The sequence below is a fragment of the Semicossyphus pulcher genome, unplaced genomic scaffold (assembly GCF_022749685.1).
Source record: "Semicossyphus pulcher isolate SPU_LCO1_2020_fin unplaced genomic scaffold, fSemPul1.0.p SCAF_24, whole genome shotgun sequence".
Taxonomy (NCBI): domain Eukaryota; kingdom Metazoa; phylum Chordata; class Actinopteri; order Labriformes; family Labridae; genus Semicossyphus; species Semicossyphus pulcher.
The window spans coordinates 4,511,247-4,654,344 of NW_027211698.1; the positions used below are offsets into that span (position 1 = coordinate 4,511,247).

At 41.5% G+C, this 143,098-nt stretch overlaps 6 protein-coding genes across 18 annotated transcripts; 5 read left to right on the top strand and 1 right to left on the bottom strand.

Moving 5' to 3' along the window:
- Positions 1-2,183: 2,183 nt before the first annotated feature.
- On the top strand, positions 2,184-15,199 carry zc3h13 (zinc finger CCCH-type containing 13). 3 transcript variants are annotated; one of them, XM_069675211.1, is made up of 20 exons: positions 2,184-2,334; positions 3,869-4,039; positions 5,322-5,425; positions 5,516-5,630; positions 5,827-5,938; positions 6,059-6,219; positions 6,343-6,491; positions 6,734-6,934; positions 7,016-7,177; positions 7,261-7,601; positions 7,701-8,189; positions 8,273-8,521; positions 8,607-9,129; positions 9,222-9,418; positions 9,592-10,836; positions 10,981-11,640; positions 11,723-11,866; positions 11,954-12,154; positions 12,260-12,423; positions 13,689-15,199. In XM_069675211.1, the coding sequence occupies exons 2-20, from the start codon at positions 3,878-3,880 to the stop codon at positions 13,890-13,892; spliced, it is 5,583 nt and encodes a 1,860-aa protein (XP_069531312.1). In that variant the 5' UTR covers positions 2,184-2,334; positions 3,869-3,877; the 3' UTR covers positions 13,893-15,199. The 3 variants fall into 3 exon arrangements, with proteins under 3 accessions (XP_069531312.1, XP_069531314.1, XP_069531313.1); XM_069675213.1 differs by having other exon boundaries at positions 7,022-7,177; XM_069675212.1 differs by having other exon boundaries at positions 5,830-5,938.
- A 712-nt stretch (positions 15,200-15,911) lies between these two features.
- Positions 15,912-18,306, top strand: rpl31 (ribosomal protein L31). The gene is made up of 5 exons (XM_069675233.1): positions 15,912-15,943; positions 16,454-16,557; positions 16,943-17,068; positions 18,032-18,144; positions 18,235-18,306. Exons 2-5 carry the CDS (start codon positions 16,454-16,456, stop codon positions 18,264-18,266), a joined length of 375 nt encoding a protein of 124 aa, XP_069531334.1. The 5' UTR covers positions 15,912-15,943; the 3' UTR covers positions 18,267-18,306.
- A 1,068-nt stretch (positions 18,307-19,374) lies between these two features.
- Positions 19,375-24,445, top strand: chst10 (carbohydrate sulfotransferase 10). The gene is made up of 6 exons (XM_069675386.1): positions 19,375-19,433; positions 19,856-19,999; positions 20,079-20,188; positions 20,304-20,529; positions 20,656-20,761; positions 20,947-24,445. The coding sequence occupies exons 2-6, from the start codon at positions 19,894-19,896 to the stop codon at positions 21,497-21,499; spliced, it is 1,101 nt and encodes a 366-aa protein (XP_069531487.1). The 5' UTR covers positions 19,375-19,433; positions 19,856-19,893; the 3' UTR covers positions 21,500-24,445.
- Positions 24,446-28,125: 3,680 nt separating this feature from the next.
- Positions 28,126-76,874, top strand: LOC138603576 (mitogen-activated protein kinase kinase kinase kinase 4-like). Of its 10 annotated transcripts, XM_069675432.1 has the most exons (32): positions 28,126-28,342; positions 28,676-28,741; positions 44,395-44,451; positions 50,447-50,572; positions 51,297-51,407; positions 51,492-51,582; positions 53,055-53,185; positions 53,313-53,367; positions 53,455-53,533; positions 55,344-55,519; positions 55,630-55,702; positions 56,835-57,045; positions 57,256-57,417; positions 57,583-57,669; positions 57,945-58,418; positions 59,619-59,771; positions 61,278-61,559; positions 62,845-62,945; positions 63,373-63,512; positions 64,420-64,514; positions 67,019-67,197; positions 67,393-67,501; positions 68,196-68,504; positions 71,248-71,359; positions 71,551-71,721; positions 71,806-71,949; positions 73,086-73,220; positions 73,307-73,407; positions 73,494-73,643; positions 73,721-73,880; positions 74,030-74,169; positions 75,761-76,874. In XM_069675432.1, the coding sequence occupies exons 1-32, from the start codon at positions 28,286-28,288 to the stop codon at positions 75,842-75,844; spliced, it is 4,521 nt and encodes a 1,506-aa protein (XP_069531533.1). In that variant the 5' UTR covers positions 28,126-28,285; the 3' UTR covers positions 75,845-76,874. The 10 variants fall into 10 exon arrangements, with proteins under 10 accessions (XP_069531533.1, XP_069531528.1, XP_069531529.1 ...); XM_069675427.1 differs by lacking the exon at positions 57,945-58,418 and having other exon boundaries at positions 67,372-67,501; XM_069675428.1 differs by lacking the exon at positions 57,945-58,418 and having other exon boundaries at positions 67,372-67,501; positions 71,554-71,721.
- Positions 76,875-94,348: 17,474 nt separating this feature from the next.
- Positions 94,349-98,678, top strand: LOC138603604 (probable ribonuclease ZC3H12C). The gene is made up of 5 exons (XM_069675472.1): positions 94,349-95,181; positions 96,026-96,165; positions 96,257-96,491; positions 96,693-96,799; positions 97,058-98,678. Exons 1-5 carry the CDS (start codon positions 94,349-94,351, stop codon positions 98,635-98,637), a joined length of 2,895 nt encoding a protein of 964 aa, XP_069531573.1. The 3' UTR covers positions 98,638-98,678.
- Positions 98,679-111,655: 12,977 nt separating this feature from the next.
- LOC138603357 (radixin-like) lies at positions 111,656-138,188 on the bottom strand. 2 transcript variants are annotated; one of them, XM_069675089.1, is made up of 15 exons: positions 138,110-138,188; positions 131,266-131,359; positions 124,344-124,427; positions 123,753-123,848; positions 121,367-121,489; positions 121,087-121,238; positions 120,819-120,902; positions 120,465-120,611; positions 118,627-118,723; positions 118,346-118,509; positions 117,457-117,587; positions 117,150-117,310; positions 116,914-117,006; positions 116,537-116,773; positions 111,656-114,876 (listed from the first exon to the last, which is right to left on the bottom strand). In XM_069675089.1, exons 2-15 carry the CDS (start codon positions 131,275-131,277, stop codon positions 114,712-114,714), a joined length of 1,746 nt encoding a protein of 581 aa, XP_069531190.1. In that variant the 5' UTR covers positions 131,278-131,359; positions 138,110-138,188; the 3' UTR covers positions 111,656-114,711. The 2 variants fall into 2 exon arrangements, with proteins under 2 accessions (XP_069531190.1, XP_069531189.1); XM_069675088.1 differs by lacking the exon at positions 138,110-138,188 and adding an exon at positions 133,578-133,760.
- Between the last annotated feature and the right edge of the window lie 4,910 nt (positions 138,189-143,098).

Consider the following 143,098-nt stretch of genomic DNA (forward strand, 5'->3'; position numbering starts at 1 on the left):
ACATAACTACGAGTTGTGACGTGGTTGTGACGTATCATAAAGTCTATAACAAAGCTTGTTTGTCATTATATCATACAAGTGACAGTTACAGTTAAAAGTGAGGCAGACATTTATACAGCCAGTAGAACCAGTCAGGAAATAATCAATTCCTTTATCTCTTCTAACAAACTCGATTTGTACTAAAAATGCCGATCCTCCTTCTAGGTTTTGCTGTTGGTACATTGGTAACAAAAGCTGTCCGTAGCCTCTTCAAGTCTGCCAATACTGGATCGAATCAGGATTCCCCCCCAAAACCTGATTCCCATGGATCGGTTCTGGGAGAGGAACCTGGTTTATCACCACCTGAGCAGACCACAGAAAGTCAGTCCAGAAACCATTGTGATAAAGTCCAACAAGAACATGATCTCACTGCTGCGTGCAGCCCATCTGTGATTCACAAGACTCATCGTGGACAAGGCAGGATTGTGTCCAAACCTATCGCTGTCTTAATGAGTGTGTGCATCCCGATGATTCCCTCTGTAAACGACACACACGAGGACGACAACAAACAGTCCCAAACTGAACCAGAACCAAAGACCTTGCAGTCAGATGCTACAACACCACTCCCCCCTCAGGCCTCTCCATCCAACGGAGTGTTTTCCAGAATGCTATCAAGCCCCATTGTTGTTGCAGCCAGTGCTGCAGTAGTTGTAATGGTGGTTTCTCCCCAGGCCCGATCGGCTGTTTTTTCAATGGGACGCGTTGGACTTTCAGCTGTTTGTTCTATAGTGCGTGTAGGATGTTCTGCTGTTTCGCTCCTGGCCAGAGCAGCCCTCTCATTGTGTAGGTCAACCATCCAAGTCGCATTTAAAATACTTAAAGCAGGAGTTTTAGCTTTCTTTAGCATAGTCCAAGCAGTACTTTCAGCTCTTATATTCCTTACATACATGGTCAAAAAGGTTTTGTCCATTTTCCGAGCAGTAATTTCAGCTCTTAAAAACCATAGACACGTGGTCAAAAAGGTTTTGTCCATTTTCCGAGCAGTACTTTCAGCTCTTACACACATGGTCCAAAGTGTTTTTTCCATTTTCCGAGCAGTTCTTTCAGCTCTTACACACATGGTCCAAAGTGTTTTTTCCATTGTCCGCACAGTAGTTTCACAAGTTTTTTCCTGGTTACGAGCAGCTATTACCACTTTTTTACCCAAAACACAATGACAAATTCTTGCTTCTTCTCCAAGAATCTTAGTATCTCTGAAGAATCCAGTTTTTTATTTCAGCCTCCCATAACTCTGGCAGATATTCGAGCGGCTATCTCAAAGCTACAATCACAAATTGCAGTTTTTCTTTCTGCGATACTAGCAAACAATCCTTTAGCTTTAGTGGTTAGCATATTAGTTTCTTATCTATGTTCTCCCTGTGCTAGTGTGGGTTTCCTCCAGGTGCTCTGGTTTCTTCCCACAGTCAGATCATCTTATTTGGAAATCCTTGGAAAGTAATGCTGATTAAAAAAAAAAACATTCAAAGAAAATAAAACTTAAGTAAAGTAATAATGTCATTTATGGTTTAAGGTCTTTGGAATCTCAAGAATAAAGCTAATAATTCATTTTACAACAATGGCAATTGTCAAATAATTGTTTGAATTATTTTTGATAAGACATTCCCCCTTTTGGAAATATTGATACCTTGTATTGGGTTGCTGTTAAGCAATTGTTTTTTCCTGCTTTAAACTATTAAAGAAATAAAACACTTTTCTAAAGAAAATCGAAATAATGCTGAAATATGGACTACTATTTAAGCATAAAACAGATAAATATATTATAAAGAATATATAAATACACAGTCAATAAATAAATGAATGTGAAAATACATTTTAATGCGTTTAATATTATTTGTCTTTATATTTCCACAATTATTTGCTAGTTGTGCCTTTATATTTCTATGTTATTAATTCGATTATTTTATATTATTACATTGAAAAATTACCTGTATATATTAATTATAATATATATTATAATAATAATATATTAATAATATTATTGTTCTTCTCTTTTTATATATTGTCATGTTTATTTTCGAACAAATGTAGTGAAAATAAACAACGGGATTTACTGCCAGTCTCCGATCCCTGCGAAGCAGAAGGTGGCGGTAAAGCACCAATAAGGTGGACCCCAACTACCTTAAAAAGTAGAAGAAGAAGACGAACAGGAGGACATATGATGCGCAGCCTGCGCCAATATGAAGGCTCATAGGGCAGTTTCTGCCTTTCATTTTAAAGAATAAGCCTTGTTATTTCTACAAGTGCTGAATCCTTTGACTGGACTTAAGTAGATGCGACACCGAATCAATATCTTGGGTGAGACGACTGGTTTTCAACGCAACGGCTTCATGAACGCTACAGAATGCGGCACGCAGGCCCCGTGCTAAGCTAACAGTTATTAGCTCTTTGGTTAACTAGCTTTAGCATTAGCCTCTGTGCGGTTGTTCTCTACATTGTGTAACGTGTGTAATGATAATACAAGTTACTCCTTAACTGGCTGGACATCTAAATACGCCTGTGTAAATGCAACACCCAAACAAAAGCATTAAAACTTGTATAGTTAGCCAACGACTTTAGTTAGCATTAAGCTAGCATGCAAGACTGCTTGTATGCAACAAAACAGACGAAACAATTTGCATTTGTTTATGTTTTGGATGTGACGCGTTGCAATTGAAGGATTAAAACGGCATTAAGTACTTAAGTTTTTTGTTTTATTAAGTAAAATCTCGAGAAGAAAATACTTTTTCTTATTTGCAAGTTAAAGTATGTAAAGTTAGCTCTGCAGCCGGAATGAATGAATGAATTGATTCAGGGCTGGCAGTGTGGTCACATAGCAGAGAAAGTTCAGATAACCACTGTTAAAGTGCAAGTTTGGTTTTAAATGTCATATGATCTAAAACGTATCACGTTATTGAAAAAGCTCTTGACATATGTGTAAATAACCTTCTTCAATGTTAATATCAGCAGCAAAGATAGGATTAATTACAAGACTTCAATGCAAAATCTAACTTCGATGGTTCTATTAGAAACTATATTAAGGTAACACGAAACATCCCAAGGGCACAAATGACCAAATCACTATATGGATGATCTGGATTTTCTGCACAGAAGATGCAATTATACATTTCTGAGACAATCTTTGGATAAAACAATGTATACATATAAACAAGGAGCACGATTGATCTCGGAAACTACACAAAAACAAAATGCCTCAACTTTCCAATTCTTCCAATTCATAAAGAAATACAATGGAACACCTGATCCTGCTTGTTACACAACTCTGGGACATTTGTGCATTATTGGCTGAAATCCAAATCCATAAATATAGATTTCTTCTCTTACAGCACGATCCAGTTGGAGTTATCTTAAGAGACAAGAACATTGAATTCCTTGTTTATAATATTATCATAACAAAATATTAAGGTTAGGGTTTAACTTCTACTACAAACCAATGAATGAAAAAAGGTCGAAACCGCCCGTGCAAGGGAACTCTGTACACTTATATCTAAACAGAACTTAGTTTTAATTATGCTTAGTTAAGTCTGCTTCTTATTTAATTTAGCTATGATATTAATGGGTCAATTTCTTCTCCTGTATACTCCTATTATGGTACTATAGTATCTTAATATCAAAATATCTGCATATCAAAAAGATCCAGCACCCACCACTGTAATAACAAATTAAGTAATTTAGTCGACAAAAAATTGAGTAATTGATAATGAACAAAATAATTATTTGACGATCTAATTTTTAATGTACATTTTTATTTTACGTTAGAACGTCTGTTACCTTGTACCAATGATGATTGCTCTCATATGTTTCATTAAGCATTGTCTTGTCGTATGTCCAGCCCTGCAGAATGTCCAAGATCAGGCGGAAGGTAACAGTGGAGAATTCAAAAACCATATCTGACAGCAGCAGCAGCGCCCCGACCAGCAGCACCACCAACCCCGCCGCCCCCTCCCGCCGGCCCAGTGTGTTTGAAAGACTCGGCCCCAGCACTGGGAGTAATGCTGCTGATGTATGTATAAGCTGTAGTGTAATGCTTGCATGGTCCAAATGGTGCCAACATACCCTGAGAATATCCGTTTTTCACTCCTATATTTCTCTTTTAGAGAGTGCATTTTTCCAATCCTTATGGTGTTGCTTATTATAACGCTTCATTCCACTCCAATTGAGTGAGTTCAAAGATCAGGGTTTGCCACGAATCTGTCGCAGAGTGGTTAATGGTTCAGTGCCTTGCTCAGGGACACTTTAAGGGGCATTTAGGTATTTTTTTTAAACCTGGGCTTCCTAAGTTTTTCAATTGCTCCAGTAGATTTCTTCAGCCTGCAGCTGTGAGAAACACAAACCCCGTAGTTAAAGGCAGGATTATTATACTTCTGTTAGGTTTCGTCTTCTATGTAAAATGCACAGAGGCGGAAGAGTCGTCGTCAGAGGTAATAACAGTGGAGAAACTACGTCAGTGTAAACAGGGGAGCCGGCAGTTTGTTACCTCGCACACATTTTGCTTCCATAATGCCGGAACACACTGGGGCGGCTTTACACCGGCGTGGCTTGGCCCAATGTGAAATGACAAAGGCGGAGCTTCGTGTGGTGGAAACGCAATGTAAAAAGGACTATAGTATTTTAGGGATCATAGTATGTCCACTACAAGTGCTTGTTTTTACCAAAGACAGGCCCAGATTGTTATTAACACTGATCGACGACAATAAAGAAAGGATCCATACAGATTTCTGTCTTTTTGTTTAGAGTAAAATGTTTTTTTTTAAAACAGAAACATTTATAAGCTACATAATTTCTTCACTTTCTTCCACAGCTGCCACAATAGGATAGTTAATTTGTGTTAATGTGTTGTGTTGATCAGAGCTTACCTTTTTAAAACACCACAGTCACAGTCAAAGCAGCTGTCGACCATCAGCACCCGGTTCTCTGAAGTCAAATGACTTTGACGCAAGCAATGTAACGGCTACTTCTGGTTTTAAAAAAAGCATCTTTACTGAGCAAAAAGGTCGATCTCTTTAGGGATCACTTCTGTAACGTTGTCAGACACATAGAATAACAATGTGAGCCTGTCAGTGGCAAAAAGGAGCACGTTAGGTCGACGTACTTTGATCAGGAAAATGCAAAGATCTCCAAAAGAGATCCGCTCCTCCAAAACCTTTTCTACCTTGCTAGTCATTTAGACCCTGATCATGTGAAAAAAATAGGGCTGATAGGGCAAAATACTGAACCCGACCTCCCACTGTGATGACTTAATTTAGTGATTTATGTCACCAGGTTTATTTGTTTGTGTCTTTCAGAGTCACTGTAGAAATTGGCTGAAGACCGGTAATTGCAGTTACGGCAACACTTGTCGCTACACACATGGAACTCAGCCACGAGGCAAAGGATTTAGCTTTAGCCGGTAAGATGGCTCGTTTTTAGTTTCTTACTTGCTTTTTAAGCTTTAATTCAGACATAACTATTAAATTATGCGCATTTCTTAATTGAGCAGGTCAGCCGAGAGACCCACAGGTGATCTGCGGGAGAGGATGAAGAATAAAAGACAGGATGTTGACCCAGAAAACCTGAAGCGAGACCTAGACGAGCCCACATCCCCCACAGCGAGAGTGTGTTCTGCTTACGGCTTTTCTTTTCAAAATAATAACGGCTGTTTAAACAAAGAAGCTCCGGGGCCGCCGCTGACCCTGAATCTGGAGCGGATGTTGACTTATAATAGAGATTATATAGAATGAGAGTGCACAGGATGTGTTTCAACACGTTGACGTCATTCTAACAGTGGTTTGCGTGTGTGTCCATGTTCAGCAGAGAGACTCCTCCAGAGGCCGACACAGGGAAAAGGAGGATATAAAGATAACCAAGGAGCGCACCCCAGCCAGTGAAGAAGAGCCCACAGAGTGGGAGACAACCCGTGAAGGTTCAGTCATTTGTTTTGTTCAACTTTAAAGCACATAGAGAATACGTCTGGGCTTTTACTTGTCAGAGTCTTAGATGTGGACTTTTGTATTAAAGCTTCTGGGTGTTTTTTCCACTCCAGACTCAGATATTGGTGACTACGACTACGAGTTATCTCTAGAGATGAAGCGCCAGAAGATTCAACGTGAGCTGATGAAATTGGAGAACTTGGAAAAGAGGGAGGAGATCGTCATCAAGAAAGATGAGACCCCCACCAAAACAAGAGCCACTGCTATGCCAAAGGTCACATTCTAGTTCCTACCTTTGCAGGGATTTTAAGTAACAGAATGATTAATTTCTAAATCTACCTCCAGGACGTCTCTCTGCGCTTCAATTTTAACTCGTATTACCATCTCTGTCCTGCAGGCCTCCCCAGAGCAGCTAAGCAACAGAGATTCACCCTCATCCAGGAAGTCCAGTGGATCCCCAAAACACAAAAGTGGAGCCAAAGGCCCGGGATCTGGAAAAAAGGAGAAGAAGGCGTCTATGTCCTCGCCTGTTTCAGAATCTGCAAGGTAGGCTCCTGAGGAGTGCCTGAATTTGAAGTTTTAAGAACTATGAAACAAAATGAAACTTCAAATGAAACAAAAACTGATTTTTAAATGGTTTTCTGGTTTAATGTTTATTCAACTTCCTTTTAAACTGTTGCCAAAAGGAAGAGACTGTTCCTAAAACACAACTTGTTGACCAACTAATATAATAAGACCCAATCAACTGCACATGTAATGATGGATGTTTTCTATCCTCTTACAATCAGGGCTTCAAAAGGAGGCCACAGTAAGAAGAAAGGCCCCCGCACCCCGAGTCCTCCTCCGCCGGTACCATTGGACCTTCCAGTGGTGGGGAAGAAACACAAAGGCAAACACAAAAACAAGGAGAAGTCTGAGGAGAAGCTGAAGGAGGGGAAAGATCGGGGACGGGATATGGAAAAGCACAAAGAGAAGAAGGAAAAACGCAGGTACAGAGTGGACTTACTGTCAACATAAGCTGTCAGAATGTAGTCAAGAAATCATCTTTTTTAACACAACCTTGTTGATAGGGACAGATCCGACAGTTCCCACAAGGCCAAGCGGTCAGTGACATCAGAGGAGCGTTCTGGTAGTGTGTCATCACATCCAACTTCACCGCCAGCGAGGAAGAAATCTGTCTCTCCTAAAGCTTCGTCCCATAAGACCTCTGCACTGGCCTCCCCTCCTCAAAGGTTAGAACATGCTATGAACAACACTGTAGTAGTATGTTTTGATCATATTGCCTGCAAGGTATTTACCATCCTTTGATCTGCAGGTCTCCGTCTCCTCCACGCCGCCAACGCACCCCCACTCCTCCCCGCCACCACTCCCCGTCCTCCCACTCCGGTTCCTCTGCCCAGCGGCACTCTTCCTCTCCTCGCCGGCGCCGCTCCTCCTCCCCTGCCTACCACCGGAGCGCAGCAGCGGCCTCTACCTCCTCCCCTCAGAGCTCCCGTCGCTCCCCATCCCCCCATCCCTCCCACGACAACTCCTCCCCACACAGGCGATCCGAAAGGTCGACTCCCAGCCGGCGCCACTCCAGGGGCCGAGAGAGGAGCCGTGGGGAAAGAGAGAGGAGTCCGCCTGCTCAGGAGCGTAGGAATGAACGCAGAGATGGTAACTTTATGTTCTGTATTGTTTGATTGATTGTTTCTTTATTTCCTAGAGACTGAAATATGTCCTTAGTTTTTAAGCTTCCGGTTCTCTTGTCAACAGAAAGCCGCAGCAAGAGAGAGAAGGACAGCATCCGAGATGACCGGGACTACGACTCTGAACAGGTCTCATCGCGGGACGCTCGCGACGACCGGGAGACCAGAGAGGCTCGAGAGCGACGGGAGGCTCGCGATCGAGGACGGGAAGCAACCCGAGACTCCCGCGACCACAGAGACACCAGAGACGTAAAAGAGTCAAGAGAGAGTCGGACTGACACCCGCTCCAGTCGAGAGTCTCTGGAGTTCCGAGATCGAGAGCGGGAGCGAGAGAGGGAGCGGGAGAAGGAGAGGGAGAAGGACAGAGAGCGGGAGAAGGAGAGGGAGAGGGAGAGGGAGAGGACTGAAGCTCATAGGAAGGAGGAAGCCGCTCAGGAGGACAGGAGTTATGGGAGAGGACATGGGCGGGATGACGGAGGGAGGACGGAGACGAGGGCTGACAGAGCTGAGAGGAACGGGCGAGGGAGAGGGCGAGCGAATGAAACGTCTGAAAAAGGCAAGACACATTTGATTTATTGTTTTGTTTGTGGCCACAAGAAAAAAGGAAAAACATTCTAAGTGATCTTTTTCTTCTATTAGCCTCAAACAGGAACTCCCGGGGCTCCCAACTGGAGAGCAGCCACGACAACTGGGATTCCCGCAGCAGTGCGGTGCGTGAACGCAGCGCGGAGAGAAGCACAGACCGCAGCGCTACAGAGAGAAGCTCTGACAGGGGATCAGACCGAGATCGCTATGAGGGTGACAGGCGAGGCGAGCCAGCCCGAGATTCCTCCTACGACAGGAGAGGAGGGCATGGAGAGCGGGATCGCAGAGACAACCGGGAAAGAGGTGGGGGGTTGCTTATTTTATTTTGAGCTTTGGAATTTGTTTCAAATCTTAACCGGCTAAACTTTTTACCTCTCTGTTTTCTCAGATCAAAGAGCAGCTTCTCCAAACAGACACCAGGGGAGATCAGAGGAGTCCGAGAGGGAGGAGAGGAGAGAGGATCGCAGGACAGACCGGGTTGAAGACAAACGAGACGACAGGGCTCGTGAGCGGGAGCGAGAGAGGGAAAGGGAGAGGGAAAGGGAGAGAGAAAAGGAGAAGGACCGGGAGCGAGAGAGGGAGAGGGAAAAGGAGCGAGAGAAGGAGAGGGAGGCCGAGAGGGAGCGGGCCAGGGAGCGCGAGCGGGAACGCGAGAGGGAGAGGGAGCGCGAGAGGGAGAGAGAGCGAGAGAGGGAAAGGGAGCGAGAGGAGCGGGAGAGGGAGAGGGAGGAGCGGGAGAGAGAACGGGAGAGGGAGAGGAAGGAGAGAGAGAGGGAGAGGGAACAGCGGGAGCGAGAGAGGCAGCGGGAGTGGGAGGAGCGGGAGAGAGGGAGAGAGGAAAGGAGGGAGAGGAGGGAGGACACAAGGGATGAGCGGCCTGTTCGAGACACCAGGGACGACCGCAAGTTGAGGCACGTACCGGCATCTTTGAAAGTTACAAAGCCGAAGGTGAAAGGAGAGCTGCTTATAAATGTCATGTGTTAATATGCTCCTCTTCCTGTAGTCGTAAGAGGCCCAGGGTGGAGAGCAGCCCAAGCCCCCGACCCTCCCCAAAGCGAGGAGCGCGGGACCTCAGCCCGGCAGACAGCGACGGCTACAACAGCGCAGAGGAGAAGAGTGAGCGCCTGATTAGCCGAGGGCAGGCCAAGCTCCACCCACAGCCCCTCCTCCCCAGCCCAGTGTGTCCGCCTTCATCTGACAGTAGGGACACAATCCTGTTTAAAGGGGAATGCACTGTTATTCTTTTTCTGACATATTGAGAACAATATGGTGTTTTGGTAGAAGAAAGCAGGATAGTAAAGTTGGTTAAGGCCAGCAGAGATTACCAGTAAACTTATGATTAACTAAATTTGTTTCCAATCCTCCGTGTGCAGGCGACAAGCATCGCTTGCTGAGCCAGGTGGTTCGGCCCCAGGAGCCCTTGCTTCGTTCTCCCCCAAGATCTGCTCCACCCGATGACAAGCCGGGTCACTGGAAGGACGAGGAGCGCAGAGCAGCCGGGGACAAGAGGGAAACTCGCGGCCGCCTGGAGGACCTGGAGCCTCGTGGGGAACGAAACAGACGAGGAGAGCACCTCGCAGACCCCCAATCTGACTCCCGCAGCAGAGGCAGAGAACAGCGGGAATCCACCCCGCCTCCTCCACCACCTTCAGCCCTTGCCACCGTCAGTGAGGACAGAGACACAGCTGGCTCGCAGTCTCACGATGATGGCAAAAAGAAGACAAAGTCGCAGAGGAAGGGCTTGAAGAAGGGTCGTAAAGACGAGGATAGTGGCGTAGGTAGCGGCCTGGTTGGTGCAGGAGATCGATTCAACCCTGAGCCCCCTGCAGGCGCGTCTTCAGATGGAGCTCCACCTTTACACTCACCCAGGAAAGGAGCAAAGAAGAAGGTGCTCGAGCGCAAGAAGCGATCCAGAGGAGGAGAATCAGATGTGTCCGACGAGGATTCAGCCGCCCCTCAGCCACATAGTAAGAGGAAGAGAGGTCCAAGGACACCCCCACCTTCAATGAGGCCCGATCACCGCGGTCCTGGAGTCAACGCAGAGCCGTCTCCTCTGTCCAAAGTGGACAACTTCAGCGACTGGTCGGATGAGGAGGTCACAGACCGAGGAGGAGGATCACTGGAAACACAAGCTCCCCCTGCTCCTGCTGAGAGAGCTCCTGCTGAGCCTCTTAGGAGAGGTGGTCCTCGGGCAGGCAGGGACAGGGAGAGGTGCAACCCACCTCCTATTGCACCTCTCCTCCCCCAGGATCCCCCGATGCTGCTGCAGACTCTGACCCCGCAGCCCCTCATGTCCCAGCCTCTGCTACGCAAGCCTCCGCCCGAGCAGACCCGCAGCAGCAGCATGGGAAGCAACCAGAGCCGCACGTCGTCCAGACGTCTGCGGTCGCCTTCCAACGAGTCGGCCCACAGAGACGACCCGCAAGGTCCACGATCCCGGCGGGGTAGGCTGCAGGGCACCAACTCTCGGGACCGGGAGAGAGAGAGAGAACGGGAGAGGGAAAGGGAGAGAGAGCGGGAGAGAGAGAGGCAGGTGGTGAATGACCCTCCAGGGGCCGAGAGGAAGTCTCGAATCGACCAGCTGAGGAGAGGAGAGCCAAGCCGCAGCACCTCCTCAGGTACATAAACAAATACTTTAACACATCATACATATTAAAACATGGCCATGGTTTAAAAAATTAAACCATAAACTCTTTGTAAACTCTGTCAGGATTGAGTTTAATAAAAATACTCAAGTTATATTCGTCTTTCTTGTCTCACAGACCGGCAGGACTCCCGCAGCCACAGCTCCAGACGCAGCTCTCCTGACTCCGAGAGGCAGGCGAGGTCCCGTGCCGGCTCCTACGACAGTCGAGAACGCGAGAGAGACAGGGAGCCTTTTGAGCGGGAGCGAGACCGAAAGGACCTGCGGCCTCAGCAGCAGCAACAGCCGCAGCAGCCGCTCCTCCTCCAGCAGCCCTTACAACAACAGAGAGACTGGGAGCCTGAACCCAGAGACTGGCCCAGCAGGGGACGGGAGCCTCTACTGATGCGCCCTGGACGCGAACCTCTCCTCAGGGAGCGGGACATGAGGGACCGGGAACGCTTACTCCCTGAGGGACTCATCCAGCAGCACGAGCGGGAGCGGGAACGTGAGCGAGAGAGGGAGCGGGATAGAGACGGCAGAGGCGGCGATCGAGAGAGGGAGAGGATGATGATGATGGACCTGCCGCCTCATGGTGACCCCCGGGCTCCAGGTCGAGGGGACCTGAGGGGAGACATGAGAGGAGACATGCGAGGGGACATGATGAGACAGGAGAGGGGCGACTATGAGCCTCTGCTCCCGAGAGAAGCCTTCAGCCCTCCAGAGCCGGAGAAACCGAGCAACAGTCACCATCTGATGGGAGAGCAACGGGAGCTGGAGAAGACGGACAGCTTAGACGGTAAGAAGATGAAATGTACGTTTGTGTCTCTTACTTCGTGAAAGTGCCCAGCTGGATTTAAAGGACTGTTTGGTGTTCTCAGGAGACGATGATGGCAAAGACGACGATGGGCAGTCGGTCGCATCTGTTGGAGAGGAGTATGAACCAATCAGCGACGACGAGCTGGATGTAATTCTGGCCGACAGCCAGAAAAAAGAGGATCAGCAAGAGGATGAGAAAATTACAGGTAAGAGGAAAAACATGTCTTAAAGTTACTTTAAAATCATCGTCTCTATAATCAATTAAAATGAACCTCAATGCCCTGTGCTGACAGGTCCTCTGGATGTCATTGATGTGGACTGGTCCAGCCTGATGCCCAAACAGAAGCAGGAGCCCCGGGCAGCAAAGGCAACATTGCTCCGCTTCACCCCAGGGGCCGTGCTTCTCAGGGCGGGCATCTCCAAGCGGCTTGCTGGGCCTGCACTCCTTGAGCAGGTCAGGGAGGTGTGCAAGTCGGAGCTGGACGACCCCAAAGGTGAGGGTTTTGTCGCGTTTTAGCTTAAGCCTTTTTTTACTTTGATTAAGTGTAGTTTGATATGTGTGATGAATCATTCTTAATCTGTCCACTCTGTTCCTCCAGATGCTGACAAGTTGTTTGAGCATGACCTGGGGGCCCTGAACATGGCGGCCCTGAACAGGCGGGTGGAGAGGGCAGGTTTGCTCACAAACCTCGGGCCCTGCTGCAAGGCCCTGTGTGCTCGCAGGGACTTCGCCATCCGCCGGCAGCTGTTAAAAAATGAAAAGGTAGATCTCACCCCATTAATAATACTAGGAGACAGGTTTAAAAATACCCCTTATAATTAGTTTTCCTGTCGGTAAAAGCTGCAAGGTTAAAGTTCCTGACATCATAAGAGAAAGGATTGCTAGAGAGATAGCTCCTCTGCTGGAACTGATGCTACTGTGCTCTCTTCAAAGCCATCCGACTCCGTTGACAAAAACAGTGATTTTACCTCACAGAAAAAAGTGAAGTTAACGGTCTACCGCTGCCCTGACTGGTTAGTTTGATGTTCAAAGGGTCAAAGTGTTAGCTCCGATCCAGCACAAGACAAAAAGACAGACGTACCGATTTAGGCAGCGTTTGACCAGCATCACTTGTGTTCTGTGAGATTAAATTACTTCTTTTGTCAGTTGAATTAGAAAAGGGTGAAGCAGGAAATGGCAATTTAGAGTTAAAAGTAGATATTGCTCTTTAAAGGGCCAGTTCACCAATTTTCAGGCTTAGTCCTATCATGCTATCATGGGGAGCTAATGCCATTATGGTAGGAAAAAAAGCTATTTGGCTCTGTGCCTTTGGAGGACGCTATCCGCTTCTCCAGTGGTCCCTGGAAAACCTCCACCAGACTATGTAAAACGTGTCATCTGGTGGAGGCCAGAGAGCTCGCTACACTACACTTCCTTAATCTAGGACGCCCGCCTCCGATGTCATGTCTCGTTCAGAATAGTCACATTAGAAATGTAGATTTTCAAAACGATCCACCGGTTACTCTCTTCGTATTTCAGATTCTGTACCACTCTGAGCCGTTCCTTTCAGAGGGAGAGGCGCAATGCACGCTGGGTGTTGTAGGAATGTAGAATGGGCGAAACCACAAGCTGTTTGTACAACTTTCTCCACAGCTATGGCGCCAATTTCAAATATTATTGCTTCGATCGATTACAGGGAACACCAGCTTTGACTTTCAATAATGATTTGAGCCTGTCTGTAGCAAAAACAAGCACTTATCTTGACAATTATCCTGCAACGTTAGGCCATTACAGCCCGTTTGCAGCTGCTGGCTGAAGCATTCTATGGAGCAATTCCCAAACTTTGATATTTACCTCATTTAGATCCCACAGTTTGGCAAAATAGAGCCCAGTTTTAAAATGCTTAACTCCCCTTTAATACTGCAATTACTTCGTGTTAATCTTACCCATTGTTCTCATCAGTTTTGCTGGACGTCTGTTAAATATTCTGACCTTGCAGATGGATTGCTAAAACAAATAAGTGTTTAAATCTACTTCTCCTTCTTCAGGGTCTAACCAAACAGTACCCCGCTACGCCTGTGGTCGACAGCGAGCTGCTGCAGATGAGCATGCGTCTCTTCAGACGGACCATGGCAGGCCAGACCTCGGGACCAGAGAGGTCTGATTCGGGGCCGGCACCTGCAGCCGAGTCCGCTGCAGGTGATAGTGGTAGTAAGCTCAGCACAGCGCAGCCTGAGGTGTGTGTCTCATAAAAGGAACATGCTTAGTGAGTCTATCCTCTAACTCTACCCAGACTCTGTCCCATTTCTTTACATGCATAGCCTTTTATAGTCATGACAGGAAATAAAGAAAAAAGGAAAATTGTGAGTCAGTTATGCGTTCCATGTTTTTGGATGATCTGCAAGTGCTGTGCCATAGACTACCGGACATTTTAGCCTATGGAGGTGTGTCATGAACCATGTATGAGAAGCATAAAACACACCTGAAGTGATGTCGTGTTTTTCTTTTTGTGCATTACGATGTTTTAGATCAGCTTTTTAATTGTCAGTTTCACCCCGCCTAACCAAGTTCAAATGTTTTCATAAAGTGTGCATTGGTTTACTACAGCTGTGCATTAAAATGGTTAGATGTTGATTTCTGTAACGGGTCTTTTGCTTCGTATCAAGTGACTGTTCAGCCTTTAAATCATGTGATGTTTCTCCTCTGTTTGTTTACACCATATTACAAAATATCTGCAGAGCACATCTTTAGCATTTGCTGCAGATTGTTACTGATTTACAACACTGAAACATCCTGCAGGGACTTGAATGAACATTTCTGATGGTTAAGCACTGCCAAACTATTCCCTCATTGAATGTACCTTGTTTTAATTGTCAGGAAACGGTAATGCTTTTTGATTGATGTGTTTGTTTTGAATGGTTTGGCAATGTCTCCCTAAAATGAAAATGAACTGACGCAAGAACAAAGTACCAGATCTACAACACTGCCATGTGGAGTCCTTAACCATCACCTGCCCACAGCATCCAAAAAAAGAGGAAAAATCTTCCCCATAGGAAAAGACACTAGCCTGCTTACGTAAAGAAATGACTGAATAGGTAATTAATTTCAACTTTACATCAAGTTTCTGTTCCAGTCCATCCAGAGTCCCAATAAAAAGACTTGTACAGGTGGATAAACTGAACCTCTGGGATGTGTTAAATCAACAAGTGACACTTGAGAAGAGCAGGTTGTGCAGGCTGTTGGAATTCGATGGACAAACCAGCTTCAGAATTGAACTGAACAGTTTAAAGAACATAATAAGAATGGAAAAAGGCCTGTAAACTTAGTGCCCTGGATTCAACATGACTCCTCTTCCCGTCCATGCAACTGTGACTTGAAATCTAAATGACATTGGGTTCTGATATAGTTCACTTTCACTAAGTCTGACTTAGCTCTATGTTGTTGGAAAACACTTTTCCTACTACATATTTATTTTTTCTTAAAGGTTTAAGGTCAGATTTCAGATGTCTAAGTTTGTCAAACTGTATTTTTTTTACTGTAAAATAAATGTAGAATGACATTTTAAATTGTAATGACATTTTGCTAATTAAGGACCACTGGGGACCAAAGGAATTTAAATGTGCTAGTTTCTAAAAATCATCAACCATGAGATGAAAGCTTTTGCATTTTAAGGTAAGTGCTTATTTTGAAAGGTAACACATGGTTCTATTTCAAATAAAGTTTTTTCTTTAAGTCCTACATATGTAGTGTAACATCTAGGATCTTGGAAATAGTTCATCTTAATTTGTCATTAAGTAAATAATCAATTCTATAATATATGCAATAGTGTTAAAATAAGAGCTTTTGGACATTCTATGTTGATAGCAATGTTTGTATCCCTATCATTAGGGCACAAGTATCTTGTGTTTTATTCAAATGCTAAGGTTAGCCTAAAACACAGAATAAACGAGATTATATTAACGAGTTTTTCGTTATAAAATTACAGTCTCACGTATTATAAATGTTTTACACAAAAGGAACTGACATACTCAGAACAGACCGTCAACGTCACATTTTATGTTATCACAAAGTCTTTGTTTTTCAATTCTACGAGTTTCTCGAAAATATATTTTTTTGTCCTGGTCATAATTCAAAAATTAACCGTGCCGTTGTGTTGAAATAAGCGAGGTAACATCAAACGGAACATTTACTTATCCCTTTTTCTTGTTGACGAACACCTTTTAAAAAACGGACCGATTTCCTTTACCCACAATCCTCTGCTTTGATTCCGTCCTTCCGACTTCCGCCTCAACTAAGAGCCGAGGTGAGCTTTTTCTTCGGAAATTATATTTCCACAATCTAACACCATCCTGCGATATTAAAGTCACATTTGACAACATTCCTTTTTTAATTATACATATAAATGTTACATTGTGTTTTATTCGAGGTTTTTGATGTGATTGAACGTCATTTAATACGGATAAAAGCGGCGAACAGTAGCATTGACTCGACCGGAGTGGCTTCGTATTGCCCGGCTGTTCAGTGCTCATTTTCTTGTAGCTTGTGAGATGGTTATAGTCTTAGCAACTCGAAACGTAAAGCACCAGCAAAAGTTTATGTTGCTGTGATAACGTAAGTGCTACTTATCTTGCCTTTTTGGGCTGCAGGGTAGCTTGCGTGTATTACTAACATTAGAGTAAGCCAGCTTCATGCTAATGTTTCACTCTTCTTCGTTGAATTAAAAAGGTCTTAAGCGTCAGTGTAGCCGATATTCAACATTAGCATTTTAAGATGTTTCATATGCTTAAGCTGTTGTGCCTTTTTTGTTTTTTAGATGGCCCCGACTAAGAAAGGAGAGAAAAAGAAGGGGCGTTCAGCCATCAACGAGGTTGTGACCAGAGAGTACACCATCAATGTACACAAGCGCATCCATGGAGTGTGAGTACTGCAAGGACAAAATAAGGCTTTGGAATTGCTTTATTTAGGGACATGGATGGAGTTGGTGCCAGTTGCCTTCTACCATTTGCATTTTAACCCAAGCATCTTTAATCAGGTTGTAAATGTAAGCATTTGTTGTCAATTAAAATCCCTGATAAGCAGACCATACAATCAACTTGTTTTCTATGCTAAAATATTGGTAATGTGTATGGCTAATGTGTACATCGGTCCTTTCTTTCAATTGTTCTTTTATTTGTATCTAGAGTAATGACAAACCTAAAAGTGCACTTATGATTCCAGAAACTGTTGAGTGCTTTTTGATCATGGACCAAATAATGTGATACAACTTGATTAATTTTGTGTTGATTGCGGTGTCTCCTTGCAGGGGCTTCAAGAAAAGGGCTCCCCGCGCCATCAAGGAGATCCGCAAGTTCGCCGTGAAGGAGATGGGAACTCCTGATGTCCGCATTGACACTCGCCTCAACAAGGCCGTGTGGAGCAAGGGTGTCAGGTGAGGAACACTTTGAGTACTCTCATGAGCTAAGACACTTCAGACTTGGCGTTTGTGAAGTTTTGATTGGATAAACCTGCTCTGTCTGCAAACGGTCCAGCTTGTGCTGCTTTGTGGATCCATTTTTTTTTTGTCTGACAGTCATTGTATTAATTCTATTGTTATTTATGATTGGCTGTCACACAGTGCCACCATCAGAAATTGTGATGTCCTGTCCTCAAATTTTATTACACACAACAATAACTAAACATTACAAAATGTTGAGAAAAAAAACAATTACATCCGTCACTGTGATACTAATTTATAGGCAGTTATATTGTAGAAACATTTTTGACAGATTGTCATATAAAGATGTTGAAATAGCTCTGCACACCCATGACTTGTATGCCAGGAACGCTTTGTTTTATGAATATAAGATGGTTGACTGATCTGGTGACAAATTCTTTACTGTACAAGCTGTGTGCAAGGAAAAAGAGAGCAAGAAAATAATGCATTTCCACATCACTGAAAACATATCTTGGCTACCCCATATTAACAGGATATCCAAAGTGTTATGCCAGGAAACATATGCAATGAAAGTCCTACCATGAGGTTCTCTGCATCTAAATAATGAGCACCTTTTCAAAATTGTCACTTAAGTACCTTTTGCTCAGCAAATTTGTACATTTTGACAACCATTGCACTTCATGTTTTGATTATATTTAGTCTTATGACAATAAGATTAGGCATAGCATGATGTTTATTCTACTCTAGGCGAGATGTGATGCTGTCTGCAATTAGATGAAGAAAAAAGAGCATATATCGTAGGCAAAAATGAGGTGGACGAATTCTAATAATGTGCATCCCTAATTTTTTAGATGAAATTGCAGCCATGTCACATCTGTTGGTCGGTGTGGTGTTGTCAACATATCAAATGGGTTGCATTTAGTTAAGATTCTAACCATCGCGGTGTTTGTTGTGCAGGAACGTGCCGTACAGGATACGCGTACGGCTGTCCAGGAAGCGTAACGAGGACGAGGACTCCCCCAACAAACTGTACACCCTGGTCACGTACGTTCCTGTCACCACATGCAAAGGTAAATATGCTGCTAACGAGCTTTGACATACAATCACTGAAGCACTAAAGACAGTTCACTAAATTTTCTCCCTTTTTTTTCTCCCAACAGGTCTGCAGACAGTCAATGTTGATGAAAACTAAATTTGTCCCCTCTGCGAGTGGAATAAATGAATAAAAGGACCTCCTGTCTTTTGTCTTTATTATGTTTTTGTGCACTTAAATGTCTTGTATTGGCTGTTCCTTGAATTTCAATCAATGCAGAGAATGGGGTTTTAGCAATCGTAAATAACAAGTAGGTAAAACACGTGTCCTCGAAATGAAAATAGTTTTTAAGATATGCTTTTTAAGAAGACTAATTTTATTGTGCTTGCATTTTGCAGTAAATAGCATTGTTTCAGATGAAGACAGAGTTTGTCCCTTTCTACAGCTTATGTTTTAGTATGTGCTTTGGAACAGGAAGGTTTTGTCTTGGCATTAAGGGCTGGTGTTGCACATGTAAGGATTACGCTTTTCTGATACAAATAAGTGTTTTATTAAAGTAACTCATTCAGAAGCCTCACGATGAGCAGGAGATGCATCTTGGACATACTTAACTGGATATGCTGACTGTTAAAAGTGGTTATATATTTAAAACCTTTGTTAAGCACTTTAGTCTAGGACAGCTGTCCCAGAAACTAAAATTAATACATTTTTATGACATTAACAAAGAAGTTCTGCGTGCAAAAACAACCCCTCAGTCCTTGCCATTTTTGGCCTTTACTGTGGGGATGACAAGCACTTACGGGCTGTGAGTCAGTGTCAAACTCACAGCATATGTGTCAAAGACTTTGCCACTGCCACTGGGGCACCTGCTCTACTCACTGAGCTAAACCTGATGCCCCCACGTAGCAATTTTTAAGCATCAAAATAAAGACGTATAGTAAACTTTAAAACTGAAAAATTAAAACCTTGTATTTATTTATTGTAAATGACCTAGCACGGCTCACCTGAATGTTTTTATTTGCAATTTATTCAACAATGTGCAGCAGCTGGTTACTTTTGAATACATGATCAATATACCAGACTGCATTAAAAGTTAAGAACAGCTGGGAAATACAGTATGATCAACTGTGATGGTTATTGGCAAAAAAAAAAAGCCGTGCATTACTTCTCTCCGGCCGCTAGAGGGAGCTACTTAGCATATTTGTTACCAGTTGGATGTTGTGAACAGGGAAGCAAGCAGCAGTAGGATAGACGTGCGGGATGGAACCGTCCAACATTTTTTCCAGAGTTTGTGCTGCTGTGAAGTATCTCTAACTCAACGAGGAGGTAAGACACAATACTCTCCTGGGACGTACTGACTTATTTTACCTCACCGAGAAAGACTAGCATGTCTGCTTCATGTCTGAGCACTGTCCGAAGGGACAGGTGTGGCTAGCTGTTTGGCTAACTAATGGTCCAGCGAGCTAGTTAGCTAGCTTGAGTACAGTTTACGGTAGCTCTGGATACGCTAACGTCCAGTGTTTGTTAGCTTGCTATCGACAACAAACAAACGTTAGCCCTGTGCAATACAATGTTACAGTGTTGAGTGGTTATTAAAGGATACTTCCCCAGCTTAAACTCGTATGTCTTGCCGTCATAGTTTATGATGTCATTTGTTTATAATGGCCACGTTAGCACCATAATTAGTTCTGTCAACAAGCTAACAGCTAGCCATTAGAGTCTTCAGTGTTAGCTGTCTGTGTGTCCAGGTGGGAGCGCCGCTCAGTGTTTCCATGGCCGTCGGCTGATGGGCGAAGCGATGCGGCACCACTGGCTGCTCCTCGGGGCTTGCGGCTGGGTGCTGCTCATCCTCATGTTTGTCAGCAAATTCATCAGCTTCAGGGCTATAGATGGTAAGCTGTTACTTATAATGTTGATATAACAGTCAGTAATAGGTTTCATATGATCAGCTCACTCTAAGCATGTTTTCAGACTATGGTGAGAGGGCTGGTGGTCAAAGTTGGACTGTACCAGGCACCAAGCAGGTTAAACCCTATCCTGTGTCCTACCAAGAAAAGCCTGCTCTAAAGCCATCTGATCAGGTGACTAATGCAGCTGTTTACTTAAATTATTCCAACATTAAGTTAATTTGAATCAAAGTCATTCATATTGCTCACAATGCTATCTGTCACACTGAAGTTGTGTGTGTTTTTCCAGCCCTCAGGGGTACCCACAGTGACAGAGTGGCAGTCAGTCGCTGAGCAGCGGATCGAGTTGCTCTCAGCTGTGTGTAAGAACAGCAGCCTCAGGAATTTGACTCACGTCTCAATCAGCAAGTTTGTCTTGGATCGAATCTTTGTCTGCGACAAACACAAGATCTTGTTCTGCCAGACGCCTAAAGTGGGAAACACACAGTGGAAGAAGGTCCTCATTGTGCTCAATGGTGAGTATGGGCTGGATGACCGTAATAGAGGAACCACGTGTTCTCCCATATAGTTTGCTGCAACACATGAGTGGAGTATGATAGTAATTTAAGTTAATTTACAGCTTGTGTTTTTCACATTTGCAGGCGCATTCTCCACCGTGGAGGAGATCCCAGAAAACCTTGTCCACGACCACGAGAAGAACGGCCTGCCTCGTCTCTCGTCTCTCAAGCCGCAGGAAATCACTCACAGGTTAGTTAACGGTTATTATGATAGTTTTAACCCCTATTTTTGACCTGTTTTGGGGTTTAATTGACTAATAGGTACAAATAAGCCACTGACACTGGCACTGTTATTTGTAAGGCGGCCTTCGGGTGAACTCGTAACAGAGGCATCCCTGACAACCTTTTTCACAAACCCCTTGTGTTCCTCCACAGATTAAGCACCTACTTTAAGTTCTTCATCGTGAGAGATCCCTTTGAGCGCCTGATTTCTGCCTTCAAGGACAAGTTTGTGAAGAACCCACGCTTTGAGCCTTGGTACAAGCACGACATCGCTCCAGCCATCATCCGTAAGTACCGCAAGAGCCACCGCGACAGCGACCTCTCCGCCTCCGGTCTGCACTTTGAGGACTTTGTGCGTTACTTGGGCGACGTCGAAGGCCGTCACCGCATGGACCGACAGTTCGGTGAGCACATTATTCACTGGGTGACTTATGCAGACTTGTGCGCGCCGTGTGAAATACACTACAGTGCGGTGGGGCACCATGAGACACTGGAGCAGGACGCGCCGTACATCCTCAGAGCGGCAGGCATCGACCAGCTTGTGTCCTACCCGGCCATTCCTCCAGGCATCACCCGCTACAACAGGACCAAGGTGGAGCGCTACTTCTCAGGCATCAGCAAGCGTGACATTAGACGTCTTTACGCATGTTACCAGGGTGACTTCCACCTCTTTGGTTACCTGAGTCCAGACTTTCTACTGACCTAAAATGATTAACACTGACTAAAAGACATGTTTCATATAAAAACTTCTCCACATCTTTGGGTGACTTACAGAGGTGTATCGTAGCTGACTGTGTGCCTCAGAAAAGGCAGACCTATACGACAGATATGCCCCAATTGCACACTATAATATCTTTCTTCTTATGTTAGCCTCATGTGTTGAAATAACTGACAGTATTGTCATATAATTAACTGAGTACTCACATAAGGAGTTCAGTGATGATTAAAGCTGCAGAATGTATAATTTTATGTAGAAAAGTCAACACACAGGTACGGATCAAATGTACAAAACATTTGCTTCTTCTATTTAATGTTTCTGACTTAATAATCCTCAAATCTTAAAGAGTTATACTCTGCAATGCCAGGGATACAGGCCCGTCACCCTGTAATGTAGCTATCACACTGCACTGTTTGAATCCTTCATCCCCTCCATGGACGATGCTTTGGGTTTTTACATGTTGTCTTAATTTCTCTTGCTATTACAGACGTAGATGAAGATGGTCTGTATCAGGGATGCTAAAATATTTGGACAAGGAGAGAAAATGATAAGTTAGGAACCGATTGGAAGGTGATATTTTCCTTTTTTATAAGCTTGAATCTGTGTTATCTTTTAATTTTTACTTTGATTTTTATTCTATGAAAGACATTAATATTTCTTTTGCATATTTAAGGGTCTAAATACGAATTAGTGTTCAAAATGCCATACTATCTACTATATACTGCACACTGCATTCGGCGGTAGTATGTAGTACGTAGCTGATCAAATTTATGTTGCCGTGAGCAACGCCAGGCGCTAGTTTCCGGTTTTGGAAAGCGGAAGTAAACACAAGCCCGCCAAAAGCAAAACGCTGCTTCTTTAGCTGCTGCTGTCTGCCATTTCAACTGCCGTTCTGACGTTCCAGCGCTTTGCATTGTGGGATACAGTAGGCGAGGTCGACTGGTCCGATGCATACTGGAGACTTTTTCCCGAATCAGTACGACATCCAGGTATTTTTGGCATACTGCTTATTTTGCTTTTGTTTGCATACTGCATACTACATTTTGGCCCAATCAGTACGAACTGCTGGTATAGTGTGGCGTTTTGAACACAGCCAAAGTTTGGAATTGCTCCAGTAAATATCTGCAGCCTGCAGTTGTGAGACAGGCTGTGAGGCTGCGACCTAATCCCTTGGGGCAAATGCATTCAAACAAAGTACGTACACTTAATGTGGTTGTTTCTGCAACCAACAGGCTCAGATTGTTATTCTAAGTGTCTGACAACATTACGGAAAGGATCCCTACAGACAGAGACCGTTGTTTAAAGAGTAAGATGCTTTTATCTAACAGCCAGATCAGCCTATACATTACTGTTGTCAAATCCACCAGACTCCATTGACAAAGACAGGAGTTTTATATCGCAAAACACAGAAGTTGCTGGTCTACCCCTGTCTGGATCTTTTAGTTAGTTTTTTTTATTGTGAGTTACAAAAATATTGTGTTGGTTCTGAAATAAACATTAAAAACACTAAAGTCACACAATAACACAAACAGCTGTAAACATCGCCTTCTTCAAAGCCACCAGAGTCCATGACAAAGATAATCATTTTACCCGACTATCTGCCTCGAGTGGTTGGTTTGTATTATTGTGTGACTATTCAATGTATTAACTCCAATCCAACAAAACATCCTAACCAGTCAAAGCTGTGGTAGACCAAAACTCATTTGTCCTGCAGGGTATTAGAATTACAGTTTTTTTCAATGGAGTCTGGTAGTTTTTAAAGGGCCAGTTTGGCGATTTTCAACCTCAGTGCTGTCATGCTATTATGAGGAGCTAATGACATTATGGTAGATCCGCTTCTCCAATGGGCCATGGAAAACCTCCGCCAGCACAGTAAAACGCGGCATCTGGCGGAGGCCAGGGAGCTCGCTAAACTACACTTCCTCAATCTAGGACGCCCGCCTCCGATGTCATGTCTCGTTCAAAATCGTCAGGTTTGAAATGTAGACTGCAGACCTGAAGATTTTTTAGACGCTCCACCGGTATATTCTCGTCGTGTTTCAGATTCTGTCCTGCTCTGAGCCGTTGCCTGCAGAGAAACGGTAGTGTTTCACTTCAGCGTCTCTTGCTGGGCCGTTCCTTTAAGAGGGAGGGGCACAATGCATGCTGGATGTTGTAGGAATGTAGAATGGGCGAAACCACGAGAACTTTCTCCACAGCTATGGCGCCAATTTCAAATATTATCCATCGATTACAGAGAACACCAGCTTTGACTGACTGTGGCTTTTTCCAGGGGCGAACTGCTCCTTTAAGAGAGCAATGTAACGACTGTTTGTGGTTCAGAAAAAGCATCTTACTGTAAAAAGGAATATCTTATCTTAGAGGTAGTCCCTTTTGTAATGTTGTCAGACACTTTGAATAACAATATGTGTCTGTGAGTGGCAAAAACGCGCTCTTTTAGTGGATGTTTTTCTTCCCTGATGACACATTTAGACCCTAAATATGTAAAATAATATAAAGTAAAATGAATTGTATTCTCCAAACATCATGAATTAGCATCAAAATGGTCTAAAAAATGTCCTTTCTCACTGAAATGAACACATTGGTCCTGCCCTGATCCAAACTGTAGCCAATGTTCTGCCTTTACTAAAACTGACAGTAAATATAGTGCTCGACTCTATTTACTCAGCTGTTATCTGCACTGGCCGGTACATCGAAGGAAGCTGGCAATGGATTTTAAAGGATCATTTTTCTATCTGTGTAAATGTTCTTAACATGACTTGCAACTCAACATTTGTATTACATGTTGCTATTTATAATATTATTAACCTGCTGCTGACTGGTGGCACTTGTAAGACGGTTCTGCCTCCCTGATGCCAACAGGTGACCTTTTGGACAGGTGGTTATAGTACAAGGACACAAGTTGGTAATAAAGTTCCATGGGAAACAAAAGGTTATGTGCTCTTACTTTGATGATATCTGGAGTCTGACATCAACTTGAAGGAGGGAAAACATTTCTTTCTTGGGGGATTTTGCACTCACAAAATGTACTCAATTACGTTATTAAGAATATTTAACAGTATAATTCACTGTCATCCCATAGTGCAGATCAGTAATGCTGAGGCTATTGTATAGTGTGCAGACAGAGCACTCTCTGCTGGACAAACTACATGACGACACAATTTCTAAATCACCTAAATAGATATTTTTGCATTATATGGTTTATAAACAAGTTTCTCATGTTGGTGCACGTTGGAAAATATGCATGCCGACATTGATATATCTGCGATAAGCCCATAAAGACTGACTGATCTATGTGCTAGGCTCCACTGTTACATACATACATACATTTTGTTGCAAGCTATTGTCAATTATATGTCTGCATAAGTAAAATTTAAGAAGATACATTTCTTAAAATGTACTGTGACTATATGTAGCTTTCACAAATTCTTCTGTACATCCCTGGTAGTTAGTTTGTTGTATTTATCTCAGTCAAAACACTCGTCCTACTACCTTCATGCAATGTGTATGTCCCTGTAATACCACCAAATGTCCACATGGTGGCAGCAAACACCTCATAATTTAAACATCAAACCCTGCTGAACCCTTGTATGAATGTCCCCACACAGACTGTAGCATGGACATTTGGACCATAAAAATAAGACACTTTATAGCCATATTTAAGCAACAAACATCATGAGACATCGCTGTGTGGAGCTGGATTTACACTATCAGTGTTACCTCTACAAGCTTACCTTATAGCAGGTTGATTTAGTTTGATTTAAAGAGCTTAAGCCCTTTTTAAGTGTCTTTAAGTATTACACTGAGTGCTTTAAGTTGAAGCTTTGTGCTAACATGCTTGTGTGTGTGTGTGTTTCCCCACTGGCAGATCTCTCATCCTGTCTGACTGGTTCGCCCAGCCCTGCTGTTTGAATGTTGAGTTTGTTTAACCAAAAGATTAGCTTTGTCTGTTTTGAACGTTTCATTGTGGAGTTGGATAAATAACTGAACCACTGCAGCTGAACATTTGTCCTCCCTGCAGTTTAAACTCATAACCTCCTATTTCGGTATTGAGATCCAGGGTGTTAAATACAGGGGAGTGCCAGTTTATTTAAAAACTCCTTTATTTCTGTAAGAACTCCACAATAAACTGTTTTCTATAGTAATTATGTACACAATATTCAACCAGTATTTTTAAACCTGGGCCCTATTTTAACATATTTGTGCGTCTAAATAACCAAAAGGTACAAAATGTTTCTGAATTGTTCGGCTGATCAAACTATGTCCAGTAAAAGTGCTTATTTTCCCCCACTAACAGGCTCAGATTATTATACTAAGTGTTTGACAAAATTTTGGAAAGGATCCATAAAGAGATTAACCTTCTTTTAAGGTGACATCCTTTTTTATTAATCCAGAAACAGCTTTTGCATCGCTCTCTTCAGAGCCACCAGACTCCATTGACAAAAACAGTAATTTTAGCTCTCAGAACACAGGAGTTGTTGTTCTACTGCTAGCTCAATCGATTTGCTTGTTTGTGTTATTTTGTGACTTTGCTGTTTTGAATGGCTATTTCAAAACCAACAAAATATTTTTGTTACTCACAGTAAGACCAACAAACTAAAAGATCCCGGCCGGAGTAGACTAGAAATGTCTGTGATTTGCGATTATAAAAATAACAGTTTTTTTTCAACGGAGTCTGGTAGATTAGAAAAACAGGGATATATCGGCTGTTTCTTGATACAAAAAAGCCTCTTACTCTTTGAAAAAGGTCTATCTCTGTAGGGATCAGGTACACTTTGCACCAAAAGGATTGCCTTGCAGCCATTACTGCCTGTCTCACAGCTGCTGGCTGAAGCTATCTACTGCAGCAATTCCAAAACCATTTAGACTTAGAAATATGTTAAAATAGGGCACAGGTTTAAAAATAACGGAGTCACCCTTTAATCTTCCTCAATGGGAAGGCTTTGGTTTAAAGAAGTTGCATTCAGCCTTCTAAGCATTGATTTTCTGTAATGGCAGGCGGCCAGCTTTGACTCAGCTCTAGCCTCAGACTGTAAAATATTTATATACAGTCAATGACTCTCATTTATTTTATGTCGTTAAGGAAATAAGGAAATCATAATTTTTTACAGAGTGACCCTAGAAAATAATGCTGGGAAAACATTGTGAGAAAATCAGTCAAATAAGAACTGGATACAATTGTTTTATTTACCTATAATGTATTTAAAGATGGTAAATTGTTAAATCTGTAATCTCTCTTTTATTTTATTTATTTAAGATTAAGTAATTTTTATTTTTGTCCGCCTAGAATCCACTTTTGGAAGTACTGCACAAACACAGACAGCATCACTCCTGAGATTGCTCACCTGCCACACCCATGATTACCAATATTGACTCTGAAGTCGACCGTGCGCATGTCCAAAAGGATGCTGTGTGGTGGGGGTCCCCTCCCGTCTGCCTCTAAATCTCCCACCTGCCCCTCTGCTTTTATTTAAATACTAACATGCACGTGTGTATAAAAGTGGTAAGGTGAGTCTGTGTCGGGAGTGTATTAAAGATAATTTTGGTATCCACGCTTGATGTACTGAGGCCCAGCCCTTTTCTCTCTTGAGTGAAGCCGACCGGCTTCCTGTGTTTGTGCGGCTCTCAATCAAAGCTGCGTCAAGTCAGACGGAAGCAGGCAGGATGGAAGCGGAAGTGAGACGGTCTCCCTTTCGATATAAAAGGTCTTGATGGAGAATTTACCTTGTCACTCACTAATGCATTTTATCTTAGCGAATTATTCTAAACACGATGTTTTTTACATTTTGAAACTTTAAAGTAAAGCAATTTTGCTTTTGTAATATAAATGTACTTTTATTGAGCTGCACCTTAGCCATAAAATGTATCAATAGTGGAAAGTATTTACAGTCACTTTGCAAATAATGTATTCATACATCTAAGTTTTGTGCTTAAGTACAATTTTATACAACCTTTTACTACTACTACTTGCTTCACTTTAGAGGGAAATATTAACATATTGACATATTATTCTTTGAAGAATTTGTTTATAAAAGTTTTGTGCTATTGAATTTTATTAAATATTGCCACTCTTTAATCCACAACATTTATGTAAAAGGTTTTTTTTTTTTTTTTAAACGAATGAATTTACAAATTGAGATTGTCATCCCAAATTGAGATTATCATCCATTGAACCAACATATGAATTATTGTCCTTTGGGATGGTTTAAAACTATATATGACTATATTAATTCATGGTTAATTTTAAAACAATGTACAACAATCAAATGGGCCATTATGCATATTACTCGCTTCAACTGTTTTGCTAAATACCTTTGAACTTGTGCAACTGTACTTACATGTCCTTACTACTACTTAGATGTTTATGTGATTACTTCTGACTCTGAATATAAGATATTTGAAAAGGGGAACATCTATATCATAATTCTAATTCACATTTGGTTCCTTTTTTGCCGCATCTTAGTGTTTTTTGAGTTAAAAACGTTAAAATAGGCGATATCAGTGAGGCTTTTATGTTGAAACACTCCGGCGGAAGTCTCCGTTTTGAGCCTAGCTTGTCACCAGTGGCACGAGCTGGGAGAGAGCGGACAGGGAGCCCGCTGCTGCCACCTCAACATGGAGTAGCGAGAGCCCAGCATTTACTGCTACAAGCGGATCCCACAGAGAGGAATACGCGACGGCCTCTGGTTGATTTAACCGCCGAAGTCCCCGCAAATGCTACAGCGGCGGTTATTTTTTGTTCACGCGAAGGAAAGCTCGGCTTTTATTTGAAAGATGGCGAACGACTCTCCAGCTAAAAGTCTGGTAGACATTGACTTGGCTTCATTGCGGGTGAGTGCAGCCGAACCGAGCCTATGTATTTTTTTGCTTGTTTTGCTGCCTTTTAATTCACATTACTCGATAAAACGCACATTCTTCAGTGTAGCTATCATTAGCAAGTTGAACCCGTTCTTCAGTGGATCTTCTTGTTTCAGCTGAAGTATTGAAAATGACCGCTGAGCCGTAGCGAGGTGTTGCCAGTGTCTGGTTTTCCTTTGTTCGAGATGCATTTGGCATGTAGGGGAGACCAGGGCGCAACAGCTGGCTCACACTGGACAATGTTGTTCATAAAAGAAAAATATAAAAAAGGCTTTTGAATAACACTGATTTGTCTTTTCTTTTCAGGATCCAGCTGGGATATTTGAATTGGTGGAGGTAGTTGGAAATGGCACCTATGGACAAGTATACAAGGTTGGTTGGAGGCGCAGTGCATGGCCTGTCCTGTTTTTACAGTCAATGCTCGGGATAGCAAATGTTTTTTTCTCCTTATCAAGCCCAGGAACAAAGGAAGTCATATAAAAATGACATGTCTTTGCTATCAGACAACATCTTTAAGGATCAAGCTGAAAAAATGAGCTATAATGGTGTACTTTCTAGTATTGGTAGCTTGTTTTGGCATGAGTCTGCTGTTATTGTTAATTATTCAGCTGGAAGGTGTGTATAGAGTGAATCAGACAGTCTACAGTCTGATGCATCACCTATCTTACATCACCTGCCTTTCTGAAAAGAGGATGAGGAGGCCAGGATGGAGAAATCTGTCATGAGACTAATCCTGATGGCCTCATGCTGCTGTCTGCAGCCCATTCTCTCTATCTGTTTTTATAAAACCAGATTTCCAAATCTGTTTAAATCAGGACTTTTACACTTGAGCGGATGGGAATCCCACTCTCCGGGCCATCTGCTCTCGGTGTCACATTTCTCTGTTGAAAATTAACATTGCGGCTGTTGAAAGACATCGCCAAGGAGGGAGAGAGAAACAGCAGTGAGCACTAGTAGAAGTCAAAGATGTGGTTGATGGAGGGATGGCCTTGGATTGTAGAGCCTAATGTTGTAATGGGCCTCCTTGTGTTGTTATTGCTGCAGCTATCTAGTCAGTAGAGGCCCAGTTTTGTGTCCTTTTTGAATGACATTTAACCACATACTTATATGCTTAGCAGACAGTTTGCTACATACCGACTCCGATAGCAGAATTTATGAATCACTGGTACCAAATACTGATCAAAAACCAGTTTATGCTGTATTTCTGTCACCCTGTATGGATGTGATATGAATGCTATGATTGCTGTATGGCTGGTTGCAAATCCTAAACAAATACATACAGAAAATAATTGCCATAGAACTGTTTTTTATTCAGTTATAACCGAATAACAACATTAATATATTAATCCGTGAATAAATAACAATCCTGTACAAAAGTGCATTAGGAAAACACCTTTTTTTATCATAAAACTGCTATATTTAGCATTGTACCAGTATTAATTTTTCAGGTCTGTTTAATTTTAAGAGGAGAAGACTTTTGGGGATAATTCGGCTCATGTTATAAACCCTGTAAATTATGAACACTAGCGGAATCGTGAGCTAAAATCGAGCGGGGCACCTAGACACGAGCTGCTAACGTGAAACCACTTTAGTAAGCTTAGCTCTAAATAAAATGCGTTCTACGCTAAGCACCGCGTTGTTTCTTTTCTACTGTCACTTTGTTAATTAATATGAAATTATGGTATTGGATCAGTGCGTGGAGTAGCAAATTATTCCCAATCCTGTGTGTTTGGCTGTATCAGAGGCATTTCAGATACTGGTATCGGTATCAGAACAGTTTTACAGTTTTTTTAAATGGAGTCTGGTGGCTTTGAACAGAGCAAGGTAATGTCTGTTTCTGGTTAAAAAAAGATCTTACCTTAGCTGCAGATGCTGCTCTCCTCATGCATAGACTGGTTTATTTGCAGATACCTGATCAAACATTTTAGGCTTTACTGGAGCCACATCTGATACTGGTATAGGAATGGGCCTGCTTGTGCTACTATTGCTGCAGCTAGCTAGTTAATGGAGACTCCATTTTGCTGCCTGCCTAAAAACATTTAACCACATATCTATATGCCACGAAGACATTTAGTTTGCTTAGCATATCACAGCCTGCTAATAGGCTAGCAGAAATAGGGCTAGCCAAAAAAAAAGACCTCAATTTGCTTGTGGGCTAAGCAGCAAGCTAAGCAGAGTACTTAATTCCCAGCCCACAGTGCTCCAGTGACCTGCATTCAATCCCCTGGTGTGATGAACTTCAGGATCCCCCTTGCATCGCCTTAATTCACAGAGCGACAACCCATCTGTGTGCATGTGCCACCTGAAATCAGCCTCTGTGCAGTGCAGACAGAAGCATTGGATGCTTGTGATTAAGAAGTGTGATGCTCGCAATGCTATCTTCCAACCAGATGGTTTTTAGCCGGTCGTATGGGACAGAGAATTACTGCTTCTCCCTCTTTTTTTGTCCCTTTTAATCTCTCGCTCCATTCACTGTCCAGTGCTAATTCTATTTGCGAGTGCTGCTATGTGGGAATGGAGCTGGTAGAAGAGAGAGGGGCTGTCAGATTAGCCTGCAGCTGACACAAAGACACGGTTGTAACAGCCTGCGTGAGATGAGCCGAACTGTCTAAGCAAAGTGGTAGCTTTTACCGCAAACCAATGCTACAGCTCGCTGCAGTAGCCTCCTTTCAATCAGCCGTCGATCAGTGCATTGACTGTCATGTTAACCAGTTGAATGAGCATGTGGCCTGTGAGCATGTGCAGTGGGAGGGGAGTGGTGGGGTGGGGGTGGGGGGGGGGGGTCGGCTGTAGAAGAGCAGCTGTCCAGTTCCAGACAGAACCTGCCCACCGCTCTCACAAAGCTCAGTTTGTCCCCTCACTCTTTGGGTCTCTCCAGTCCGTCAGTCAGTTGGATCCACAGAAAGGAGGAGTTTGTCTGCAGGGTTTCAAACACCAACCGACTGAATAATCACAACAGGCCCCCAACTGAAAACGGGGTGGAGTTTCTTCTCCCTCTGAGGCCTTTTTTTCTGCTTTGTCAAGCACTTGGTCACAGATTGCAAAGCTCTTTTTAGATGACACAATGTGGCCAAGCTTCTTTAGTCTTTGATTTGTGGTGACTTTTTGATTCCTTTGAGGCATTTCCCATTGGCTTGTTTTGTTATTTATGGGAGTAAAATGTCTGCTTTTAAGTAAAAAACAACTCTAAGTTAGTGTTCGCAACAAATATCAAATGTGTGAGTGCAGTTTTTGCATTTATTCTTTCTTTTTGTACAGGTAAGATCCCTTTTTGTCGCCACAAACAGCCGTTGAATCACTCTCTGCAAAGCCACCAGACTCAATACAAAAAAATCAGTATTTTTAACCCGTAGAAGATGGGAGTTGCTGGTCTGCCGCCGCCTCAATCGGCTAGTTTGCATGTGTTATTGTGTGACTTTGGAGTATAGGATGGTTAGTCCTGATCCAAAAAACTATTTATATAACACACATTAAAGATTAAAAAGGTAACCAATTGAAAAAGCTCTGTTCTGCAAGTTAACAAAATTGCTGCTTTTATCAATGGAGTCTGGTGGCTTTAAGGAGAGCGCTGTAACGGCTGTTTGTGGTTGTAAAAAAAGCATGCTACTCTTTAACAAAAATGTCTGATTAATACAAGATTCAATTTGTATAAACACGAGCATTTAATCCCAAATTTTGGCCCGGTATTGAAACATTTCAAACAACGCTCAGCTATAGACCAGATTAGGAGCTATCACTGCTGGCCTAGGATCAGATCCCACTAAAACCTATTCATGTATCTCCTCTGCGCTGCATGACTTTATCTTGAAAATAAAGCCGTTCTCAAAGACCCAAAATGCCATGTCAAGTTGTTGTGTCCGCGCTGCGCTAGCTGCACCCTCTGCCAAAAGGGCAGTCGGTGCCCCTGGAGAGGTGCCAGATTACAGCCAAACTTCTGCAAACGCAGCACGGCAGATTATTGACTGACGGCCATAATGAAATTTACATTATAGCCAAAAAGCTCTTTTTAAATAAGTGAATTTTGCATTGGCCTGCTGGATTATTACAATGTAAGCCTGACTCTATGAACAGATTGAACTCTCTTGTGAGCGGTGATATCTCCGTAATTCATTCATAATTTAGCATTTAGCATTGTCGTTGTGAGCTTGTGCTGAAAACTAGGCCACGGAGAGGATGTATTGCTACTTATACAAGTGCTTATGACCAATTTCAATACAGTGGCATCCAATTTTGTTGTTAATAGCTATGTATTTGACGCTTCCAATAAGTAAGTGAAGCAAATGCATAGTTGTTAAAAAGCTGCAGTCCCTCGAATGGCCACTTGAGGCTGCCTCCAAAAGTGAGTCAATCCCCATTAAGCTGCATGTTTACTGCAGAATTAAACCTGTTTACAGGCTGGTACAAAAGCAGTTCTTGTCTTTACAGCTCATTTTCATATTTGTGACAACTTTACAGAGAGGGTAGTTATGCATTATTAAGGGCGGGGCTGCTTTGAGTGACAGGTGGGTGCTGCTAGCTGTCTGCTAGGCGTCACCTCAACTAATTCAAGCCGCTGAATGTCAACTCTCAGCTATGTTTGTGGTGTTTGTTCTTGCAAATATCAGAGAAATTATTGTAAAAATCCTACTTATTTGGGAAGCATTGTCCGTAACTAGCTAATTAGCCAGCTAACGAATTAGCCTTGTATATTTTGATACCTTACCATTTGCCTTCTCCACCCTGAAGTCAAAATATGGCCACCTGTCACTCCATAGAACAAGATTAGAAAAGCCAAATGCAAAACTCAAGGTTTCAAAATGATAGTCCACAAACCAACGGGCAATATCACAGCAGTTACATCCACTTCCTATGCAGTACAAGAGCAATGCTTTCAAAGAGATCCTCTCTCCCTGTGTGAGTTTGTCTCCCTCCTTCTCTTATCAGTTGGCACTGAACCAGCCGGCTCATTGGACTATCTCAGGTGCCTCCCTCTGGATATAGGAGCCTAATGAGTAATGATAACACAGAAGAAGACATAATTCCTTAAATTGAGCGTGGTATGCTGGGAAGATTCTCTGCTGCTCTACAGAAAGGCCATATATAGTCAGCCCTGAGGCACAAGAGCCCCTGATGACCTGCCTCCCTCACTCCCTCCCTGCCATGCATCCACGGGGTGTGGCTGTGCCCACCAGTATTTTCATACCATCATGTGCGTGCAGTCTATGGTGAATTGACTGGGGGTTAAATTGGTGCAATGCCAGAACTCATGGGTCATGTGGCAGAAAGCTCACGCTAGCACGAGCACCAAATGGAAAGATAAATTATTTCTTAACGTGGACATCTTTTCCCACCGCTGTCCTCCATCTCCTTGCTTTGTTTTCTCCGCTAACAACAGGGGCAGCCTCGTCTCTGCCCTCAGGACAAGAAGCGTCAAACTCAGGGGGGGCTAGCAATGCCTGCTGGGGTGGGAGATGTTGCAAGGTGCATTGAATATTTGTGCAAAAAAGAAATGTTTGCACACTTGATGCAACCTCAATTGATCATAAATGACTGTAACAATACTTTTAAAGACTTCCTTGCAGATCAGTGGATTACATTCCAGTGCTGGCCCTTGTGGTAGCAGAGGGCTCGCCTTCCTCCCTTATGAATGACTCTTGTATGGGCCTCGTTGGTAAAGGTCCTGGGAGCCAGGGTGCTGATTGGCCGTGTGACTTTTAGGTCAGAGTCTGCGGGTGCTGAATGTGTCACCCATGCAGCAACACCCTCGCTCTCTCTATTTCTATTATCCACACACACAGACGAGCAAGTACGTTCAACAGTGCTCTTTTAAACGCGTGTGTGAAACTAGCTCAAGTTACAGCAGTGAAAATCACACACACTCCTCCACTCTGCATCCTCCCATCGCTGACACAGTGAGCATCTCTTTTGTCCACATCTCCCCCCTCCACAGTGACCCTCTCCCTAATGGGTGTCACAAGACCTGCAACGTCCCCTGACTGGCCACGCCGCCTGAACAAAACTCTCTGTGTCTGTCCGCCCGTCCCTGTGTGTGTGTGTGTAGCTCATTGAGCCACCTCATTAACTGAGTGGTGTTGAGATGAGACACAAAGGCACTGCCAAACGAGACAGCCTCTTGCTTGTCTTTCTTCACAGCCTCCACTTGACAGCTCTTTTCTCTTTAAGATCCCGCTTTCCTAAGAAATGTCGTGTTTTTTTGTTGAATTTGTTGGAGGAAAAAATACTCTTTATGCATGTATTTAACTGCATCGTTACTGTACACAGAACATGCAGGAGCGATGACATGACAGGCTGTAAACCGTGTCCATCCTTCACGAGGTTTTGCCAGCAGCCGAATTATCCTTTAAGGTGTCATCATCTCCAAAACAAACATGCAACGTGATTAAAACAAGTAAAACACTGAATAATGCAGTTTCATGTTAAATTCTGTGTTTCTACTATGCTGTTTGGTGGACACAGGACGTCCGTTATCAGAGAAACATGCAGAGCTTTAACTAAAATACTGCATCCAGTTAAAATATATATTTTAAAGATGGATAGATATAGTTTCATTTTTAGGTTTTCTACCTTGACTTAATTGCGGCTTTGTCCCTTTTAAGATGTCCAAACTATTTCCATTTAATTGACCCTTTTTTTTGTCAAAAATTTTTTGGAGGACTTCAACTTTCTTCGCTGCTAGTTAGGACAATGCCTTTGCATTTGTAACACCTAACCCGCAACTAACGCATTTTCACATTAGGTACGATTGCTTGGTACCGTACCCAAGTACGATTGTCCTCCCCCCTCTCCCCAGCTGGTCAGCTTTCACATTAGTAATTTTGCTTCGTACCCGAGTACACCTGCGGTAGGACTCTGAAGCAGAATGTGACGGTAATGCACCTTAAAAAAACGACGGAACATTGTTTATGTTGTCGCTCCAGTGTAGAAAAGCGTGCGAATCGCATGATCCCAAGCACCTGCAATGGAGCTGACCTTCGCACTATGCCTACTATTATTCATATTTTGGAGGAAATCTCAGGAACGACCCTCTCACCTACATTCCTGCGGTATCAGCCCTGCCCGTGCAGTTCAGAGGTTGAGATCGGTGGTGCTGCACCATACGCGGATTTCAGAGGAGACCTTGTAAAAAGCAGTCTACTTGCTGGGTTTGGTACAGCATCTTTTCACACCTGATGCGCACCGTGCCCGAGACCACCTTTTCAATTGGACCCGGGCACGGATCAACGAAACGCTGCCCGAGTACGGCACAGTGTTCACAGTAGTCAAATGAACTGGACTGGATCTCTAATGTTAAAGCCCCCTACAACTACAGATTGACCGCCATGTATTGCATTGATTTCTGCAAGTTACGAAATGAACATAGATTTTTTAACTTTCTGTAACAAGAGTCCGAGTCATAAGATTGGCTAAAGATATTTCCCCTGCTTAAAAACCCTGCAAATTAGCGATGTAGAGATGTCCTTCAAGCCTTTTTGCAAGATTTAAATTCCTGTTCAGTCCTGAGGAAAAACTCCACCATGCATCTTTGATCCCTTACAGCAGGCCGCTACTGCACTGGGATCAATACATGCACAGTCACATCAGCTGGCCTCCTCTTTGAGACTCTTACTCAGCTTTCTGTGCGCGCTCTCTCTTCCCATTCACACATTCACTTGCTCTCGTTGCATTGTCATCCCTCCTTTCTCCTCTCCTCATCTTTCCCCTCCGTCCAGTCGCATTACAGTTCCTCTCCCTCTCCCTCGGCCTCCACCTCGCTCCTCCTTGCTTTTTTATCTTTGTCACTTCCAGCCTGACTTCTCTGGGGAGTGGAAGAAGCAGGGCAGAGGCTGCGTGTGTGAGAATTGGGTCAGTGTGCTTGTATGCAGCAGCAGCAGCAGTGTAAGTCGGGGCGAGGCACAGCCCTGGATGTCATGTGCCTCTTACTGCTGATTGATCGTTTCTTCCTCCAGCATCCATCAGAAACGTGTGAGGACGGTGTAGGCGTAGTTTATACCTCGTGTATCTGCTTCCAAAGGTGAATGGAGGTTTTGACCTGCCTGTTCATCACCTTCTCTCACCCAACCAGTTCAAATGTCACCTTAGATCTTTGCACGACCCTGCACAGGGTGGGGGTCATCCATCCCTCATTACCACAGCTCCACCAGCTAACACCTCACTACACACACTCTCACAAGTGACCTTTTGAAGAAGCAGACCGTGGCACCCTGCAGCTTCCTCCGTCCCTCGCTGTGTGAACTAATAATATGAAACCGAGTTTGTTTTGCACCTACATGGCTGGTTAGTTTCAGCACTCTGTTGTGCGACGGCAGCGCGAGCCTTGTTGGTGGAAAACAGTAGGTTGGAGTCCTGCCAGCGTTTTTTGAAATAGTTGCCAAGTGTGATGGATCTTACATTAATGTGAGGAAGGTAGGGAGGTGGAGGTTCTGGTCAATTAGGCTGCAGTGGATGTGAGCCTGGTGGAGAAGTGTATGGGAAACAGTACTCCCCCCTGCTTCCACACAGACCGCTAACGATGCTGCTGAGCATTACTGCTCGCTCCCGCTAAGTGAAATTCCACCCTAAAACACAAATCATTTGTTTCCTGACAGTACACTTAACACACACATTCCTAAATTTTAAACCTGGGTCCTATTTTTACATATATTGGCGTCTAAATAGGCACAAAACAATTGGCTTTAATCCAGCTAGCCACTGTGAGACAGCCTATAATGCCTATACAATCATTTTCGCCACAGAAATTTTATTATTGTTTTATGTTTTAATTAATTTATTATTTTAAGTGTCAGACAACATTACAGAAAGGATGAGTAAAGAAATAGACCTTCTTGTTATGGTAAGATGCTTTTTTGAAACCAGAAGCAGCCGTTTCATCTCTCTCCTTAAAGACACCAGACTCCATTGACAAAAACAGCAATTTTACCTCACAGAAACACAGGAGTTGCTGGTCTACCGCTGCCTTGACCAGTTAGTTTGTTTGTGTTTTGTGGCGATTTCTGTGTTTTTAAAGGAGTAGCTAGGATCTGAAAATAAAACATCACATTAACTAACAACCTATTTGAGGCTGCGGTAGATCAGCAACTCCATGGACCTGCAAGATTAAATTAGTGTTTTTTGTTAATGAGGTCTGGTAGGGTTGAAAAGAGAGATGTAACAGCTATTTCTGGTTTAAAAAAAGGGAGTCTTACTATAACAAAAAGGTTATAGTAGTTGTAGAGATCCTTTCCTTGATGTTGTCAGACACTCACCAATAAAATCTGAGCCTGTCCGTGGCAAAAACAAGAACCTAGTGTACTTTGATCTGGTGCATTTGCCCGCGAGGATTATATTGCAGCCATTACAGCCTGTTCACATCTACAAGCTGAAGCAATACAAAAGCTTTTTCATTCAAGTCATTTAGACCTTGGGATGGGCGATATGACCTATAATTTATATCCCGGTATTTATTTTCCTGTTGGCGGTATCTGTATTATATTGTGGTATTACAAAATGAAAATGCACTCCACTCAAAACATGATTCCAGCTCTTTTTGCTCTGCTGTCAATGTAAGGAAACACATCGATGTGTTTTCATGTAATTATAAACAATTAACAATTTTACTTAATGTTATATGGGACTTTAAAGTCTATTTTACAAAACAAAAATCCCCTCAGAAAACAGCATTTTCATCTCTCTCCCCAAAGCCACCAGACTCTATTGACAAAAACGGTAATTTTACCTCATATTATGGCAGTTACTGGTCTACCGCTGCCTTGATAAATGAGTTTGTTTGTTTGTATTTATGTTCAACTTTTTAATTTTAACGGTTTGTGTGAATTTAGGAAGAACACAATAACAGAGACACACAAACCATTTGAGGCAGCGGTAGACCAGCGACTTCATGGATCTGCAAGATTAAATTTGTGTTTTTGTCAATGGAGTTTGGTGGCTTTGAAGAGAGAGATAAAACAGATGTTTCTGATTTAAGATACAGGATCTTCCCATAACAATCCTTCGGGATCCTTTTTGTCATGTTATTAGTGCATGTTTTTCGCCACTGACACGCTCATTGTAAGTTTTTATTAGTGGGTATACTTTGATTGGGCACATTTGCCTGCAAAGACAACATTGCAATCATTACCGCCTCGTAGCTGCTGGCTGAAACAATACCAAAACTTTTCTACCTATTAGTCATTCAGACCCCAAACTATGTTAAAATAGGACCCAGGTTTAAAAATACCACAACTACCCTTTAATACACGCCTGTGATCTTACACTCATTTCATGACCTCATCAGCCAGCATTCCTTTTAATAGAGCAGCCTTTTTGGGCCTTGCTTATCATGTTTCTAGCGTTGAGTGAGATTCCTCCTCCACAACGTTGTTAATCGAGCCCTCGTAGAACAGCGCGTTTTGTTTTTAGGGTAGATTTTAACTTAATGTCTCTGCTTTCAAGGCTATAAGTCAGTCAGTGGTTTAGTGCCGAGCTGGAGAGAGGCCAGCAGCACATCTGGCCACGCTTAAGAGGAGCTGCGACGGGAGGAGAGGAGATGGAGGCCGGGGAGGGCTGAGTGATAGCTCGGTGCCTCAGATAACCCCTCCGCAGACACGCCCCGCTGGCTGCTGCAAGGGGGCATTGTAGCTCTCCTGTGACCAACCAGTGCCTGTTTGAAGACACCCAACCAGGGGGCAAGAACTGTTATCATCAGTTGATTATTGATTGGCTGATTTAATCTTTTGGGAATGGGAACATTCAGCTTATTTTAGCTCATCACAAATGGTGTCAGCAAGTCAAAGGCCTGAAAAATCCTTTATATGAAGGTTTTTAGACAAAGCAGACAGAACTACATTTCCAGCTACAGCTGTTTTACACATCACTTATCATTCATTTAATTTTTTGTAATGCTAAAATGCCTAAACATCCCCTAGTTTCAGCCACATGAAGAGAGCCTGCTTGTTTGTGTTTTATGTGTTTTTCCGTATTTCAAAGACAATGCAGGGATGAAGTAAAAAGCAAGTCAGGAAAGTTGTGCTTCATCCAGGCATCTCATTACTCATATGCTAATGTTGCATAACCCAGTTGTTTTGTGGTTTAGAATGCAGTAATGATGTGGTCGAGATAACCCGCTCTCCACCCAGAGACTGAGAAACATTTGGGTTTATCCGATCGTATATTCATCAGAGTCAGTGTGAAGGAATCCTTTAAGCCCTTTAAATCTTGAATCTAATCAATGTAAACAGACGTTTTTGTTCCGCTGTTTGCACACATATCTGTAGTTAATTTAAGAATTAGCAGCTGTGGTTTGTTAGCGCCAAGACGCAGGATTTGTGGCATTGTTATTGAACAAGACCAAGGAAGAGAAACCAGTCACTCATGATACGGACATCAAAATGTTACAGCATGTAACCTGCAGTGTTTACACCTGGTGTTGGCTTCAACAAACACTATTTTCCGTCATAAGACAAAAGTTGTAGCAATGAGTCAGAGTCGACTTTCTGTTTGGGATTTGTAGCTACAAACAAAACGGTGATTCATGCAGCAGCGTTATGTTTACAATACGCAATCCATTCATGAAAACGAGACTCCTTGTTGCATAGAGAACCAGTTTCGATGGTTGAATACGGCAGCTCTTTAGTGGACTAGTAGGTTCCCTTGCTAGACTAAAATGTCCACTTGATTAGTTGTATAGTAATAAACTATATCTAATATGCTTTTATCATAACCAATGTACTTGTTTAATCTCAATTAACTTAAAATAGCAAATATTAATATGTGAGAGTTTATAAACAGTAAATTTAATGTTTGGAAGAGAGGCGATGTAGTTTTTGCTCAACAGCAACCACAGCAGCCACAAGCAGCCATGTCACAATGATAGCACATTTGATTTCCCCGGACTCATCCACAGGAGGGGAGCAAACGAGTACTCGGTTAAACGAGTTTTTTCTGACCGATAACCGACCCTCATTAATGGTCATTAATCGTTAACCTATAAGAATTAAAGATCACGGGCGCTGGTTTAGCTCAGCGTTTACATCGGCGACCATATTCAGAAGCTACAGTCCTCGATGTGGCGGCCCCCGGGTTCAACTCCCGCCTCTCCTCGGCCCTTTTCCGCGTGTCGCCCCCCACTCTCTCTTCCTCTGTTTCTGACACTATCCACTGCTCTCTGTCAATAAAGGCATAAAATGCAAAAAATAAAAAGAATTAAAGATAATTTTTGAAAAACAGCTGGAGACCGACAAGAAGCTCTCCATTATGCACGCTCGTTCTAATGCACGCTCTCTCGCAGAAACACACACGCAACTTAAAAAGTTTTTAATGAAGTGGATTCCCTGATAATGCAGACCTGAGGGTAAGAAATGTTCAGATGTCGTGAGCACAGAGGACTTATTTAATATTCCATAGCTCTCCAGTCCCTTGTGAAACATTGCCTCCATATAGGCGACGACATGCTGTCACAGTATTTTAAACAATAATGCAGAGGGCGCTCTGCAGGACAAATGATCCCTGGGCTTTTTAAAATATACTCAAGCATCTTTTTCTGCACTATTGTGTTAAAAAAATGGAAGTTATCATATAGAGGCACATTGGCCAGCATGTAGGCCAATTTGTAACATATACTGTATATACAGATAACACTGTGTCAGCCCTCTTGTATCTCTAAAGCACTCCTGAGAATTTCCAGGAAGTTTTAAGACAGTCTGCTCCTGAACTTTGCCAGACTCTTGCACACACGTCCCTCACAGCGGGAGATTTTCCCTGTCGGACAGGTGGACAGTCGGTGCGCTGCGGTTCCAGCAACTGGCAAACCATTTAATCGTTGTCTCTCACAGCCAGAAGCTCCTGAATCTCTTCATCTCTCCAGTTTGCAGACATCTTTGCTGTCCTCTTGTAAATGATCCTTCTTCTTCAACCTCAGATGTTTTTAATGGTTTAGCACCATCGCCAACCCGCCGGGCAATGTCTGGACATTTTCAGGAGTGCAGAGCATGTGTGAAAGGGGCTTAAAAAAGCAGGAAATAATGTCGGCACTATCTTGGTAATGTCTGTTTTACATCAATATCTATTCAAAGTTCCCTAGCTTGAACCAGACCAAGTAAGTCTGCAGAAGCTTGTGGAAATTAGCAAGATCTTAGCTTCCTGTTGTTGGAGGAAGATTGTGTAAAGCCAGACGATGTAACCTATGACAGAAGGAATATCACAATCAATTTCCTGTTCAGATAATTAAGTTAGTAATTAATTGGTTCAGCTCAATAATTCATAGTTAATAGAAAACAAAGACAAAAACAAGAGATTTCATTGAATGGCTGCAAATGATTATTGAGGCGAAGAATTTTCTTTCTTTAATTAATTAGTTAATTTTCTAATTGCACTTAAGTTATAGGGTGAGGCGTAAGGGTTAGTCGACAACTGACTTCCTCTTTGTAACATCTGTGACCAGTGAACCCAGAGCAGCCGGCCACATCAGCCATCAGCGGTAGCAGCTAGCACACTGGGAGCTGACAGCCGTAATGTCAGCTCCAGTGTTGTTTTTGTGTTGGCGACCCCTGGGATCAAAGTGGAGAGGATTAAAGGCATTGTAAAGTGTCTCTCTCATCCCCCCCTCTCCTGCCCGGTGAAAAGAGAGAGGGCCCCTAAGCCTGCATGGCTTTTATTGTCATAATCCATACAGTTTCAATTGACTATGGAATGCACTGGCTGAGATGATGGTGCTGCTGTTGGGGGGCGTGTTTAAATGTGTGTGTGAGTGTGCATTTTATGTGTGTCCTCCCCTTTGCAGCCATGCAGTGTATTGATGTCCCTGACACAGTTGCTGCAGTGACCAGTGCAGACACAGCAGCAGCGGCAGCGGCAGCGCTATCACTGCAGTGTTGTCCTAAAGAGTCAGAGGGGGAATACCCACTCCCAAAAATGTCCCATGTTTTATCTCCTCCAGGGGGTGAGGAGCGAGGGAGGGAGGGGATGTAGAGGCCTCTATTTCGGTCCTTTGTTTATGTAAGGAGTGGCAGGAGGGTGTTAGGAGAGCAAAGGAGTCTGGGAATGTTGGGGCGGTATAGCTTGGGAATAATATGCTCATCTGTGGTATGTACTGTATATAGTAGGTTTACTTATAGCGTGGGATACTTCTGGTTTCAGAGTGTAATATAAGGATGGGAACCTTTAAACGATTGACTTCAGCTGATTGATTGCTATGTCACGTATACGTTGACAACAGTAGATATGTAAAATAAGTGTTATTTACATTCTGCAATTAATACAATTAACTACCAATAATTCATATTTCAATTAATCTATCTATTGTTTTGTATCGTCCAACAAATGCATCCCGTCCATAAACATATCATAGAACACAATGGCCACAATGCTCACAGGCGCAAGGTTGATGCAAAATTAAAGGCGCTAAATATATATTTGTTCCTTTTCTCTTAAGCTGCTTTCCGCTAACACTCAGCTTTTTTTCTTAGTGGGAAAGATTAAAATCTGCATTCAGACCCGGGTCAAATGACTCTGCAGTAGACCCGGGTAATTATCGTCTCAGCTCCGATCGGCACTGAAGGCAACACAAAACCCGTGTCAACACGCTAAGCTCCGCCCCTTCCCAGCGCTATGCTATGCTCCGTCTGTAACTTCTGCATCTTATAACTGCAATTCTGCAGCTACAAATTCCGCCCGTCTCCGTCCGAGCAGTGCTCGAACATCATTCCACACTTGACAGCGCTGAGTTTGATAAACAGACTGAATGAGCAATAGATCTAAGACCTTACCACCGTAACATCTTCACTGTTTACTAACCCTGTCTCCGGTGCGTTTGTGACGTCAGACGGTGACGCAGCAGAAAAGAGACTGACAGGAGGATACTGTCAGGAGGAGACAATTGGCATCTATAAGTGTGTCTTCCTGGGTCTGAACGCTTCCCTGTCAACACGCTACATTTAGGAGGGGTATTACACCTTCTGTGTTTCCGCTACATACATTTTGCAGCTGCAGTCCGCTTCTTATTTCTGTGATGTGTCCTGAAGTTGCAATTAAACGACTCAGCGGAGATGTCCGCTCCAAATTAACAGTCTTTCATCCTCTCTTCGTTGAGGACGAGCACGTAAACAGTGACAGGAGTCACATGGTGTCAATCACACGTGAAATCGTGGCAACCAATTAAACAACAGCGGGACCAGTTTACTTCTAACGGCAAAACGGGTCCGCTCCGCATCGCTGACATTGTGCGCTCTCTCTCCAAACAGAATGATACACTGTTCTATTACTCAATGTAAACAATCCACGTGCAGCTGTGCGCTCAGTATCAAACTTTCAGCTCCCTTAAAGTAGATTGTGAATTAAAACTTAATAAGGTGAAGAAGAGAGTACTATTAAAGTTCTAGAAATACATGTGATGTGGTGCTTCTGACAGAAATCATTGATATATGCGATTAATTCATTACAAGGCCTGTAATTAATAAGATTTTTTTTTTTAATTTATAAAGGCAAAAGCCAAAAAATGATTCTACTCACACTTGTCAAAGAAACGCTGTGATCCATGTTTGAAATACGCAGTAAAAAGGAACCTCTATAGAGAAACGCTTCATTGACAGTTGTTTGTACGGTAGCCCTAAGCGGACATGCATCCATACACTTTATTTACTCAGTATTCCAGTGATAACGAGTCATTTCTGTTTGTTTTCTCGAGATTTTGACTTAGATTTCTCTTTATCTCGAGATAACAACGCTGCACCACTGTAACATCAGATGATCATACCTCATATCCCCAACAAATATACAAACAGGTTTAACTTCCCTCATTAGTGGGGGAAATGGCAGCATGGCATGTCCTGGTCTGTAATATCACAGTGACCAGCCTGTTGTGTTATCTCGAGATAACGAGATAAATAAGTTGTGAGAAAACAACCGGAAATGATTCCTTATCACGGGAAAACAGAGTAAATACAATTTACGGATGCATGTCCACTTAAGGCTTCCGTAGTTGCATTATAATAATATAATCTGTTAATAAGTAAAGTGTGAATGACGCTCACCTCTTTGTTTTTCTCCCCTCTCAGGGACGTCATGTCAAGACTGGACAGCTGGCTGCCATCAAAGTCATGGACGTCACAGAGGTAAGGCCGAACAGTGTCAATAAGGGCAGTGTTGGAAGGCTAACAATTAAAAGCAACTTACTGAAACAACAGCACCATAGTTGTTGCTTTTTCCATCATTAATAAGATGATGTAGCCTGATTTCAGTCACAGTTTGGCTTGTGGTTTCACAATCACACTTTGCCTGGTACATTCTGTCTTTTCTGTCTTTCCGGAGACTTACATGTCAGGTATTTACTGAGCTTTTAGTCACAGCTTGGAAAGTGATGAGGTAGTTGCAAGAGTTTTTTTTTCATTTATATCCCTCCAATTAGATTCTAAATTGTGGTTTGTGAGTTAAAAAGATGAAAATATCTGCTCTCAAACATCACACTTGGATATGTTTTGCTCTTGTCTGGTTAATATTAAATTAATAGACATTCCATTAGATCTGACGTCTGAATGTTTCTGAGCTTACAGAGAAAATGCCCCCTCTATGATAAACAGCAGGGGGAGGGGGCAGAGGCAACAGGATGCTTATTGAGTGAAGTGCGTCATTTAGCGGCTAACGTGCTGCCCTCAGCTGTGGGAGGTCCCGTCTGCAGATGAGAGAACCGCACATGCACACATATGCAGGAACACAAAGCAGAGTCAGAGTGAAGGCCAGAACCACCCACACAGGCCATAGTAATGAGTGTGCAATCATCTGGATGCACATGCACCACATACAGAGACAAGGGGAGAGAAGTCTGTATTTTCCCAAATGCATCATTCCCCTTATACGGACGCATTGACCAATATTCAGTGCCACATGTTCCCGACATACACCTCGTCTGTGATCGACATAACCCCTCAGCAGCAGGTCGACCGTCTGCCCCGACTTGCCTGCTGCCACTCCTCACATCAGCCTACGTCACGTTGACTCAGATTTGACACACTTGCCTGATTTGTTATCATGTGTAACCGGGGGAAAGAGTGTTGCCTAATCACGTCCTGTTCTGTGACAGGATGGTGCTGTAGGTGTGTTTTGCAGACATGTAGTAACTTATAGATGTTGAATGAAGGTGACATAAAGTAGGTCCCCATTGAGGAGAACCTGTTCTATTGTATGTTGCACAATATGGTATAGCTATTTGCCTTTAATAGTAGTGAGAAATAGTCTATTATGTAGGGACTTGTATCTCTGCAAAAATAGCCTGTATAAAATAAGTGGATGGAGCCACAGTGATGCGAACAAATTGGTTTTGCAAACTAAAGTTTTGAAGCCTCTAGTTTGGCATTTTTGCTGCCGCCATCTTGGTTTCTTTGGAGCCCTTTGAAGGCATCTTATTTGGTGAAAAAGAAGGTGCTGGAGAGGGGAAGGAGTCAGCAAATGCTAAGTTATCAGTTAGCGCCAGGGCTAGCTTGGTTGGCAAGTTGCAGTTGACTGCTCAGTGTCTTTTAGTGCAACCAAACGCTAAATAAGGACCTTTACAGGTCACCTTGGCAGCTACCTGTCAGTCAAAGGTAGATGCATAATGCTGTATTGAAGAAGACTTGAAATGAGACCATAAATAATTACTGAGGTCATAAATCAAGAGAGAAGTAGGCTAATTTTCCTATAGACTTTTATACAGTTGAACTTCTTGCAGCCAGTGGAGTCGCCCCCTGCTGGCTATTAAAAAGACTGGCGGCTAAGGTTTTATATAACACTGACTAATATTGGGTGTGTATGTTAAACACTAACCTGTGCTGTTGTAAATGTCCTGCACAGATATCATGAGCCAGATTTTTATTACCTGCAGACAAATAACAAATGAGTCATCGTGCTTGTCTCCAGCATTTACCCGAAATAACTTAGTTACAGGAAGGGCTTTAATTGATCAGGGTGACTGAGGGCATCAAACAGAATGGACAATGACCTTTGATATATAGACTGAGGCTGTTTTCAGTTGGAGTTTTAAATGACAGATATAACCTAGTTCTAATTGTAGTTTTAGACAATCTGATTGGAATTTGAAGCTATTTTCTGACAGTTTACAGCCCAAATAATGAATGAATAAAATAACAAAATAATATGCAGATTCATTAAAAGGAAGCACAAGTGCCTTGGTAGATAGAGATGATATTCTTTCAGATATTGCATTAATATTTGGCCAACACAACACAAGGTTTTGGACTTCCACAGGCACACTGTGCTGTCCAGTATCACTCTGACCCACATTCTCCAATCCAAACACTCCTCCTCAGCGCTGCCATAAAGCCCTGAAGTAAAAATAGAGGTCTTTTGTACTTAAGCTTTGTGTTCTGATATGTTGCAGGCATTTCCAATCATTGCAATTATTTTACCATGCAGTGTGAACACAAATACTTGCTAGACTTGAAGAAAATGGTATATGAAAATGACCAAAGTAAATCCGAATAATGCACAATTGTGGCGCTGAACCGGGAGTCAGAGGTCTTACAGCTGCACAGTTGAGATCGGAAAATTGTCCTCTGGCCCTTTAAATTTACAAATTTAAAAATAGGTTTTGAGTCAGTCACATTTTCTTCTGTATTGTCCTTAGTTTAAAGAGTTAGGAAATGTTTGTTTAACATCAATTTTAATCTAAATTGCTGTGTTGGTCTCTTGTCTCTGTTTCTAAATAATGGGCTCCTCTAAGCTTGTTTTGGGCTGGGTATTACAATCTATGCATGCAAAATAATCAAATCAAAACAAATCAAAAATCCAAAAAACTTGACAGGACAATTTGTGCAGATTGAAGCTCTGTTCTTCTGTAGCTGCAGTGGTAAAGGCTGGAATAGTTTGTTCACAAACGTTGCAGCAACTGCAAATACATCATTGTACACTGATTAATGCAGGAGTGACAGCATTGCAGGACTCTTTAAAGGAAATCTGGAGTAAGGATACCTGGTGATTAAAACACTGAATAAAGCTTTTTTACAATAATTTTTCACATGCTTTTTGGGTACACAGGATGTCAAGAGGGGCTGCAAGCGGAGCTGCTGCTAGCTTATTTCACAGTGCTGCTCAGTTTGTCTCAGGTTAGGATCCCTTCTGTGTTCATTTATTGGAGGTTTTCTGAAAGACGAATTATCCACACAGGTTTCCTCCTCTTCAAAACAGACGGACAGGTCATTCAACTGGTAAAAACACTAAATAACGCAGTTTTGTGTTAAAATTCGTGTTTTTTTCAGACACTCTTTGGCGAAGCTTCAGTGACTGAGAGCTGAGCCTCTGCTAAGTTTAGCACACAAGCTGAAATAAATCCGTCTTCAGGTTAAAGGAATGAGCTGAAAATGAAATTGACATGACGTGCAACACCAGGAAAGTTGTCGGAAATGTTTTAATGCCTGAGCAAAAGTTAGCACATCTGGGAAACATCATTTTACAGATTAAAAATTAGGCTCCTGAAAGCTGGTATAGGATTTTGGTGTGGTGCTAGACTGCAAAAAAACGGAACTGTCAAAGGTTCATATTTACCAAGTGAGTCAGCCAAAGCCCTCATTTAAACCCTGCATTATATTCTCTTTATCTTCAAGCATGATGCACAAATACGTCTGACCTCGTACCACAGATTTGTAACCTCTTATGCATGTCTATTGTACATTGACACATTTACCCTCTCATATCCTCTGTGTGGCTCCACTCCTCCTCCTCCTCTTCTTCTTCTTTCCTTCTCTGTTTTTCACCATATGATTGTGTCAGTCTTTCCCTCACCTCACCACCTGACTCGGGGCAGTGAAGCCTTCGCTGCTGGGAGTGTGATAATCCAACAGCTGCACAGCAGAGCAGAGCGGGGGAGGATGGGGGAGGGAGGAAATGTTGGAGGGGGGGTGTGAAAGGCTTACGTCAACTCAAACGAGTCATGCAGCAGCAGTATGGCCGCCTGCATAGACAGCCAACTGCCATTTTGCTAAAGATAATGCACGCTCATGATACAGTGTAGTAACGTGCATGCATCTTTTTATTCATTTCAACATTGTACAGCCTTCTCAAATACTAGAATGAGTCTAAATACAAAGAGGCAAACCCCTTACATTGTAGCCTGCAGTGATAACGCTGCACAAGCACCCCCTCCTTTTCTTTCCGTCCCCCTCCTCCCACTGTACTTCCTATAGGAGAAGCCGTGTAACCACAGAGCAACGCAGGCGGATCCCTGCATGTGTTCAATTATTGAGTCACTGTTAATCATCGTCAAGCTGCTATTGGGTGCAAGCAGGAAGTTAGCACTGCAGCTAGTTGTGACCTTTTAATCAAGATGTGAAAGTGGACATGTTAGTTGCTTTTACGGTCACTAAAGGTCATTTACAGTAGAGATGGCATCACAGCATTAAAGGGGAATTTAGGGCCAGATTTCTACTAATTTTGGGGTCTAAATGAGTAAAGGACATCAGTAGATTGCTTCATCCAACAGCCAAAAGATATAGATGGCTGCACCAAAGTCTTTAATGGCAAATGCAATGAATCAAAGTGCATTCTGGGCCTGTGCCCTATTTTATATTATTTGGGGGTCAGCTAGCAGATGTAAAACAGGCTGTAATGGCTGCAAAGTAATCTTTCAGGGCAAAAAGGAAAGGACCACTGCACAGGTACACATAATTATAGTGTTTAATCTGAGCTAACCCTTTATAACGCCAAAGTCGCACAAAAACACCAACAAACTAACCGATCGAGGCAGCTGCAGACCAGCAGCTTCAATTTGCAAGGAAAAATTGCCGTTTTTTTCAATGGAGTCTGGTGGCTGTTTGATAACATAACTGTTTAATAGTTGCATACAGATATAACCCATTATTATCAAGGTATGACCGTTTAAACGAACAAAATAGAAACAGCGGTTACATCACTCTCTTCAAAGATACCAAACTCCATTGACAAAAAGAGCAATTTTACCTTGCAGTGAAATGGAGTTGCTGCTCCACCGCTGCCTGGATTAATTAGTCTGTTTGTGTTATTGTGTTGTGTATGACCTGAGCTAACTCTTAAAAGCTCCAAAGTCACACAGTCATGCAAACAAGCTAACCAGTTGAGGTCGCAGTAGACAGGCAACTCCCATTTCTTGCAAAAGGGAAAATTAGTGTTTTTGTGAACAGGGTTTGGTGGCTATGAGGAAAGCGTTTTAACAGCTGTTTCTGGTAAAGAAGATGATTTTATTTTATCTAAAAGGTGCATTTCTTTAGGGATTCTTTCCAATGTCAGGTTAATTTGCCCATTGCAGCCATAACAGCCTGTTTCAAGCCAGTAAGACCCCAAACTATACACCAAAAAGGGGCCCTCTTTGATACTACATTTATTTGTTTGTTTAGCTTTGTTAACACTGGATAAACTCCAATGGTTTCAATATTGTATCATGTATGTATGTATGGGATTTCATTGTGATTAGCAGTTATGTTTATTTTAGGTTGCAAAGATTGTTAAAGGTATACTTTAGCGTTCATCCTAAACCGAGTATACAAGATTTTCTGTGTTTTTGCAGGTATATAATCAGGTCATTCGTAGCTTTCTTACAGGCTCTAAAAAAGGATCATCTAAGCTAGATATTAATGTATATCTTTGGGGGATTTACCATTGATATATGTATACATGTGTATATATATATATATATATATATTATATATATTTATATATTTATATATTTTTTTTTTTTACAAGGGATTACCGATAATGGCTACTGTACACATCTACTGGCATTGAGACTCACTCATGCATCATTAATCCCCAAACAAAGGAATCATTTGCCAGTAGACAGTCGACTCATGCTGCGTTGTTGTAAATTGGAGTCCTTGCTGCACAATGAATAAGACCCAACCATGCTGTAATAAAACCACACCAGGGCGTTGTCACATTTTCTATGACCTTAAATATGGACGTTGATTGATTTTAAATTGAAATGAAATGTCATTTAAAGCCAAACGATGACTAAAGCTCCACAAACCCACACAGTGATGATTGTATTTCATCATACAGATTTTCCACTGGAAGGATGAACTCGATCTTTATCACGATCTTTTTATAGCTCTGTAACTTGAGTGTGTGTGTTTCTGTGTTTGTGTCTAGGATGAAGAGGAGGAAATTAAGCTGGAGATCAATATGCTGAAGAAGTACTCCCACCATCGAAACATAGCCACCTATTACGGTGCTTTCATTAAGAAGAGCCCCCCGGGACACGACGACCAGCTATGGGTGAGTCGTCAAATACATTCAAGAATTAAAAGTTAAAAAGATTTATTTAATCTATAAATATGTCATTACTGGAATAATCCATACATAGATAACCCTTTTTGTTAAGGTAAGATGTTTTTTATTTTAACCAGAAACAGACATTACAGCATGCTTTCAAAGCCACCAAACTCAATTAATAAAACAGTCATTTTATCTGGTATAACACCAGAGTTATTTGTTTACCACTGCCTCAACTTGTTAGATTTACTATTTGTGTTTTTGTTGTTTTGGATCCTAAATAAGCCGTTTAACGACCAAAGACACACAAAAATATTAAACAAACCAACCAGATGAGGCAACGATACAACAGCAACCCCAGCTTTCTGCGGGGTAAAATTGCTGTTTTTCTCAATGGAGTCTGGTGGGCTTTGAAGAGAGCGACGTAACGGCTGTTTCTGCTTATAAGAAAGCATCTTAGCCTTTAACAAAAAAGTCAATCCTTTCTAAAATGTTGTCTGACACTTTGATTAACACTTCAGTGCCAAAAACAAGCACTTCTTTTTTAACTTACTTTCCTTTGGCGCATTTAAATACAAGGATTATGTTGCAGCACTTACTATCTGTCTGTTGAGGCCTACTGGAGCTACTACTATATTATATCTTCTCTCCCTGACCTTTAACTATCTTTTATAGTTCATACTACTTGTTGTATCTTCTAATTGCTTCATACAACCTGTTCCTTTAGTTGGTGATGGAGTTCTGTGGAGCCGGTTCCATCACAGACCTGGTGAAGAACACGAAGGGGAACCAGCTGAAGGAGGACTGGATCGCTTACATCTCCAGAGAGATCCTTAGAGTGAGCTCAATCTCCTCTCCTCTCTTCTTATCTCCTGTCCTCTCCCACTGTTACTCATGTCCTGTTTGTCTCTCTCTCCTTCAGGGTCTTGCTCACCTACACGCTCACCACGTCATCCACCGTGACATCAAGGGCCAGAACGTCCTGTTGACTGAGAATGCTGAAGTCAAGCTAGGTAAGGGTTGTCGTGTCTTCATGTAGGAAGTCCATCAGTCATATTCAAGAGCTGAATGAGAAAAAGGGCATTTAAATCTTCCTCTTCTTATGTTAAGTGTTTTTAAAGATGCATTACAGGTTTCAGCCCTAAATCCTAAGCTTATTTATTGTTTTGCTACAAAATATCAGAGCAGAACAAATGTATATTGGAGCTGTTGACATGGTTTATAGACGTTTTTCACAGTCTGAGTCTGGCATGGCCAAGAATTGATTTTGTCCAGACTGACACAGGACTATATCACAGTCATCTTGCTCAGTGTGAAATGCATTGATTGTTATCATCTCAGTCTATAGGCGTCTTAACTCTTTTTTCACAACACAAAGGAGGGGTCGTTTAGTGTGCTAATGTTTTAAGGTACTTTCTCCTTTAAAAACAAAGCACACTCCCACGTTCATCTCCATTTTGTGCTACATTCCAGCTCATGTTCAAATTTAGCATCAAACTAAGACTTAAAATTAGCCTGAAGTTGGTGAATCATGGGTAATTTCAGTGTGTCTTTGGGAGTTAGCTGTATAGGATGTCTGACGTGACGCTGGACGAGGACGTGAAGTAGCTAGTTCTTCCTCTTGGCCTACATACACTCATCATGCTGCACTTTGTGCTGTTTTTTTTAGCTGCTTCAACAAGTTAGCTGTTACTTTGCAGTGCAGACACAGGTTTCATGCTTAGCTCCGCCTACCCTCTCTGGCAGACCAACCACTGCTGGGTAATGGAAAAAACATCACTAACTGGGCGTCGCTTGGGATTTTTTCTGCGAAAGTTGCCAAAGACACCCAGTCTGTAATACTGCAAATGCAAAGGCTTTCATCAGTGGGCCATAGGCTCAGTCACCATTGTGTTACCTCATTCGACAATAGATAGTGACTTAATAGACTTTTATTTAAATGTGTTACTTTAACATCACTCGCCCTAAACCTGAAACTCCTCCACACAAGTGCTGAGGGGCCGTTTCAGGAGACCAGCTCTTCGTCTTCTGTTCCAGACATTTGACTTTAGTTTCTCCGACTGTCTCTATTGTTTACTCTTCCACTCTAAACTGCCGCTCCGAGGTAGGCGCTCATCACATGACATGCCAGCTCCCCCAAAAGTTAAGCCAAAACCTCTCCATCGCCCCCTGGGGGACTGGCTGTTAGTTTAGGGAGCACTTGATTTGATAAGCAGCAGTTTTCTACGGGCGGAGCATTTTAAACTTCATTATCACTGTCGATCATTTTTATTGAATCTTGGGAACACAGAATCGTGATTGGGATTAATGTTCGATTCATTCTGGCTAACCCATCATATCTCTGTACTTAGGGGAAAAAATTCTCCGGGTTGTTTGTGTTTCTTTTAACCACATAATTGTCTCACGAGGTGAGACCTGTCTTATTCCACTTTACACACTGCAAAAAAGCCTTGCTCAGTGTGGTCACTCCTTTTCCTCCCTCTAGTCGACTTTGGTGTGAGCGCTCAGCTGGATCGGACAGTTGGGAGGAGGAACACCTTTATCGGGACTCCTTATTGGATGGCCCCAGAGGTCATCGCTTGCGATGAGAACCCAGATGCTACATACGATTACAGGGTAAGACGTTCCACAGAGCCTCACTGAATATTATAAAACAGGTGCATTGCACCTGTGAAAACGCTGATGTGTCTGAGCCTGTCCGCTCCCTGTGGTTTTGCTAACTGGGTGCTGTCTTTTCCTGCAGAGTGATTTGTGGTCTTGTGGTATCACAGCTATTGAAATGGCTGAAGGGGCACCACGTGAGTACCAGTTTTGTCTCATTATTAGTATTTTTGTACAGCTTCTTGAAATGTTGTTAATGATCTATATGTGTGCTCCTCTTGCAGCACTTTGTGACATGCACCCAATGCGTGCGCTCTTCCTTATTCCAAGAAACCCTCCCCCCAGGCTCAAATCTAAAAAATGGTGAGTACCAACCGGACATGTTGTGTTTTCGGGGCATTTCTATCCTTTTCAGTCCTCTTTTTCTTACCCTTCTAAATAAAACATGAGATTTTTATACGTTCTGTTTGGATTTCTTGGTCTCTTTATAGGTAGTCTGGTGCATTTTGATTTTATCTCTTATCTCAGATCAGGCAGCTACGGAGGCTTGAGTCAGAGCTCTCCTCTGTGCTGTGTGCTGAGTTACACATCTGTGGTACACCTGCTCTAGCAGCCTCAGCCTCCCCTGGCAAACACTGCAGAGCTGATCTGGATAAAAAAACACTAAACTCAGAAAAACATAATTCAAGCTGGGATTAATAAGTCGCTTTTTTAGTTGTGGTAGGGTTGAGATTTAGGTTCTTATGTACATAATAGTAAGTAGGGCGGCAGTCAATGACTATTTTGATAGTCGACTAGTCATCTATTATTGAAACGATTTATCCACTAATCAGGCGTCGTTATGCTGGGATATTTTGTAGGACTTATTATTGCAATTTAACAAACCAATTATAGGAATAGTCACACTGCATCTTATACATCCGTTGTAAGTGTTAACATCAGTGATTACTGATGAAAGCGAGTGTTGAGTATCCACTGTAGTTGTCTATTTTTGGTGGCTGTTGTTTAGCATTGGAGAGTCTGTTGGGCTATATCACTTGCTAGCACAACAGAGCCATCATTTAGCATTGCATTCATAGCTTTGAGATCAAATAGCGTGTAACGTTGCATGTGTGCGAGCTGCAAATTATTACATGGATATAAAAGCAGCTGTCAACCACCACATATATTTATATATATATATATATAAAACCAATGCACTTCAGCGTTTTCAGCGCTAATCGTAGAGTCAGCTGTTTTATGTCTTTTAAAACAACGCTGCGCTCGTCAATGTCACTTCTCCCTCGCCGACCAATTAATATGAAGAAGGGGCGGGTCTTCTCGTATGAACTTTGTCAACAACAATGGCGGAGGAGAAGCTAATCCTTTCGTTTTTTAGAGGGTACAATTTCCAGGTGTATAGCTGCTGCTAACGCTGGGAAACGACTACTTTCCGATGTTTTTACTTTTTCTTGGTAACATTTCCGTGAATAAAAGCAAATATTAAGCATACAGAGTAACTTAAAACAGACTCAACGGTCACTACCGAGGGAAGCGGAAGTGCCGCCTGACAGTTTTCGTAACCTAGCAACAGTAAGTGCCGGTGCTGCCAGCGCAAAAAACAGCGTTAGCGGATACTGCCCCTATTATAAATTAAACATGGCTTCTGCTGCCCGCAAGGATTTTTGCTTAATATTTGATATCATGTTTGGAATTTTTCTGGCTTAAAATAGTAAAAATGCAAAGGCTTTAAATGACGGATTGTTTTTCTGTTTGATCGTTTCATATCTGAACAGCTTTAAATATAAGTGAATTAAACCCACATCTTAACCGCAGCAGGTGCAATGGTGATGATAATTTCGTTCCACCGTGCCCCATATTTCAGAGTTTTCATGGTGTATATGTGTTGAAAGGTTCAATGCTGCCTGTCCACACGTATAAACCTCAATTAACATAGAAACCAGAGGCTGTTGTCATGCTGTGGAGTGTGTCAGAGGCATGAAGGGAGCGAGCGATGTTGGGACTGATGGGTAATCTGAAATCAGAGCTTGTTTGCAGAAATGTCCGTTGTGCTTAAGATCCTCCGATGTTCTCTGTCCTTTCATGGCTGGAGTATTACTGTCTCTTTTTATATGTCACCCTCTCTGCCATGTGATGTTTCTCTCCATTGACTCCTTCTCTACAATCCTCACAGGTCCAAAAAGTTTTTCAGCTTCATCGAGGGCTGCCTTGTGAAGAACTACACGCAGCGCCCCCCGACAGAGCAGCTGCTGAAGCATCCGTTCATCCGAGACCAGCCTAACGAGAGGCAGGTCCGCATTCAGCTCAAAGACCACATTGACAGGACCAAGAAGAAGAGGGGAGAGAAGGGTGAGTCTGCCTCTTTGTTTTCCTTTGTCCAGCCAGTTTGTGTGTTTTAAAGCTGTAGTGTCTAAACTCTGATTTTATTTTGTTTATTTCTTATTTGTTTTTCTCTGCAGATGAGACAGAGTATGAGTACAGTGGCAGCGAGGAGGAGGAGGAGGATCCACCAGAGCAAGAAGGAGAACCCAGGTATGGTTTAGTTGTGACAGCCCTTCTTAAAGGGGAATTACAGTATTTATAGTAAATCTAGGCCTTATTTGTTTTGTGTATTTTTGGGTCTAAATGACCAGTAATAGGTACAAAGAATTTTGTCGTGAGTTGTACAGTGTTTTTGCAACTACCTTAAAATTCGGTGTATAAGACGCACTTTTAATACTTTTTTTCCCATTTAAAAAGTGGGCAGCGTCCTATATACCGGTGCGACCAATATGCCAGTATAAAATGCAGAGAGGTATTTTATTTTGTAATGATATTTTACCCAGACGATGGCTCTATATTCTATAATATAGCTAAAGCTTCGTTACAGGCATGCGGCGTCATGATTACCAGTGCAGCCGCCATCCCTACAACAATCAGTGTTACTGTAGGCTGAGCTCAACTATCGCACCGGTAGCTAGCAGGATTGCAAACTGGACATGGGGAAAACAGATGGTAGGCTAAAATTTGTGTTCCAAATTAAAGTAAATGGAAATAGTGTTGGAATAATGCACATTTTTCTTAAAAAATAGCTGTAGAAAACCTTTTTTACTCTGGTAGACCCCAAAAACAGACAGCGTCTTATATTCTGGAGCGATTTATATTCCGGATTTTATGTTAATAGGCTCAGACTGTTGTTGTAATTGTCTGACACCATAACAGATAGCAGTTTCAGGTAAAAAAGAAAAGGAATGTACCTTAGCCAAAAGGTCCATCTCTACTACCAGACTCCATTGATAAAAACAGTAATTTATCCACACAAAAAAAGTTGCTGCTTGACCAGGGTTGACTAAGGGTTAGCTCTGATCCAACAAAAGCAATAAAACAAAGTCACACAATTACACACAAAAACCTGACTGTTCAAGGCTGTTTTTGTAAATACAGTTTGGAGGTTTTTAGGAGATCTTTGTGTGGACGTACTTTGATCCAGCACAATTGCCCTGAAAGATTATGTTGCAGCCATTACAGCCCATCTCGCAGCTGCCAGTTGAAGCAAATTTAGTTGCATCTATCGGTCAGATATGTAAAATCACACCCAGGCATAAAAACATAGAATTCCCCTTTTAAAAGTCCCCTACTGATTAGAGGCATCACAAGCTAAACCCACTGTTCTGTCGACTTCCAGCTCTATTGTCAATGTACCCGGTGAGTCAACTCTGCGCCGCGACTTCATCCGCCTGCAGCAGGAGAACAAGGAGCGATCAGAGGCGCTGCGTCGCCAGCAGCTCCTCCAGGAGCAGCAGCTCCGGGAGCAGGAGGAGTACAAGCGCCAACTACTGGCCGAGAGGCAGAAACGTATCGAGCAGCAGAAGGAGCAGAGGAGGCGACTGGAGGAGGTAAGATGATTTTTATTGCCTAGAATTAATTAATTTGTTTGTGTCATGGACCAATCAGAAAATCCTTTTTTTCTTCTAGATTTTTTTAAGCATTCACTTTATTTGGTAGGACAGTAAGGGTGACAGGAAATGTGGGGGATAAACCAGTGCCCCACAAAATCCTGTTTTTGTTAAGAAATTCTGACATTTCTTTACCTTTTGCCGCCACAGCAACAGCGACGTGAACGGGAGATGAGGAGGCAACAGGAGCGCGAGCAGCGTCGCCGTGAGCAAGAAGAGAAGAGGCGCATTGAAGAGATGGATCGTAGACGCAAAGAAGAGGAGGAACGCCGGCGGGCCGAGGACGAGAAGAGGAGAAATGATCGTGAACAGGTGAACTTTTAAATATTTTGACTTAGAATTACATCAATATATTCAGTAATGACATGTCTTGACTCATCTTAAAGTAGGCTGTCCTTCGAGACGCTAGTTCTGGATAATTCACTTCTACTCTTCATTTTCTCTCATTGGCTCTTATTCCTTTGTTTTGATCATCAGGAGTACATCAGACGTCAGCTGGAGGAGGAGCAGAGACACCTGGAGATGCTGCAGGAGCAGCTGCTGCGTGAACAGGCCATGCTGCTGGTCAGTCACAGACACATGCACCACATATAACTTCTGTTTCATTTAGCCTCACCATGTATCTTCCTTAACTTAGCTTTAGTGTCAGAATTATATTGCATATAGTTAAAATGGTGTTGTTACACTGTATGTAAAACAAATGCAACCAAAGTGTTTCTTTCTAAATGTGTTTAATGGAAAGGATTTTAAATGGCACTGCTTTTTAGTCATGCCGACGCACGCTGCCAGCTCTCCAGTCAGTTTTCTCCACCTTGAATCAACCCCACACTCTGCAACAGGAGTTCAAGTGGCGGGAGCTCGAGGAGCAGCGCAAGGCCGAGCGGCTCCACAAGCGCCTGCAGCAGGAGCAGGCCTACCTGCTGTCGCTGCAGCACGAACCTAAACAGCAGCCTGGTGACAAGACCAAACCCCCCTCAGACCAAAGCAAACCTCCACAGACCTCCACCCTGCCCCCTGACAGAGTCCTCCCTGCATCCCCTCAGACTCAGGCCCCTGACTCAGGCCCCTCTAGTCCTGTTTCTGCAGCGAGAGGCTCTTTTGCCCCTCAGACGATCCCCCCCGATAGCACTAAATCCCAGGCTGCAGCGGCAGAAAAGACAGATTCTGATGAGACCTCTCCCGATCAGATCTCAGACTCCCCCAGCCCTCCTCCGACTGAAACCCCCCCTGACTCTGAGCCTCCCCAGGCAGAAAGTCTGGAGCCCGACAGGCCTGCAGAGCCTGTCAATCATCCTCCTCAGCCTGTCAGAGAGGTGAACCTCCTCCGTGGCTCTGCCGACCCCTCTGCCTGCTCTTTCCAGCTTCTTCTTCTTGCTTTTCTTCAGTGATAACAGAGGTGGTGCGAGCTGCAAATTTTTTGCCCAAATTTCTCTTTTGGATGCAGCGGCGATATTCCAAAGAAATTAGTTACAACAAGGTCCTCTCAGCTAGAGTGAGTGAATGAAACAAGTAGGGGGTACAGTGGAGAATAGGAACCCACAGACTCGCAACCACCAGCCTCTTTATGTCTCCTTCAGTCTCTCTTGGCACTCACTCTCACTTGCACTGTTGCTAGTCTCCTTGACGACTAAAACCATCCGGATGTTTGAAATATTCGTGTCTTAATTTTCACTTCAAGCAGGCGGAGAAAGAGAGAGTTAAGAAGCATATTTAGCCTCCAGAAAGAAAGATTTATAATCTTGCTTTTCGAAGCATCTTTTATACTTTATTTTTTTAAGTTCCCATAATTTTGCACCCTTGTCATTTGAGCCCTTTCGTATTAGAAACAATCGTATTTCATCCAATCATCTGAGAGACTTTTTTTCTGCAGAACAACACACAAAGTTTCTCTTGATCTCACGTGGTCGAGCTGTGATTTAATTCTTCAACATGGCTGTTCTGACTCTCAATGTGTGTGGATTGGGCCATTGCATGACGATGGCTGAGGCCCAGACTAACATGCAGGACACCTGAGAAGTGTCACATGTCATGAACTGTGTTATTAACCATGATTCAAATGTGTTTCTAGGATGTATTTGTTTGAGTCCTGTCTGCACCACCATCTGTGCACATATACCTGTGTCTGTACGGCTGCCTCAAATGGGCTTTAAGCATGTTTAATATCAGTGTCACCAGGTGTCTTTTATTGTTGATCCTCCTCAGACAAATATAAAGGTTTCTGAGTGGAACGAAAGAGTCCTTCGGGGCAATAGTTTCAGGAACAAAGAAGGAGATGGGAACCATTTCTATGTGAAAACGTTAATTTTGGCTTAAAAGGGAAACACAGTTAACGCTGGAACCCCTTTTTTATTCTTTTTTCCCCTATTGCCTTTTAAATGACAATCCTCAAAAATATAAATACCAGAATTCCCCTTTAAAATCACATTTGGAAGTGGTTCCCATCTTCTTGAGTTTAAACTTTTTATCCCCTCACCTTCATTCCATCTTTCTCCTGTCCGATTCCCTCACCCCAGGCCGACGAGCGCTACCGTAAGAACATTCAGGGCTCCCCTCAGACTGCCCCTCCTACCAAGCAGCCCCCTCTGCCTCCCCGCTCCTCTGAACCGTTCTCCAACGGCGGCTCCTCCGCCGAGGCCTCCGCCATGCACCGGCCCATGGAGCCTCAGGTAACTCCTCCTTCCTCCTCCCTTGACCTTTTCCTCTTTCTCCTGTCGCGCTCGCCCTCCCTCCCTCGCTGCTGGATTTCTGTACTCTCAACAGCAGACAGACTCTCACACAGTTGGACTTGTGTTTTAGCTCTTCTTCCGTCTGTGCGGACACAGTTGGAGGCGTGGAACATATTCTGCTGTAAAACTGTTTACGACATGTCTTTAATTACTGGTTTGGTGCTGATTATTTGAAAACAGCCACCATGGAGGAAAACTGACACACTCACAGGTCAGGTCAAGTCCAAGAACAGCTAGAGATTGATACCGTAGGTGTTTATATTTTTGCACAGTACATTTTCAACCTTATCTCCATGTATAAGGATGAAAAAATAAACACCTGCGATTATTCCTGATGTTTTCTGCATCTCAGCGATAACATCTGTTGTTCTTCTGGCTCCAGCGCCGTCATTTGACCTAGTTGTTGGCCAAGAAGAACCGCACTTCTTCAGCTTGGGTTTCTACCTTTGCTTGTACTGCAAAGTTCAGAGGGTGTTACAGATGAGGATATATTCTTCAGTGATTTGGCTAGCAAGTTGTTCAAGACAGACTTAACGGCTAATGAGGCTGCGACTGCTTGCATGCAAGCATCCTGGTACATGTAGGTACTGCCACCAAGGCATGTGTGTCTAATTAGAGATAAATAGACACAAATTACAAAATATTTCTTTTGAAAATTCATCCAATTCTCTTGTTGAAGGAATATTTATATTTAGCTGCAGCTATCAGCAGATGAACTTAACATATTCGTTCGAATATAACAACGTTTTTTCCCTTTAATAAATCTGAATAAGTGGGATTGGAACAACTGTCAAGCAGCCGATAAACACGGTGTCACACAGGGTAATGTTTGACACAGGCAAGGCCAAAAAGATGGTGCGAACAGTCTTAGCTAACAGATGCTAACAGAGAAAATGGTACCGTGGTCCTCAAAGCAGCCGCTTCAAGAGACTGCTCTAGAAATGGACCTCACCTCAATGGTTAGCCTAATGATGTATTGAAATTTTGAAAGGCATTTTATTTAATTTAGATGTGACAATTTAATCTAAAAGATCTTCTTTGGCCTCCAAATGTTTGGCTTTGGTGCCTCCAATTTTAGCGTCTATCCCTGCCTTATATTATGACTTTTATCCTCTCCAAAGATCCTTGCAAACACACAGCTCTACAGGCTTTATATTTATTCAATTAAAAATATTTTCAATTACACGTGCTACAAAAAAAAGAAAGCAGATTTCCAAAATCCATTAAACATTTGCATCAATCTAGGAAAACACATCATCCTGTTGTTTTGTGCTTTGTCTGCTGTATGCATGTGACAAACTTTAAACACATGTGAACAACCACGCACATCTTCCCTCATGTCTCACTGTGTTGTCTGCTTGTTTCACCTCCCCTCCCCTCCTCCCCTCCTCCCCTCCTCCTCCTCCTCCTCCTCTTGTCCTCCCCTCCTCCCTCACCCCCTAAAAGGTCCAGTGGTCCCACCTGGCTGCTCTAAAAAGCAGCAACAGCGCCGCCCCCTCTCCTCCTCCTCCTCCTCCTGCTCCGCCCGTCGTCTCTCGCTCCCAGTCCTTCAGCGAGACCGGCGGCGTGACCTCTAACATTGCACAACTCCACCTGCGTTCCCAGGACCCCCACCATCACCACCACCACCACCCATCGCCCGCACGCACTGACCCCCAGCCCCAACCTCCCCTCCACTACCCTCATAGACTAGAACACCAGGCCAGCAGCGAGGAGGTGCCTCCTAAGGTAAGGAGCTGATGAGGGCCCCCTCCCCTCCCCTCTCCTCTTCCTCATTCACTTCATTAATCAGCCTGTGTGTTTGTGTCTGCCTTGCTGTCTTTTATTTTACATTTCAACAACAACACTGACACTGTTATATAATGAAACTACAAAAAGTCAAAGTAAAACTACGAACCCTTACATTTCAAAGACTACAAACGACATGTAGAGGAACTTTAAGATATCCAAAGTTGGTTCTTATTCAGGATTATAGCAAACTATACCGTGGGCTTGCTGGTGTTGGAGAAGTCCAGCTCTTACTGGGTGGTCCATGTTTTGTACTGCTGGGTGATGCATCACTTCAAAGATACTCCACATATGTCCACATTCGTGCCAGAATTTTTTAGAAGACAGAATAAATCTACACCAGATATCAGGGTTTTTTTTACCTTTAACTCTCGTCTTGTGAGCTTTAACTTGTCCTTTAATTATTATCTTTCTACTTGTCACAATAAAATGTATGCAGATAATTTCCACTGGCACTTGATGATAAGTTGAAGCATGTGTGTGAAAATACAGCAGAGCATTTGGTTTCGCTGCAACACAGGTTTGCTGACACTGTTCACTTAAAATATTACCGTAATAGTCCGAATATAATCCTTGAAATACGTCTGAAAAAGTGGGATAGCCGTGGTTTTGAATTTTAAATGCCAACAGTAGACGGCGCCTCTTATCTGTAAAGCGAGTGTACCCCTCATGACTGAGGCCAGCCGTCACTCATAGAGCCAGGGGGATGGAAGGTGGAGAGACACGGTGATCGTCCGGAGCTCAAAAGTCGCAAAGTTAACAACAACTGAGGCGGAGTTATGATACTAATTTCAAGATAATGGTTATCAATACAGCAGAGTCATTAAACAACTGTCAATCACACGGAAATACGGTGTCACAGAGGGTAATGTCCGAAGACGGCGAGCCTAAAAAGACGCTAAAAATGCTAACAGTGTTAGCTAACACATGCTAACAGAAAGTCGTACCGTACCTCAAAGCGGCCGCTTTCAAGAGACTGACGGGAGAGTGTGTGAGTGTGTTACTGAACAACAGAACGAAGGTCTGCCCGTTACCAAAGCTGTCATCCAGCTGTTTCTGGACTGCTCTACAAATAGATCTCACTATAGTTGATTTATTGAAAGTTTGAAAGGCATTTTATTTAATTTACATGTGATAATTTAATGTAAAAGATATAGATAATAGAAGATACACATAGAGATCTATGTGCCTCTGATTGATGAACCTTTGAATCTGTCTCCTCCAGGTCCCAGTGAGGACAACATCCAGGTCTCCAGTCCTGTCGCGCCGAGAGTCCCCTCTGCCATCACAGCCTGGAAACCAGGGTGGACAGAGGAGCGCTGGCGGGTAGGGAAAGAAAACGTTAGATTTTGGTTTATTTGAAACGTGTAAAAACTAGGTAATATAGCAAAATTACCTCTCTTGCCAGTAACAACATAGTTTGGCAGGATTGATAACATACTTTGAATATGTTAGATCGGTATGAAAGAAGAAATAAATAATGCAAATACCAAAATGGATGTGCAATTAGTTTTTAATTTTCACATGAGTTTGTAACGGCTTAAATCATTTGTTTAGGTACCTGTGCATGGTGTAATCAAATCATTAGTAACAGGTGGATCTGTATGTTAATCCATCTTTTCCCATTCTTGTGACTTATGCAGTGAGGTTTTTAGTATAAAAACATATCCAGCAAAGGATGAAATATAGGAAGAAAACAACAGAATGCATCATGAGTGTAACGCAACCATTTGTTTCATCTTGTTAATTACAGTAATGTGGAGCAGCGCCCCCTGTGGGACCGAGTGGAGAAGCTGCAGCCTCGGCCCGGCAGCGGCAGCTCCTCCGGCTCCTCCAACTCCAGCGCCCAGGCCAGTCCTGGTGACCGCTTCAGGCCACGCTGTGAGTCCCCTGGTACTGTACTCGGCCACATTTCACTAACTCTGCTAACCGCTTATTAGTACATGATCCTTATTAATACAATAACACCATTCTCCTCATTACTACTCTGTGTTGCCTCCACGCTCCAGTACATTTAAGGCAGTTTTTATACAGGCAATTAAAGATGGTTTAAGGGGGAGTTTATGTATTTTAAACACTATTTTTACATTTTTTTGGCGTCTTACTGACGTTTTGGAATTTCTCCAGTAGATTTCTTTAGCAGCCTCAAAACAGGATATTATGTACGTAATCTCAAAGTGCTTGTTTGTGCCACTGAAAGACAACATAACAGAAAGCATCACCACAGAAATAGACCTCTGTGTTAAAGCACAAGATGCTTTGTTTGAAACCAGAAACAGTTTCGACATCGCTCTCTTCAAAGCCACCAGACTCCATTGACAAAAGCAGCCATTTTACCCTTGCAGAATACGGGAGTTGCTGCCTCGATGTATTAGTTTGTATGTTGTGTTGTGTGACTTTTGTGCCTTAAATGGTAAGTTAGGATGCAACACAATATTTGTGTATCACACAATTACTCAAAATACAACTGATCGAGGCAGCGGTAGACCAGCAATACCTGTTTTTCTGCAAGGTAAAATTGCAGTTTTTTGCAGTGGAGTCTGGTAGGTTTGAAGAGAGCGATGTAAAGGCTGTTTCTGCGTAAAAAAGGTGTCTATCTCTGTAGGGATCCTTTCTGTAATGTTGTTAGACAGTGGGAAAAACAACGTACTTCAATTCGGCCCATTTCTGTTTTGTTGCTGTTGTCTGGAAGAATCTCTGAGAACGATTCCCAAACATTTTGTACCTATTAAGGAGCCCAGCCCTTTTTGCTCCATTCCTTTTCCCCTCACTAACACTGCTTCCTTTTGTCCCCTCAAAGCTTCCTCCAAATCTGAAGGATCCCCTCTCCAGCGGCCTGAAAATGTTCCCAAAAAACAGGATGAAAAGAACCTCGCCCGGCCCACTCGACCAGCTGTAAGTCTTCTGTCACTAAAGCGCTGGTTAGACTTGTTTGATGCTGAATAGGTGAAAACTGTTTCTTTTTCTCCATTTTCTACTACTCGTATTATTCCACCACCTGGTGTGTGCAACTTCTCATGAATCCAATGGTTGGTGATTGTTGGGGAACCTCTTAGGCTGATGCGGTAAGCCTATTAAATGAGATCACATAATCGCACCTATCCTATGCTTGCACCATCGCCCCACTCATTGCATTATGTGATGAAAGACCTGTCTCTCCTTTGTGATGTTTCCTGCTTTCCTCGTGCCTGCACACTTATTTTCCCTTCTATTGCTCGTCATTGACTAAAAGCACATGGCACTGAAAGGGTTAACCAGCTGCAGCAGCCTCCCAAGCCTGGATTTGAATGCGGCCACATTTGAATGCAAACACACACCTCCCGTTTTCTTGTACTTGTCAGAGTTGCTCCTAATCTCACCTGGCTTTGTCGCTGGATAAACCGTGGAGCATTTGCTCTGTTGGGTTTGTCGGTGAAGAGTCCCTCCTCCCTCTCTTGCTCCACACTGACCTAACAAACTGCATTATTAACAGTCTGCAAGGGGGAACAAGCCAAGGGCAAAATGGTTACAAGACTCGGACTCTAGAGGGTACAGCACTAATCTAAGGAATTTAATTCAGCTATGATATGAATAATTGATTTTCAACAATTTGCTTCTCCACATCCTATAATCCAGTCTAACTGGAGCCTCAGCACAGGTCTAAGAAAGGCATCTCTCTTTTTATGGCCTCTTTTACACTGGATTCACACAGCGCCCAGAAGCCCACTAATCGGGCTGCTCAGACAGGAAGCGTCCTGGTGTCGAGCAGCTTGGGATGTGCAGCGATAACTTTAAGAACGAGAATTTGCCTTTGGTGATAATGGATGTTAAAAGATATAAATGCATGCAAGTAAACTTAACACTACGGAAAGCACAACACGGGCAATCTCAGCCTCCCAATCGCATGAAAGTTTGGTTTCTTGTCCATTTCTTCTGCTCGTCATGACTGAATTTTCCCCCTAACATGGTGAAATTTCTAAATCTGCACCTTTCACTATTTTCAATTAAAAATATATCATAAAAATATATGATGCTACTCTCCATTCTGTGCAAAAAATAAAGACATGTCTCTATTAGTGTCTCTGATAATGTGCCTCTGGTTCCCACAGTAACATCAGTTAACATTAACAGTAAATATAGCAATCGTAACAATCATAAGCAGTATAAAAATAGTTTTCTGGCTGTCAAGGCAACTCAAAAGTCACACTTAGCTATCAGTTACTAGCGTACCTAAACCAACTGGACTCCACTGTAGTGAAGTAAATCTTTTACAGTAACCATGGCAACAGCTCTGCGACATTCTGCGGCTTGTTCCTGCTTCATTTCCTTCGTTTAGCGATGGAGAACGGGTTTAACTTCTGACTTCTGCTAACGTAACCCACAGCAGATGAAGCTGGGACTGCTGTTTGACTGACGTTGTCTATGGATTAAATGGGAACATAACTTAGAAGTGCTAATAACCCGAGCTTGCCAACAACAGTGACTGAATAACTACAGCTTTGTTTATAAGAGCCATGAGTTTTAAACTGCATTGTTAGTTTGGTTAATCCCATCTGCAGCATTGTTATCAGAGCCACCAGGACTCGGAGGCTGCACTGCAGACGTACTGGCAGGAAAACTAGCAACGACGTTAGCATTAGCCGCTTTGCTAAAGCAGTCAAACACAATGCACTGCTTCAGATTTATAGACTGTTGATCTTGTATGCGTTTCATGAGTTTGCTGGTGTTTCCCTCATTAGCCGCAACTATCTTTTTACATAAATTGCACAAAGATGCACCAGAGTTTAATTTGTTAAAGTGAGCCCAAACTGTCGAACGCTTTGCTCTGTCCGCCACACAGACCTACTAGACTTTCTCCAGCAGGAGACCACATTATGCAATGTCATTGCCTGACACCGGGGGGCTTCGTCCTCACTAGGGGACGGATGCCAGCTACGGCAGAATGAAACAATCGAATGAAAACGACATTAAATAAGACGTTATGTTAACACTAAGGAGCACAGTTTGTCAACGAGCTTATCGGTACTGGCACAGAGAAATGCACTTCTAGTGAGGACAGCCAGGATACTCCTAAAGACAATAGACATAATGCAAATGTTTGGAACATGCCAGCTCGAGTACAGGTCTTAAGTTAGAGAAAATGTTACTCCTGAGTTTGCAATAAACAAAGCGAAAGCACATTAGAGGGCAAAAATCTCTACTGCAGGTACCCAGAGATCTGAGGCTGTAGGTTTATATCAGTTTAACAAAAGTAATTTAAAATGCATGGAGGAGGGATGACTTCAAAGCTCCTTTCAGATCTCTTATTAGCTTACAGCTTACATAATTACATAATTTACATGCTAACAGGATAGCTAGCATTTTGATTTGATCAATGCAAAACAAAGGTCATAAGGCGTCTTTCTTCCTCTTCCTCTCAGGACCTGACAGCTCTGGCCAAGGAGCTGCGTGCGGTGGACGACGTGAGGCCTCCCCACAAGGTCACAGACTACTCCTCCTCCAGTGAGGAGTCAGGCACCACTGATGAGGAAGACGACGAGGAGGTGGACCAGGAGGCAGGAGAGGAGTCCACCTCTGGAGCCGAGGACTCCCGGGCTGGGTATGTAGAACTGCTTTCAGTGTTGGCTCGCAGTCTGTCTGTCGCCTTCATCGTTCTGTAGTTGCTGCTCTTAAATTAAACATTAGGTATTTTCTTGAAGTGCTTTGTCAGAGCTGTCATTGTTGCATGGCTTTCCTGCATGACTGTTAACGCTGGTCTGGTTACGGACGTCAGATATCCCCATGGCTTCCGCAGGAGGCAGAGTAACGGCGAGACGGCGTCGGCTAAGACGATGCTGGTCGAAGACTCGGAGAGCGACCAGGCCACTACGCCCTCCAAGGACGGCACGCTGGTCATCAGACCGGTAAGAGGAGGAGACAGGATGTGGACATAATAAGATTGCCAAGATCTGAGCTTTACAACAAACTGTATATAAGAACTGGACTGGTTTGTGAACGGCCCTTTTTTAAGCCTCTAATTTGGCATGTTGGCCGTCACGGAAAATGTTTACTCAGTAGAGAAACAAGCAGACCTCTTTTTGGAACCAGTGTGGTCGCCCCCTGCTGGTCATTAGAAAGACTGCAGGTTTAAGACACTTGAGCGTTGGTTTCCCTTTTCAAATCTGAAAGCTACGTCCCCCTCTTATATACAGTCTGTGTTAAGAGAATATTCTGCTTGTGTGTAGTATAGAAATTTCTTTTTTGTTTCTCTTTGTCCAGTTTTAGTTTTGTTTATCCACTCATTCTAATTTCCTCTTTGTTTTCTGTGTTTTACCATGACTTTATGTTTTTATTATCATATTTCACATTCACATATATGTAATCTTCTACGTCAGATAGTTAGAGATTTAACACAACATGTAGACTAGAATCAGGGCTATTACTGAGCAGGTTTCACATGCAAGAAGTGCAGTATTTAAGGAATATCATCTGAATGATAAGCAGATAAATTGTGGTTTGAAATGGGAGTATTTGAGGAAGAAGAAGCAGCAGACTATCAGCCAAACACACCTCTCCACCTGCTTGCTCGAGCCCAAGTTTGCCTGTTCTTGCTTCCAGAGCACCGCTGAAATAAAGCGGCTGGTCAATCTCTCCTCCTCGTCCTCCTCTCCCTCGGCTGGCCTTGGTCACGGCCACAGCCAGCCCCAACCGCCCGGCCACGTGCTCCCAGAGAAAAATGGCTTTGCCGGCCGCATACACCACCTCCCAGACCTTATCCAGCAGAGCCATCACTCCCCTTCCTCTTCCACAAACATCCCTCCCTCCTCGTCCTCCTCCTCCTCCTCCTCCTCCTTCCCTTCATCATCTAGCCTTTCCAGTCCTGCCATGTCCCCACAGACCTCCCTGGACCAGTTCACTGCCATAGAGGTATGTCACCCCTCACATCACCGTGACCAACAACAAAGGAATGGACTGTTGCAGAGTGTACAGGCTTAGACATGAAGGACGCTGATTTAGGTCAAATTTCCTCAATTGAGAAGATACTTATTGTTTTTTATTTCAACCTGGGCCTTATTTTTACATAATTTAATGTTTAAATGATTAATAAGTACAATTTCTCCATTAGATCGCTTCAGTTGGCAGTTGCAAATCAGGCTGTAATGGCTGCAACGCAGGTCTGCACCTGATTAAAATACATCCACTAAAGATGCTTGTTTTTCACTGGCAGGCTCAGATTGTTATTCTAAGTGTCTGACATCATTACAGAAAGGATCCCTGCAGAGATGGACCTTTTATGTTAAAGAGGAAGATGCTCTTTTTAAACCAGAAGCAGCCGTTACATCGCTCTTTTCAACGCCACCAGACTCCACTGACAAAAACACTAATTCTACCCTTGCAGAACAAGGAAGTAGCAGGACTGAAATTGGTTAGTTTGTTTGTGTTATTGTGTTTCATTAGATTTGAGGCAACATTTTTTACCACCGAACTCACTCAAAAATGCAAACAAACAAACCAATCGAAGCAGCGGTAGACCAGCAACTCCCATGTTGTGTGAGGTAAAATCTATTCTTTTTCCAATGGAGTCTGGTGGCGTTGAATAGAGTAGTGCAAATGCTGTTTCTGGTGTCAAAAACAGAATCATGACTTAACTAAAAGGTCTATATCTGTTGAAATTCAGTCTCCCACAGATCCATACACTTAGAATAACAATCTGAGTCTGTCAGTGGACAGCGTTTTAGTGGAAATTCTTTGCCTTGTAAGATAACATTACAGTCCGTTTTGCGGCTGCTGCTTGAGGTGATCTCAAATTAGCAGAACTTGACAAAAACACATGCATCTCTAAGCCTGTACATATTCGCCTTCTTGTCCTTGGTTGTTGGTCGGAGCCTCTCCATGCCCTATCCTTCCCCTTCCTGGCTTCACTCTGGCTCTCTTCTGCCCCCTTCTGGCTTGGCTGACACCTGGTTTGAATCCTCTATGAGCACCTCCTGCAATTCACTGCATTGCACTGTCTCTCTGCTAACACTGGTGCCTCCTGGTGGCGGAACACGGTCATGGCATGGAGGAAACTAAAATGGGTTGACCACAAAAAGCATCTCTTCACATAGTTTGAGTTGTAGTTGTTGGTGACGGCATGCAGGATGAGATGGTAGGGGTTAAGTCGGACAATATGTTTCAATTTCAAGTGTCCTTAAGATGGAATGGACCGAATCTTTTAGCATGCATGACAAGAAACCAACAGCCTCTTTTGCAGTGTTTCAAACAACATGCATCCTGGGTGGTGGAATTACTCCAAGCTTTATTAGGAGCAGCTTTTTCCTTTAACACTACACAACAGCCAGAGTTTGGATCATTTCCCCAAGCACATTTCTTTTTATCACAACATGTTGCTCTTCTGTAACATTGTTTTTCCACTCTAACATTGTTTTCCTCTCTATTTCTTCTGTCCTTGTTTCCATCAAAACGACTAACATAACTGCACATCATCTTTTTCCCCTTTTGATTTGTTATAAACCTTGCTGTGCCAGCTATGTTTTCCCGGTTGGGTCATAAAACATCATTTGATTCAGATGTTTTATGAGCCCCTGGAGGTAGAACTGTAATTCATGCTTATAAAAACAGAGGTTTGATGTTTTTGTTGTCCAATTCAACTGTTTTATAAGTCACAAAACAGGGTAACAAATCTTTATGTCAATGTTACAAGTAAACCTGGGTGGATTTTTACATATTTTGGAAGCTACATGACTAAAAGGTGGAAATACTAACCTAAAACAACTGACACTAACAGGCTTAATGTGTTATTAAAAGTATCTGACAACATTACTTTAAGAATCCAGACAGAAAGAATCACTCTCCTCAAAGACATCAGACTCCTTTTACAGCAAAAGTAATTTGAGTCTCTGCCTTAACAGCGTTCCCGTGGATACTTAAAATTAGATTTTTAAAATTGAAGGTCATAAAATGTCTTATTTTTACTTGTGAGACGTCTAAAAGGAGAAAAAGCCCCTGTCAGTCAAAGCTGGTGTTCTCTGTAATCGATAGAAGCAATAATATTTGAAATTGGCGCCATAGCTGTGGAGAAAGTTGTTCAAACAGCTTGTGGTTTCGCCCATTCTACATTCCTACAACACCCAGCATGCATTGCGTAGTCTACGTAGTCTGGCAGGGATTTCCATGGCCCAATTCTACCATAATGGCATTAGCTCGCAAAAATAGCATGATAAGACTGAGGTTAAATATTGGCGAACTGGCCCTTTAAATTTTAATATGGCACATTGACTGGGACATATCCGAGTACTTTATCAAATCTAAACTGTCTAGTTAGCGTTATATGATTTTTAATTATTCTTTTTTATGGATTTGCTTGTTCAGCTGACAGTTCATGGCGTTCACGGCAGCGTGCTACGTACGCATTCGCAAACCAGTCGGGAAACGCAAGTTCAAGCGATTTTAAGGTTGTTTCTGGTTTAAAAGGGAACCTTAACAAAAAATTATCCTTTATGTAATGTTGTCAGACACTTTGAATAACAGTTTAAGTCTGTCAGTGCCAGAAACGAGAACATTTACAGCATGTGTTTTCATCAAATGGGGCCTAGGTTTTAAAATATCACCATCACCTTTTGAGTAGAGAAAACTTACAGTTGTTTAACCATCTTAATTTTCTTCACAGTCAGAGAGCAACTCCATGTCCAAACACAAGTCTTCCTCTTCCTTCACTCCCTTCATCGACCCTCGTCTTCTGCAAGTCTCTCCATCCAGCGGCAGCTCCCTCAACAACATGGGTACGTCGACACCTAACAGAGGCGGACTGTGATTAAAAACTGCTGAATGTAGCTCGCTTCAGTTCCACTCACACTCTGATTTGAACCGTTGTCACGTGTATCTGTATATAACAAGTAAGAGATGAAGTCAAACAAGGCATCAGTCACAGTGGCATCCAGTCTTACTTCTACCTCCTCCTTCCCCCTTCCAGCAGCCTTCGGGCAGGACGGGCGGATGGCGGACCCGCTGAGGGCCGACCCGTCCCGCAAAGGCTCAGTGGTCAACGTCAACCCAGTGAACACGCGCCCGCCGAGTGACACGCCGGAGATCCGCAAGTACAAGAAGAGGTTCAACTCTGAGATCCTGTGTGCTGCACTCTGGGGTAGGCCTATCTGAAAGATAAACATCATCATCAAAACCCTGCTTCACTGGGTGTTTAATTTATATGTGTGTGTGTCTGCTCCAGGAGTGAACCTGCTGGTGGGCACAGAGAGCGGTCTGATGCTGCTGGACCGGAGCGGTCAGGGGAAAGTCTACCCGCTGATTAACAGACGACGCATCCAGCAGATGGACGTCCTGGAGGGACTCAATGTCCTGGTCACCATATCAGGTAATCGGGCCGTCTGTGACTACTGAACATTCTGTTTAATTTTCAGTTATACAGGAATAGAAGGGGTGTAGGTGTAGGTGAGTGTTTGCTCTTTAAGTCACAAGCAATAAAACAAACTGTCGGCTCCCGTTTTGGGAATATTCCTTCAGTTTCTGGACCCAGCACAGCGCTAACTTTGTGTAACAAGGCTACCAGTCAGTTAATATCCACACATTACAGCAGGCTGTGGGACGAAGTTACGTGCGTTAACCATCCGCCAGCTGGTTCTTTTAAAAATAAATGCAGACGTGGTGAGAGTGAAAAGAGAAGAGCTATTTCTGTTAAAGGCAAACCTCTTAAAATTATGACACAAACGCACCATGTAATCGCTGTTCTCAAGCTAAGATTAGCATCAAGGTTAAGCAAGTTTAAGGTTGGATATTTAACCAACTTTGATGAACGTCTGTCGAGTATCTACTTTAAAGTAACTTCCCCGTGGGTAGTGATTCCCATGAATCATGGATAAACTATGATCCGTAACACCCCTAAAAAATAGTGATGGTTATGATGAAAGGTGGGTGGTTTAATTCACAAATATGTTGCCACAATCCAACCCTTCTTTTATTATTATTAATAGTTTATTTGAATAAAAGAGACATAATTAACATTAGCTAGTTTTTATCGGTAGTCCCTTTTGCCAGATGTTATTGGCATCCTAAAACAATAAGTTCAACAGGCACAACAGTTGAAAATATACTAGTTTGTGATAAAAGGATACAATACAGACACATTTCAATTCAATTGTTTGTTAAATTTTCTATAATAAATTAAATACATTTGTTTAAGAAAGCTTCAAGGTAGATTTGCAGAGTCATATCAGGGAAAAAAATGGTGCAAAGTCCAAGTAGAAAAGATTTATTTCTGTAGTTCAAGCTCAAAAGTTCATATAAAATTTAGTACAAATTCAATAAGTGATTTTTTCCCCCCTTGAAGCTGATGACTAATTATGAGTTAATTGCCACTTGCAGCACTGACAGCTCTAATCTTTTCTCTTCCTTGCAGACCACAGGGTACAGTTTTTGTCTGCACAGCTGTGAAACCACTTTGTTTTAAAAATGTATTGTAAAAGTATTTCTAATTAACTCCTCCCCCTGCAGGTAAAAAGAACAAGCTGCGTGTGTACTACCTGTCGTGGCTGAGGAACAAGATTTTGCACAACGACCCTGAGGTGGAGAAGAAGCAGGGTTGGGTTAACGTGGGCGACCTGGAGGGTTGTGTCCACTACAAAGTCGGTACGTGCCTTTGTCCATCCCCTCAAACGAAAAAGAATCCACACAAAGTCGACTCAATATTGACTAAACTCTCCTTTTCATTCCAGTGAAGTATGAGAGGATTAAGTTCTTGGTGCTGGCCTTGAAGAACGCGGTGGAGGTTTACGCTTGGGCGCCGAAACCCTACCACAAGTTCATGGCCTTTAAAGTAAGCACAGATCTGTAATCACACGTTTTAGCTGTTGTTTCTGTGTAAGTGAACCCGAATAACTCCTTTCTTCTGCTTGGCTTCAGTCCTTCGGTGACCTGGTGCACAGGCCTCTGCTGGTTGACCTGACTGTAGAGGAAGGGCAGAGGCTAAAGGTCATCTACGGCTCCTGCTCAGGCTTCCATGCTGTGGATGTGGACTCTGGTGCCGTCTACGACATCTACCTGCCCACACATGTAAGGACTCAGCTCTTAGTCTGATTCATCCTTTGTTTTTCACACTCTCTTAACTCGTCTTCCTTCCTCTCCCTCAGATCCAGACCAGCATTCAGTGCCATGCCATCATCATCTTGCCAAACACTGACGGGATCGAGCTGCTGGTGTGTTACGAGGACGAGGGCGTCTACGTCAACACCTACGGACGCATCACCAAGGACGTGGTGCTGCAGTGGGGAGAGATGCCAACTTCTGTGGGTAAGTGGGGCCAAAAAACAAAACTCAAACTCCCTCTACAAGCTCAGTTTAAGTGCCAGCCAAGGAAACTGTTTTGTCTCTTTTTGTAAGAGTACTATTTTTTAATGAATACATGCATCCTTCTGTTGTGTCCCTCTGTGTGTGAGCAGCCTACATTAGGTCAAACCAGATCATGGGCTGGGGTGAGAAGGCCATAGAGATCCGCTCAGTGGAGACGGGCCACCTGGACGGCGTCTTTATGCACAAGAGAGCCCAGAGACTCAAGTTCCTTTGTGAGAGGAATGACAAGGTGAGAGCTTCCCCTCGCAACATTGATCAGTATGAAGTCTTTGCAGCATATCATGTATATATTTTTGGACAGTGAAGCAGATGTGGAAGTGCCTTAAACCTGCATCCTTTCCAGGGCCAGCAAGGGGCGTCCTCCCTCATTGCAAAGAGGAGTCTGATTGTATAGAATCACTAGTTTGAAGGCATCTTCAATACAGCAAATTACAGCCCCGTCTAGAGTAAAATAGACAATAAGCAGGGTAGGCTTTGGGGTGTGGCTACCTGTGATTGACAAGTCGCTACAACCGGGACAACCGAGTATCCCGCTGTTTATTTTTTTATCTAGGTGCATTTTTCAAGTTTGCATCCAAATTAACGTAACAGTCATGGAGGCAGCTAGCTTATCAAGCCAGTGTTACCGTTAGCTGTTAACTTTGCGGTTGCTAACCCCTCGCTCCTCTCCAGCTCCATCCTCTTGTCCAAATATGGACTGTGTCTCAATTCGGGGGCCGCATCCTTCGCAGGACGCGGTCTTCAGAAGAGGATGAGTCATTCGTCAACTGTTGATTTTCCTGGCTGACGGTCGCTTTCAGACTGTTTGCTTCATCTGAGCGTCGAGTTTGTTTCTTTTTCTTTGGATTTTCACTTCTTGTTGAAGTTGTATCTGTAGTCATCTTTTCTTTGTTTGTTCAGACATAGTAGATTACTGTTTACTTACTACCCTCTCTGGCAGACCATCCACTGCTGGCTGATGGAAAACGCGTCACTAACTGGGCGCCACTTGTGATTTTTTTCAGCGAAAGTTTCCACAGACACCCAGTCTGTAATACTAATGATGCAAATCACCATTGTGTTACCTCATTCAGTGATAGATGATGACTTAACAGACATTTATTGACATGAAAATCTTGGAGATTATTTTTTAACCTATTATTTCAATAATAATTTGTTTCAAGGCCCCTTTTGTTATTTTTAAATTTGTATCTCTAGCTATTTGGTTGAGTTGAAACCAAAAACTTTTACATTTTAACTTTATTCCTCGGCCGCTTGAGAGTCCTACATCAAGTTTGAATTGGCATGCAATGAATCTTGGGAAAAGGAGGACGCATTTGTCGGCCACATCTGAAGGAGCCGTTGAAATGGGACAGCCTTCGACGCGCTGCTTGACGCCGTCAGCCTTCAAATATGTCCTTCCAAGGATGCAGCCGCTGAATTGTGACACAGCTATTGTCCCTTCTGACTAAAAAAAAAACAAGACTGCAGCCAAAATACCAAACACAAGACTTCAAATTGATAGTTCAAAAACCCAGACAACTCATATAATCCCTGTTCACATCTGATTTCCTGTAATCGCAGTTAGAAATGACACAACACAACATATCAAGCTAAATGCGGTTAGCAGAACTTCAGCGTCTCTAGACTGACTCACAGTCAGGTTAAACCCCGCTGAGTTTCTGGGTTATTAAGGAACATATTTCACAATAATTGCAGGGAGCAGCTACAGAGCTTAGACGCTGTCTGTCTTACAACATTTAATAAGTATTCCTCTTTTACGAGTGTTATGGCAGCCATATTTAACTCATGCATTTTCAACTTCGTCCCTCCTCTTTCAGGTCTTCTTCGCCTCTGTGCGCCAAGGAGGAGCCAGCCAGGTGTACTTCATGACCCTGGGACGCACTTCCCTCATGAGCTGGTAGCCGACATCCCCACCGCGCCGGCCAACGTGACAACCACACCTTAGCAGAGACCAACAGAAGACGATTGTGACCATGACCTACGACGACGACGAAGAAGAAGAGAACAGCCTTGAGCTTTTAGGAGGAGACGCTTCCTCTCACCTGCTCGGCAAAAACACAGATTGGACTGTAATCCTGAAAAGAAGCGGCGGATGGGCGTGTGTGTTTTCAGGGGAGTGAAAACCCCCACCAGCCTCCAGGTTTGTCCCACCCTAACCTTCGAGCCGACTCCCCTCCTCCTCCTCTTCCTCTGCAGGGCGTGGGATCTGTCGCCTGTTGATGGTAAATCTTTATGTGTCATAGTAAAACTTTGCATCGTGTATGTGTGTGAACGGAGGAAACACTTGAGCATGTGAATGACTGACGATTAGAGGCTGAACACGGCTGTATCCAGAAGGCGAATACTGTACGTGTGTTTAGTCTGATTCTGTTCAGGTAACTCCTCTTCCTCCCACCGTAGATTTCAATGTCGATTAACACTAGTTCACAGCCACCGTCTCCCTCCTTTAAATAACGCCTGACATGTAAATCTGCCTCTGTGTCTTCACTTTTTTGCCTTCTCCTCCTTAAAGTGAAGATTTTTTTAAGGGACCTTTCTTGATATATCCATAAATGACAGGGTACTGGATATCAGCTTGTACATACTAACTACATGCCTCACGTACTGTAGGTGATGTCGGACAGATGTAGCCCTGTTTATGACAGCATGTTGCTTCGGTGTTATTGACACAGATTAGCCCCCGTTTTTTTTTTCATACACTGTATATTTTGTATGTGACTCGCTGCACATGAATAATGCATAAGACACGGAGACTAAAGTAGAAGACGGAAGGGTCGTTACCTCAAAGACATTTGCATTAGTGCAGCTTTTATGGAGTTAATGGATAAATATGCATCCACTCAATAATAAAAAACACATCTTGATTGAAGCTTTTTATCCTATTGTGCGTGTTTGTTTTTCTTGTTACGGCTCTCTAAATATAAGACTGATTATCGGGGCCGATATCAGCCTGTCACAGATATATTAGTATCACGTAAACGTCTGATATCTGCCGATATTTAAACTTTTTAAACAAACATTTTAATGCAGGAAACAAAGCTGCAGAAAAGGCATCATCTGGTTTGTCCTGCAGAGTCGGTGTTTCGGGACGTTCTGCAGAACATGCAGCCGATAACCATCCAATCCATTTTTCTGCACCAGAATAGTAATGTTAAATATTCTTTAATAAAGTTATTCCATTATAAAAATCAGCCTTTTTGCATGGTCATTTTGGTGCAAAATTGTTGCACGATCGACCCAGAAAATGCCTGTATCGGCCGCACTATCGGCTAATTTTTTGCTCCACAATCGATCTGAAAAATCCCACATTGGTCGCACTCTGTCCTGCAGCTGCATACAACTTAAACAAAACCCGTTAACCCCTCTATTACATGATTTAACACGACCAAACTGGGCGACTGAATTTACAGCCAGATGAATCTATTAATTGCTTTGCTTGTAACGAGCTGGTTAACGAGTTAAACGAACATGCACATAAGGATAAAAAACAGTCAGCGTCATGTGCTCAAAGGAAAAGACACTAATGTAGAGTTCAGATGACGTAACGAACCTTCCTGCTTTCTTTAGTTCCCTTCCTATAAGCCTGCAGACGCACCCATAGATGAGTTTTAAAGGAAAAATCCACCTCACTTCTCATCAGTCTGTCATTTTTTTAGGGCTAACTTTTACAATCTACTTTCACATAATCATCTGCAAATTCTGTTGTCTAACTGGAAATCTAAGAACACACCAACACACCCACAAATGTGAGCCGCATCCCCAGAAACCAGGTGGATTTCTCCTTTAACGTAGGGCTAGGATAAACTGTGAATTAGCAGAGTTAGCAGGTGGCCATTAAGGTAGCATGGGAGTGACAGTAAGGGAATGAAGACAGTGTGCAGACGAAGATTTGAAGCCCAATTTCACATCTAAAAACATCCAGCTTTTTACAGTTGCCTTATGAGGGTCTCCAGTTCAAAACCCCCTTTAGGTTTTTACACGTTTAAGGTGATATTTGGATTATAAGTACTGTAGGAAAACATGAGTCTAATCCAGTCATGTGACTCAAAATAGGACCTCTTTTTTTGCCATTCAGGCTCTATACAGGCAGTTTAACCGGATCATATATCATCCTACAATTGAATTCATTGCTTCCTCTTAGTTTCTCGTCCTTTTTTATCCCTCTAAAACCCGAAAAAAACAAGAAAAGACTTCATCTTAGACGGTCTCATTCCACCGTTAAAGTCCATCCTGCAGCTTGTGTGCATGTATGAATGATTTAAACTCCCGAATCCCCATCGTAACTCTGATCCTGCTCTCAGTGCGGGCGATGCCTTCACTGTCCCGAGCTGCAAAACACAGCAATGAGATGCATTCACTGTCTGCAAAAAAAAAAAAAGGAGTCACACGTTCGAATAGCAGTGTTACAGAACCACTTCAGACGGCGCAAACTAAGCGGCATATTTTTAACTCTGACTTAGTTTTTAGTCTTGTTTCTGCAATTTTTATTCTGTAACCCCTCAGATAAGTATGCGACTGCAGTGGTTTTTAAATTGTAATGCACACCTTATGTTGAAAATGTTTACAGAAGCAATTGTTTTGTTAAACCAATGTGCATCGATATGAATATTTATGGTTTATTTTGAGGGCAGTTTCTCCCTGTTTTTTGTATTTTGTATTATTCCCTTTTTGTACTATCATTTAGACGTTTGTGTACAGGAATAATCGACTTTTTGCTCACGTTATGAATTACACAAGTCTAGAGTGTGATCTCACTGATTCCTTCTGCATCCTGCATCGTGCACAGTGTGCCCCTGGCTGCGTGGCAGCGTGGATCAAATGTTTTCTACCACCCAGGAGCCAGGTGACATGTTTCCCCCCCTCAAACGTCTCTCTGCCATGCCTCTCTAATTTATGTCCTCTCTGTGTGTACTATGGGAATTACTGTATTTTCCTGAAGGTCTTTTTTTCCATTGAATAAAATCAGAAGTAATTTACAGTGTGCTGTCGTTCTTCGTGATGGTTTCGTTTGAGTTACTGCATATTCTCGATACTATTTGATCAATTACTTTGCGTAATAAAGTAATAAAAGTGTTAAAGCCACTTATTCTGGGAAAGTATGCAGTGTACATCCTTTGCTTGCATAAATGTGACAAAACAAATTGTAGGTTTAGTAAAAATCCCAAGTTTACTAAAATAAAAGTACCCACATCTTATAACCAAATTGCTTAGACTGAGTAGTGTAGTTTTTCAAGATGGAGCTTGATGGAGTTTTTAAAATGTATGGCACATTAATGCATCATATATTATTAGTTTGTCATGGTAAACTTTGTTTGGTACTTTATTAGCTTCAAACCAGGCATGCAAACACCACTTTGAAAGAATATTTCATTAAAAATGTAACTATTAAATACTCAAGACGCTGCCTTTAGGCCTATGGATTAATTTAAACAACTTTAATTATTGAGTGAATCTGTGGTAACTATTTGAAGCTCTCAATTGGCTCAGGTCTGTCTTATAAATACATATATTAAAATAATTATATGTAATACAAATAACTATTCAAATAAAAATAATTACCTGAAAAGAGTACATGATTAAATCACAGTAAATATCCCTTTCATAAACATTTTAGTCATTGCTGATCATATTATCATTAACATAATATCATAAAATACTAAGATTCCTGTGTAAAAGACAAAAACAAAATGATTCTCTTAACTTACACCCTGAACAAATTCTTTCTTCTTCCAGAGCAACATTTCAGTAAAGTAGCTAATCATATACAAATTCATATTAAGCACAAATATATATAAACATTAACATCAAAACTGGTGGTTTTGTATGCCTTTGTTACTTCAACAACCACACCAACAATTACATTACACTTTTTTAAATGTTTAACATGTTTAATCAAAGCAAGTTCAACATCATCGGCACACAGATGTTTCCCCATATTTTGTAATATAACTATATTTACTTTACGCTACGATTATGCTATCAATCAAATTATATCCAATCATGAGGTATATAAATAAATAAAGACAGATTCTAGCTTATATCTTTACATCATTGACATGCCAGCACTTACTTTCCCCACAGGAGGGCGCTGTTGCGCACCTCGCGGCCCTTCCCACTTCAAAGCTCGCCTTCACATTCCACACTGTAACTTCCGGTTTGTTTTCCAACAACATGGCGGCACACGTTCAGCCGCCAGTTCCATGCGTTATCTATTGAGTTACAAGCATTATCTATCTATACATTTTCTAAACAATTTAATCAGAGAAACACCTAGTACATTTTGAAAGGGGAATGTATAGAAGGATGTCTTACGGTGAATTTGAATATACGCTAGTTAACAGTTAGCTACAGTTAGCTAGTTAGGAAGCAGGCTACTGTCTTTTTCGCGCCAAATTGTTATCATATCATAAGGCAAACAAAGGTAAGATGAGTTGAAAATCTACAAGTATACACACTGTGTCATATATTACTTCTACTTCCACGTAAAATACTTGAGAGACATAATTAATCCATAACGTTAAGTTTTCTTTTACTTTGAAATACCCACAGAAAGGAAGTCACCTCGTTCATCTGGCTAGCTTGACGCAGCTTGGCTGGGTCACGCTGCAAACCAGCCGGATGTTTTGCGTCGCCAGTATGTGATGGGAACATTTCCTCTTTTTCTCACAAAGCGAACCGAGCGGCTCCAGCGGCGGCCCTGAGCAGGTGAGTGCCCGAATACAGCGTCTGTTAGGCGGACTAGTTTTGCTGGAGGAGCTGCAGGTTGTTGTGGGTGAAAGCTGCAGAGAGGTCGTGACGGTGTTGGTTTGCAGTGACCGTGCACGCCCCTGCGCGCTCCCACACAGCCATAATATAGTTTCTGTACGGTCTTGTCCCTTCAACAGGCTAATGTGGAGGATGCTGCAGTTTTGTTTATCACCCTTTTGACCGGAAATGCTTCCGTAGGTGTATTTAAGCCACAGGAAATGTAGTTTATGTGCTGTGGAGTGATTAGGCCTGAGCAAAACACAAGCTTCCACTCATAGAAGACCCTGTCTCTCTATTCTCCACCTGTCTAGTGTTCATCTGTGTGCACTATATCTGTGACAGCTGTGTCGTTGCTGCACAATGGTTGTGGCTCCCTGAGGATCAGTAGCAGTTTAGGCTGGAGTTCAGAGGTTTTGATGTGCAGGGGGAGGTGGTGTGAGCTCCAGCAGCTGTTTTTGGTTTCATCCATCTTCATTTACTCTTTAACTTTAAGTTTGGCTCTTTTCAAATGACAACTTTTGCAGTTTTAAAGGCTTGAAATAAGACAAGTGACCTTTTAAAAATGGATGATTCGGTTGAACTAGTCATAAAGTTCACATGCAAATATAAAAAGTCACATTTCATTGTGGTTTCAAACATCTGACTTCCCCTCTGTGCCTCCCACAGAGGCTTGTTATTGATTTGAATGACAATTGCACGCAGCAGACTCACACGTGCTGCCGTGATATACTAACTTAATCTATACTGGATGTTTTATTGTGTGTGTTTCAGTGGTAGTTGGTAATGCAGGGGTCAGGAGACGGGTCAGAGAGGTCACGAGGGCAGAAGGTGTCCTTCTGTTGCCTCAGCCCGGGTCGTATAATCACTTTTAGTATTTGTTTGCTGAAAAATCTACATAGTTGTTGCACATGTGAAAGTGTTTCCTTGTCAATTTATTGTTTGGGGTAATTTCTCGTTTAAAAAAGCAGAATACACCTAATTTTTGCCTGATTTTAGTTGTTTTAAGGGGTAGTGAACTGAATATCTTTGGGACTTTTAACGGAAGCCCTAAGCGGACATGCATCTATACATTTTTTTACTCTGTTTTCCTGTGATAACGAGTAATTTCCGGTTGTTTTCTCGAGAGCTCGACTTATCTATCTCGAGATAACAACGCTGCACCACCCTAACATCAGATGATCTTAACTCGTATCTCCAGAGCTGCAAAAGCACAAAACAAACGTAGAAGCCGGCTTAACTTACCTCATGAGTGTGGGCAACGGCAGCACTGTAATATCACAGTGACCAGTCTGTTCTGTTTTCCAGATCGACAGAAAATAATCTTGTTATCATGAGAGTAAATATAATGTGCGGGTGCATGTCCTAACATTTTTTAAAGGATTTTTTTAAAGGGTTTTACAGCGATACGATCATGCAAAGGTACACAGAAGGCTGCTGTCTTAAACAGATAACTTTAGTAAAGAATATTTTATAATTGTCAACCAATTCAGCTGTAATGCTTTGCTACTGGAGCTAGTTCTGCTTTGAGTTTTAAATGTTTTCTGCCTTTTACATATTCTGTAAAAAGGCTACCTCAATACTTGCATATATCTGTTATAGGCCTGCGGGATGTAACGATACCTCGCAATACAAGCAAATATGTCATTACGCCTCTTGCGTCTGTAGCTGGGCGTGCAAACATGGCGGCAGCGGGTGAAGATTTTGAGGTGTAGAAAAGCTCCGCTTTGTTTCAGATCGGGGGTTTCAGGGCGAGATGAGAAGGTAGCGGACAAGACAAAGAAGCCTGCAAAGATTGTAAGAGACTGTTGAACTACAAAAATAGGACTACAAACATGATGCAGCGAGTAAAACGGCGCAACATTAAGAAGCTTGAGGCACCAAATAATTTGACTTCAATCTTATTTCTTTGTAAAGATTAGAAAATCGTATCGTGATTCATTTCGAATCGTAAGTTCAGTGTTTCGTCACATCCCTAACAGGCCGATATCGCCCCATAATATTGGCCTGATGATATATCGGTCGGGCTTTAATGCAAATAACTACAACAAAAAAAAACTACAACATACTAATTATTCTGCAGCTTTTATGCTGAAAACAAATAATTTATATAATAATAGATGGAAATGATGTGTGTTTTGACAGTTTGTTGAGGCAATATGAAGAATTTTTTTGATGACTATTTGATAGAATTAGTCCATAATGGAAATGATAGTTTAAAAAGCAGATGAAATAACTGCTGCTGCCTCTTCTCTCATTTGTCGCCCTTATTGACGTCCTGATCTCCCGAGCGTCTGTCTGTGTGCTCTCAGTATTATCTGTCACCAGAGAGAGAAAGGGATCCTCCTGTTGCTGCAGCAGTTGTCAGGAGCAGCACACACCTGTTTGTGGGGACAGATGGTGGACAGAGCGCTCCTCTGTCTCTGTGTGTTTTGGAAACCGTGCAGGCGGTCAGCTGTTGTTTCGCCCCTCGCCGCTCTTATCCGAGCCTGCTGCTGACTCTGAGCACATTCTTATTTAATCAGGCCGTTGTTTTCCTGCTGAGACGCAGAACCTGATGGAAAAGTTATTTTATTTGGCAGATAACAAACCCTGAAACGGTCCGACACCACGGACTGCTCTCTGTTGTTGATTGCATGCTAACATGTTCAGCCAAGATCAGTCCTGCTGGATATCTGGCTCTCTCTCTCTGCTGGCAGACATGTTGCTCTCTGCTGTTTAAGCTCTGTCTGCATCCACTGCTCGCTGCTCTTAGGTCACTCATTAGCCTCTGTTCATTTCTAGTTGTAGGCCAGTCATGTCCAGTTCTATTTTGTTGATTAATTAGTTTGTCTATTAAAAAACTAAGTAATGTGTGCAGATTTTTAACCCTGTAAGACCCAAAAATGGAATAATGGAGCAACGTGATGCAGTGAGCGAATGTTTTCAAAGTTTTTAGTTGCCTCATACAACAAGCAGGCAAAGCGCACAAAAAGCCCAGCATCAGTTAAATGTGTTTTATAAGACAACAGACACAGAGTTGAAATAAAAACCATATGTGATTAAAATTCTGCAACCAGAAATAAATTAATAATTTATTAAACTCTGGTCTAAACTCAAATTTTTAAAGGAGAACAACACCCGGCTTTTTTGCTGAGTGGGAAAGGTTCCAATCAGCATTCAGACCCGGGTCACATGACTCTGCAGTAGACCCGGGTGATTATCGCCTCGGCTCCAATCGGCATTGATGGGAACACAAAACCTGTGTGGACACACTAATCTCCGCCCCCTTCCAGGCGCGATGCTATGCTCCGTCTGTAACTTCTGCGACTCCTCGTCATCTCAGCTACAAACTCCGCCCATCTCTGTCCAAGCAGCGCTCGAACATCGTTCCAAATTTGTTGGCGCCGAGTTTGATAAACAGACTGAATGAGTAATAGATACAATAAAGACCTAACCACCGTAACAGCTTTACTGGTTACTAACCCTGTTTCCAGTACGTCAGATGGTGACACAGTAGAAAGGAGATTGACAGGAGGATACTTCACTGGCAATGGGAAAAGAGACAATCAGCATTCTTAAGCGGGTCTTCCCGGGACTGAAAAACTTGCGTCAACATGCTAATTTTAGACTTAGATTATTGACTACCACTATAAACAAAACAAGCTCAAAATCAAATGTGATGAATGTTTTCCACAGTAACTAAATATCTACATGTTGAAGACTCTCACATGTTTAACTTCAAAGACATTTTACTTTCCTGTCTCGTCAAATCCAGTCCATTAAATGTTTAAGTTCAGGGTTCGATGGAGGCCCCTAAAAACTAAACTCACTATGTTCATGTGGTATCTATAGAAAAAGTACATTAACAGATTTATTTATTTTTTATGTTGTAACTTTGCAGCGCTGGGTCTGACAGGGTTAAAACTGAGCAGCAATAATCAGTGGGTCGTCTCTCATGTTTGCAGCTTCTTAGTTAAAAGAAAGAAGTTAAACATGATGTTATGTTTGGATGTGATGCTGTAGTGATTCTCAAACACTCTGAATTGATTGTTAATAAACATGCAAAGATTTTATTTGCTATCAATACTGCTGAAGATAATTCCTTTAGACTAAAGTGGTGCTGTGAGTCGTACAGAGACTGTGCCTCATAAAAATGACAGTTTTATTAAATTAGATTGCAATATATTTCCTTTATACAGCACTGTTTTAATCTGAACGGCTGTATTGTAATGATTATTACTTTTTCTTGCTTGTATAGAAGCGCTTTCTTTTCACGGTGTGTCAGCTTTCATAGATGGAAACTCTGAACAAGAACGGCTGAGTTTCAAGGATTTAAATCTGTTGTTGTGATCTCATCTCCTCCTCTTCTTTCATTGTTAGTTGATCTGTTACAGACTGGTGAGGGAGATGTCTGTTATGCATAACATGTGACATTTTTAGCAGCTGTTTTGATCTCCGTATTTCTGCCTGTCTCACTGACACTATAAACATTGTAAGGAAGCCTTGTAGGGTCAGTTAAAGTAAAGTTGCACGCACCGAATGAAGCAACACTTTCAGGATAAAGTTCAACTTTATGGTTTTGTGCCAGCTGTGCCTCCACTGGCAAGAGGAAAACATGTTAGGGTTATTCGGTACCCCTCTGTCACATACACTAAGCTGATCACTCTGCAGGTGAGCCTCACCTTGCTGTCCGGCTCTACATGCATGTATTAATTTGCTCTCTCTGTAGAAACCCGTCACCAGCTGTGGGTGGAAAAATAGATCCACTGTGACACTGAGAGGTTTGTTTCAGTGTCGCACAACGCCCACATCACCGGGCCCGATGTATCAATTAACATTATCAGACATCATCATGTTCCATTAGACGTTTAGACATGATCCCTGTGAGGATTAGCTTTACACCAGGGAAAACAATGTGCGACATTGTTTGAGTATTTACTGGTGTAGAAGTCACCTTTGTGGACGTCTCTGCTTTATGAAAAACAACTGATTGTTGAGCCAAAGATATTATACTTTAGGTATGAGGGGGGGGGGGAGTCAGGGGGCGTTTGAGTTCTGCCTGGCCTTCATCCAGAGTCCTTTTGTTAGACTAAATAAAATGTCTTTCGGAGCTGAGGAGCTCAAACATTTAATCTGATGCGTGTGCTCTTGGTGCATTTTATTTAACCTCCCTCGAAGCTTTATGCAAAAGAAAGAGTTATAAAACTTTGTGTCTGAAACATGAGAAGGGTTTGGAGCCAAGCAGTTTATTTTAGGGAACTTATTCTGTCAAGTTTTTACGGCCTTGTTGTCCGGAGTGTCTGCTGCTTCCCACGTGTTGAAACTCTCTCTTTAACTCTGTCCGTGGTGTCTTCTGCGATTTTTTCCCTTTGCCTATTAAAGAGGAAACACAGTATATTAATTGTTTTACTTGGGCCTTTTTTTAAACATATTTTTCGGTGTAAATGACAAATAAAATAGGTCCAGAAAGTTGTGTAATTGCACCAGTAGATTGGTCCAGCTGGCAGATGTGATACAGGCTGTAATGGCTGCAACATAATCTTTCTGCGATCAAAGTGCGTCCACTAAAAGTTCTGTCAGATTGTTATTCTAAGTGTCTGACAACATTACAGGAAGGATCCCTGCAGAGATAGACCTTTTATATTAAAAGTAAGCTGTTAAACCAGAAACACTCGTTACATCGCTCTCTTCAACGCCACCAAACTCCATTGACAAAAATGGTAATTTAACCTCTCAGAAGACAGGAGTTGCTGGTCTACTTCTGCCTCAATCAGTTATTTGCTGTTTGTGTTATTGTGTTGTGTGGGGTCCTAACTAACCCTAAAAGTCACATGACAACACAAACTAACTAGCAGACAGAGGCAGAAGTAGACCAGCACCTCCTGTCTTCTGAGAGGTTAAATGACCGTTTTTGTCAGTGGAGTTTGGTGGCATTGAAGAGAGCGATATAACGATCGTTTTAGGTTTCAAAAAAAGCATTTTGCCGTGATGAAATAAGTCTTTCTGTGCAGGGATCTCTTTGGTAATGTTGTCAGACACCTAATATAACATCTCATCTGGTCAGGAGTAAAAAGAAGCACTTTGATCGGGCTGAAAGATAACGTTACAGCCAGTTTTGCGGTCGCTGGCTGAAGCAATCTACTGGAGATATTCCAAAACTTTGTCATTTAGATCCTAAAATATATAAAAATACCTGATTTATTCTTCATCATTTTTTGTGATGTCACACAGGCTTTGTCTTTGCATGAGTCTGATGCAAACAGACATATCCCTTCAGATATCTCTATTAATGCGGATGTGACTTTATTCTCTTATTTGCACCCGGGCTCCATCTTCACATAAAAGACAGAAAGGCAAAGATTTGTGCTTCCGAGTCATCTGCCCTAAGTGTGCTGCAACAATGAGCGACACGTCCCCTCCTCACACTCTTAAGGGCATAAAACTTTTTGATGTCCGTCGCCCCCCACACTCGTCCTTTCTGCCTTTCAGCCCCGCCACACTCTCCTCTTTCCTCCTGCACTCTCTTAAAGGCCACGCTGGTCTTTCAGCCGGCTTTTTCTTTCTCTTTTGACCTCCCCCCCCTCCCTCACTACCCCCGAAAGACAAAAGGAGGAGAGTGACTGTGGTGCTCTGTAGCCAGGTGTTCTCCATTGCTGCCCTGGGCTGTAATAGCCCCAGCCCTCACCCTGCAGCTGCCCTCCCCAGCCTCCCTTTGTGTGGCTCTATTGTTCGGCCGCCCACCCCTCGTTGATTCATCGGCCACACAGGGGACGCCCTTTCAGGCTGAGGAGTGTGTGTGTGTGTGTGTGTGTGTGTGTGATGGTGCACGTTGAGTACGCGTGCCTCGGGGAAACTGGGTGTTGCACGCCTCCTCCTCCTCTTCCTCCTCCTCCCTGTCGTCGCTGTGCCTCATTGTAAGCCCGGCGCGCTCTGATTGGTGGAGCAGCAGCCACTCTAAACGAGGGAATGGCAGACATTGTTGCTCCATCTGTTCTGCCACTCATTGTGCTTCTGCAGGGAAAAAAATCCGCTCTGGAGGAGACTCAGACAGCGAGGACAGAGGCTGGAGGTGGATGCTGTGCTGTAACATCTTCCTCGGATGCTGTGGGAACTTTCTCTGTTCGCCTGCAGCGTTTTACACTCTCCAGGATTTAAACCTGTGGATATGAGCTGATGTCCTCTTTCTGCATTGTTTGTTGATCTTTTAAAGTCTGGTGAGTGTGACGCCGCTAACCTGACTTTTAGGCTTTAAATGTAACATTTTAGCACGTTTTTAAACTTTATAAAACCTGCTTTTGCAGCCGGTTTCGTCTTTGTGTTAAAAATAAGACTTCTACATGTTTCACTGGTGATATTACAGTTGTACGGAAAAAGATTAGGACCAAAATAGGAAGACAAAAAGAGAGGAGGAGCATTTTTTTATTTTGCATTTGCAGATAAAAGCGGAACTTTTGTGCGTTAAGTTCAGCGTTTGTGGCAGATTGAAGAGAATTAAAGTCGAGGAGGAAGATTGTTCGACTTGAAAATCCAACGTATAAAATGCAATAGTAATTTCTTCCTCTGTTTTATTAACACTTTTTCATTGTTTGGAAAGATGATCAGGCGGAGGAAGATTTAATTTAACGTTGCATTATGAGCATAAAGTCTAAACAAAGTTTCAGTTTCAGAGCGACGAAACAAGATAAATCAGAGGATGTAGAGTTCTTACTGTGTGGGTATTTTCAGAATAAAGTTAAGTTAGTTTCTGACGCTTGGCCCTCCTCCCTCCATATCATATGATTAATGCAAAGGACCCTATTTATACACCTGTGCTTCCTGCATAACAGGTTCCTCTGCAGAATCATGAATCACTTTCCTCCTGACCTGAATACTTCACGTACGCGACCTGAGATTCCCTTGAATTAACACTTTGCTTGAGTCATGTTCGGTTAGTCACGGGGGGACGGTGCCGTCTAGTTTCTGTCTGATGTTCCTGACGAGAGCCGAAACGTAAAGATCATGATGTGCAGCACTGAGTCTGTGGAGTTCGCAGGGATGAAACTTTCCCCGAGTCTGCAGATGTATCAGGCGATGCTGTCTTTGTCAGAGCGTGATCCTGTGTTGATGTGAAACTTTATGCAGGGGGGAGGGGTCTGCTGTTGTTGTGGGGGTGTAACAAACAGCATGCAGGTTCTTATCTGGGTCACATGAGGTTTGGAGGATGCAGAAAGTGCTCTGGCTGAAGATGCTAGCCTCTATAATGTGTGTGTGCAACTTTCACATCTGACCGTGTGTGTGTGTGTCCTGCTGCGTCTTTAAACAGGACAGGGTGTGTGTGTGTGTGTGTGTGTGTGGAGGGGAGACACCAGTTGCGAGTAGCGCTCAGCCGACATCTGTTGCCCCTCTGCTGGCGGGGAAAGCCGAGCGCGCCATCCACACACACACACACACACACACACACACACACACACACAGCTCATTATTCGGCCCCCGTCTTACAATAAGTTTTGCACAGTTACAGGCTGCGCGTACACAGCCAGACAAGCCCCTCCCACACCCCGAGACCCCCTCTCTCACACACTTTCTGCACAAAGCTCCCACATACAAAGCACTGTCTGTGTTACATATTCATTACTGCCTCCATCAAAGCCTGCAGAGCTGCGTGTGTGTGTGTGTGTGTGTGTGTGTGTGTGTGTGTGTGAGCTGATGTTTGAAAGATGCACACACTCATTCTGCAGGTCTGGAGATGTTGTGATGAGGTCGCTCTGCCGTTGGTCCGTTGGGCCTTCTTTTGGAGGTCCCACAATGCAACTGGAGGTTTTATTCGGTGCAGCTCGGACCACACCAGAAGACTTTTAAAATCCTGGGCCCGTATTTAAACACGACGGCTTTAAAAGTGACGAAAACACTGGTCAGATTGCAGCCGTTAAGCCGCTAAAACTGCAGGATTATGAGCAGAATTTCCAGATTGTCAAAATATCTTATGAGTTTTGACAAACAAACCACGTGTTGTGCCGTCTGAGCAAGGAGATAAACATTTTCTTTTATGAAAAAAAATCTTTGCACGTAAACCATACAGTATTTTTTGACTGGATATGTACGGAAGCCTTAAGCGGACATGCATCCATACATTTTATTTACTCTGTTTTCCTGTGATAACGAGTCATTTCCAGTTGTTTCCTCGAGATCTCGACTTATTTATCTCGAGATAACACAAAGCTGCACTGCCGTGACGTCAGATGATCATAACTCGCATACCCCCAGAGCTGCAAAAGCACAAAACAAACACAGAAACAGGCTTAAAGGAGCAGTCCGCCCCTGTAAAAAGCCCCTGTCAGTCAAAGCTGGTGTTCTCTATAATCGATAGAAGCAATAATATTTGAAATTGGCACCATAGCTGTGGAGAAAGTTGTACAAACAGCTCGTGGTTTCACCCATTCTACATTCCTCCAACACCCAGCATGCATTGTGCCCCTCCCTCTGAAAGGAACGGCCCAGCGGTAGAGACGCTGGAGTGAAATACTACCGTTTCTCTGCAGGCAACGGCTCAGAGCGGGACAGAATCGGAAACACGACGAGAATATACCGGTGGATCGTCTTAAACATCTTCAGGTCTGCAGTCTACATTTCAAACCTGACGATTTTGAACGAGACATGACATCGGAGGCGGGCGTCTAGATTGAGGAAGTGTAGTTTAGCGAGCTCCCTGGCCTCTGCCAGATGACGCTTTTTAACGTAGTCTGGTGGACGTTTTCCAGGACCCATTGGAGAAGCGGATAGCGTCCTCCAAAGGCACAGAGTGAAATTGCATTTTTTTCCTACCATAATGGCATTAGCTCCCCATGATAGCATGATAGGACTGAGGTTGAAAATCGCCGAACTGGCCCTTTAACTTAGCTCGTTAGTGTAGGCGACGGCAGCATGGTATGTCCTGCTCTGTAATATCACAGTGAGCAGCAGCAGTTGTTTTGTTTTCTAGATCACCAGAAAGTAATCCCATTATCTCGAGATAACGACATAAATTAATCTGTAAATAAAAACATAAAATGTATGGATGCATGTCCGCTTAGGGCTTCCGTAGTTTTCTAACGTTATAAGACAAAAAAAGGAAACTATTAATCAAAGAAATGTTTAAAAGAATATCTGATAATGGAACTCTAGGTGAGATGGGTCTGGATCTGTGTAGCCTGAGAAACCCATCCCTGCGTCATTACCCTGCATTGTTCTGCCTGTATCCCATTGTCTATTGTGTAGTGTCTTTAATGGTTAGCTGCCTAATGCATGTATTGAAACATGTTCATTTGTGGCTTAAGAAACACGACAATGGCAGCAGCAAAAATCCCAAACTTAATTTAAGACTATGTTTGACACCAGAGCCGATTCAGACGATGCAGTTTGCTTCTTTTGCTGTCCACATGCTCTTAAGTCATTTAGTGTTTAGGAAATAGGCATCCTTCCCCAGAGTCCTCGTTGTAGCGTCATCGTGTCTGCGCAGTGATCTGCTGCACATGCTGCACCTGGATGATGTCAAACCTGAGGGGAGCTTAATTGAAAAGAGACTCTGCATGTGTCAGTTTGGGGAGTAGAAACTGTTGTGCGCATGAAATGTTCCCAACCGCCCCTCTCTCCCTCCGCAGCAGTGTGAGTCACTTTGTAAGGTAGAAGTTGTGTGTGTGCGCTCACGTGTCTGTTGGCATCATCAGCGCCCACGCTGGTGGATGCCAAGGTCCCCGTCCTCATCACTCCTGCAGGCTTATTGCTGTCTTGGGTTGCCAGTGAGGCACACTTTAAGCCCCTCCCTCCCCCACAGCAGACCTTATTGTGTTGTGTGTGTGGAAGGCTGAATGCTTTCAACAGCTGTAGCTTAGCAACAGTAGCTCAGCCACGTTGCTTGGCAGCCCCTTTTTCATAAAATGCGCACTCACTCCAACCCCACCCCCTCCTCTCCTCCCCCCTCCCTCCTCCATCTTTAAGTCACTTCCATCATCTGATTGTCCCGATGACGGCGGTTTGAGGTGTTTCCTTGGTTTAAAGATATTGAAGTAAATCTGCCTCGCATTGATTTAAAGAGTAAATAGTTGTTTTGAAAGTGCTGTTGGAAGATAAAGTGGAATTTAACACAGCTGAATATTTCTGAATATATATCTATGTGTATCTGTGAAAGTGTTCAAACTGGTAGGCCAAATGGATCATAGGTATATAAGTGATATTGCACTTATATTGCATGCTGTTTTGACCTTTGACCCCAAAAATGTAAAAGGTACTACTCGAGTACTACTGCCCCAACTGCAGGGGATACTTATAATATAAGTCATGCACAGTTCTAAATAATTTTACATTAATGGTCAATAAAAATGTAATTATAAGTAAGATAAACCATTTCCTATTTAATGTGTCTATTTGAAATCCCATAATTGCCTCCCATGAACTGTTGTAACAAGTTTAAGTTTGTTTGCTTCTTACCTTGTTTATGTTTTGCAAGCTTCTTTGTCAAGCAAAAATCAATCTACAGGAAAACACAAAGAAAGAATTAAAAAGCAAAGTCGCATTTTTTTGTCAAAAAACCTGAACCTTTGTCTCAAGATAAAACTGATAAGATGAACTCAATTTTTAGTTTTAAAGTTATTATCTTGAAGATCTCAGTTTCATTCTCTTTGGCGGCTTCCTGGCTGACGGTCGCTTTCCTTTTTAGACTGTTCGCCTTCATCTGAGCGTCGAGTTTGTTTCTTTTTCTCAGCCGTAGCAGATTACTGTTTACGCGCAACACTCGCAGAGAGCGGAAAAGGAGCCGCTTAGCTCCGCCTACCCTCTCTGGCAGACCAGCCACTGCTGGCTGATGGAAAACGCGTCACTAACTGGGCGCCACTTGTGATTTTTTTCCGGCTAAAGTTGCCACAGACACCCAGTCTGTAATACTGCAAATGCAAAGGCTTTCATCAGCGGGCCATAGGCTCAGTCACCATTGTGTTACCTCATTCAGCGATAGATAGAGACTTAACAGACATTTATTGATAAGCAAAATCTTCCAGATTATCACTTCAACTCAATTTCCACTCCATGTGTAGTTACTGTGGTTGGCCTTAGGACTGCGGTCTAACAGAGGTGGTGTTTAGATTGACTGCCAAACTTTCCAGTCAGTCTGTAATTTAGTTTCTACAGATTAACATCAGCTTCTTTCTGGTGGATTCAATTTCCCTGTAAGTGTTCACTGTAATTTGTTCCCGGCTAAACCTTTGCCATGAGCTTTGTCTAACCAGATCCCATTTCCTCTGTGCTTGAATGCAAAAAGTTGATTGGCTCAGTAGCTGCAGAGGCCCTCAGTGTTTTAGTGAGTGACTCCACCACCCAAATGGGAAGAAGCATATGGACCTTAATTACCAGGTAGAATAGGAGGGGGAAGGGTCTGTAGGACCATTCTCTAACGGTCCACCCTGGATTGATGCGCTGTGGCGTGGCCCTTTAAAAAAACACACTGGGGCCAGACTAAAAAAAGCGGGAGTCCATTAATTAGAGTGAGAGGCCCCATCGGCTCTTTGTGTCAGCCAGACTGCGCCGCGGCCGAGTCCCCAACTGCCCCCAGACAGCCTCAGCTCAGAGCCTTCCAGTGTTAGCGAAGCAAACGCTTCCTAAGAATATAAAGGTGACAAGTCAGATTTTCCTAAAATAACAGTCTATGTTGACTCTTAATTATCCTGTGACAATACAGCCTGAATGCAAAGTATCACTTTGCAAATTATTTCCCGCTTTGCATTTCAGGGGACTGCTTGCTCCTGTAACAGTTAAGTCCACTAAAAGTGCTTGATTTAATGACATTGATGGTTATTCTCCTGCTTCCAGTCGTGTCTAAAGTGTCTAAAACATTACAGAAAGGATCCCAACAGAGACTGACCTCTTTTTTCTTAAGGTAAGATCCTTTTTTTTAAATCATAAAAAGCTCTTACATCACTCTCTTCAAAGCCACCAGACTTCATTGATAAAAGCAGTAATTTTACCTCACACAGTGTGAGACACACTGGTCTGCCTCTTCGTCGATCCGTTAGTTAGTTTTTGTTATTTAGTGAATTTTGTGGCTTTTAATTGTAACTTGAATCAACCACAATATTAGTGAAAGGTATAATAACAATAAAAAAAGCAACAGATCATGACAGCGGTAGGTAAGCAACTCTCGTGTTCTGCCAGGTTAAATTATTGTTTTTGTCAATGGAGTCTGGTGGCTTTGAAGTGAGCGATCTAACAGCTGTTTCTGGTTTTAAAAAAGCATCTTACTCTTTACAGAAAGGTCTGTCTCTGCAGGGATCCTTTCTGTAATGTTGTCAGACACTTTTTTTTACCCCAAAGTTTGTAAAATAATGAATTAATTAATTTAAAATGTCTCTTTAAATATCTCACTGCACTCGCCAAATTTCCCTGGAGGCGTCATATTCTGTAAGTGTCATCTCAGCATATATGGCCGATTTCAATTCGATTACCAGTGCTGATCATTAGAAATAAGCTGAATTACTTTCCTGGTATCATTATCAGTCAGCTGAATAATGCTGACCATTTTCCCTTAGTGAGCTCGAGCAGATAAAGGGCCATGTCCCAAATTTTAAATTGTAACTTACTCCATCCTCTCTGTCTCTTTCTTTAGGCACCAATGAGTCGATCTTTGTGAGAGGGCAGCTGTGACCCCTCGTGTGCTGGATGTCTGTGACAGATCCATGGGCCAGAAGGACCATGTGGAGGCAGGAGCAGGCCACATCCTCGACCTGGCGCTGGACTTGGAGTATCTCCACGTAGCGGGGGCCGACCGGCAGGCTGGCGGCGCTGACGGGCCCCCTGCTATGGAGGAGCAGGGGGAGACCTCCGGCAACAGCAGCACCGCTAATTCCCCTCCTCCGCCGGGTTCGGTGGAGGAAAACGCCGGGTCGGATGTCGAGTCTGAGTCGGCGCCACCTTCCCTCGACCCGGATGGAGGAGAGGGAGGGTTAACTCACAGTAAGAACACCCACCAGCCGCTCTGTCGGACTCAGTGTGTGGACTTAGGCACTGAGGGTCCTCCTGAGCCCCCGTCTGAACCCTCATCAGAGCCTGAACCTGACACACCTGCCCAGTCATCTCCACCTGAGCCTCCCACCGCAGCCGAGCCAGCAGCCGAGCCAGCACCCGAGCCAGCACCCGAGCCAGCACCCGAGCCAGCACCCGAGCCAGCACCCGAGGCAGGCGGGAAGGAGTACCAGGCGAAGCTGGAGTTCGCCCTGAAGCTGGGCTACTCCGAGGAGACTGTGCGACTGGTTCTGTCGAAGCTCGGGCCAGACACCCTCATCAATGACATACTGGGAGAGCTGGTCAAACTGGGCACCAAGTCAGACAGCGAGCAGCCGACTGCATCGTTAGCCTCCACGTCGTCTTCTTCATCCACCTCCTCCTCCTCTTGTGGATGTTCTGATCTGCTGGATAGTCAGAGGTCGGACTCGCCGTGTCCGCCAGACTCTCTGGGTGACCAGGACAACCTGCGGCCCATCGTGGTGGACGGCAGTAATGTGGCCATGAGGTGAGCCATTAAATGTTTAAATCTATGAAAACGCATTCCCTCTTTCTGCCGTGGAAAGCTCAGGCTTTTGTCTTTTGCATAATCATGTTGTCAGTCCTTGTTAAGTCATTAGCTCGGGTTGCGTGCAGTTTAAAGCATGGGCTGCCTTGATCTGGCTGCTGGAAGTTAATGTTTCTAAAATCCTGTTTAAAACAATACTAGCTAGAGCATTATTTGTACTCTCAGCAGAAAGTCAAGGCTTCTGTCTTTTGTATAATCCTTTTGTTAGGATATAAAAGCACATAATACAAATACATAAACAGTAGGAGATCATTATTATCCTGTTAAAATTAATCTAAAATAAAAACCAACTTTGGGAAACGAAACTCACGCATCCTACTTCCTGTCGCCAAACGCACGACCTCATGCCGTGTGTGCGCAGCAGGTGAAGCTACTCCGCGGCGACCTAGATATAGACTTTAAGGATATGAAGCATTTGAAGATACTCCAGAAAAATGACATCACAAAAAGCAAAAATACCAATGTACGCACTTTAATAACGTCTTTGTTCTTTGCATTCTAGTATAAGGAAATATTTTGGTTACGTTTCAACATTCAGAATTGTTATAGATAAGTATATTTTGTGTGTTTATTTGACTAAATCTGACAAACATGACAAGAAGCATTCAGTTTTTGTTTTTATTTATGAAACACTTTCACTCCTTTTTTTGATATGATTTGATAATATTCAAAGAAACTTAAAATGTCTTATTGATTCCACACAGCAGCCTAAAAATGATCTATAAATCATCACATGAATATTCAAATGTTAATATTTCTTCTGCTTCTTTACTGTGTCCTGTAGCCATGGCAACAAGGAAGTGTTTTCCTGCCAGGGCATCCAGCTCGCAGTCGATTGGTTCCTGGAGCGAGGTCATCATGACATCACAGTATTTGTGCCTGCGTGGAGGAAAGAGCAGTCCCGCCCTGATGCCCCTATAACAGGTCAGTTCAGGAGGCTGTTTCACACAATCACACTCACACAGTGAGATAGCACAGCTTTATCCTAACCTTACCGTGACTCCCTCCTCCACAGATCAGGAGATCCTGCGCCGCCTGGAGAAGGAGAAGATCCTGGTCTTCACTCCATCGCGGCGTGTCCAAGGTCGGCGCGTCGTTTGCTACGATGACCGCTTCATCGTCAAGCTGGCCTATGAGTCAGACGGCATCATCGTCTCCAACGATAACTACCGAGACCTCGCTAACGAGAAGCCTGAGTGGAAGAAGTTCATCGACGAGCGGCTGCTCATGTACTCCTTCGTCAATGACAAGTACGTAGGAGTGGATATGAGGCATCTTGATGTGACATTTACATCTTACTTTAAATTACACTTCACCTTTCGCAACTTGTTTCACATCTGACATTTTGTTTCACACATTCCACAGCTGACATTTTCACTTGGCTTTATTTTACCTGCCTCCTCTTTCCAATCCCAAGTCGTGTAATTTCTTTTCCTTTCGCATCATGTCAGATTCATGCCCCCAGATGACCCTCTTGGTCGTCACGGCCCCAGCTTGGACAACTTCCTGAGGAAAAGACCGGTGATGCCTGAGCAGAAGAAACAGCCGTGTCCATACGGTGAGAACACATGTTCACAAAACTCTGGTTCCTATCTTTACATGTTTAGGTGTGTAGATGATCAAATTACTGGACCATTTCAAAACATCATTTACACACCAATAAATGTAAAAATAGTAAGCTAAAAAACCCCCAAAGTCACCTTAAAGCAAAACAAAATTCTAATCTGGCAGATCATATTATGTATGCTAGTTTGTACATATTGACTTATGTTGTGTTTGTCTGTAGTAAAGCTGACACCTTCTGTCTCTGCTCCAGGAAAGAAATGCACTTATGGTCACAAGTGTAAGTACTACCACCCAGAGAGAGGAGCTCAGCCTCAGCGTGCTGTGGCAGACGAGCTGCGTGCCAGTGCCAAAACCTGTGTCACCACGAAACACCAAACGGACACTGGGCTGGTGAAGAGCCACAGCGTGCCAGCTGGCAGCCTCGATGCAAAAAAAGGCGCTCCGAAAAGGCAGTCAGACCCGAGCATCCGAGCTCTGTCATACAGCGATGCTGAGGAGAAGCTGCTGGCTAAAGGGAGGCTGGAGAGCCAGAAGAGCAGTTTCTGTAGCAGCAGTGGCAGTAGCTGCAGTGGGAGTTTAACCATGTCTCCAGCACCAGGGGGTGGTCCTCCATCTGGCCTAAGCCTTCCGCAGGACCAGCAGTCAAGAGCACCAACTCCTCATGCTCTTCCAGCCCCCGCCCATGACCTTTACCCTCACTGTGAGTCTCCAGACATGAGCTACTACTCAGTAACGCGTGCCTACTCGGGCCTGAGCCTCTCCTCCAGACGGAGCCCGGACTGTCGTTTCCCAAACGACACGGACCTGCGGCTCGGCTCGATGGGCTCAGCGGGATCTGAATGCGGCAGTGAGAGCAGCGTGAGTTGCGGCAGCTGTGACTCGTACAGTGAGAGGCAGTGTCCTGGATGCCCTCCTGACACTTTACTAGAAGACAACGTCCACTTTGCTAACCCTCACAGCCGGCTGTATCCACATCACTCAGCATCAAACCATGAACTCTGCGGCCTTCATCCTGCTGAGTACACAAACATCCAGCACAGCCACACGTCTAATCCTGCAGTGCACAGCTACCACATGAGTTTGGCACGACAGAGCTGTGCTCACGATCAGCCTCCACCTGAAGCCCCCCCAAAGCGCCCTCTCTACCCTTTGCCCCCTCACCTCCAGCACCAGCCGCTTGCTGCACGCTCCAGCTGCCCAGGCGACTACCACTCCCTGCCTCAGTCCAACCCTCACCCCCCTGGCTCCCCTCTCGGCCGCTGCCTGGCCCCCACCCGAGCAGAGAGCGTGTCAGACTCACACCTGTATGAGCACCTCTCGACATCACACCATCACCACCGCAATAAAGCTTTACCTGGCTGGGACTCGTACTACAGACAGCCTCCATTACCGCCGTCCAGGTATGAGCAATCAGCCTATCAGAGCCTGCCCGACACCCGCCAATCAACCTGGCACGCCCCTCCCTGGGCGCAGGATGGCTACGCTCCGCACCACTCCTCTCACCCAGCTCTCCATCCGTCCCCGACGCATTACCTAAACCACCCACCTCCTTCAGCCCACTCTGCCCACCCACCTCACCCATCCAGTACCCCTCTCCCCCCGTACAGTGCTCACCTGTCAGTGCCCTCCCATGCTCCTCCCTCTTACATGCACACAGAATCCGCATCACACAGCCGCTACGGGGACATGAGGGAGAAAGTTTACGTCAACCTGTGTAACATCTTCCCCTCAGAGCTGGTGAGCCGGGTGATGGCCAGGAGCCCCCACATCACAGACCCCCAGCAGCTCGCAGCTGCCATCCTCGCAGAGAAAGCCCAAACAGGATACTGAGGAACAAAGGACAATCTTGTCACATATAACAGAACACAGCATTATGTAGTATGAGGAGGAAAATGCAAAGTGGAACTTGCCTTGGGAACTTGGGAAGCACGTTTGGTTTGCATCGTGGAAATTTAAATACTGGAATGCTTTTGGATCGTCTGCAAGGAGAGCTTCTTTTCTTATGACAAATAATGAGACGATGCAAACAGTTTAAGGATATAAAAAGCTTAAGATAATCCAAATACAGCTCTGGTCCCTGCGCAGCGACAGAAGGAATCTAAGACTTTGACAATAGACCTGCCCGGTTCTTTCTGTTATTTATTTAGTAGCTTATTATACATATCTTTCACATGTTGGACTTGTTATTAATCTAATTCAAAAGGCACTTTTTTTTTTGTTTTACAGCCAAATCATAACCTAGTGAATTGGTATCTCATACATTAAATATCACTGATATGAAGGATTCATTTCTGATCTGTAGGGCTTTTGCACGCACGTTATGTGCACTGTAAACTGTTCCTACTCTAAGACCTGAGTCAAACAGTGTTTGAAATGATTTTTTCTTGCATGTGTAAAGCGCCAGACGGTTGGGATTTTCATAACTACAAAGAAAGTGTAACAGAAGCATTCAAACATCTAAGTGGGATTTTCCTAATTTGTTATGAGGCAAATCCCCTTCTGGCTCTGCGTTATCACATGCTAGTTTCAAACTACTCTTTGACTGAAGTCTGTGTATTATACTTATCTCTTTGTGTGTGTTGTGCAGCCATTTGTTGGTAAAATTGGGTGTCTGATGGCTAGTCGTCTCATTTGAGATGACGTCAGTACTGGTCGGAGTTGTAGCTGTAGAGATGGGTGACCCTGTCGTGTGTACCTTAGTTTTAGTAAGGGACATCTCTCTCTCTCTTTCTCTATCTCTCTCTCTCTGGCCCTTTATTTTGGGTCATCTCTGGTATCTGCTACAGACAGACAACATCTGGACATGAGTAAATCCAACTTGTATGTATTGTAAATATATTTAACAGATTCCCCTGTTGTGCTTTTGGCGAACAGCGTCTCCTGTTGTCTGTAGCAGATCCCAGCTGAATCCATGCTAGACAGAGAAAAACCTTGTTTGATACAAATTGTATCATTAACTAAGTCGCTGGTGTTATATACAGTACATGGACTTGTTGATCTGTATTTATCAAACACTCTTGATGTATTGTTGCTATATGAGGACGTGCATTGACAACAGCTATGTTCCAATCGAGATGTTCCAACTTTTAATCTTGTGGAAATTGCTTTGAGACAATTATTTCACATTAGTTATGAAACAAAAGGAGTTGTCTGCCTACTATGTTTAGGTATCACAACCTCTTTATCTGCGCTTTTGGGTTTGAAGCTGGCTTATTTTATACAGGAGCTCCAATTAAATCATGTTTGATAAATGTGCTTAGGTTAACTTCCCATTTGAAGACAGAAGTACAGCGCGGTTGGGGTCAGTCCATTTTAAGTTTAAACTTCTTTGTTCAGGAAGTGGATATCCTGTGAAATTACATAAAACGTAATGCTTGAAACGATAGGAAAAGGATTTTAATCATTAACTAATCTGTTTCTGTTAAATCATAAAATTGATTGGACAGACCCCAACCAGTATTATATTTGGGTTAGTCCTTTATTTTATGGCGGCCATTTTGAATGCCTTTGAACACCTAAGCGCCAACTAGAGTATTTGCAATTGTGTAACAAACTTTTTACCTTAAAAGATTACATCTCCATAGAACCATAAATTATCCAGTCACTTAAGAAATCACAAGGATAACAGCTCGGTTGCTTTAATGTAGCAGGAAGTTTAGCTAGCTAGCCTACAAGCTATTTTTATGTCTTCGGCTCTTTTTGCAAAATAATATTACACAACTTTGGCCCTAACAAAAAGAGGGTTATAAAGAACCAAAAATGATCCATCAAGTTTAGACTCATCAAGAATTACAACTGCTTAAATGTCGCAGGAAGTTAAGCTACCTAATCTGCTAGCCTGCTAGTTTTTTGCAAATGACTGTTACCTCAGCTCTACCTGGAGAATTTATACATAAAGCAGTATTTGCCTTAACAAGAGGATGAGTTCATCAAAGAACCATCAATTACGCAGTCAACAAAATCATCTTTAGAATAACAACTGCTTCAGTGTAGCAGGTAGTCGAGCTAGCTAACTACTAGCTATCTTTAATGTCTGTAGCACTCTATTTTAAGCTCTACTACAAGTACTTTTAAATATATGAAGCCATTTTTGCCCAAACAAAATGATAAGGTATTTGTAGAAGCTAAAATTATACAGATATTTAAGAATAAAAACCACAAGTGCTTAACTGTAGTAAGACGTTTAGCTAGCTTGATAACCTCGACAGTATCCCGACAAACAAGCTAGGTTTTGATACAATTGTCATTTCTTTGGCTACAGTGCATTCCAGGGCAGTAATTTGAAATAAATTATATATATATAAACAATTAATGTTTCAACTTTAACATATACAAAAACATACTTCTGAGGCTACCTGAGCACTTACTTGCACTAACATTACCTAGGCCTAGATATATGACCAGATTAAAATGTTCGCAAACTCTTTTTGGTCTGAGCTCTTGGGATTCTTTTGTTGAAATATAGAATTATTTTTGTCAGGTTCTGACAGGTTAGCTGTAGCATATAAAATGGTTTTACTTGATCAGGCAGAGCCGAACCAAAATGTAACGCAAGTTCAAAATGGCCGCCAAGGAATTAAACCCTACAGAGTGAGCTCGTCATACAGTTCATCACAAGCCAGCTACATAAAGCCCACTGGTTTCTTTCTTGTCCAACGTGTCACATTGTACCAATAATGAATGATTGTACAATAACACGTGCTGTTGATGAGAGAACCTTTGAGTATATTGAAGAAGCGCCTTCGTTCTGGCCTCCTGGCACTGTGTGTCAGCATGGCACCTGAGCGTGGGCCCAAAGTAATGCCTCTTCATGGCATTGTGCTTATGACACATCCAATACTCTGAACTATGTTCAGCTATCTGTTATGCATGTTTTGATTTGTTTTGGTTTCTGCATGTTTTCCTTGTGTTAAATTTGTGTATATAGCTGAGTTTTATGTCCTGAAAGTTTGTCTAGCCTTAACAGTGACATGATGCTGTAGCTTTAAAGATTTCGCTATGCTTACTTGTACACAAAACTCGCTTGTTTTTCTGCAGTTAGTGTTCAGTGTTGGTTTCAGTACAACACCCTCCTTTGATGGTCAAGTGACCTTACATTTACTCCAAAGGATCAGAAAGCATGTTTTGGAATGCATCTCACTATTTTCTGCACTCGTTAAAATGGAAACCATTTTGTCAAATTGAGTTTGGTTCTGTAGGTCCAACAATGCTATGTTAAACTTAAAGAGGGATTATTCTCTATTTCAAATTATATTTACATTTTGCCGGTAGCATAACAATGTAACTAATTGATTAATGTAACATTTTCAACTGTAACTGTGATTGTTGATTAAAGACGGTACTGCCATAAAATGTGTTAGCCATTTACATTGTTGAGAAAAGCCTTTTTTTTTTTTAGCAACTATCAAAATTTTTGTATGCACTTTCAAAAGTCCTAGTATAGCATGTCGAAAAAAGTCATACTATAGCATGTTATAAACAGTGATAAGTCATAGTATAGCATGTCGAAATAAGTCATACTATATAGCATGTCGTAAAAAGTGATAAAAGAGTCATAGTCATACTATAGCATGTTATAAACAGTGATAAGTCATAGTATAGCATGTCGAAAAAAGCAATAAAACAGTCATAGTCATACTATAGCATGTTATAAACGGTGATAAAAAAAGTCATAGCATGTCGTAAAAAGTGATAAAAAAGTCATAGTATAGCATGTTATAAACAGTGATAATACAGTCATAGTCATACTATAGCATGTTATAAACAGTGATAAAAAAAGTCATAGTATAGCATGTTATAAACAGTGATAATACAGTCATAGTCATAGTATAGCATGTTATAAACAGTGATAAAAAAAGTCATAGTATAGCATGTTATAAACAGTGATAATACAGTCATAGTCATACTATAGCATGTTATAAACAGTGATAAGTCATAGTATAGCAAATTAATACTACAGCATGTCGAAAAAAATCATACTATAGCATGTTATAAACAGTGATAAGTCATAGTAAAGTATGTCGAAAAAAATCACACTATAGCATGTTATAAACAGTGATAAGTCATAGTATAGTATGTCGAAAAAAATCATACTATAGCATGTTATAAACAGTGATAAGTCATAGTATAGCATGTCAAAATAAGTCATACTATAGCATGTCGTAAAAAGTGATAATACAGTCATAGTCATACTATAGCATGTTATAAACAGTGATAAAAAAAGTCATAGTATAGCATGTCGTAAAAAGTGATAAAGTCATGTATAGCATGTCGAAAAAAGTAATAAAACAGTCATAGTCATACTATAGCATGTTATAAACAGTGATAAGTCATAGTATAGTATGTCGTAAAAAGTGATAAAAAAGTCATAGTATAGCATGTCGAAAAAAGCAATAAAACAGTCATAGTCATACTATAGCATGTTATAAACAGTGATAAAAAAAGTCACAGTATAGCATGTCGAAAAAAGTCATACTATATACCATGTTGTAAAAAGTCATAGTATAGCATGTCATAAAATTCACTAAAAAAGCATTAGTATAGCATGTCGAAAAAAGTCATACTATAGCATGTCGTAAAAAGTAATAAAAAAGTCATAGTATAGCATGTCAAAAAAAGTAATAAAACAGTCAGTCATACTATAGCATGTTATAAACAGTGATAAGTCATACTATAGCAGGTCGTAAAAAGTGATAAAAAAAGTCATAGTATAGCATGTCGTAAAAAGTGATAAAAAAGTCACAGTATAACATGTCGAAAAAAAGTCATAGTATAGCATGTCATTAAATTCACAAAAACAGTCATAGTATAGCATGTCGTAAAAAGTGATAAAAAAGTCCTACTATAACAGGTCGAAAAAAGTAATAAAACAGTCATAGTCATACTATAGCATGTTATAAACAGTGATAAGTCATAGTATAGCATGTCATAAAAAGTGATAAAAAAGTCACAGTATAGCATTCTAAAAAAAGTCATACTATAGCATGTCGTAAAAAGTGATAAAAAAGTAATACTATAGCATGTCGTAAAAAGTGATAAAAAAAGTAATAAAACAGTCATAGTCATACTATAGCATGTTATAAACAGTGATAAGTCATAATATAGCATGTCGTAAAAAGTGATAAAAAAATCATACTACAGCATGTCGAAAAAAATCATACTATAGCATGCTATAAACAGTGATAAGTCCTAGTATAGCGTGTCGTAAAAAGTGATAAAAAAGTCATACTATAGCATGTTATAAACAGTGATAAGTCCTAGTATAGCATGTCGTAAAAAGTGATAAAAAAGTCATAGTATAGCATGTCGTAAAAAGTGATAAAAAAGTCACAGTATAACATGTCGAAAAAAAGTCATAGTATAGCATGTCATTAAATTCACAAAAACAGTCATAGTATAGCATGTCGTAAAAAGTGATAAAAAAGTCCTACTATAACAGGTCGAAAAAAGTAATAAAACAGTCATAGTCATACTATAGCATGTTATAAACAGTGATAAGTCATAGTATAGCATGTCATAAAAAGTGATAAAAAAGTCACAGTATAGCATTCTAAAAAAAGTCATACTATAGCATGTCGTAAAAAGTGATAAAAAAGTAATACTATAGCATGTCGTAAAAAGTGATAAAAAAAGTAATAAAACAGTCATAGTCATATTATAGCATGTCATAAACAGTGATAAGTCATAATATAGCATGTCGTAAAAAGTGATAAAAAAGTCATACTATATATAGCATGCTATAAACAGTGATAAGTCATAGTATAGCATGTCATTAAATTCACAAAAAAAGTCATAGTATAACATGTCGTAAAAAGTGATAAAAAATTCATACTACAGCATGTCGAAAAAAATCATACTATAGCATGTTATAAACAGTGATAAGTCCTAGTATAGCGTGTCGTAAAAAGTGATAAAAAAGTCATACTATAGCATGTTATAAACAGTGATAAGACATAGTATAGCATGTCGTAAAAAGTGATAAATAAGTCATAGTATAGCATGTCGTAAAAAGTCATACTATAGCATGTTATAAACAGTGATAAGTCATAGTATAGCATGTCGTAAAAAGTGATAAAAAAAGTCATAGTATAGTATGTCATAAAATTCACAAAAAAAGTCATAGTACAGCATGTTGTAGAAAAGTCATTAAAACCTAATAGTACAGCATAGTATAGCATGTCGTAAAAACCGATAAAAAAGTCATAGTATAGCATGTCGGAATAAGTCATAGTATAGCATGTCGGAAAAGTGATAAAAAAGTCATAGTATAGCATGTAGTAAAAAGTGATAAAAAAGTTATAGTATGGCATGTCGAAAAAGTCCTACTATAGCAGGTCGAAAAAAGTAATAAAACAGTCATAGTCATACTATAGCATGTTATAAACAGTGATAAGTCATAATATAGCATGTCGTAAAACGTGATAAAAAAGTCATAGTATAGCATGTAGTAAAAAGTGATAAAAAAGTTATAGTATGGCATGTCGAAAAAGTCCTACTATAGCAGGTCGAAAAAAGTAATAAAACAGTCATAGTCATACTATAGCATGTTATAAACAGTGATAAGTCATAATATTGCATGTCGTAAAAAACGTTAAAAAAGTCATACTATAGCATGTCGTAAAAAGTGATAAAAAAGTCATACTATAGCATGTTATAAACAGTGATAAGTCATAGTATAGCATGTCATTAAATTCACAAAAAAAGTCATAGTATAGCATGTCGTAAAATGTGATAAAAAAGTCATAGTATAGCATGTCGTAAAAAGTGATAAAAAAGTCACAGTATAGCATGTCGAAAAAAAGTCATGGTATAGCATGTCGAAAAAAAGTCATGGTATAGCATGTCGAAAAAAAGTCATACTATAGCATGTCGTAAAAAGTGATAAAAAAGTCATACTATAGCATGTTATAAACAGTGATAAGTCATAGTATAGCATGTCATGAAATTCACAAAAAAAGTCATAGTATAACATGTCGTAAAAAGTGATAAAAAATTCATACTACAGCATGTCGAAAAAAATCATACTATAGCATGTTATAAACAGTGATAAGTCCTAGTATAGCGTGTCGTAAAAAGTGGTAAAAAAGTCGTACAATAGCATGTCGTAAAAAGTGATAAAAGAGTCATAGTATAGCATGTCGTAAAAAGTGATAAAAAAGTCATACTATAGCATGTTATAAACAGTGATAAGTCAGAGTATAGCATGTCATGAAATTCACAAAAAAAGTCATAGTATAACATGTCGTAAAAAGTGATAAAAAATTCATACTACAGCATGTCGAAAAAAATCATACTATAGCATGTTATAAACAGTGATAAGTCCTAGTATAGCGTGTCGTAAAAAGTGGTAAAAAAGTCGTACAATAGCATGTCGTAAAAAGTGATAAAAAAGTCACAGTATAACATGTCGAAAAAAAGTCATAGTATAGCATGTCGTAAAAAGTGATAAAAAAAGTCATAGTATAGCATGTCGAAAAAAGTAATAAAACAGTCATAGTCATACTATAGCATGTTATAAACAGTGATAAGTCATAATATAGCATGTCGTAAAAACCGTTAAAAAAGTCATAGTATAGCATGTCATTAAATTCACAAAAACAGTCATAGTATAGCATGTCATAAAAAGTGAAAAAGTCACAGTATAGCATTCTAAAAAAAGTCATACTATAGCATGTCGTAAAGTTATAGTATGGCATGTAGAAAAAGTCCTACTATAGCAGGTCGAAAAAAGTAATAAAACAGTCAGTCATACTATAGCATGTTATAAACAGTGATAAGTCATAATATAGCATGTCGTAAAAAGTGATAAAAAAGTCACAGTATAGCATTCTAAAAAAAGTCATACTATAGCATGTCGTAAAAAGTGATAAAAAAGTAATACTATAGCATGTCGTAAAAAGTGATAAAAAAAGTAATAAAACAGTCATAGTCATACTATAGCATGTTATAAACAGTGATAAGTCATAATATAGCATGTCGTAAAAAGTGATAAAAAAGTCATACTATATATAGCATGCTATAAACAGTGATAAGTCATAGTATAGCATGTCATTAAATTCACAAAAAAAGTCATAGTATAACATGTCGTAAAAAGTGATAAAAAATTCATACTACAGCATGTCGAAAAAAATCATACTATAGCATGTTATAAACAGTGATAAGTCCTAGTATAGCGTGTCGTAAAAAGTGATAAAAAAGTCATACTATAGCATGTTATAAACAGTGATAAGACATAGTATAGCATGTCGTAAAAAGTGATAAATAAGTCATAGTATAGCATGTCATTAAATTCACAAAAACAGTCATAGTATAGCATGTCGTAAAAAGTGATAAAAGAGTCATAGTATAGCATGTCGTAAAAAGTGATAAAAAAAGTCATAGTATAGCATGTCGAAAAAAGTAATAAAACAGTCATAGTCATACTATAGCATGTTATAAACAGTGATAAGTCATAATATAGCATGTCGTAAAAACCGTTAAAAAAGTCATAGTATAGCATGTCATTAAATTCACAAAAACAGTCATAGTATAGCATGTCATAAAAAGTGAAAAAAGTCACAGTATAGCATTCTAAAAAAAGTCATACTATAGCATGTCGTAAAGTTATAGTATGGCATGTAGAAAAGGTCCTACTATAGCAGGTCGAAAAAAGTAATAAAACAGTCATAGTCATACTATAGCATGTTATAAACAGTGATAAGTCATAATATAGCATGTCGTAAAAAGTGATAAAAAAGTCACAGTATAGCATTCTAAAAAAAGTCATACTATAGCATGTCGTAAAAAGTGACAAAAAAGTCATAGTATAGCATGTCGAAATAAGTCATACTATAGCATGTCGTAAAAAGTGATAAAAGAGTCATAGTATAGCATGTCGTAAAAAGTGATAAAAAAAGTCATAGTATAGCATGTCGAAAAAAGTAATAAAACAGTCATAGTCATACTATAGCATGTTATAAACAGTGATAAGTCATAATATAGCATGTCATAAAAACCGTTAAAAAAGTCATAGTATAGCATGTCATTAAATTCACAAAAACAGTCATAGTATAGCATGTCATAAAAAGTGAAAAAAGTCACAGTATAGCATTCTAAAAAAGTCATACTATAGCATGTCGTAAAGTTATAGTATGGCATGTAGAAAAAGTCCTACTATAGCAGGTCGAAAAAAGTAATAAAACAGTCAGTCATACTATAGCATGTTATAAACAGTGATAAGTCATAATATAGCATGTCGTAAAAAGTGATAAAAAAGTCACAGTATAGCATTCTAAAAAAAGTCATACTATAGCATGTCGTAAAAAGTGATAAAAAAGTCATAGTATAGCATGTAGTAAAAAGTGATAAAAAAGTTATAGTATGGCATGTCGAAAAAGTCCTACTATAGCAGGTCGAAAAAAGTAATAAAACAGTCATAGTCATACTATAGCATGTTATAAACAGTGATAAGTCATAATATAGCATGTCGTAAAAACCGTTAAAAAAGTCATACTATAGCATGTCGTAAAAAGTGATAAAAAAGTCATACTATAGCATGTTATAAACAGTGATAAGTCATAGTATAGCATGTCATTAAATTCACAAAAAAAGTCATAGTATAGCATGTCGTAAAATGTGATAAAAAAGTCATAGTATAGCATGTCGTAAAAAGTGATAAAAAAGTCACAGTATAGCATGTCGAAAAAAAGTCATGGTATAGCATGTCGAAAAAAAGTCATGGTATAGCATGTCGAAAAAAAGTCATACTATAGCATGTCGTAAAAAGTGATAAAAAAGTCATACTATAGCATGTTATAAACAGTGATAAGTCATAGTATAGCATGTCATGAAATTCACAAAAAAAGTCATAGTATAACATGTCGTAAAAAGTGATAAAAAATTCATACTACAGCATGTCGAAAAAAATCATACTATAGCATGTTATAAACAGTGATAAGTCCTAGTATAGCGTGTCGTAAAAAGTGGTAAAAAAGTCGTACAATAGCATGTCGTAAAAAGTGATAAAAGAGTCATAGTATAGCAGGTCGTAAAAAGTGATAAAAAAGTCACAGTATAACATGTCGAAAAAAAGTCATAGTATAGCATGTCGTAAAGTTATAGTATGGCATGTAGAAAAAGTCCTACTATAGCAGGTCGAAAAAAGTAATAAAACAGTCATAGTCATACTATAGCATGTTATAAACAGTGATAAGTCATAATATAGCATGTCGTAAAAACCGTTAAAAAAGTCATACTATAGCATGTCGTAAAAAGTGATAAAAAAGTCATACTATAGCATGTTATAAACAGTGATAAGTCATAGTATAGCATGTCATTAAATTCACAAAAAAAGTCATAGTATAGCATGTCGTAAAATGTGATAAAAAAGTCATAGTATAGCATGTCGTAAAAAGTGGTAAAAAAGTCACAGTATAGCATGTCGAAAAAAAGTCATGGTATAGCATGTCGAAAAAAAGTCATGGTATAGCATGTCGTAAAAAGTGATAAAAAAGTCATAGTATAGCATGTCGTAAAAAGTGATAAAAAATTCATAGTATAGCATGTCAAAAAAAGTAATAAAACAGTCATAGTCATACTATAGCATGTTATAAACAGTGATAAGTCATAGTATAGCATGTCATGAAATTCACAAAAAAAGTCATAGTATAACATGTCGTAAAAAGTGATAAAAAATTCATACTACAGCATGTCGAAAAAAATCATACTATAGCATGTTATAAACAGTGATAAGTCCTAGTATAGCGTGTCGTAAAAAGTGGTAAAAAAGTCGTACAATAGCATGTCGTAAAAAGTGATAAAAGAGTCATAGTATAGCATGTCGTAAAAAGTGATAAAAAAGTCACAGTATAACATGTCGAAAAAAAGTCATAGTATAGCATGTCGTAAAAAGTGATAAAAAAAGTCATAGTATAGCATGTCGAAAAAAGTAATAAAACAGTCAGTCATACTATAGCATGTTATAAACAGTGATAAGTCATAATATAGCATGTCGTAAAAACCGTTAAAAAAGTCATAGTATAGCATGTCATTAAATTCACAAAAACAGTCATAGTATAGCGTGTCATAAAAAGTGAAAAAAGTCACAGTATAGCATTCTAAAAAAAGTCATACTATAGCATGTCGTAAAGTTATAGTATGGCATGTAGAAAAAGTCCTACTATAGCAGGTCGAAAAAAGTAATAAAACAGTCATAGTCATACTATAGCATGTTATAAACAGTGATAAGTCATAATATAGCATGTCGTAAAAACCGTTAAAAAAGTCATAGTATAGCATGTCGTAAAAAGTGATAAAAAATTCATAGTATAGCATGTCATTAAATTCACAAAAAAAGTCATAGTATAGCATGTCGTAAAATGTGATAAAAAAGTCATAGTATAGCATGTCGTAAAAAGTGGTAAAAAAGTCACAGTATAGCATGTCGAAAAAAAGTCATGGTATAGCATGTCGTAAAAAGTGATAAAAAAGTCATAGTATAGCATGTCGTAAAAAGTGATAAAAAATTCATAGTATAGCATGTCAAAAAAAGTAATAAAACAGTCATAGTCATACTATAGCATGTTATAAACAGTGATAAGTCATAGTATAGCATGTCGTAAAAAGTGATAAAAAAGTCATAGTATAGCATATCGTAAAAAGTGGTAAAAAAGTCACAGTATAGCATGTCGAAAAAAAGTCATGGTATAGCATGTCGTAAAAAGTGATTAGAGTCATAGTATAGCATGTCAAAAAAAGTAATAAAACAGTCATAGTCATACTATAGCATGTTATAAACAGTGATAAGTCCTAGTATAGCGTGTCGTAAAAAGTGATAAAAAAGTCATACAATAGCATGTCGTAAAAAGTGACAAAAAAGTCATAGTACAGCATGTTGTAGAAAAGTCATTAAAACCTAATAGTACAGCATAGCGTAAAAACCGATAATGAAGTCATACTATAGCATGTCGTAAAAACCGATAATGAAGTCATACTATAGCATGTCGTAAAAAGTAATAAAAAAGTCATAGTATAGCATGTTGGAATAAGTCATAGTATAGCATGTCGTAAAATTCACAAAAAAAGTCATAGTACAGCATGTTGTAAAAAGTCATAACAACTTCATAGTATAGCATGTTGTAGAAAAGTCATTAAAACCTAAAAGTACAGCATAGTATAGCATGTCGTAAAAACCGATAATGAAGTCATACTATAGAATGTCGTAAAAAGTGATAAAAAAGTCATATAGGATGTAAAAAGTCATACTACAGCATGTCGTAAAAAGTGATAAAAAAAAGTCATAGTATAGCATATTGTAAAAAGTGATAAAAAAGTCATAGTATAGCATGTCGAAAAAAATCATACTACAGAATGTCGTAAAAAAACCCGATAGTCATACTATAGCATGTCGTAAAAAGTGATAAAAAAGTCATAGTATAGCATGTCGAAATAAGTCATACTATAGCATGTCGTAAAAAGTGATAAAAGAGTCATATAGGATGTAAAAAGTCATATTACAGCATGTTGTAAAAAGTGATAAAAAAAGTCATAGTATAGCATATCGTAAAAAGTGATGAAAAAGTCATTGTATAGCATGTCGTATAATTAACTAAAAAAAGTCATAGTATAGCATGTCATAAAAAGTCATAGTATATAGCATGACAAAAAGTGAGTCGAGCATGTCATGCTGTAGTCATAAGTCATATTATAGTCATACTGTAGTAATCACATCCCCGATAAATTTACACATACATGCATACATTTATTTATATTTTTGTCTAACAAACCAATTATCCCAAAAAATATAAAGAAGTTGAGATGCATAAATGCTGGCCTCCATTAAAGAATAAAAAATTGGTCAAAACACATCGTCAAAATTTAAAACTTTTTATTTGTGAACCAATGCAATGAATTGCAATCCATCTGTGCCTTCTATCTGAAAGAATTCTTAACATGAACATAAGGAGAAAAAAAACGGCAAAATGTGACAGCTGGTGCCAGCGCAGGCATCACCAAAGACACTGGCTTCATTGGAAGGGACAGGCAGGCCAATAACATTCAGCTGAAGAGCCTAACTCAAGCCTTACAGCTTGAATGTGAGGGGGTTTAGGGCCGTGGACATGTCAACAAGAGTTTTCCCCTCCAGTGAAGCTGTCCAGTATAGTGATGCAGGCTGCTGGTTTAGGTTCTTTGAACACAATACAAAAATATGAGCTGGAAGCACAAGTTCATTTTTCCACCTGCTATGGCAAACACAACACTAACAATGGACACTGTGAAGTTAAACACAAAAGGCAGGCTTCAGTGTCCTGTTTCATACAAGTGCTTTAACTTTAAAACTCTGACTATTAAAAAAATATCAACCAACACCAGCTGTCAAGAAACAAATAATACCATAAACATTTTTCATCATACTGTTAATAAAAAAAAAGGAAAGCTTTGTGTCAAAAAAATGCACCCTGGAGCTATTTTCCACCCCACAAAAGATGGAGTCATGTTGTCTGAGCACGAACAATATTGTTTGATATTTTATAATAAGATTTACGGAAAGATATTGGCCTGCCTTCCATTTGACTCTGGAGAGATTTGTACAACAGCAAGGTCCCTTCATGTTAAGAACTAATAGTTACTCATCTGTTTATGTAATCACAAGTTTCCAAGTTTCGTGAGCCCATTGGAGGTGATCGGTCTCCCTACAGAGGAACTGCCTCATAAGTTTCAAATGCCTTACTCTCAGGTAAAGACAAAATTACTTGTAAAATTCTCTTCATACCAGAACCAGAACCAGACAATCTGAGCAAAGTAAGGAGCAGAAATGTATACAGAAATATATATGTAACTTTATATGTAAGAAATAACCCTTTTCAACATAGATCCCATTTAGAAATTATGTTTTACATAGACCCTTTAAGGGAAATTCTGGTAGTTTGAAACCTTGGCCATATTTGTTTCCATATTTTGAGGTCTAAATGACAAATACATTCAGCCTGCAGCCTTGAGGCTATAATGCATGCAACATAATCTTTCAGAACAAATGAGCCAAGTCAAAATCTTCTACTAAAAGTGCCATCTGAAAGGTTAAGATTGTTGTTAAAACGGCACAGAGATAGATGATTTTGTAATGGAAAGATCCCTATTTTAAAAAGCAGAAACAGCATTAACATTGCGCTCTTGGAAGCCACCAGACTCCATTGATAAAAACAGCAAATTTACCTTGCAGAACATGGGATTTTCTTGTCTACTCCTGTCTTGATCAGTCATACATTTTGTTCAATTGTTTGACTTTGCTGTTTAAAATGCATATTTCAGATCCAACTTAATATCAGGGTAGCACTCGACAACAAACAGACTAACAGATGGCAGCCGTAGACCAGCAACTTTAATGCTGTCAAATCAGTTTTTGTCAATGGAGCATGGTGGCTTTGAAGAGAGCGATGTAACAGCTGTTCCTGTTTAAAAAAAGACATCTTGTCCATTTCTGTAAAGATGCTTTTCACATCACTTTTTTGAAAGCCATTACAGCCCTTTTTGAGGCTGCCGGCTGAAGTCGTTTACACCCCAAAATATGTAAATATAGGGCCCAGTATTTTCCTTTAATATTCTCTTAAAATCCATAACCAACAAACAACCACATAGCAACTCAGCTCTAACAAAATGTAGCCAGCAAAGAAGCACCACCCAAATGTGTAACAGCAACCATGTAAAATAACCATATTCTTCTGGACAGGGAGGAAGGGGAGGGGAGGCACCATGAGTGTTTGACTACCAGTCACCACTGCTAACATTACTGAGGTAGAGATTTGTCCCAACACAAGGACTGATGTTTTCATAAGCTCCCCAGTCAGAGAGTTGCCAGGCCTTCCACACCATTTAAACAAACACACACTCAAACGATTGGACAGACAGAGGAACAGAGATATGTGTCCAGGCTGTTTGTCTGTCTGTCCATTTAACACCCTGGGATCCTTTGTGAGCTGGTAGGCAGAGAAAACCATCTGTGGTGACTGGGAATCAAACACTGGGATGCATCAGGAAAAACACACACACGGCTACACAACTACCAATTAGCTTATCTTATAACACTTTCCCGTTGGAGGGCGATAGCTCCTTGCTACCCTATCACCTCTGCATGTAAAAACACTTTCCCTTTGTTACCTCTGCTACATTCATTCATCAGAACCTGCCATGGGACAAGTTGGGTGGCTCTTTTCCCTTCAAAGGTCAATTCAATTTCAATCAAAATACTGCTATTGATATGATTTCAGCCTGACTTGAAGCTAAAATACTGCTGTGTCAATTTTTTTTATTTAAACCCACAAATGTAACAGTTTCAATTGTTTAAATAGAGCGACTTTGACAGAGTTAGCACAACTAGCTTGTGATATGTTTTAACATAATGTAACGTAGCTTTTACGCTGAATGAAATATTGACCTAATTTTTTCCCTAAACTCCAGTCTGTATTCATAGCCTTGGACTAGCATTTTTATGCTCAACAGACAACTAAAAAGATGGGCGTCATCAGTAAAACAAGTCAAACAAAATTAACAGGAAACAACTTAAAAACAAAAGAGAGGACAGGCAATCTTTAACTGAAAATACAAGAAACCTTTGCATACAAGTCATCAAGCGAAACAAACAAAGAAAGTAGCTTTCTATGGCCATGTTAGCTCAAAATAAAAATGCTTCAATTTTGGTTTTACAGTTTCTCTTAAGGGTTATAGACGATCTTGTTCAGAGTGGCGTGTAGGCAGCTCCATATGAGGGAGATATCCGGAACTTTCGGAGTGGAAATGATGGGCGTGACTTTGGCAGTTTTTGACAAGATTTCTCAAGATTGCCTGGGCAAACATTTGTCGTCCATGAAAAACAAGCATCCGCCGATGGCCAAGTTCGGGAGCAGATACCCCTGAGGGAGAGAGTTGTTGTTCTCACATGGACTCAAACTCGTCGATGCGCTGCTTCGTGTTGCCCTGTCGGATCTGGCGCAGGGTTTTGTATTTGTCTCGGCCCGCTTTCACGTTCTCGGCGTGTAGCACGTCGTTCTGTGTCTTCTTGGTTTCGTCTCTGGCATCGGCCAATTCTGAACTTAACGTCTGAGAGAGCAAAGAGAGAGAAAGATAAGAGGATGATGAGAAACAGCAAGGTAAAAAGGGGAGAAAAGAATACAAAAAGGAAACAACAGTGGGCGGACAAAGGGGCATAGAGGTTGCAGGGGAGAAGAATCAAGACACAGTTGCAGAAGAGAAAAAAAGACCTAAATCATTTGCAGGTAAACATCTGATTGACGGAAAGCATCTACAGCCTCTGGCTCTGTGTGTCAAAATGTCTTGCGTTAACTGAAGAAGTAACTGAAGAAGTACATCCTTCTTACACCCCTCTTCTTGCAGAAGCGGCAGGCGGTTACACAGGTTTGGTTACAGCATGTTTTTTCAGCACTGTTCCTTGCGAAGCCCAACGCCTGCTTACAGGTGAGGTGCAGACTCAGGCCTGTTTGTGGATTAGGGATGCCACCAAACAGTCGGTCGACTCAGACGGGTCTCATCGATTAACAATTTGGCCAAGTTTTCATCAGTTGGTTAGTAGCAGAGAGAGAAAAAAAAGCTTCAAACTCCATCCAAGAGCTGTGCCTCGTCTACGGCCGTCTGTCAGACTCTGTGGTGTTACAGGTTGCGCCTTCCCATTTAAGGATGGTGGTGTTGTAGGTAACGTATGCATGAGACGTAGTCTTGCAGGTTTGTTAAGGGAAGTGAGTCTCTTCTTTGTTCAAGTTACAGAAAAGCAGGAGGATGTACCACAGACACAAGGAAGCGCATACTTTCTGTAAGTTGTTAAGATACAGAAAATTAGCCAGCAGAAAGCGTCCAGCTAAGCTCAGCGTCCAGTACAGCGGTTTCACAAAACACAAAGTTTGTTGTGTTCACTGCACTGAGTGAAAAAAGCAGCTACAAGCCAAGCTAATGCCAACTACACCTAAAAGGACTGAGACAGTAGAGGGAAGATGTTAGACTGTGTTGTGACACACTGAGAATCATTATGTCTTTTGTGTTTTGCACTTTCTCAAACAAGCGACTTGTTTGTGCGTTTGTGAAACGTATATGTTAAAGGCTCATTTTTGTAGTTTGCATTTGATTGTATTATAGTAAAGTTTTAATAACTTTCTTTCTCTGCCCTGGAATCTAAAACATTTCTAAAATGTGTGACAACAAGTCATCAAGTTAAATCTTTAGTTGTGATCAGCCCTTTATTCAAATCTGTTTTCTAACTTTAGGTCTGCTTTAAAGCCAGACTACAGTCTAAGCCAGCATGTCTACTCCTGTTAAAGCAGGAGATTAGAGAAGAATTGTGCCTTATCTTACCCTGATGTGCCATTGCTTGGCTGGGGTTTCTTCTTTGCAACAAAACTGCTGTTAGAAAATAATATATTCTCATTGTTATTTGAGTTATGGGGGTTTTTCTGCGTAGGTTAATGAGATATTTATTGTTTCATTAAATAGAGGTGGTTTTATTTTATATGTTTCATTCATCTTGGAAGTTCTACACCTCATTAGGGGGCTATAAGATGTTTGCTTTAAAGTTTTTATATGTAAGAATTTACATCGAGTATTAAAAGCCATTTGACTTTGGGAAAGTTCCTAGGGTTCCTGTATTGTTATACGTCAAATGGTTTGATTTAGCCCTTCAATGAAAGACGTTAAGGCTAAATTCCACCCTCAGGCATACATACCCTAAACATTCCCCCCCCCCCGGTCTTACCTGCAGCTGCTTCTTGACCCTCTCGTTCTTCTGGGCTTCGGTAACACGTGCCTCCTCGCTGCGGAGGTCTAGTTGGCTGACGCCTTCGTTGGAGAGCTCAGCGCTGGCCTCTGCGTGGTTCTCATCCTGCTCGTCGTGCTCATTCTCAGCATTGCCACCCGGAGGTGCAGGTACAACTGTCATGGCGGTCTTCAGCTCCTCCTTGGTCTTCTCCAGGTCATCCTGGGCTGACAGAGCCTGCAGAGGGAGGGCACAGAGAGGGAGATGGTAAGATTCACACCACGAACGTTAGAGTGGAATGCGCTGCAAGTAAACTTAGGACTCAAAGACTCAGCTAAAGTATGCATGTAGATGAAGACAATGCTAGATGGATGAACCTTATGCTGCCATTCTGTGGCTTCATCGTCTTTCTTCCTCTTGGCTTCTTCCAGCAGAGCGATCTTGGCTGTGAATTCAGCCAGTTCAGAAGCCTGGGAGAGAATGGAGACCCTGCTGTTACACATATATATTTAAACACGGATGAATGTTCCTAAACAAACACACACAAAAATGTATAAATGTCTACACGAGCCAGCCTGTTCCTCCCAGCATCAGTTAAAACAAACACACACACCAGTTGCTCCTGGTTCTTCTGCTGGTCTTCAGCTTGTTTGGCCAGCTCTGCCTTCGCCTCCTCGGCTGCCTGCCGGTCTCTCTCCAGCCTCTCGGCCTCCTCCCTCGCTCGCTTTCTCTCCTGCTCCAGCTCCATGGCCTTGCGAGTCTGTTCCTCAAGCTCTGTGGACATGTTACACATAATTTTCTAGTTTAGTTTAATGTTCTACAAGCATGATGAACAGAGGTGATTTTCTGATTTGACAGACACAAACAGGGAGGCAGCAGAGGAGAACAGTGAACAGATGGATGAAAAGAAAAAAGTGTACCTTTCTGAGCTCTCATGGTCTGCTCTTCAATCTGTCTCAGCCTCTCCATGAGCTCCTCTTTCTCACGCTCTATCCTCTCCTTCTCTTTCTCCGCATACTCTCGTTTCTTCTTTTCATTCTCCAGCTGGGCCCTGAAAACACATTTTATAGAGTACTGTTTTAGTGTTGTTGAGTGAGTAAAAGTTTTTCTATAAGACACTGGGCTAACCGCACCCCTCCTACCCAAAGACATAAGTGTTTTGGAGAATCATGCAGCAGATTCTTGGACTAACGTTCCCATTGACTTTTATGCTGTATAAAGACCCCTTGTCCATAATCTGTAAAATCAGATGTAATCTGGAAAATATCATACTGCCTGGCAATGATGTTGCCATTCTGCATTGCTTTTTTGTTATTTATGATTACATCTAAGTGTCAAAAGAAGACGCTTCTTTCAGTGACTTACTGATGTCCTTTGCGTCCGCAGAAGAGCATCAGAGAAATACTTTGCCTTAATGTGAAACTGCTTTATTCAGTTTTTGAACTGCTGCTCAACAACATGATGTCCTATGTATTATTTCTTGAGTCTTGTTTTAAAGGATGGTTCTGCGACAGTGTTGACAACAGCGAGCCTGGTGCCCGGAGGTCTTTAACAAATAGATCTTATTGCAACACATGAACAAAACACTCGGGCACTCCTCCTGCTTCCTACTGAGCCAATACTGCCCTCCAGTGGTGTAATTGCCCTTAACAGTACATGCCAGTGATACAAAGTTCTTTCTTCTGATGTTTACATTTTTAATTTACAAGTCTTATTTTAGCCATTGCTTGAAATCAAATTACAAAACAGACGTATTCTTTGTATTAAATTAAAAAGGGTAACATGGCAGCGAGTGTTCCTCTGCATTACCTCTCCATCTGTTTGTGGTGCTTCTCCTCGCGGGCCTGAGCCTTCATCTGCTGCACCTCGATGGTGTCCGGCTTTCTCCTCCTCATGTACAACTCGTGGTTTCCCATACACAACGCCAAAATCCGCTTATTGATGCGCAGTCGCGGGGCAATAAACACAAAGTCCTAAAGAAGAGAGGGCTTTAATGTTAAACAGGACATGTTCTCTGTAAAGACTGAGCAGAAAGTCAGATATTTGGTGACCTTTTTTTTTTTAATACATTTGATGTATTTTACACTCACAGGTGCTTTCTTGTCGATAGGTTTGATGACAAACTTCTTGTCGTTGAAAGAGATGTTTCGAATCTCACTCCAGGGGAAGCCGATCTTTGGCGTCAACCTGAAGAAACACAAAAGACAAACAAAGTGGTTAAGAACGTATCTGGTTGTAAATTGTTTTATAACATTCAGCCAGCAGAGGGAGTATAACCTATACTAAGGATGGATGTTCTCTAATTCAGAAAGAACTAATAGAAAGAAAAGAAAAGAAGGAAAGAAAAAGATATAACGATAACGATGATGTTGCTGCATCAGGATAGAGAAAGAAACTACCCTTAATTTCCTTCCTTTGTAACATGGACATGAGAGGAAGGATGGCAGCGGTGATGACCTTAGATAACAGGCAGGAAAGGAAAAGCACAGGGAGGAAATGCTACAGGAGATGCGATTAAATCTATCCTTTATTCCACAAAGGGTAAAAAATATCTCTGAGCAGAGGACAGGAAAGACTCTCCTACAATGGACAGACAGGGTCTTCCTTCCTCTGCCCCACCCTAAGTTTTCACTTCAATAACATCTCTTTGCTTCCTCTGAACTTGTTGAACATTTTATGTCGGTGTCGCCTCTAAAACGTGAAAGCTAAAAAAAATCCCAATCAGGACAAATATTGTAATATTGTAATTCTTCATTCATATTAATCAATAGTTAGGTATTTCATTGTGTTATGGTGTTATGGTAATGTATGGTAATCTAGCTAAAGCTTCGTCGCAGACATGATCGCCAGAGCAGCCGCCACCCTCGCGTCAACTTTGCAGTAGGCTGAGTTGAAGTACCGCACCGGAATCTAGCAGGACTGCAAACTCGACATGGTGAAAACAGATGGTAGGCTGTAATTTGTGTGTGTTTTGAACATGTTTCAAATAAAAATAAATTGAAATAGTGTTGAAATAACTTTATTAATAAATAGCGACAGCAATCCTTTTCCCCTCTGGGATACCCCCAAAAACAGACAGAGTCTTATATTCTGGATTTTACGGTATGGGATTCAATAATTTAGCAAAACACCAAAATATGAGTCATAGCTCAAATTCATAATGTCAGATCTAAACAGAGCCTCGAGTTGTTGTTCTAATGTTGTGATTGCTAGGAGTATGTGTAAATTAATGAAAGCGCCTGCCTGTCCTTAAGGAATAGGATGCCTTAGGCCACACAGTATGTCCACCATTGTGTTTTTTCCTAGCAGGAGAAACCCAAGATGAGAGCGGATATTTTTATGTCTGATATGCTTTTGCTGCGTCGGGATGATACAAAATATCAGTGGAAGTAGGGCTGAACGATTCATCTAAATTTTAGATGGCCTCCTGCAATTTTCTAATTGCAGCAGGCGCAGGTAAACAACACAAGCCGAAAGAGGCACACGATTATTAAGATTATTATTGTTCACAATTTAAATGCTGATATTAATGCAACGCACCAACACAATGCATTACTATGGTGAAGTTGAAATCTGAAACTCAACACGCAAGGCTCTGATTTTAAGGGGATGTTGTGCAACACAGCAGGTGTAACACCGTCATGACGACATGTATTGACACATATTTAGTTGCGACACACTGTCAAAGCCTCAACCTACTCATGTGTTCACATGTCTGCGGCTGTTTAGTAATCATCTGCAAACCACTGCTCAAAGCACTGCGTAAGTATTGTGGTATTTGTTCTTCATTTCTGAGCTGTACTGTAAACTACAGCTGTTTTGAATGTCATGTTACAATGCAATATTTGTTGGGATTAGTTTTTCCCCAGAATGCATCACTTATTTTGTAAAAAAGGACACAACAGATCCATTTGTGTGTGGCCCTTACTTGTCTTCGTGTTCGTAGATGTTGAGGCCGAGGGCGTCCACGCCCAGCCACAGCTGCGTGCCCTTCTTATTCTTGATCTCAAAGTAGTTGACTCCGTACATCTCCAAGTCCTGGGCGATTTTAAGATACTCCATCATGGAGTCCTCTCTGGAGAAGAGGAACAGACAGAAGAGTGAGAGGGTTTTATAGAGGTTTAAGACAAGATCGCCACATAAACATCACTAAAATAAAACTTGATCTAGAATAAGAAACTGCACAGACAATGACATAATGTGTAGTTCCATGTCCTAACATGACACAACAAGGCCAAACATGTACATACAACAACATATGTGTGAAGAATGTGACACATACCTGAGCATTCCTCTGTGTTCTTCGTGCCAGGTCTGTATCCTGTCCTCCCACTGCTCCTTGGTCAGCTTGTGCTGCTCCAGCACTCTGCACACAAACACACACACAATGACTTCACCTGAATGGATTGTTGAACTGTACAAAATTACTTCCTCAAGAGGAAATCATTCAAAATTCCAGCAGGGAGCGAGACACATTCCAGAGTTTAACAGATCAAGGGAAACCTCCAACACATCCCTCCTCAGTTAGTGACATATTTTGTTGTGTGTACCTCTGAGGCAGGAGTCTGTCATGGGTGAGGTACCCAGGCTTGTGGACATCTTTGTTGTAGTCTCCATACTTGGCCTGAACAGCGTATGAAGCCAATAATACAGCTGTCTCTGGGGGACAGTAGTTCTCATCGTTCAGAATGGCCTCCTTCACCTGGAAGAAGGAGAGTGAATGAAGGAGTTTAGCAAGGGACATTTTTGTTTTAAAAAACAAAAACACTTAATCATCACTTTGGTTAACATTTGTATGGATGGAAACCTGACGAGTGAGTGTCTTGTTACCTGCAGGAAGAAGAGTCTCTGTGTGATCTCCTGGATTAGTTCCTCTGAGACGTCCTCTGGGAAGAACTTGGCTCTGAACTTAAACTGCAGAGGGTTCTCTTTCTTCACATCCTGCTGGGTCACCTGCACAATAAAGACAACATCATTATTTATTCATCAGCAAATCATTAACTCTGTGTCACAGCTAGATTAGGCTGCAAAATGATTATATTTATTGCACCTTCAGATGTAAATACATGGAGCCTTTCTACATTCCTGCTAATGTACAAATCGTTGCTTCAAAATATGACTGGTCTTTATTCCCAGTGCATCGCCTAAAGGAAAACTATTAATATAACTTTTTTCTTAGGTAAGCTCAATTACATATGCAGCGTAAAAAAAAAATTGATGAGTGGAGCACACATTTTACTGACTGTATTAAACAACCAAATTTGGTGTGAAACTATTCTGTAATTTGGACACTGTCTGTCAAAACCAGTGTTAATTTCGTTAACTAAAATTTATCATCATAACTTTCGTTAACAACATTTTTTCCATGATGAAGACCGAATCCATATTTCCCCCCACTGAGCGTCTAATCTGTCCGTCAAAATACAAGCAATGCCTTCCTATAACTGCCGTGTGCAGATCCCCCTGAATCCGACCCAACCATACAGGTGAGGATGTCCCAAAGCGGCAGCTTGACAAAAACATGACGGCATCCACATTAAACAACAGAAGGACACACCTTAGTTTTAACGCAATGCACTGTAGTAACGGGACACGGACAGACGCCCTGTGGCTACAAATTCGGTGGGAAGAATCAGTGGGAGAGTCGAGGCTAGATTATCCAAGGTCAGGAATCCTGTAATGTTGCACCTGGTACAGCCCGTCACCTTGATACTAATTTCTGATACCTGTATTAAGCTAATTGATTGAGTTTAAAGAGAGAAAACGTTTTGATTAAAAGTAATGACTAAAATAACCTTATTAACTGAAACCCGGACTAAACCTGACTAAAACTATAAAGGGTAAAAATGATTAAAATCTGACTAAAACTAATTAACACTTTTTATCTAAAGACTAAGACTACTGTAAAATCCGGAATATAAGGCTCACCACAATATAAATCGCAGTCTGTTTTGGGGGTATCCTAGAGGGAGACAGAGTTTTATATAGCTGTAAGAGCTAGTTGTTGTTGTAATGATTTGTTGGTACTGAGGGTGTCACTGTGATGCCACAGCGACAGGTATAAATGGTAAGGAAGAGCACTGTCAGGTTAGGTGTGTGATCCCGGAAGGGGTTTTGATCGCTGTGCCGCGAAGGCTTTGTCACTGTTGTTGGATTGTATCTGCCATGGACCCTAACCGATGAAAAATAAATGAACACATTTTTCCGCAATCCGGTCTGGCTGCTATCTGTTTCAACTCATACACATCATCTGCTGCAGGTAACTGCAAACTGCAGTCAAGCGCATCAGCCGGGTCGCTCCTGGATCAACATCTCATTAGTTCAGTGTTAGACTGATCTCCTCTAACAATAGCTATTTATTAATATTAAGTTATGCACTAACACTATTTACATTTATTTTCATCAGAAACACATTAGAAACGCACACAAATTACAGCCTACCATCTGTTTTCACCATGTTGAGTTTGCAATCCTGCTAGCTACCAGTGCGGTACTTGAGTTCACCCTATGGTAACGTTAATTGTTGTGAGGATGACGGCTGCACTGGCGATCATGACGCCGCATATCGATGACAAAGTTTAAACTGTAGCTAGATTATAGTGCAATAGCGTAACACAATCAAATACATCTCTCTGCATTTTATACTGTTATATTGGTCGCACCGGTATATAGGGAGCAGCCCACTTTTTAGATGACATTTTTTTTAATACAAGTGTGTCTTTTACACCGAATTTTACGGTAAAGCTAAAACCGATCTTATGGTATCTGTTATATTGTGCTATTTGGCTTGTACGCACTGTATGTGCACAGTAGTTGCTTACAAACAAACAAACGTTTCATTTGGACGCTGCTTAAAATCCTGTCACAGATCACACACGTAATGAAGTTGCATTCATCTACACTGGATGGAGGACCTAAAGAAACCCACATCTGTGCTCAGAAACATACACCCTCCTCTCTTTCATACACTGTTAGAGTGCAAGGGCAACCTGCAAACTCAAAACCACACAGACAGACACTAATGGAAGAGGTGTTAAAGCAAGCGGGTTTGTTGGTCTCAGTAAGAGAGGAAGCCTGTTAGAAAAGAGCCTTAGAGGTTTAAGACCACAGCAGAGCTCTGACTGGATGAAAGACAAACAGATAACCGTGAGAAAGAAAGAGAAAAGAGGAGAGTAAAAGATGCAAAAGACTTCATGTGTTTAGGCGACAGACTGACCTTTTTGTTGAGTTTGAGCCAGGTGATGTAGCCTTTACTGTCCACGTACTGCAGACCAAAGAACCACACCTCCCGCAGCCCCACCGTCTTCACCACCTGACAATATAAAACAATGAAAATTGATTTCTTACAGCTGCTACAAGCTTTAAAATGTTTATAAAAATCTTGTAACCAAGTATTTTTGTGCAGGGTTCTACAAGGACCCAAGAAGCCATTCTGCTCCTTTAAAGTAGGTGGGGGTACTTTCATAATAAAAACACTATCGTGCATTACTTCTTTCACTGATGTGAATAAAGGGATTTGCACAAAGGAGCTGTGAAGAGGAGGCTTTTGTCATTCTTGTGTGCAATGTTTTTGAATCTACTGAATAGAAGAGACAAGGACAAGATGTAGCTGTGGAGGCACGATGTCCCTGAAGAACAAACACTTAGGATGAATGGTCTTAAGAGAAATCAAGATTCAGGCTACATCTTATATATTCAAAAATTCTCCATTGACATAACTGAATGTCTGTTTCCTGCAATAAAGGTAAAAGCTAAGTCCAGAGGAAACCAGTGGACACTTTTGGTAACAGCAGGAAAGTAAGCTCACCTGGTCGAAGAGCTGCTTTCCTGTGGTGTTAGGTTGGATGGCAAACTCCAGCTCTGCATCCATGGTGGTCACACGGACGTTGATCTAGACAACAAAGACATTATTGAGTTACTCTGGTTACCATATCAACTTGTCGTACACTTTGTTTATTAAAGACTTACAAAATCTTGTTAAATTAGTGATTGGATGTCCAAATATTGCCTGGAAAAAATAATCAACATAGGTTTTGGCAACTACAAACACAATACTTCCTGGTTTTACACTGGCCAACCATTTTAAGGTTTTTGTTAGGTATTTTGTGAAGCTGTAAGAGGCTTAAAAACAGCTTGACATGACAACGTTCTGAATATCATAAGAAGGAAAGAAAAAGAGGAAGTACGTTCAGTGGTCCAATGAAATGAGAAAACTGCACACAACAGGGTCTCGGTAAGCCACAGGTTCAGGTAGAGCACTGAAAACCCCACAACTTGTGTGTGCTTCATAGATATACCCAAACTGTTCAATAAAATGTACTGTAAAACTGAGAATGCATGTGTGCTGCTTTCAAACTCTCTCTTCCACAAGTTACAGAATTCCCACAGAGGAGATGTTTGCACAGAATGTGTGCGACGTTTCCCTCGATCCTACCCCAAAAAAACACCCTCTTTCCATCCTTCTCTACCAGGGCGAGTAAGCCCCACCTTTCGTGGCAGCCAACTACTCCAGGACCTCAATGTTGGGTGGAGCAGAGAACAAAACTTGGTCATTGGCTGTGCCCTGCTAGCTGCACTGGCATTAGGCCTTGCAGCAGCTGATGGCACAGAGCGTAGAGGGGCTGACCTCCGGGGTATCTGACAGCCTCGCTCCCACACCTAAGCACACACTGAGCTGTGTTTCGCCTCTGCTGCGGTTAACAACGCGAGATGTGACACAGGGGGAAGCACGAGAAGCAAAATGAGAGGCTAAGTGCAGAAGCAAGAAAAAGAAAGAAAGAAGCGGGGAAGACAGAGCGCAACAGGAAGTAAGAGAGCTGATCTGTGGTGTACTCCCTTTCAGATTAAGTTACAGCGTGGTTACTGAAGATGAGCCATCCGGTTAAAAAAGGAGGGAAAGAAAAAGAAACTAAGGGAGAGATGCTTCTTTTTCCTCTGAGCAATTATACACAAAACCTCAGAAAGGCTTACTTTGCATTTCTCTCTCCCTCACTGCCTCTCCTGCCTGTAACCCTCTTTGTTTCTCACCATACCCCTCAATGAATAATACATGAAAGTTGTGTCTATACAGCACATAGCTGGACTCCCCCTGCACCACAATGTATCTGCCTCTGTCTGCCTCTCATTAATTACCCATGAAAAGTTGCAGCACTTTCTCTACACTATAGACACCCTGATATACACTCCTTCACGGCTCACTGTAATGTGCTGTCCATTAGGGTACATTATTAGACTATAAATGGACTAAACTGTATCTTGCTAGACACAATCTAACCTGCTTAAGGCCAAGCTTTATAGTGGTTGGAAAATGTGGGCTGCTCCCCAGGAAGAGAGTAAGTGACTAAATTATGCATTTTGCCTTCAGTTATTGACGATTTTTTTAATTGATGCAGTTGCTGCATTACAGAAAATATGGAGCGCTTCCTGAACTCACATTCAGTAAGTTTAGGGTGGTCTTTGCACATGGTTTGACTCTCTGATGAAAGCCTGAAAGCGATGCTGAAAGCGTCTGAATTTGTTTTAAGGGCTAACATGACAACCAAATGTCTCTGCACCATTCTTGTCGCCTTTGTGTCTTTCTTTGACGATCCACACAGAGTCACTTAATCTTAAATCCACGTTAAGATCATGGCTTAATTCCCGTCTGGAAAATCAACGTACATTGCAATGTATCTCCGGATATAGCAGTGGAGAAGAAAAATAAATGGGTAAACAAAAGGACGGCTTTTCCATGAATGAAAATCGGAGATCAGCATTTGATGCAGGAGTGGAGTAAGTAACCTCTGTTTGCACTGAATTCGGTTTAGCCACAAAAGCAATGACTTGCAATTATTCATAATTATTAATCTCATTATAAATGATAATTTAAAATGTAATATACACTAGCAGTCAAAAGTTTGGACACACTTTCCAAATCACTAGTATGAGAAAATGTGTCAAGATTTTTGACTGCTAGTGTACATCCATTTGGCTGATTCATCACGTTATACACATGCATGCAGTTTCCCACACCTCGCGTTTCATATCAGTGTCATTATTCCTCACAAATTTGTCTTAAATGTACTGACTATACATCATAATAATACAGATAATTTGTCATTATTTTTAAGTTCCTATTGATGTTACTCATGCTCAAATAAAGACTTCTACATACTATTAAGACTGTGTGTAGGAAGTGTCATGAAATGTAGTCCTGTACTTATGGTTGGTTATAGTCCTTCCTAAAAGTGATTCTGAAAAGCTCCATGAATGTAAGTCTAGATGGCACTCCAACACCACTGACACTGATATTCAATAACATAAGCTGCTTAATACAACACAGCCCTGTCAACATCATTTCAATGAGGATGCTAACGATATGGTTACATGATACAACATGAGCTACGGCTAACGGGGGAAAACCAGCTCTGGACTGTGGCTAGTTTGGCTTAGAGGGAAAAACAGGGACGGCAGATTAATTGAACTTTAAAGGATGTTTGTGGGGAAAATACTCAGCATGAAGACAACAATTATAGTTTCAAATGCAAGTTAAATAAACGTAAGGCAAGAAGGTCACAGCAGCAGCTGGCTTTTGGGAACAAGGCGCAGTATGTAACACAGCGAAGAGGAACTATCAGTTAGCAGAGGTGCTAAGCGTCGACACCTCCACCCTTCTCTTTTCCTGCCATGATCAGCAGACCTAATATGCACAATGAAGCTTTTGCAATTAATAAATATGACATACTTGTTTATTGACTGTTTACTCCGACCCGTGGGTTTATGACAGGAATTAAACACACTTTTGTCCTTTGCTCTTCTTTGAGAAACATCTTTAATGATTCATTTAAAGTCACAGGAAAAGCTAGGGCTACATGTACTGCTGGACAAGATGTGTATCTGCTCCTTTTGAGATTTGGAGGGGAAGACGGCGTCAAAACAAATCTATTGCATTTAAACGTAAGCACTTTATCGAGGTGCTGAGCAAAAAAAATCCATCTCACAGAGCCAATTAAAGCAAAACTTTTGCAACTAGGGCAACGTCTCGAGTACCAAACACGTCCCTGAATAAATCCACATTCATGGTTCACTGATGGATGAGTTAAGTCGGTTTTGGTTTCAGTAGCTGCCTCATTGACTCTCTGAGACTGGAGTAGTTATGGAGAACATAGTGCTGCTGAGCCGTGGTTTCCAAGTGACCGGACATGAATGTCCCTTCCCCTGCATTTGTGAGGGGCCAGCCTTTTGTGTTTGTGTGTGTGCAAGTGTGTGTCTGTGCCAAAACATAGCCAACCCACAGGGCACCGAGAGGTGGAATCCTGCACGGACCAGACGGTCAGTTAATCCTCTCTCTCCCTCTCCTGCAGAGAGAGAGGGGGAGGAGGAGAGGGACGACAACATGCCGAGGCTCTGACACAGCTAATCACACACACTGACAACTGAGCAGTCTCCAAGGAGTGACTTTTGTAAGTCTGTCCTTATATGACACTTTGTCTGGTGACACTTGACACACTGACTGGGCAACACGACAGTTCTTAGACGGACCAAATTACTCTCTTTGAAAGGAGAGTACGATTAGTCAGAGTTAGAGGTAAGACTCAGACCGACCAATTCGCCCAACTTTTGCAGGTAAAAACATGTATGAGAACTATGAAGTTATCTCCTAACTTTCTGCCCGTACACACTTAAATGCATTCCTGAAGTTTTCTAAGTCAAATGGGGTTCACAGTGTTTCCAAATGTCTGTTTAATGGGGTTCTAAAAAGTTGTGAGGATGCCAAGCATAAATGTATCAAAAGGTGTATGTTTGTGTATGTATGTACCCCAACTCCCTCTATTTTGCTCCAATGTTATTCTCCTTTCTTTAGCTATTAAAAGGGTTACTAGTTTTATATATGCAAGTGAATTCCGGGGCTTTAGAGACACAAACTCCTCCAGCAAAGACAGACCCAACAAGACCCAAAAGAGTGGAGCACAGAGACGAGCTTTTCATGAGCCAAGAGCGTGTGAGCAGACACTCTGCTCTCACGCCTGTTGAACATAGGGCCTTAGGAACATTGGCACAGAGGCCAGAAAGGCAGTGGATGGACATGGAGTTACCCGCAATCACATGGCACTGAAACCCAAAGTTGGCCGATGGCAGGAAGTTGTGAAAAGTTATTAGCTTGTTTGCATTTCCTGTGTTTTTATTGGATCTTGCCATTTGTTTGTTTCTCTGATTTTGTACACTGCTTTTTCAACAGTTTAAGACAAAGAGTATTTGACATATCTTTGCACGTTTCTCTCCTTCCTTCGTGTGCAGTTTCTCTATACACACCTGAAGATACCAATGTAAAAGTAAGACAACAGAGTATCTCAAGGTAGTCTCAAACACCATTATCAGGCTGCATCATTTAAATGTTTATGTTTTCCTTTCTGTGTACACTTTAGCGGGTTAATAAATCCCCCTCTCCATTACAACTGTGAAGACGAGTTCTCTCTCAGACTGGCCCCTTGTTAAATGTGCAGCTGTTTAGTAACTGTAAGCTGTTAAGAGCAGCTTTGCTGAGAGAGGCCTTAAGAGATGCACACACACACATACTTCAATCAGCAGAGCTACTAATCTGGCCTGCTGGGCTCCGAGCAGCTGTCTGTCCCTCTGATTAACCCCATGCAGAGTGAGGGAGGGAAGGAAGGAGGAGTGAGAACGAAGGACCGGGGCTACCTACAAACACAAACATTCATTTTTAGGGGGAAGGGAAGGTAAACAGAGATCTGAAAAGCTTCAAGTGATTTTACAAGATGCACCAGAGGGATAATAAAGAGGAAACAGGGGGGGCTTACTTACTCTGCATGATTATGGACCTAGCTTTTGTATTGTAAATGAGGTGAAGGGTCAAACACGGCTGGCAAACAGAGTTTTAAAGTTGCCTAGCACCAATATTGCAGCTCCTCCTTTCCCATTACCCTCAATGTTTTCCTACCTATTACAAATCCTTGAGTATCTCCTTTGCACTACAACACATCTTCATGTCCAATTCTTCTCTCTCATAATTGCTGTATTATTCTAAATTTGTATTTGATTCCTCTCTTTCCTGACAGTGATAATCCACCCTCTTCACCTTACTTCTGCACTTCCACAGAGACAGGATGTTGACACAGCCTGGGCCCTGATATATACAGCAGGCCCCCTCTGCAGCAAACAGGAAAACAGCCACAAGCTAGGAAACCAGTGAGGGCCCTCTTTCCTGTGGGGTGCTATCACCTCGTAACTCCCCAGCTGGCCCTTCAGCCTACAAAGAGCACCAAATATAAGGGGCCAGATATGATGTTTGGATATGTGTTCACATGTCCCTTTTCTGGAACATTAGCCTTCAACATGAACAGCTGATTACAGGCGCTGCTGACCTTGTTGTCTATGCTAGCTGCTGTTGTGCAGACAAATTCTACTTCTTATAATGCTAAGCTGCCTACATGTGCAGAAGGCAAGCTATTATTCGCAGGATTCCTGCGGTGTAACGATATGTGTCAACTGCAACAACTTTACCTCCAAGCTGGACTGAACAGGACGTGCTCAGAGATGTCTGCAAACGTCTCGGTGTGACCAAGAATTATGTCTTTCTGTCTTGAATTTAATGAAGGTGTTGTTATTGCAAAATCGCTACTAAAAGCCAAATTACTGCACTGCGGGCCCCACAAACTGTTATGTTACTCAACCTTGCAATTGTTTATACCTTTGTTACAGATAAGTGCTGACACTGAGACAAAAGAGGTCTATTCCTAAAGTTATGATGGCTGGCGCAGAGCCCAGAGAAAGTCATGTCGGATGGCTCTTGCTTCCTCTGTTTATTATGTCAGTGCCTCCCTGCTGTACTTTCTCTGTCAGTTACTGTCTGCAACAGAGATGTCACTCCCTGCACCGTCCTAGGGTCTGATTTTGGGATGGTGCCCTTGTGACTCAAGGGACAAGAGGAGGAAATGAAGGGTGACATCAGTGCCTGGTTTGTTCTTCCTCTGCAGCTTCCCAAACACCCCCTCCACGCACACACACACCCACACACCCACCCACCACCTCAAGGACAGCTAGACAGAGACGGGCTTCACTTGTGGCAAAGCCTGAAGCCTGTTGTTCTGAGTTGCAAGGAAAAATTATGATGCAAGCTTTAGCAAGTTAACCTTGAAATCTTTCCATTAGAGAAACTCTAATCGACATAACGAGACAACTTCAAAAATCTCTTACGGTGAAGAGAAAAGGAATTGTGTAACATGCAATTTCCCAGCACTCATGCCTAAAAAGCAGCGGGACAGCCATGAACGGACTGCATCAAATTGGTTTTTGTTTTGGCGTTGTTCACATCCCAGGACTCTGGCATTCTCTCTCCACCCTTTAAGCAACAATGGCAGCAGTGTTGCAGTTGCAGGCCTGTGGGCCAGGCAGTTCACTTCACACTCTGGCTGTTGTTTACTTGGAAGAGGAGTATGAGGAGTGGGAGCAGCCAGGGGGTTGAAACTGCCACTTAACAGACGCACAGATGTAGTGTACAGGCTTACAATACAAGCAGACTAGGCAGGAAGAAACAAGCATGTTTCTGAATCATGTCATAGATCTTGAGATACTTCATAAACTCTTTTTTTTACATCAAATATTCTGATTCAATTAGCAGGCAAGTTCCAAACTGAAGCACAGCATTTCTGTACATCTCTGTTGAACACAGTGTGATAAAAGCTGCTGACGTTTGTATGCCAGCTTTCATCTAACTCCGTTCAGACTCTTACCGGCTTCGGCATTTTTGCTTCCTCTCCTCCTTTCACCCGACAGCTGAGAGGGTAAATCCGTCACAGGACGGCAACAACACCTGGAACACAGGACCTGGAAGCAAAAAGAGATGACATCAGTGGGGGCAAAAATGGGTGAAACAATGTGAAACAAGCCACATAAGTATTCAGCTAGCAAATATTTTCATTGTTTTTGTGCAGATTATTTTCCAGATCAATTGGTTAATAATTTAGTTTATAAAACGTGAAAAATGTCAAATCACATATTCTCAAAATTTCTTTGAAATGTCTTGTTTTGTCTGACCAACAGAGCAATAAGATAGTTAGTTTTCTGCACAAAAAAAAAAAAATCTTTCCTGTTGATGAACAAAAAATGAAAGAACAGAAAGTTTCAGGAGAGGGGGAAAAGTACCTTGAAAAAAAACCTTGAAATGCATCCCATTTCTAAATGTGTTAATGACTACAAGGCACAGAAACCCCCCAAATACAAGAGGAAAAGAGAAGTGGTTACATGTGGTAACTATTTCGAGGATGTATTGGGGAAACCATTTAAACATAATGATTGTAGGAGAGAAAACAGAAAGGCAGACTCATGCACATGGTAAAATTCCCTTTAGTATATAAAAAATAAAGATCTGTATGATAAAAATGTTAAAATGAGTTATATCACGACAACAAATAATCTTTCTTGAAATTTCCAGCAAGGACAGTATCCAGTATAGCTACATCTAACAATTGACTGTAATGATTTTTAAACTATTGTGATGTGCTCTGTAAAATACCCAACAGTCTAGATAGAGTCTAGCTGAAACACAAGCCTGAAGGTTTGGTCATGACCTGTGTTGAACTGTCATATGATACTGAAATAACAACCCTAACCCAGTGTTATGTAAACATGTCACATCAATCAGATCTGGATGCTGTCGTAGCCTATATGTTTGGATGATGTGTCTCTGTGTGCTGCAATGTGATGTTTGCAGTGATTATACTTTCCGACATTGGGGCTAGCAAGCAATTTTAAGGACATATTTTATGGTTCAAAAATCCTTTATTGTGATATTGGATTTTGGCCATATTGTCCAGCCCTACAAAATAGAGAAATGCAACATTATTTGGATCACATTTTTTATTTATATAGAAAAAGTATTAAAAGTGTAACCTCTTCTGCACAACAGTACTCTACGAAAGTGCTCTTTTGTCACACCTTTTATCTTTGTATATAAATATATGGAATACCAATACATTGAATCGAATTTATGTATATATTTTGAATATATTTAATGACCACATTACTGGCAATAGACAGCTACTACTACATAAGCAAATCCTGAGTTCTTGGCAGTAGTGATGTCTGAAAGTCGCTTGTAAAATGCTGTTATGTAGTGGCAAAGTGGCAACTATATTTAACCCTACTCTGGTTTTGATGACCTGGGAATTCTCTGTTCAAAAATTAGAAATATTTCAAATTAAGAGTCTCAAACAAGAGCATAAAAGGAGCACACTGGACATTGGTAATAGAAGGAATTACAAAGATTTCCATCACACTTAATCAGTTAGCATAATTAGGATGCTCTCCACAGTCAATGATAATTGCCAGTGAAACAAACATTATGCTAACGTTCAAGGAATTGAATAAGTAAGGAAGCCCGCAGAGCCCATTTGAGCTGTAGCGTTTGTACTCCAGATGGAGACATGCCCACTTGTAGCTTGTGAGCAATTAGCTTGCCTATTTACCCGCCGAGAGTTGGCTTCCGTTACATTGATATTAAACCACAATTTAATCGAATTGTGAACAACTGTTAGTACTCTTGGTAAAACGTTAGCTACAATAGCATGACACGACGAAAAATATAAAAACACAACTAAGTTTGTCACGTAAAAAAGCCTTATTTTACCTAGTAACACACTACTAATGTTAGCCGTTACACGAGTCTTCATTACAATACACCCCTGAAGCCAAAACGAGGCTGACATTTTCAGGCTCGTGGGTGTTGTCTTGTCTAACGTTAAATAACGGGAGAAGCCTAGCGAACGGTTGCCTCGCTCGTGCATGTCATTTAAGTTTTACATCCTCAAAAATGTTGGCAAGCATCAATTAACTACATTTACCACCAAAAACATCCAAATAAATTTTCCTTTTTGCTACGTAACGCAAAATACGGTGCGTTTACGTTCATTTTAAGGGATACAACTTTATACAAGTCGCTATCCGTCTCGTGGCGTATAAAATATGAATTAGCCGAGCACGAGGACATCCGCTATTGCATCAAACTTGAAGAAGCTCATCTTTTTAGGGAGAGGCAGTAACTCACCGGGGGTACGAAGTAGCTCTTTCAATTGAGAGAAAGGCCTGGTATCTTCAAATTTAACTAAATATCCACGATGAGAAATCCGTACTTATTGTCCTTCCTTATCTCTTAAAGCTTCTGCCGAAACAAATTCCCGCAGATACAGGAAAAACCGTTGAAGTCTTAACAACCATAAGGCGATTTGGGGTGCCAATGTCGAGCCAACCGGAATTAGACACTACCGCTTCCGGTTTTAAATTTAAAAATAAAAGCCCGATGAACGCGTGGAGGAAGGCGTAATAAAAATATGTTTAAAAGGAACCACCACAACATTTTTTGCAAAGCAAATATTTTAATTTATACTTTTAATCATACACTTTGCTTAGAAAAAGCACCAAAAAAAACCTTCAACTATCTACCTCTTGCATTTAACAACCTGATTCATAACAATATTTATCTATGCACCTTTGCACTGTTCATTGCACTATTGTCTCCTGTCTATAAGTGTTGTGTGTTTTTAAAAAAAATAATAATTATACAAATATTAATACTCTGTAATATATATTTGTATAAATAGGCCTGTATATAGTAGCTTCTTTAGTTTTTAGTGTTTTAAGTGTCTGTGTTACCTTGTCTAACCTGTCCTTTTTTTAATGTCTGTACATTGAGAGTTAAGCAAACCGGAGTCAAATTCCATGTATGTGCCCACATATTTGGCCAATAAAACTGATTCTGACAATTTTATTGTTTTCCTGAAAGAGGTTGATCAATATGTAAAAATAAATTTCCTTATTAAACTAACCCAAACGCTATCAAGACTCATAATATCTGTCTGTTTTATAATATTTTGGTCTAATGTAAAATACATACCTGTTTCTTCAGTTACCGTTCTAATTGTATAATGCAATGAAAAATTTCTGTTCTTGACAAATGTTTAAAAAGTTCCTTATTCATATGAATTAATATTAAAAGGCTAGACGTTTTCTGTTTGTATATGTCCGGATGTTATAACAACACTTTGTTCTTATTATTATTTTTTGTCTTGGTATGATTTTCTACAGATGATTTATGTATAATTGTATATAATATTATAAACATATTAATACGTTAAAGTTATCCAATTAGGAGTTGTGATTCTGTTTGGACATGACATCCTTTTTGAACCGTGCAGCATTGTGGGGAATAAATATAAATAAAGCATAAAGTATTAACAACTAAAATTTGCTTGCATTGTATGCAATGTAGTTGCATGAGAAATACATCAGAAAAGTAATAACAGTATTCCTCAACCTATATTCATGTTTTTTATTTTACTTTGTAGGGAAAAAAAGGACAGACTTCCGGTAATGTCTTCATTGTCTATCGCAAACTTGACGCGGCTAATTGTGGAGATGTTCAATATGGCTGTCAGTGAGCAAGGAGTGGATGCAAGGCGTGTATGGGGCATGCAGAGTGCCATGAGCTGTATGGGGGGTGATTAATATCAGACTGAGTACGTTTTAATGAGCCCCCCCTCCCACACACACACACACACACACACACATACACTGGACCCCCCTGGTAGTCTGCATCCGTGTATTGCCTTGCATTGGAAGTAGTTCAACCCAATCTGCAGTTTAAGTACTGTATGTTTCAGTTAAGTTTAGACCGGTGTTTGCATTGGATGTGCATACAGGGCCTTCTAGTGGTGATTCTTGTGCCTCAAAACTTTGACTCCGGATGGTTTGAGTTCAGTTGAGAACCTTTGTCAGATGCCATCCATGTCTTTGTCCCTGGTACACAATCTGTTACATGAATGCACAGCTTTAGGATAGTAAACATATTCCCTACACTGCCTATATTTCTATTTATTTTAAATATATGTTATCTTAATTCATTTTTATGGTTATTGTATGCACCAAAAGATCAAGATGGATCAAATTATTTGGATACTAAACTTGACTGACACAATTTAACTACATTTGAATCTTTTTTAAATCAAAATAAAAACCTGATGTTGTGTGCAACCACAGAAAAGTAAACCTACATCCTCCTTAATAATGCAACTGTGGCCTTTACGAAAAGGTCCAAGTGAATCTCCACCATATCCTGTCTGACTGCAAGACTGCTTCAGTGCAGGGTCGCTGCAGGTGGCGGCATGACCAGGTGCTGAGGAAGTTGACTGAGCAGACAGAGAGTCAGACATTAGAGTCTTGGTAAACAAAAAGCCGACGTCCAGTTTTAACCTGCAGGACAAGTGGGTCAGAAGTGCCCCACACAGGGCAACACATCAGTCCCAGCCCTGAATGATGACTCATCAGTGAGAGAAGACCTCGATAAGCATCTAAGGTTCCCCACTGACATCACCACAAGTGGGTAGCTGACAACACTTATCATTTTAAACACTGTTTGTAATTGAAAATAAATATTTAAATTCCTCTCTGTCATAAAGCAGATTTTTTGGGGGGTGGTGGGTGGATAAAGTAATTTTCTGCACTTATATTTTCTACCACTAGGTGTCACTGTTACCCTTCTGCTTGTTTCCTAGATTAGTTTTTGAAACTTCTACCGTTCTTTGTACAGAAAAGGTTTTAATGTGCGTATTTTCATTGTCAAGAGTGTGCTTTATGTCACATTACATCTTAGAAATTTAAACAACAATCTCACACTACTGAGGAAACAACTGCAGCTGCTTAAAGCGAAAAAAGATCACTCTCTGTCATATTAGCAGCCGTCCAAAGGGATCCAACTCAACTAGTATCAAACTTTAACCAACAAGCCGTTGAATAAGTTAATGAGTAATAATAAATAACTCACTGGTTCATGAATACATTCAGAAATTATTAATAAAAGACAATGGAGCTGTATGACCTGTCAAATGAGTGCTTTGGATGTTGACAAATAATTTACTCTTATACACCGGTTATCCGTCTTCCTTCAAGACTATTGTCCTGAATTTAAATGTAAACCAATATTTTATGTGAACCAAGTAGTCCGACATTTAACCTCATCTATCAATTATGTTCATGATTAATCTTTAAGTCTATAAAATGTCCAAAAAAAATTGTTATTTTCTATTCAATCAACAGCTTGACCCCCCAAAACTCTTAACGTTCTGTCATTACTTACAAAGAAAAGCAGCAAATCCTCACTTTTAGAAGCAGGAACCAGCAAATATTTGCTTTAAAAAATATACAAACAATCGTTTATCAAGATAGTTTGCAATTAATGCTTGATCAACCAATCAGTTAGTAGATTAATGACGTTATCGTTTAAGCCATACTTCCAGGTAAACATCTAATCTTACTGTGTTGTGTATTAAGATCATGTGTGCACTCGACATATTATTAGCTACAGCTCTACAACACTCCAGTTGACATTAACGTGGACAACAAATTAACTTAGTATAGAGATGTCAGAATTTGACTGATATTATATAATGCTGCTGACGCACAGGCTTGTTGGCCTTTAGGATATACAGAGACACGTATACAACCAAACGTGGAACTACTCATGCGTGTTCATATAGACAAAACATACCTGAACAGACTAATATAAACACTGAGTTAAAATCAAGCAAACTATACATCACCCAGACATCTGCTAAAAGCATAAATAAGAGTTATGAGAAAGCCCCAAAGAGCCTGTTCATCTCTGCCAGTGTTTGTTTTAGCTTAAACAGACGCACTCTGCTCTGGATCTAAAGCTCTAAGAAGTTAAACAGTTAAATAAGTAAAAAGGATTCCGAACAAACAAAAAATTAATATCATCCAGAAAGAGGATGAAAAGAAAAGGAAGAAGGAGGAAGAGGACGCATCACTGAATATACCGCAATTTAACAGGCTGGTAGGCGGAGCTTTTGTTTTGGGGATAACGTGCAGGTAAGGAGGACATACACCGTTTCTGCTCGCTCATCTTGTATTCAAATTATTAAAAAATAAATTACATAACATCCTTGTCATTAACTTACGGTTCATTAAAAGTCAAATCTGCCGTTATTTTCCTAATAGAACTCACGGAGGCAGCACAGCTCTGTCGACAAGCATGCTAGCACGCCAAACTCCATTAACAATTTCGAAAATTTGATTGTAAATTTAAATTTGCGAAAGAAATTGTCAAAATTGAATGCTATTTTGAAGTATTACAGTCTTACTGATAATTCGGCACACAAGTGGTTCATTTTTTCGGGGGGAATATTTGACTTTATAACTTCATGGAGAGTTGCATTCTGGGGAAAAAGTCGACCCTGTTTTTTGAGATATGCACTGCTTGATGTGCCGTCACTTTTGGTATGTATATGTGGTGTTTTAGCAGGTCAAAATTATTCAAATTTTGGGAGAAGTACAGAATATCGCAAATTTAACTCTTTTTGGTAGTGAAAAAGTATAGTGAAAAACTGTTTGTGTATAACTACTACAAAATATCTCTTTTAGTTATTTGAGCATCAAGTCTACATTCTTGCTGTAGCACATTTAAAACAACATGAGCAGGCCACAGTGCCTGTAGGCAAAGAAAACAAGGTGAACAGACAGCAAAAGTCATGCATACACACAGTTTTGCACGCAGTTGCACAGTACCTGGCCTTCTTTACTTGAACAGACACATTTTTTAGTGTCGATAACCTCAAATTGAAACTGAAAGTGACTTATGTGTTCCTTAAACCTGCAGACTCTTTTCTCTCGTGTGCTCCGGACATCCCCGAGGCCTCTTCTGAAGCCTTGGCTGTTAGAGGTGTCACATTGTGTTGCATGTGGAACTCGTCTTGGGTCTTTATTTAGCCTGGCATATCACCACGTCACAAGATCCCTGTTCATATGACTAAGGGCATGCTGCTCTATTGTCAGAGCGATGAAAGGAGCTACTGTCAGGGTTAGTGGTAATTGGAAGGGGAATTGGGTAAATTTGCTTTGATTGTTTTGCCAGAAATCATCAGGTGTGTGTGTGGGAGTCTGTTTTTAAGGACATTGATGCACATTCTTCTCACATGCAGGAAAGTGGCTTAAATATTGAATTTTTACACCAAATTTTAACTTGATATCTTAGCTAAAAGGCCAAACCATTAAAATATTTGCAAATAAATCTATAATATTTGGCTAAAAATCTACTTTCTGGGCCTCAAAAAGCTCATTTCCAACATTTTTTAAAGGCTGAAGTTGCAGCAAATGTTGCCCTAGTCGAGTTTGTATTCATGTATTTTCATAAAGTTGACCACACATGTCCAAATACAAAGAGGAACCGCTGCAAACTCAATATAATAAAAAGATAAAATTAGCTCCTGTAATGTTGTTAACACCACTGAGGACGGGCGTGTGTGTTCAGCACGCAGAGGCATGGATGTTGTTAGGTGTTACGCAATTGCCAAAGTGCCTTCATTGCTCTTGTGTGTGTGCGTGTACGTGTGTGTGCGTCTTCCTTCCTCCCCTCTCCCCATGCACACTGCTGACCAAATTAAATGGACAGTGCATCAGTCTCTTTCTGTTCCTGTCGTGCTCGTCCACCTGAGTCTGCTGCTCAGCATTGGCCTGTTTTAGATCTTCTTTCAGAGTCTTTTATTTGGGTGACATTTTTGGCCTCTGTGCTGTTTCAGGAGTTCATGTGAAGAGGAGAGTCGGGCTGAGTTGAGGATGGGAGAGCAGCTGTCGGTACCTGAGCACCTGGACCAAACCCCGGAGGTGCTGTCGACCATCAGTGGTAGGTAGTCTCTTTATTGGCCTTAAAGCTCTGTGCTTATAAGGATGCAGTGGCTCTTTCTTCACTTCCTGCCGCTTACATGCATCTTTCATCTGGATTAATTTAAGGTGCAGTTAATAGATTGATTGTTTATTTACACCTGACTTAAATGAGTCTCTGTTGCACACATCGTTCCTATTCTGTTCTACCATAAATCCAGATTATGTTCTGTCAATCAACTCAACTCAACTTTATGTATTTATATAGCACATTTCATACAAAGGGTTAGACAGAAACAGAAAGAAAATAAGGACCCAAAAAAGACTTACAGCTATGCATAAGGAGAAAAAATACAGCAGGAAGTCTTACTTTTATTTTTAATCCTGGATTTCCAAAATAAGGTCAACATTTTCAAAATAAAGGTTAATTTTTTTTTTCTTTTCCTTCTTTTTTTTGCATTTTGCATTTTCTGTATTAAGTAAAAAATCCCGCAGTTAGCTTTTCAAGAGGATAGTTGATATTTTCAAAATAAAGTATCCAAAAATAGGTGAGGTTAGGAGATGGGAAAGGACCTTTGCCAACTTGTACTAAGTGCAATTAACCTGCCAAGTTAAGTCTGTTTGCATCAGCAGATGTTTCTTTTTAATCGAGTTAAAGCTAATTTTACAGATCTACAATGTCCATCATTCATTACAACTAAAGCCCCTTTAATCTATCTTTCTTTGCATCATAGTGTGTAAGTCTGCTTCTACTCAAACCAGAAGGATTGACATCCACAGCTTCTGTTGCAATTACCTTTAACATATATGAGATATAATGTTCTTCAGGCAGGAGCAATGCAGCGACAGGTTGCTCTGCTCCTGAAGGCAACGTCTCAGTTTGAGCTCGTTGCTGGAGGCGGCATGCCATATTATTGCTGTTAGACTTTAATCGTATAATATAATAAAAGACTATGAAACAGTTTCCAGGAGGCAGTTAGAGGATGTATCTGAGTTGGCAGTTGGACAATAATTGAATTAGTCGTCAGTGTTTTTAGTTTTGAAGCGGTCTCAGAGAAGGCGGAGAGGTTTTGATCTCTCGGACTCTGCCTTGTCTCTTTGATTGATAAATAAATCTAATGGTGCAGAATGCACCGTAATGAAAAGTGCATGATCGTCCTTCTTTGAAGATTTTAAATCTGGGAATGCCTGTGCTGTGGTGATGAATTAAATGAAATAAAGAAAATGTGATAGTCTGAGGGAGGAGGAGATCTTTACAGATGGCACCAGTGTGATTCAGTTTGTTTCGTATTAATAGAAATGTCCCAAATACGTCTAAAATCACTGACGGCACGGTCAGGAGCTCCTGTGTGTTGGCAGAAGTTTTAGCCTCCTGGGATATATAACTATTAGGATTTATATTCTGTTACATTATCTTACAGTGTCTTAGAGTTCTGCGCTTCCATCCAACAGATTGGCACCAAACCAATGCAGTGGAAAACTTCTATACTTTGTTTTTTAAGCTCTTACAAAGTCCAAAAGTGGGCTGCGTATAAAAGGAAAACGTGCACATTAAATATGCACAGTCAAAGTTTAAAGTGGGGACAAAATTAGGCTTCTTATGTCAGATATTGTGTTGAAAAAACTGTGCAAATCTCAAACAGTAAATGTGCTAAAACTTCCTGTTGCAAATCAGCCCAAAGTGTTGGTTCTTATAGCCAATCAGAGTTGAGGATACCGTGGTTTGATGTCAGATTTCTGAGGTGCATTTCCAGGTCGCTTCCTGCGAATGACACAGATTAAAACCACTTAAAATAACACTTCAGACTTTCTCAAAAACCTGCTGCATAGTAGAAAACAAAATATCAAGTCATTGTCGACTGAAAAGTTGACATTCTGTAGATATCAGCCTTTTATATTGACAGTGTTTACTATAAATGAGTTCCAGACCTGAGCCTCCTGGAGATCAGTGATCGTAAGCTGATGGCTAACAGAATTTCCGACCGTTAACAAATTAGTTGTGAACAGTAAAGAGTTAAATATGTAACTGCTGCCATTGTTGCTTGGTTCATATGCAATATATAAGCAGTCCTTCCTAAAGGGTATAATAAGTTATTGTATTGGCAGTATTAGAGAGGGGTTGATTCAACTGTGTGATTATATTAGAGGCCAAAGTTTGCGTGCTCTGGTGTTGTGTTGTGTTATACTGTTGCCCTCTTAGACATGAATAGGCAGGTTGAAATCTTTGAAATATTTCTCTGCGTTGTCGTCCTGGAGTGTGCATGATCATTGTTTATAAGACTTCTGTGTTGAGTCGTGAGAACTCTGTTTATTATTATTCTGGTTTCAGATCTCTAAATGGCAGCCCGCGTGTGTGATTGGTTTCTGGGGTTTACGTGCACGACAATAAAAAGTCACAAGAATGATTTATGATGACATGCTTTTGCTCCGTGTGACTTTACTGCTGGGGACTTTGTGCAGACTTTTATCTGACTGTTTTTACATTCTGAAATAAACCATCATAACTCAGATTAGGAACCAAACGTACTCGGTTGGGTTGAGAAGAAAATCGTGATTTGGGCTGAAATATTACTCCAAAGTGTGCTGGGTAAAAGGAGAAACAAGAAAGATCTCCAAATTGTGCGTTACTCTGTCCTGCAGAACCAAAACTCTGGAGGCAAAATACTGTGATTTTAGGAAGTCCCCATGGCATTTTAGCTGACTTGTTTCTTTTTTGAAGAAGTGACGATATTTGGACTGGAGAGTGAATTCTTAAGAGGTCAAGTTCAGAGTCTCGAAACAGCCGAGGAGGCACAAATACCCCTTTCCTACCGCAATTAGCGCGTTGACGCAGGTTTTTCAGACCCACTTTTAAGCCGATTATCTCTTTTCCCATTGCTAGTGAAGTATACTCCTGTCAGCCTCTTTTCTGCTGCGTCACAAACATGCCGGAGAGATCAGTTAGTAAACAGTGAAGATGTTACGGTGGTTAGGTCTTTATTGTATCTATTAGCCATTCAGTCTGTTTATCAAACGAGCCGCAGAAGTTACCGACGAAGCATAGCATCGCGCCGGAAAGGGAGCGGAGATTAGCGTGTCGACACGGGTTTTGTGTTCCCATCAATGCCGATCTGAGCCGAGGCGATAATCCTAGGTTCTACTGCAGAGTCATGTGACCCGGGTCTGAATGCCGATGGTAACCTCTCCCACTAAGCAAAAAAGGCGGGTGTTAGCGGGTTTTTTGACCAGTGGGAAAGCAGCTCTAGCAGACGGTTAGCGGCACATACTTGTCACCCAAGCTCTTAACTTAGGCCTAAGACTAAGCCTCAATACACTATAAAGGGGGAACTACTTTTTGTGCCAGGCTGTTAACATGTTTACTTCTGCTGTATAGTTTGTCATTTTAACATGGGGCTCTATGGGGACTGACTCACCTTTGGAGCCAGCCTCTAGTGGCCACTGGGAGAACTGCACTTCTTTTTTTGCACACCCATGTTAGCATAAGTTTTCTGCTTAATTGTGAGCTCATTCTTGTTGAACCAAAAGCTAAGCTAATATTCATAGCTTGCTTTTATACCTCGGTGAAAAGTCCAACTCAGGCCCTAGTTTTGACATAAAGCACACACACACACATACACATATTTGCAGAGTCTAATTAGCTGTGGGGGCTTTATGTTGCAGCCCTCCACCCCTCTCTTCCTGTGATAAACACAGAGCAGACATGACGCAAGATAAACAATCACACGTTCACAAGAACAAACAGGACGCCAGGCAGCTCGACCACGCTCACAGAGTATGAGTTAGACTGATATGACGATGTCTCTGCTGGAGTTGATTCAGGAGGGTCAGGAGGCGTTAAGTCGACTGCTTTACAATCTGTCCGTTTCTATCAGCGTGTTAACCCGACACACACACAGC

What these genes read in the sequence shown, in the direction of transcription:
- LOC138603576 (XM_069675432.1), top strand. Translation starts at nt 28,286, where the DNA reads ATGGCGAACGACTCTCCAGCTAAAAGTCTGGTAGACATTGACTTGGCT. An exon ending in GTGAACAGGCCATGCTGCTG is followed by an intron (nt 57,670 to 57,944) that starts GTCAGTCACAGA and finishes ACTCTGCAACAG; the next exon opens with GAGTTCAAGTGGCGGGAGCT. An exon ending in GGACAGAGGAGCGCTGGCGG is followed by an intron (nt 62,946 to 63,372) that starts GTAGGGAAAGAA and finishes TGTTAATTACAG; the next exon opens with TAATGTGGAGCAGCGCCCCC.
- rpl31 (XM_069675233.1), top strand. Translation starts at nt 16,454, where the DNA reads ATGGCCCCGACTAAGAAAGGAGAGAAAAAGAAGGGGCGTTCAGCCATC. An exon ending in CACAAGCGCATCCATGGAGT is followed by an intron (nt 16,558 to 16,942) that starts GTGAGTACTGCA and finishes GTCTCCTTGCAG; the next exon opens with GGGCTTCAAGAAAAGGGCTC. An exon ending in TCCTGTCACCACATGCAAAG is followed by an intron (nt 18,145 to 18,234) that starts GTAAATATGCTG and finishes TTCTCCCAACAG; the next exon opens with GTCTGCAGACAGTCAATGTT.
- chst10 (XM_069675386.1), top strand. Translation starts at nt 19,894, where the DNA reads ATGGGCGAAGCGATGCGGCACCACTGGCTGCTCCTCGGGGCTTGCGGC. An exon ending in CTCTAAAGCCATCTGATCAG is followed by an intron (nt 20,189 to 20,303) that starts GTGACTAATGCA and finishes GTGTTTTTCCAG; the next exon opens with CCCTCAGGGGTACCCACAGT. An exon ending in CCGCAGGAAATCACTCACAG is followed by an intron (nt 20,762 to 20,946) that starts GTTAGTTAACGG and finishes GTTCCTCCACAG; the next exon opens with ATTAAGCACCTACTTTAAGT.
- LOC138603604 (XM_069675472.1), top strand. Translation starts at nt 94,349, where the DNA reads ATGGGCCAGAAGGACCATGTGGAGGCAGGAGCAGGCCACATCCTCGAC. An exon ending in TACTCCTTCGTCAATGACAA is followed by an intron (nt 96,492 to 96,692) that starts GTACGTAGGAGT and finishes GCATCATGTCAG; the next exon opens with ATTCATGCCCCCAGATGACC. An exon ending in GAAACAGCCGTGTCCATACG is followed by an intron (nt 96,800 to 97,057) that starts GTGAGAACACAT and finishes TCTCTGCTCCAG; the next exon opens with GAAAGAAATGCACTTATGGT.
- zc3h13 (XM_069675211.1), top strand. Translation starts at nt 3,878, where the DNA reads ATGTCCAAGATCAGGCGGAAGGTAACAGTGGAGAATTCAAAAACCATA. An exon ending in GAGCCACTGCTATGCCAAAG is followed by an intron (nt 6,220 to 6,342) that starts GTCACATTCTAG and finishes TCTGTCCTGCAG; the next exon opens with GCCTCCCCAGAGCAGCTAAG. An exon ending in CAGAGACAACCGGGAAAGAG is followed by an intron (nt 8,522 to 8,606) that starts GTGGGGGGTTGC and finishes CTGTTTTCTCAG; the next exon opens with ATCAAAGAGCAGCTTCTCCA.
- LOC138603357 (XM_069675089.1), bottom strand. An exon ending in CACCACAAACAGATGGAGAG is followed by an intron (nt 117,588 to 118,345) that starts GTAATGCAGAGG and finishes ATGTGTTTTCAG; the next exon opens with GGCCCAGCTGGAGAATGAAA. An exon ending in GGGTCAAGAAGCAGCTGCAG is followed by an intron (nt 114,877 to 116,536) that starts GTAAGACCGGGG and finishes TTGCTCTCTCAG; the next exon opens with ACGTTAAGTTCAGAATTGGC.